The sequence below is a fragment of the Sorex fumeus genome, unplaced genomic scaffold, assembly GCF_029834395.1.
Source record: "Sorex fumeus unplaced genomic scaffold, SorFum_2.1 ptg000002l, whole genome shotgun sequence".
NCBI lineage: Eukaryota > Metazoa > Chordata > Mammalia > Eulipotyphla > Soricidae > Sorex > Sorex fumeus.
Genome location: NW_026606059.1, coordinates 71922260 through 72066438, shown reverse-complemented (window position 1 = coordinate 72066438; position 144179 = coordinate 71922260). Strand labels below are relative to the sequence as shown.

General features: G+C 40.9%; 2 protein-coding genes across 3 annotated transcripts; one reads left to right on the top strand and one right to left on the bottom strand.

The window, feature by feature from the left end:
- Positions 1-52412: 52412 nt before the first annotated feature.
- NUDCD1 (NudC domain containing 1) lies at positions 52413-130140 on the bottom strand. Its single transcript, XM_056110710.1, has 10 exons — positions 129913-130140; positions 107065-107219; positions 87975-88160; positions 84224-84404; positions 77600-77776; positions 75139-75343; positions 70867-71011; positions 65063-65188; positions 55208-55367; positions 52413-52948 (listed from the first exon to the last, which is right to left on the bottom strand). The coding sequence occupies exons 1-10, from the start codon at positions 130028-130030 to the stop codon at positions 52656-52658; spliced, it is 1746 nt and encodes a 581-aa protein (XP_055966685.1). The 5' UTR covers positions 130031-130140; the 3' UTR covers positions 52413-52655.
- A 207-nt stretch (positions 130141-130347) lies between these two features.
- ENY2 (ENY2 transcription and export complex 2 subunit) lies at positions 130348-143465 on the top strand. 2 transcript variants are annotated; one of them, XM_056110086.1, is made up of 5 exons: positions 130348-130424; positions 132054-132130; positions 139000-139070; positions 140257-140331; positions 143204-143465. In XM_056110086.1, exons 2-5 carry the CDS (start codon positions 132063-132065, stop codon positions 143278-143280), a joined length of 291 nt encoding a protein of 96 aa, XP_055966061.1. In that variant the 5' UTR covers positions 130348-130424; positions 132054-132062; the 3' UTR covers positions 143281-143465. The 2 variants fall into 2 exon arrangements, with proteins under 2 accessions (XP_055966061.1, XP_055966059.1); XM_056110084.1 differs by having other exon boundaries at positions 130363-130496.
- The last annotated feature ends 714 nt before the right edge of the window (positions 143466-144179 follow it).

The following is a 144179-nucleotide window of genomic DNA, read 5'->3' as shown; positions in this document are numbered from 1 at the left end:
AAATATCATCTCACACCACAGAGACTGGTCCACATCCAAAAGAACAAAAGCAACCTGTGTTGGTGTGTATATGGGGAGAAAGGGACTCTCCTTCACTGCTGGTGGAATGCCAACTGGTTCAGCCTTTTTGGAAAACATTATGGACGATTCTCAAAAATTTAGAAATTGAGCTCCCATTTGACCCAGCAATAGCATTCCTGGGAATATATCTCAGAGAGGCAAAAACGTAGAGTTGAAATGACATCTGCACTTTATGTTCATTGCTCACTGTTCACAATAGCCAAAATCTGGAAAAAAAAACCCGAGTGCTCAAGAACAGATGACTTGTTAAAGAAACTTTGGTACATCTACACAATGAAATACTATTCAGCTGTTAGAAAAGATGAAGTCATGAAATTTGCATACAAGTGGTTCTACAGGGAAAGTATCATGCTAAGTGAAATGAGTCAGAAAGAGAGGGACAGATGCAGAAAGTCTGGGGAATATAAAGTAACAGAATGAGAGACGAACACCCAAGAATAGTTGAGATAAGTACTAGGAGGTCTGCTCCATGGATTGGAAGCTGGCATCAGATGCAGGGCGGAAAGGCAGCTCAGATAGAGAAAGGAACACCAAATAAAGGGTGTTTGGAGGACTTGGTAGGGATGTGAGATGCATGCTGAAAGTAGACTATAGACCGAACACAATGGCCACTGAATACCTCTATTGCAAGCCACAATACCCTAAAGGAAAGAGAGAGCAAAAGGGAATGCCCTGCCACAGAGGTGGGGGGGATGGGGTGGGGTGGAGGAAGGGCTACTGGGTTCAATGGTGGTGGAGAATGGGCACTGGTGAAAGGATGGGTACTTGATCATTGTATAACTGAAACCCAAGCATGAAAGTTTATAAGTCTACAACTGTACCTCATGGTGTTTCACTAATAAAAAAAATTGGAAAAAAATTTCATGTTTAACACCATGATATTGGAATAAGGACAGATTCTATGACCAATGGGTCATAATATAATATACAAGAACAACTCCCCACATCTACAGTCAACTAGCTTTTGACAAAAGTGGCAAGAGCATGAAATGGAGTAAAGACAGTCTCTCGAACAAAAGGTGTTAGCAAAACTGGATAACCACTTGCAAAATATTAAAACTGGATACAGATCTCACACCTTACACAAAGTTCCATTCAAATTGGATAAAAAATGTTGAGATCAGACAAGAATCTATAAAACACTTCGTGAAAAATGTTGCCAGAGTGCTTCAAGATCTGGCCCTCAAAATTGTTTTCAATGATACAATGCCACTGGCTAATGTAACAGAAAAGAAAAATAAACAAATGAGACTACACCAAATTAAAGAGTTTCTGCAAGGCAAAAGAAATGCAGCTAACTGAATGAGAAAAATATATTGCAGTCAACATGTCAGATAAAGGGTTGATATCCAGGATATATTGAGTACTTACAGAAATCAATAACAAAAGACTAAAAACCTCAACAGAAAATAGGAAGAGGAAATGAACAGAACTTCTCTGAGGAAGACAAACAGATGGCCAAGAGGCACATGAAAAAATGTTTACTATCACCTATTATTATGGAAATCCAAATCAAGATAACAATGAGATACAATCTCACATCAGTGAGAATGATGCATATCAAAAGTATTGGGAACAATCTATGTTGGCAGGGATGTGGTGAAAAGGGAACTCTCATCCACTGTTGGTAGGCGTGTAGACTAATTCAGTCCCTATGGAAAACAGTGTGGAGAGTTCTCCTTAAACTTAAAATTGAGCTACCATACAACCCAGCAATTCTGCTATCTACTTCTAGGACAGAAAAACATTCATTCAAAAGGACATATGAATGCTACTCTTCATTGTAACACTAGGGACAATCGCTAAGATTTGAAATCAACTGAGATGTCCAACAACAGAATAGCAGATCATGTGATATACATACACAATTGAACACTACACAGCTGTAAGGAATAATAAAATCATGCAATTTGCTGAAACATTCATAGAACTGTAAAACATCATGATAAATGAAGTAAACCAGAAGAAGAACAAACATGGGATGGCATCATTTATATGTGGTATTTAGAGTAACTTGATGAGGAAGTGCAGTGTTTTAAGGAGGGAGATGTCTCTGGATCGCCTTTGGCCCTAGAGTATAGAAGAAGAAGGAAAGAAATAGAGTGAAGTGAAGAGGGGAAAGAGATAGATGAGAAGCAACAGGGGTTTCAACCAAGGGGACCTGCGAACATTGGTGGTGTTAAGGAATGATAGAATAAATACCAAAATTACAGAGTGAAAAACACTGAAATCATGAGACTCAAATTTTAATACCCAAATTTAAATAGTGCCCATTATGATGGTAGGATGGGGATGGAGTATAAGAGGGAATCTGGATGGAGGGAAGTTGACACTTATGGCGGGATGGCTGACAGAACAGCGTATGTCAAAAACCCAACTACGAATAACTTTGTAATTCACAAAGCTTTAATAAAAGAAAATTTTGAAAAAGAAAAAAAAAATTTCTGGTTCAAAATGTTGGGTTTGTTATGTAATAAACCAGCAACAATGGAAAGCAATGGGTCACAGTAAGAAGTGAAAGAAAAAAAGAGAGAAGTTTGTGTTAGCTGGCCTTGCAGTCTCTGCTGTCTCTTAGAGTTGCTTCTATTCCCTATTTGAGTCTTTATGGAATTTTCCATTCCCTCTTTTCAAAATCCATTTTTCACATTGGATTGTAGCTCAAATCCATTATTCTTTTCTTCTTCTTCTTCCTCTCCATCTTAACAAAAAACCCATCTCAAAAGAACAAAGCAAAAAAAGCCAAACCTACATCTAATATTGAATTCCCTCCTTCTGTATATGATCATTTTTACAGCTACAGAATGACACAAATGGAGAATTTTACAATGTTCCTTTACCACACTGATTAACACCCTTCTGAATAGTTATCGGATAATTGGTCTATCTGTCTCAACTGATTGCAAATTGACAGTCAAGCAAAGTCTCCATAAATCCATGGCCTTTTCTTTGATAAATTTCTATCTTTTACTTTAATTTTCACTTCTATCTTGATTTCATAAGCTACCTCCTGCTGGCACCAGATAATCTCATCGGCCACCCTCCAGAACTCATAGCTGCTTCTCCCAAAAGGGAACATAAACTGAGGCCTCCATAACTATGCCACCAGACTCCATGCCAGGCTGTTTTCACTCAGGGTGCCCCAGAGTGGGGTGGATCACCCGCCTCAAGGGATCCAGTTCTAGCAGCCGACCTCCACTACCCAACCGCTGCCAATGCTCCAAGCCGCTTTCCACACACTTGGGTCAAGCCTCACATACAGTGAACATATTCCTGGACACATCATAAGACACTCCCTATCCATTTGCCATAATTACCACACCATATTGATGGGGTTCAGAATGTAGGCAACAAATCATAGAGGGAAATATATATATATTTATATATGCCTCAAAAAAGCATAGAGGAAAAGATAGATAGATAGATAGACAGACAGACAGACAGACAGACAGACAGACAGACAGATAGATAGATAGATAGATAGATAGATAGATAGATAGATAGATAGATATTGGAGAGCCCAGCGAGCTACTGAGAGTATCCCACCTGCACGATAGAGCCTGGCAAGCTCCCCGTGGGGTATTCAATATGCCAAAAACAGTAACAATAATGGGTCTCATTTCCCCTGACCCTAAAAGAGTCTCCAATATGGCAGTGTTAGGAAAGGCAAGTAAGGAGACGCTGCTAAAATCTCAGGGCTGGAATGAATGGAGACGTTACTGGCACCCGCTTGAGTAAATCGAACAACAGGATGACAGTGATACAGTGATACAGTGATCTTAACTTCAGTGAAACAGTTGAGTTGCATACATGTCAAAGAATATTTAGGGCATACTATGCACATACAGAAAATATACATATATTTATGAAATAGAATATAAGACCAAATCAGCAAGAAGTCCTTACAATCCATTTGTTATATATTGATCTTTATCAGATATAGGCTCAAGAACAAATTTTTCTTCATGACTTTTTCAGTTCCATGAGGCTACCACAAATTACATATATTTACCAGGGATGATTTTATACTATTCAGACCAATTCTTGCATAATCCAATTCTTGCATCAATTGCTCCAAATCTGTTAAGTCTATTTTAATAATTTATGGCAAACCCAATTCACTGCGTTCTTGCCCACAAATGATTGTCTTTTAGAAAGTCAAGAGATAACTTTTGGAAAAAGAAAATATTTGTCCCACATGTCTGTGTCTTTTTCAATTTGACCTCTCATTGACTACCCCACAATATTGATCAACCAGATTCTCTGGTTCTGCTTGTTCCTGATCATTGTCAAACTGCCTATGTTCCACCTTGATTTATTCTATCCTATTCATTTTAATGAGAGTAATAGAAAATATTAGAGAAATGAAACAAGATGCCAGATGGTAAATTATTGCCATTTGTCACACGTACGATATGAACTACAACTAAATCAAAATGATTCAACTGGGTCAATCTGCTAATGGATAAAGTTGAGAAGAGAAAGAAAAATTTTAAATGAAGTTTCTTTAGTAACTGGAGAGTACTATCATTGAAATGCTAGGATGGAAGGATAGGAATTTAACTGAAGACACCCTGAGTTTTAATTGAATATCCATCTGCAAATATCCACTGGGCAGTTGGGAATGAAGAACCTGAACCCAGGAGAGAAATTAGAAGCTTGGTATTGATTACAAGTTGTTTACATGATGAAGTAAAATTAAAAAGCTCATCAAGGTATAAAATGCTCCACCAAGTTACTTTCCTCTGCATATTCACTAGAAAAAATGACAAAACTAGGCCTTGTTATAATCTCTATTGGTATCTTTCACTTTGGAGATTTAGATGAATGTTTGAGGGGGAGTGGGAAGACTTAACTGACAGCGATAGTGAATATAACAGAAACAACACTGCTAAGAGATATTTTCTGAAAAGAACTTTGATTATGGTGTTTTTTTTACTTAGTTATTTGACTACAATGAACATAGGACTCAGGGGTTACTCCCAGCTTTGGATTTGGATGTGGCTCCCAGCTAGGAGACCAGGAAACAATGCAAATAGAATCAGGGTATGCTACATGCAAAGCAAGCATTTTAAACTCTGTATTATCTCTCCAGCCAATAAATTTCATTAACCATATTTCTACATTCTATTTGGAATAGGGGAAAATTTCTTATAGCTAATCCTTTCAGTTTTGTAATAAAATTAAGGTAATCTTATAGTCACATAATTAAATAATCTAGTTAGTCATTTTTATAGAAGAATATCATATATATTTCATGGGTAAATATTTTAATTAATATTCATAAAATTCAATTGCATATGTAAGAAATAATAAGTGTAACATTTAGTTGCCCTTTGTAAATCAAAGGGCACATTAGGCAGTTTTAATTCCTTAGGGCCTTCACTGATACCATAAGCTTTGATTGAACTAGGAATGTATCAGAGTGTAGGTGCCTTCCATTTTCTAATTTTAAAGAAAGAAAACTTCTAAGCCTTTATTTATTATCTGCCTGAGTGAAGATAAATGACTGATAACAAAAATTTCCTGGGTAGAGTCCATGATGTTCCTCAGCTGTAGACGTGTGGGTTCCATCCTGGGCACCAAAAAAAAAAATAATAATAATAATACACACCAAAACTCACAATTTTCTGGGCATACAGACTAATCAGTTGAATAGAATAAAGTATATTTATAATGAAGCAAACCATGATTATTGAGAAGGTTATTATTGCCTTAAGAGCTTATCCTTTAGCAACCCATTACATAAAACTCAGTAAAATTTTAGGATTAACCTAATTGCTGATTGTGTATTAATTTTAAAGCATCACTTAAGTATGATTGATTATAATCAAAGTTATATTTTTTAAAAAATTGTTGTTTTGTGCCACACCCAGCACTGCTCAGAACTTTCTTCTGGCTCTGTGCTCAGGAATCAGTCCTGATGCTCATGGCCAGGAATCAAATCTGATTTGCTGCATGTAAGGCAAGTACTCACTGTGCTACCATTCTGCTCCCTAAAATTTTATGTTACAAAAAAAAAAATAGACTTGTAAATAATCACCTTCCTGTGAGAAAATGGACACTTTTACAGAAACAGAAATGAGATTTCCCATTACTAATTAAACAATCTCTGCCACCTTCATTCTAGGAAATAAAGTATCATTTCTGGGGCCAGAGAGATAATACAGCAGGTAGGGCCAACCTGAGTTGGATATCCGACACTCCGTATGTCCCCCTGAGCACCAGCCAGAGTGACCCCTGGATGCAAAGTTAGAAGTTAAGCCCTGAGCACTGCTGGTGTGGCCCAAAAAACAAAACATCACTGCTACTGTCACTGTCCTCCCGTTGTTCATCGATTTGCTTGAGTGGGCCCAGTAACGTCTCCATTGTGACAATTTTTACTGTATTTGGCATATCGAGTACGTCCCGGGTAGCTTGCCAGGCTTTGCCATGTGGGCAAGATACTCTCAGTAGCTTGCCAGGCTCTCCAAGAGGGGCTGTCACTGTCACTGTCCTCCGTTGTTCGTCAATTTGCTCGAGCGGGCCCAGTAACATCTCCATTGGAGACTTTGTTGTTACTGTGTCTGGCATATCGAATACGTCACGGGGAGCTTGCCAGGCTCTGCCATGAGGGCGAGATACTCTCGGTAGCTTGCTGGGCTCTCCGAGAGGGGCGGAGGACTCGAACTCGGGTCGTCCATGTTGGCCGCGTGCAAGGCAAATACCCTACCCGCTGTGCTATCGCTTCAGCCCCATACAAAACATGAAAATTAAAAAATGATAAAGTAAGATTTCTTTAAAACTTAAGACCTCTTTTCTTTTACTTTTTCCCCCTAAAACTGACAACTTTTTCTAATGCTTCTCAATCATATAGCGCACACCAAATAAATACTTGAGATAAGAAACTTGAAATTTATGCAAAAAAATAATAAATATGAAATTGAAAGAACAAGTCCTTGTCCCCACCCCCACCAAGTATGGACTAGAGGAAAGTCTCATTAAGTCTTATAAAGAAAGTCTTATAGCCGTTATAGCCTTATAAATAAGCATGAAGAGGAAAAAAGGGAGGCTGGGGGAAGGAAGAAAGGAAAGAAGGAAGGAAGGAAGGAAGGAAGGAAGGAAGGAAGGAAGGAAGGAAGGAAGGAAGGAAGGAAGGGAGGGAGGGAGGGAGGGAGGGAGGGAGGAAGGGAGGGAGGGAGGGAGGGAGGGAAGAAGGAAGGAAGGAGAGAGAGAAGAAGGGAGGGAGGGAGGGAGGGAGGAAGGAAGGAAGGAAGGAAGGAAGGAAGGAAGGAAGGAAGGAAAGAAGGAAGGAAAGAAGGAAGGGAGGGAGGGGAGAGAGAAGAAGGGAGGGAGGGAGGGAGGGAGGGAGGAAGGAAGGAAGGAAGGAAGGAAGGAAGGAAGGAAGGAAGGAAGGAAGGAAGGAAGGAAGGAAGGTTATTCTGGATTTTACTAGGTTGAATTTACTGCTGGCAAAACAAGAATTTGTCTGAAGAGTTTATGGCTCCTTTAATATTGAAAAATACTGGCACAAAAGAATCGCTGTGTTGAAAAATCGTTTCTTTCAGACCAGGAGTTGTGCTGTTGCACCAATATTTTTGATAATCATAGTATCCTTAGCAAATCAGCCTCCTCCTAGAAGGGTCAAGGAAACTAATTGAACCCACGTTATAAAAAGCACTGAGAACAGCAGAAGGAAGAAGCAGAAAAACAAGTCTAGCGTGCCTTTGCTATTATTAACAGGTGGTGGGAGAAAGGAAGTCTCTGCCTGGCCGTCTATCTATTTAGTGCCCTAAGCGTGTGATGGTCGCCTGGGACATGGCAGGAGCAGGAGACAGCAGCCCACTTCGGATTAATGAGCTCAGAGAGCGAGAAGTTTGCAGCCATGTCCTGCTGTGTGTCCAAGAGGAGATTCAAGGGGTTACTTTTAATTCACAAAGCCTTAGCTACCTCTGGCTCCTTCTGCCTGGCAACCGCAGGTCCAAATTAATGGAAGAGTTTTGTTTTCAAGCAGCACTTCTGGGAATTTGGACCTCTCAAGAATCTATTTGTGTCTCTTCATTCCTTGGGCTTTAGTAAAACATTCGTGGTCCCTTCTCACTTTTAAACACGAAGTGCTAGCCTTATGGGATGCAAAAAAAAATTACAAATGATAACTTAGAAAAGTATTTTTGATAGTAAAAAATCCTTATGCTTGCTTACCACAGCCCTCTTTTCTTCCTTCTCTCCTAAGCCAAAACCCAAGAAACTGTGGATCCCATTTCATAATCCTTTGCTCTTTCTCTTTCACTAAAATATTGAAACTCAGTGGCAAATGTACTAGTGATCAGTACCTATTTCCATCTTCAGCTGTTCTGCTGCGTTTGCTCTTGAAGTTAATCCAGGGGTCAGGGAACGTGCTGATATCCATTCTACTTTAATTCCCAGAACCTTAGGGTCCCCCAACACCAGCAGGAGTGGTCTTCAAGCACTGCCCTTGCCTCCTGAGGTACCCTGAGTATCTTCCTTGGGCTTGCATGGAATAGTCAGTCTCATTGCCTGAGAACCCTCCAGGTTCTCTGACGGCAACTTGAGAGGCAAACAAAACAAATCAAATGAACAAAAATCCAACTCAAAAAGCATCCTAATTTGTTTTAATTTATTGATTACTGAAAGAAATTAAAAGCCTCAAGACTAGAGTTATTAGTCCTTGAAATAAATTCCAGATGAAGGGTCTTTAAAGAACTGTCAAACTACAAACTCTTCTCTAGTTAGTCCATCTTTTCTTATTTCTCCATCACCTGACTTCTTGAGGAGTACAATGAGTGATTATGTACATTAGCGCTTATGTTGTGCTAATGCTTTGTGTGGTTAGATTAAAGAGGTCATTTTTTTTTTTTTTTGCTTTTTGGGTCACACCCGGCAATGCACAGGGGTTACTCCTGGCTCTTTACTCAGAAATTACTCACTCCTGGCAGTGTTCGGGGGACCATATGGGATGCTGGGAATAGAACCCAGATCTGCCGCATGCAAGGCAAATGCCCCACCCACTGTGCTATCGCTCCAGCCCCTGAAGAGGTCATTTTTGACAAGAGTACCACAGAACTGATGAACCTTTTTTATTCCTTTGTAATGAATTTCTTGGGAGGATTATATCGATATCTTGTTTTCCTTCAGATATTAGTTCTGATACCGTCCATTGGTGACTCTTGCCTACAGCAAATATTACTATGGGATATCATGGTGATTTTCCATATTTTCTATTCCATCTACATTTATACACTGAAATAATTCTGTAATGAAGAACTGTGCTTTCTCCTTTGTTTATTTATTTATTCAATAGTGTTTTATGTTGGTATGAGCTGTGTTCATTGGTGTACTTGGGGGTACCAGGGGTTTCCATTGGGACCATTTCAAACTGCTTGGATTTAAAGGTGGGGTTAGCTGAGCTTTGTCTGAAGGGACAGTCTCACAGGAGCAGGGCTAGCAGGCTTGGGGACCCCACAGTCTGGAAGGGTAGGAGGCTCCAAGTGAGTGGGGTGAGGTACAGGCTACAATGTCTCATGATGCATCTAAATCTTAAAGCTTTTTAAAAACAGTCATTTTGCATATTATTTCATGTCGTAATTCTATTTTATAATTATTTGAGGAATTTATTATGTCCTATATTTACTATTAAGAAAATATATGAAAACATTATAATTTCTAATTAGTTGAATTAATAGAAATACAAATTAAATTATTTTTTTAAAATTTTTATTAGTGAAAGACCATAAGGTACAGTTTCAGACTTATAAATTTTTGTGCTTGGGTTTCAATTATACAATGATCGAGTACCCATCCCTCCACCAGTGCCCATTCTCCACCACCACTGATCCCAGTATCCCTCACACTCCCCATCCCCCATCCCACCCTGCCTCTGTGGCAGGGCATTGGCATTCCCTTTTGTTCTCTCTCTCCTTTTGGGAGCTGTGGTTTACAAAAGAGGTGTTGAGTGACAATCATGTTCAGTCTATAGTCTACTTTCAGCATGCATCTCCCATCCTGGGAGGATCCTCCCAACACCCTTTACTTGGAACTCCCTTCTCTATCTGAGTTGCCTTTTCCCCTAGCATGTGCAGCTGGCCTCCAAGCCATGGAGTGAACCTCCTGAAAATTATCTCAGCTATTCTTGGGTGCTAGTCTCATATTTTGTTACTTTATGTTCCCCAGATGAATGCAATCTTTCTATGTCTGTCCCTCTCTTTCTGACTCATTTCGCTTAGCATGATACTTTCCATGTACTACCACTTGTATGTAAATTTCATGACTTCATCTTTTGTAACAGCTACATAGTACTCCATTGTGTAGATGTACAAAGTTTATTTAACCAGTCATCTGCTCTCAGGGTCTAGGGATTTTTCTAGATTTTGCTATTGTGAGCAGTGCAGCAGTGAACATAGAAGTGCAGATGTCATTTTGATTGTACTTTTTTGCCTTGCCGGGATATATTCCCAGGAGTGGTATTGCTGGGTCAAATGGAAGCTCAATTTCTAATTTTTTGAGAATTGTCCATACTGTTTTCCAAAAGGGCTGAACCAGTTGGCATTCCCACCAGCAGTGAAGGAGAGTCCCTTTCTCCCCACATCCGCACCAACACCAGTTGCTTTTGTTCTTTTGGATGTGGACCAGTCTCTGTGGTGAAATACACATTAAATTGTTTTATCTTGGTCTTCTGAGTCTTAAAACTCTAGAGTTTTTTTTTAAAGTTTTCATAGAAAAAAGTAAACTAGATATTATAAAAATAGAAAAAAATCTAAAAAGACTTTCTTAGTGAAAATGTAAGTCTTACCAAGAGAATTTAAGAACGCAGAAACTTAGGTATGTTGTCAATTTCTTTTTTAATTATTTGTTTAGATTTTATTAGAAACCAGTAATGACATACAGGTATTTTTTTTAAAATGTAGAAAGTGGAAAATATAAATATGTATTTTATAATCTCTATGTGAAACATTATTAAGTTATGTTTGACTTAGAATTTCTGTTGCCTTGACATATTATCAGAACTCTAGAAGCAATACAATAATGTCAGGAAAAAATCAAATATAAAATAAGAACTTGGTCTAAAGGCCATCAATTTTACAGAAATTTTTTGTAGGTTTTCTTGATAGTAAGTAATGATAAAAAAATAGTGGTAATATGATGCAAAAAATTACATGTTTCTTTTCAAATACCTAAATTGCCTCAATTACAGTATTATTCTCTTTAGAGTTTCACTGGTTGAAAAAGTATGCATAAAACAGCTTAAATATTTTTAAAGTAATCCCAGAAAATAGGGTTTCAATAAAATCACATACTGCTTTTGATCTTTCTCCCTATGCCTTTTCTTTCTTTCACCAAGTAAAACCTTCAAAAGAAATAAAGAATTATTGATATTTATGCTTTCTTATTTTTCATTTTCTTTTTCATACACTGTTCCTGGTTTATCTTGTTAGATTATTGCAAAGCCTCTAACAAAGACGATAGATACTAGTTTCCTATCTAGCAATACTGTTCAGTGACATTGTGTTATATAACTTCTTTATTTCTCAAACTTTCTTTATTTCAACTTTATTAATTTCTAATTTACAAGTCTAGCTATAATATATAGAGTGTAGGAAATGGTAATTGTATATGTATAATTTTTTTTAAAAAATACATTTAACTAATATATCCATCACTCAGACTTTTTTTTCTTGCATAGGAACATTTAAATTACCTCTTAGCAGTTTTCAATTGTATAGTAGTGTCAACAACAGCTATATCTTACCTCCCAGATATAGTTGAAAGCTTGTATTGTCAGGCCAACCTCTCCTTCACCTCTCACCTCACATTCTAAGTGACCCTTTTTTTATTCTGAGTTTCTATGAGTTTGACTTTATAAAATAAGGTTATGTAGGTAAGGTAGAATCCAGTATTTGTCTTTCTCTTCCATAAATCACAGTACCTTGAAGTTCCATCTATATTGCTACAAAAGGGATTAAATAATATTCCATTGTATATGCCACGTCTTTACATCTATTCATTCACTGATTTTACAATTGGGTTCTGTCATTATCTTAATTATTGTGAGCAATGATGCATTGTAATTACTGATACCATTTCACCCGAAACTCTTCAGTACCACCCTCGAGAACATCATGCGACGACTGGAATGGGAAGGAATGGAAGTGAAGATAGATGGTCTGCAACTACACCACCTCCGCTTTGCTGACGACATTGTTTTAATAACACCAAACATTAGCCAAGCCGCACAAATGCTGGCCGACTTCAACCGTGAGTGTGGAAAGGTAGGACTACAGCTGAATCTTACAAAGACAATGTTTATGAGAAACAGCCTCCTTCCTGATGCTCCATTTGCTATCAATGGAACGACCATCTCCAAATGCAACAGCTATGTGTACCTAGGTCGAGAAGTCAACGTGACAAATGACCTGGCACCTGAGCTGCACAGGAGGAAGAGATCGGCTTGGAACACCTTCAAGAGCATCGAAGAAATAGCTAAGAGGACGAAGAACCTCTGGCTCTGGGCACATCTCTTTGATTCCACTATTCTTCCTGCATTAACATACGCCCCAGAGACCTGGGCCCTACAAAAACAGGATGAGAACGCTATTCAGGTCTCCCAAAGAGGAATTGAAAGAGCTATGCTTGGAATATCACGTTTCACTCAAATGAGAGAAAGAATCCAGAGTTTCAACCTCCGTCAGTGATCAAGAATCAGGGACGCTGTCTCGTTTTCCAAGACGTCAAAAATCAGATGAGCTGGTCATGTAATGAGATTTAGAGACGACCGCTGGACTAGAGCCATTACCAACTGGATTTCATGGGATGTCAAAAGACCACGTGGCCGCTCACCTACCAGATGGTCAGACTTCTTCATCAAGACCATGAATGATCGGTTTGAGGCTCTTCGTGTTCCTAGAATGAACCGATGGTATTGGGCTACACTAGCACGCGACAGGGACAAATGGAGACGTTACTGGCGCCCGCTCGAGCAAACCAACGACTAACGGGAAGTCAAGTGATCAAGCGATCAAGTGAACGCTGCATTGAACATGAGAAAGCAGATGTCATTTGAAATCTTCTTTTAATTTCCTTTGGGCATACGTCTAGAAGTAGGTTTTCTGAATTACAAGAAAATTATATTTTAAGTTTAAAATAACCTTTCCATTGTTTTTAATGAAGACTGCAGCCATCAGTTATCCATCAACCATGCTCAAGTGTTTTTTTCCCTCTGCATCTATGCTGGCATTTGTTCTCATGTTTTCTACATTAGCCATTTTCATAGGTAACGGTGCTACCTTACTGGGGTTTTGGATCATATTTCCCTCCTGATTTGTTATTTGAGCACTTTTCATGATGCTATTGGTCATTTATACCTATTATGTTTTGGTATGAGACATTTAATACAGAAATTTGGGTGCTTGTTTTGCACATGGCTGGCATAGCAGATGGTACTCCAAGCATGGTCAGGAGTAACCCCTGAGCACCACTGGATGTAGACCAGAGCCATGCTCCTACCCTCTAATGTGTATCTGAATCCCCTACACATTTTAGAATCAGACTGTCATTTTATTATTGAGTTGTATGCATTCTGTGTATATATTCTATATCGATCTTTCTAAGAGATAACATTTGTAGAGATTCACTTCCATTTGGTTGATTGCCTTTCCATTTTGTTGATGGCTTCTTTTGTGGCAGAAATTTTTTACTTTGATGTTAATTATTTTATTTTGCTGCTCATGCTATTGGTATCATGTGCAAACAGTGATGTAGCCAGTTGGGGACATGGAAGAGTCCTTGACTCAAAGCTTGTTGCTGATACACAGTCATCGGCATCCCACCCTGGCCCATTATTTTGTCCTTATCCAGAAAGGAAGAACCAATCCATGGTTCTGCAAGCACACCTCAGAAGCATGAGCGGGAGGGAGGAGGTTGTGAATAGAAGGAATCAGACTCAAAACTTCCTGCCAGAGAGAACTCAGTGCTGAGCCCTGGTGACCTTTCCCTTCATATTAGCACCAAGCTGACCTACGGTAGTGACTCTCAATTCTGGAGGAGCTGAATATCCAGCCAGGAAAGGAACCCCAGCTTCAGGGGAGGCTTTCTCATTCTCTACTTTCCTGACCTGAGGAAGGACAATGTGACTAGTAGGTATCAGCTCCCTTCCCAGGTGGTCTGTCTAGGTCACTGACATGTGCGGTGTGGAGACAGATGGTTCTGCCTCACCCACCCACACATTCTAGTTTTTTTCTCAATGGTGTGTTAGCCACGCTCTTTGTTCTGGTCAGGGAGTAAAGTCTGGAATGAGCATGTTGCCATCTTGGTCTCTTTTCTATTCTGGATAATTCTTCTCTGTGATCTGGACACTTAAACTCCATAGCAGGATCCTCAGCCCCAATTGCTGGATGACAATAAGATTCCTCAGTCCAGTGTGACAACAAAAGTATCTACAGACATTAGTAGTGTCTCCTGAAGATGTTATCCAATAGAGCAAAAGCATCCCAGCTGAGAAATCTTGTGATTAAGAGACACTGGAGGAAGGAGTTGTTCCTATTCCTTTGTTCCTATTCTCATCAAAACGAACTCAGTGGCTGTGTTACTCTTGTTGCCAACTTCTGTTGGCATCAACTTCGCCAAGACTCCTTAGAGACACAAGTGGCTGCCACTCTGGGCAGTGCTCTCTTCAAAGTTCTGATCATCAACTTCTTGATGCTTCTGACGCTTCTGCTCTGAGCTGCAAGGAAACCTCAACTGTGTCTTTGTCCTTCCACTCCACACGAGTTCTAGAATTGAAAACACACGAAGTCTGACACTACTACCCTTACCAAATTGCAAGTAATCGAATTATGTATCGGTGCCAAACCATCAGCAAAGGTGAAAAATTATTAAAACATGTGCTCCCTTTGTTGGAGAAATAAGCCAGGAATATTTAAATAGATGGAAGGAGAGTGAGGAAAAGATAGAAGCTAGGAACCCTCTAGAATAAAAGTTCAAAAGTTCCCAAAATTCAGTATTCACTGAGCTCTGAATAAGGAATGATGGACAATTTGAAAATATTTTTAAAGTCTCCTAATTGAGACTTTGAAATAAGACTTCAAATATTCTCTAGTACTTGAATATTCTAGGCTAGACAAGATTTAAGACAAAAGTGTCTGTCTTAAATTCTAATCATATTTGTTTCAAGACCAGTATCAATGGTCTCTTCTTTCTCTTTTGACTTAAGAGCCTCCCGTGCCTTCGTTTAGACCCTAATAGCAAGAACCAAGAGCCACACTGAAGCTAACAACAACAAAACAACAAAAAGAAGAATGTATTACAAGGATATTAAGGGAATTGCATCATTTCTTTGGGTTTTAGAAATATTAGGACCATAGTGTTATGTTTGTTTCATTACAACTTGGTGTTTTCTCTCCTTCCTTTACATCAGTGTCTTTTTTTTCTTCTTACAGGTCAGATCTCTAACAAAAATTCCAAGTATTAGAGATCTCACGTTAGCCACAATGTATTCTCTTGACTAGTACAAAAATAATGAGAAATGGAGAAACTAAGCTTCCATTCCAGCTTGCAACCCATCAGGTATTACCTAGAAACATCAGAATACTTGTAGTGATCAGATATCAGAAATACCCTAGGGATATCAGAAAATGATAGCATATGTGTATTTCATTTGAGTACTTATGGTTTATGGGTGAGTAGGAGCTCACTAAAAGACAGGTATACCACTCACTCTTCCATATGAACAAGGTCACTTTAGCATTCGAATGATATTTTGAGGATATTATTCCCAGAATTTCATATAAGCATACAATGGCTTCAGAATATTGATTTTACACCAAAATAAAAAGTATGTGATGTCTTTACATTTATTATTCTATTAGTCACTAAGATTTTGTATTTTCTGAGCTCCAATGCAGCTAATATATTCCTCAATATTCTATTGACTTTTGGTGTGGTGAATAGAATTTTTCTTGTTGGTTCTATTGTTCAGGCACTAATTTAAGTATATAGGGGTTGGAAAGATAATACAGTGGGAAGGGTGCTTGCCTTGTATTCACCCAGATTCAATCTCTGGAACCACATAAGTTCCCCTGAGCACCACCAGGAGTGATACCTGAATACAGAACCAGAAATAAACCCTGGGATCTGGTAGCGTGGCACTGAAACAAACAAAGCAAAAAAAGTATATAGATTATTGAGTTTTAAAGTATTTATTTGCATCCAATTAGTTGACTAGAGTCTCAGTAATTTCAGTAGATTTTATTTTTTAACAAAATCTTTTGGTTTTTTAGTGATAAAATTATAAGTAAAATGATATACTCCACCCCCCTCCCCACCACCATCTTTTCCAATATTTTTTTCCTGGACATTTTTATTTGCGGGTACTCTTCAAATTATGTTCTGTAACAATTGATGATAACTGGCATCCATGCCCTGTATCTTATTTTAATTGAAAATGTTTCGGCTGTATCATTACCTGTAACTATGGTTTCTATTAGTTTTTAGGGGGAAAAGGCTTTTATAATCTCATTTTTTTCTGTTTTGCTTGTAGTTTTATAAGGAATGACTAGTGCCATGCAATCTTTTCACCGTCAACTGATAGTATTTTCCCTTTCCATTTATTCATGAAATAAATACTACTGATACATTTTTTAAAGACATACCAGGCACACCTGACTGAAGAAGGGGGGTATATCATTTTACTTATAATTTTATCACTTTGAAAACCAAAAGATTTTGTTAAAAAAATAAAATCTGCTGAAATTAATTGAATCTAGACAACTAATTGGATAAGAATAAATACACCTCCAGAAGGGTCCTTAGAATATGAATGAATAGAGAAGCCAAAGAGACAGTATAGCAGGTAAGATGCTTACCTTGCATGCAGCTGACCCTGGTTCAATCTCCCACAATTTAGTCCCCTGAGCATTACCAAGAACGATTCCTAAATGCAGAGCCCAGAGTAACCCCTGATCACACCAGGTGCAGTCCAGAAACCAAAATAAATGAATAATATTAAGAGTTTGATTTTCACTGTGTTTGGAACATAGATCACCTGCTCAGAGGAAGATATTAAGTTACAGAGAGGCAGGAACTTCATGGGGCCTTTCTGTGCAATCAAGCTCCTCACATGTTGTATTACAGAGAGTAACTCAAAACTCAATCACACATACAAGAGGGACATAAAAAGGGTCTCAAATAAAAGGCTAAGGCAATAGGCTTGAGACTCTAGTTCAAAGATGGGGCTGAAACTCAAAGACTTCATATTTACAGTGCATGTACACTGCCCCTGTAATATTTGGCAGTATTTGGGAACATTGTTTTAAAACTGCACTTCTGAGAGAGTATTATAAGCATTTGAGGAGAGAGTAAAGAGATATTATTAAACATAAGGCACTGGATCGCCCTCACAAGCCCAGTTTCAAATGTCAGTCGTGCTCAAGTTGGGAAATCTTGGTCTTAGATCATGGCTAAAATATAAGGACAAAAGTCTGGTTGAGATGCTGTGAAAGTGGATTTGATTTGGGTGTAAGATAATGATATGGGTTCACAGTGACTCTGAGAAGCCTGGGTGATCATTGACATCATCAACCAAGAACGAATCAAGTGGCATTTGGGGGAGTGACAACGGAATATCAAAAGAGGTTCCTGATCCATTGTTATGATGTTCCCACCAGCAAATACGGCTATTCATAAAGAAAACTTTATAATACCAGGTGATTATATATCATCTCTTGTTGCTGTAATACAGGGAAATGGAAGCTTTTTCAGTTCTTTAATTTCTGCTTCTGCCTAATAATAGTGGACGAAGGCTACAGATTATCAGTCATTATAGGAATGAATAAAATACTCTTGAATGTATTATTTTCAGGAAGACACTTTATAGGCCTAATGTATGAAAATTCATCATGTTTATGCTATTTCTGATTGTCTACTTATTATTCCTTGGCTCTGAGACTCTTTGACTACCAAGTAAGAATTAGAAATTGTTTTAACATCTTGTGTTTGGCAGGATGAGTACCCAGGGAGTTCAGGACCAGTGAATTTGCATGAGTTCCTGCCCATTGCAGACATGAAAGTTCTGCCAACTTGACTAAAGCAGCTAACCAGCTGTCACAGAGATCCATTTCCTGTGTGTGCTGTGAGAGCTGGTCCCTGCCCACACATTGTCATGCTTCTCAGGCTCAGTAAAGGAGTGTCCCTTTCTCACCACATCCACGCCAGCACCAGTTGCTTTTGTTCTTGTGGATATGGGCCAGTCTCTGTGGTGTGAAGTGATATCTCATTGTGGTTTTGATCTGCATCTCCCTGATGATTAATGATGTGGAACATTTTCTCATGTGCCTTTTAGCCATTCGGATTCCTTCTTTAAGTGAAAGTTTCTATTCATTTCATCTTTTGATGGGGTTGAATGTTTTCTTTTTGTTGAGTTGAACCAGTACTTTGTATATCCTTGAAATTAACCCATTATCAGATGTGTAGTTGGTGAATATCCTTTCCCATTCTGTAGACTGTCTTTGTATTTTGGCCACTGTTTCTTTTGAGGTGCAGAAGCTTCTTAGTTTAAGATAGTCCCATTTCTCTATCTCTGTTTTCACTTGCTTGGCCAGCGGTGTGACATCTTTGAAGACACCATTAGCTTCTATGTCATGAAGGGTTTTGCCAACTTTTTCCTCAATGTACCTTTTATAGATTTCGGTCTGATGTTGACGTCTTTAACCCACTTAGATCTTACTTTTGTACATGGAGTTAGGCAGATATCTGAGCCCATTTTTTTGCATGTAGCCGTCCAGTTTTGCCAGCACAATTTGTTAAAGAGGCTTTCCCTGCTCCACTTCACTTTTCTTGCCCCCTTATCGAAGATTAGATGCTCGTATGCTTGGGAGGAGATGTCAGTATTTCAACCCTGTTCCATTGGTCTACAGCTCTGCCTTTGTTCCAGTTCCATGCTGTTTTAATTATTACTGCCTTGTAGTAGAGTGTGAAATTAGGGAGGTTGATTCCTCCCATTTTCTTTTTCCCAAGAATTGCTTTAGCTATTCATGGGGGCTTTTGGACAAACTGGCAGGCTACCGAATGTAACCTGCCCACAGGGCAGAGTCTGGCAAAATCCCCGTGGCGTACCCAATATGCCAAATACCACTAACAATGATGGGTATCATTCTCCTAAAGAGCCTTGAATATAGCACTTTCTTAAAAATCTCAGGGCTAGGATGAAGGAGACGTTACTGGGGCCTGCTCGAGGCAATCGACGAATAACAGGATGGTCGTGAATATATCGTGAATATTCGTGGGGACTTATTGTTCCATATAAATTTCAGGAGTGTTTGATCCACTACTTTGAAGAATGTCATGGGTATCCTAATAGGGATTGCATTGAATTTATACAGTGCTTTGGGAAGTATTGCCATTTTGACAATGTTAGTTCTCCCAATCCATGAACAGGGGATATTTTTTCATTTCCTCGTATCCTCTTTTATTTCCTGAAGTAGCGTTTTGTAGTTTTCTTTGTACAGGTCCTTTACTTCCTTAGTAAATCACCTTAAGGTGATTCCTAGGTACTTGATTTTTTGGGGCACAATTGTGAATGGGATTGTTTTCTTCATGTCACTTTCTTCTCTTTCACTATTTGCATATAGGAAAGCCATGGACTTTTGGGTATTGATTTTATAGACTGCCACTTTACTATACAAGCCTATTGTTTCTAGAAGTTTCTTGGTAGAGGTTTTAGGATTTTCTAAGTATAGTATCATATCATCTGGGAATAGCGAGAGCTTGATTTCTTCCTTTTCTACCTGGATGCCCCTAATATCTTTTTCTTGCCTAATCACTATTGCAAGTACTTCCATTACTATATTGAACAGCAGTGGAGAGAGTGGACATCCTTGTCTTGTCCCTGATCTTAGAGGAAAGGCTCTCAGTTTTTTGCCATTGAGGACGATGCTTGCTGTAGGCTTGTGGTAGATGGCTTTAACTATATTGAGAAAAGTCCCCTCTATCCCCATTTTGGCTAGGGTTTTCATCATCAATGGGTGCTGGATCTTGTCAAATGCTTTCTCTGCATCGATTTATATGATGATATGATTTTTATCTTTTCTTTTGTTGATATGGTGGATTATGTTGATTGATTTCCGAGTGTTAAACCAGCCTTGCATCCCCGGCAAATGAATGGCAAATGAATCCTACTTGGTCATGGTGTATGATCTTTTTGATGAGTAGTTGAATTCTATTTGCTAGTATTTTGTTGAGAATCTTCGCATCCGTGTTCATCAGGGATATTGGCCTGTAGTTTTCTTTTGTCGTGGTGTCTTTGTTTCCTTTTGGTATTAGAGAGATATGGGCTTCATAGAAACTGTTTGGGAGAGTTACCATTTTTTCAATTTCCTGGAAAAGCTTGAGAAGAACTGGCAATAAGTCCTCTTTAAATGTTTGGAAAAATTCGCTAGTGAATCCATCTGGGCCCGGGCTTTTGTTTTTGGGTAGACTTTTGATTGCACTTTCTATTTCGTTGATGTTAATAGGTCTATTCAGATACTCAAGATCTTCTTGATTCAGCTTTGGGAGATTATAGGAGTCCAGGAACTTGTCCATTTCTTCTAGGTTCTCTTGTTTCATGGCATACAGACTTTCAAAGTAGTCTCTGATGATCTTTTGGATTTCTTTGGTTTCTGTTGTGATATCCCCCTTCTCATTTCTGATTCGGTTTATTAGGGTTCTCTCTCTCTGTTTCTTTGTGAGTGTTGCTAGTGGTTTATCTATCTTGTTCATTTTCTCGAAGAACTAGCTCTTGGTTTCATTGATCTTTCAGATTGTTTCTTTGGTTTCCATATCATTGATTTCTGCTCTAAGTTTTATGATCTCTTTCCTTCTGCCTGATTTAGCCTCTTTCTGTTGATCTTTTTCTAAGGTCTTGAGCTGTGAGTTCAAGTTTTTTATGTGCATCGTTTCTACAGACCTAAGATATGCTTGCAGAGCTATAAATATTCCTTTTAATACGGCTTTCACTGCATCCCATAGGTTCTGGTAGCTCGTGTCTTCATTCTCATTTGTTTCCAAGTATCTTTTGATTTCGTCCTTGACTTCATTCCTGACCCACTCGTTGTTCAACATCAAGTTGTTTAACTTCCAGGTGTTTGATTTGGTTCTCCGTGTCTGTGTGTGATTCACTTCTATCCTCAGTGCATCATGGTCTGAAAAGATGGCTGATACTATGTCTATCTTCCTGATTCTGTTGAGGTATGTTTTGTGTCCTAGCACATGGTCTATTTTGGAAAACGTTCCATGCGCACTGAAGAAGAATGTGTATTCTTTCTTTTGGGGGTGTAAAGCCCTGTAAAGGTCTATAAGCCCTCTCTCTTCTATTTCTTCTTTCAAAGCCAATGATTCCTTGCTGGGTTTTGTTCTTGTTGATCTGTCCAGAGGTGATAGGGCAATATTGAAGTCTCCAAGTACTATTGTGTTGTTTGTAATGTCCTCCTTAAAATCTGTTAGCAGTTGTTTTAAATATTTAGCTGTTCCCTCATTAGGTGTGTATACATTTAAGAGTGTGATTTCTTCCTGTTGTACATATCCTTTGATGAAGAGAAAATAGCCTTCACTGTCCCTTCTAGTCTTTTTCAAGGTGAAATTAATGTTGTCGGATACTAGTATGGCCACCCCAGCTTTTTTGTAGGAGCTGTTTTCTTGCAGGATTGTTTTCCATCCTTTGACTCTGAGTCTGTGTTTGCTCTGAGTGTTGAGATGAGATTCTTGTAGGCAGCAGAATGTTGGGTTCTGTCTCCGTATCCATTTTGCCACTCTATGTCTCTTAAATGGTGAATTGAGACCATTGACATTGAGAGAGAGTATGGTTATGGGATTTTGTGTCATGTTTCTGTGTGGGTGTGTTGTGGTTGTAGGGTTTGTCTTGTCTTATAGTAGCCCCTTTAGGCCTTTTTTTAGGTTTGGTTTTGAGTTTATGAAGTTCCTGAGCTGCTGTTTATCTAGAAAATAGTGTAGTGTTCCTTCGATTTTGAGTGAGAGTTTAGCTGGATAGAGTATTCTCGGTGAAACATTCATTTCAGTGAGTTTTTTGACTATATCTCACCACTGCCTTTGGGCTTGTAGGGTTTCCTCTGATAGGTCTGCTGTGAATCTCAGGGGTGCTCCTTTGTATGTGATTTCCTTTTTTGCCCTTGCTGCTTGCAGTATTGTGTCTCTATCGGCAGCATCAGTCATTCAAACTATAATATGTCTTGGAGTGTTTCTGTTCGGGTCTCTTTTAGCTGGCACCCTTCAGGCTTCTTGAATGTGAATGGCTGTATTGTGGAGCTCTGGGAATTTCTCAGCGATGATTTGTTTAAGCATGGTTTTTTCATTGGGATTGTTTTCCTGGGCTTCTGGTAGTCCAATGATTCTAATATTGTTTCTTTTGGAATCGTCTCGTAGGACTCTGATTCTCTGTAGAGCTATTTTGAGGTCGTTTGCCACTGTTTGTTGTTGCGTGTTGGCTTGGGGCAGCTGATCTTCCAGGTCACTGATTCTTTCCTCAGCTGTGGTCATTCTATTTTTGAGGGCAGAGAGTGAGTTTTTGATTTCATCTATGGAATCTGTGTTCCGTGCCATTTCTGTGTGAAGCTTTCCAATTTCTGCTCTCATTTCTTGCTGTATTTTGTCAATTGTGCGATCAATTGTTTCTTTCATGTCCTCTTTCAATTTAGCGGATATCTGTCTGACTGTTTCATTGAGTTGATTGAACATCTTAATGACTTCATATCTGAATTCCTTGTCAGAGAGGTCCCTGAGGTGGCTAGCACCTAGTGAGGTTTCTGGAGTTATTTCCTTGTGGTCTCCCTGTGGCGGGGATTTGCGTTGTTTCTTCATGTTGTTGTGTAGGTGTAGGGATGAGATTTCTTGATTTGAGTAAACTACCCGCTGCAGAAAATTAGGCCACACCCACTTTTTAAAGCCACGCCCACTTCTACAGTGGCCACACCCCCACGGATACCTGGTCTGTGCCCTGGAGTAAAGACTGGGTGGGGAGAAGAGACCAGCTCAGCTTGGGCGGCGGAAAGGGAGAGACAGAGAGGTGCAGATCAGCTTTGTCTGCCAGCATCCAGCGGATGCCTCTGGGGCTTGCACGTTGCAATCCAAGTCCCGGTTCCGAGAAATGGCGCCAAAACTGACCTGGGGTTAAGGAAGAGAGACCAGCTCGGCTTGAGCGGCGGAAAGGGAGAGGCAGAGAGGCGCAGATCAGCTTTGTCTCCCGGCGTCCAGGAGCCATTTTTCTATGTCTGGTTGAAAGTTCATTAGAGTTCCCAAACTGTGAGAGACAGACATGGTTGGGAGACAAGTGACCACTGGAAAGCACTTCACTTTTCGCAAACACTGGAGAAAATATTCCATCTAGGAAAAATAGAAAAATCTGTAGAAAGATATGTAGGGTGGGATAGAAAAACTAGTGACCAGTGTAGATAAGAATCTGACTCATTTAACTAGTGGCTTTGAAGAGACATTTCAGATCTACATTTCGAACTTCATAGTTCTTGTCCTTGTGTTTTGTGCTGGAATCTAGGTTAATTTCCACTGGGGAAATGCTGTCTTCATCAGTCTTCAGTGTAATTCTGGTAGGTAAATTCCACCCCTGTATGCCTTAATTAACTCTAGAGTACCTGGAGGATCTAAATATAAATATAAAAAGTTTGCCGACCTGAGTTCGATTCTTCTGCCCCTCTCGGAGAGCCTGGCAAACTACCTAGAGTATCTCGCCTGCACGGCAAAGCCTGGCAAGCTACCCGTGACAAATTCAGTATGCCAAACACAGTAACAAGTCTCACGATGTTACTGGGCCTGCTCAAGCAAATTGATGAACAATGGGAGGACAGTGACCGTGACAGTGACCTAGAGAGTAGGCTGGAGCAATAGCACAGCGGGTTGGGCATTTGCCTTACATGTGGCAAACCGGAGTTCGATTCCTCCTTCCCTCTCAGAGAGCCTGACAAGCTACAGAGAGTATCCAGTGCACACGGTAGAGCCTGGCAAGCTGCCCATGGTGTATTGATATGTCAAAAACAGTAACAAGTCTCACAATGGAGATGTTACTGGTGCCTGCTCGAGCAAATCAATGAATAATGGGATGACAGTGACAGTGACCTAGAGAATGTTGGTGCCCAGGGCTCAGGGAATAACTGTGGACCAAACTCACTCTGAGCTTGTTGGAAAGAACTGAGGGGAAGTCTACTTCTGCATCGACAGATACAAGTCAAACAACAGGTCAGTGCAGATATAAGGCCTTCCATAGAGAGCTTCAGTGGGACTTCCAGGTCTGTAGAAGGAGCAATGTGCAACAAAGCAAAGCCAAAGCAAGAAACTGTTTTCCGTTTTGAGACGTTTCCTGACATAGTTATCTGATATGGATTTTCAAGGTCTGATTCATTCTTTCTATCTTTCCTGATGATTGAAGTAAGATTATGTAAATAATCCTTTATTCCTAAAGCCTTGGCAACCTGCTGAGTTATCGCTGCAGTGAAGGAAGGACCATTTTCGCTCTGTAAACTATGGCTGTAGTCCAACCTGGGGAATTGTTTCCTAGACTGTTTCAGCTACTTCTTGTGCCTTCTCGGACCTGGTAGGAAATGCTTCTATCCATCCAGTGAAAGTGTCAACCATTATAGGCAAGTACTGGGTACAACCCTGTGGGCTAACTGAGTCAAGTCTGGCTGCCAGACTTCTGCAGGGTATGCAGCTGCCTATTAACGTGGAAGGCTCAACTGCCTGCAGTTTGCTGCTAGCACAAAATTTCACAGCTCTGGCTAACCAAATCTAAAATCTTTATCTTTTTCCACTAAAGACAGAATGACTCAGGAGATGGAGGATGTCGCTTCCTAACTGACAAGAATCATGTGATCCCTTTATGGTCGAAGTGCCACCCTTCCAAAACTATCCTTCCTTTTCTTCATATTCTCTGGCTCATGCCCATGACTGTTGTTCCTCTGTGTAGGAAAGGCAGGTATCCCCAAGACCTGGGGACCAGGACCATGACTTTATCAGCTGGCTGTATATTTCAGCTCCCTTTTTGGCTTCTACATCATCTGCCTTTCTGTTTCCCTGTGTCAACTCACTATTGTCTCACTAATGACTTCTGCAAAACATTCACCCTATGAACAGATGCACTGCACTTAGTAGTTTGGGTATCTGAGAGCCATACTTAATGGGACTGTCCTTGGCAGTCAGAAAGCTGCTTTTCTTCCAAATGGATGCCTGCCGAGAAAGCAGACTGCAATTCTGTGTATGTATTTACTGATTTCCCCTCACTTAGCTCCAGGGCTCTGGTCAAAGCTAGGAATTCCACTAGTTGTGCTGGATAACCTGCAGGCAACATACTACTTTCCACCGCAGCAATGGAAATCAATCATCATGGCTTATTTGAATTTCTGTGGGTTGTTTCACAAAAAAAAAAAAAAAAAAAAAAAAACACCATCCTGGTGGCTAGAGTATCATTTTCTTTGAAATGATCCAAGCAAGGCCAAAAATGGCAAGAGCATTCCTAAGAGATAACTGAGAGACCCGTTTTCCTTGTGCACTATCTTAAGGCCCTTTGCTCCTTTTCCAGTGCTTGCTGGTAAAACAAATTTCATACTTCATCTGGGAGTTGCAGCCTGCCTTAGAAGCTCTTTTCCTATATCTGAAGTAGCCAGCCTTATAGCCATACACACACAAACAGAAGTATCCTGGTCATGATGACTTTCATCCCTCCCCAGACTCAACATCTATAATGGCTGAGTGAGTGAGAAGCCGTGAATGAGACAGCTCTGTTCCTCCTGGGTCAAAAAGTGATTGTTGCATGGGAGAATGATCAAGTTCCTACAGGCCCTGAAGCTGTTTTTTCAGAAGCTTGGAATAGAAATTCACTTCCCCAGAAATAAAACCGTGCTGACCCATGGCAGAAAACCGTTATCCTTTGAGTAAACTTCATAGAACATGGCATAACACCACAGGTTCTGAGCAAAAGCCCGAGAGTTCGTTTTTGAGAGATTGAGTTCCTGGGAGATGATCTTGAGGATCAAGGCTAGAAATTGAAGGAGGCTCTCCCTACCTTTGACCCAACTGAGGGTTCAAGGGTTAGCAGAGCCCCTTTTTCATGAAGTTCGGCTTGGTTTGTCAGTGCAAATGTGCCAATTGACACAACTCTTTGATTCAAAAGTTCCTCACTTTCATCCTGATGAATCAAGCGAGACAGAGGAGATGGTGGTGGTGGCCGCTCTATGTTCATTCCCAATTCCCGGGTTCTTCAATATTTTTCAGAATGAAAATATCAAATAATAAAGATACTCAGACTCAGAGTTGGAAAGTAGAAATATTTATTGGAAAGTAGAAGAGAGAAGAAGCAGAGCTCCCCAAGTGGGAAGGAACTTAATATAGGACTAGGTTAGCTCTGGCTCTTTTTTTGGTAAGATTTTTATAGGAAATCCGGGTCTTTGTGTTACAGAGAATTCAGGGAATTGTCTACGTCCATACTGCCCTGAAAGTGCCCGATCTTGTCTGATCTTGGAAGCTAAGTAGGGTCCAGCCTGGTTAGAATGCAGGGAATCTATAAGATGGTTGGGCTGGTTTGTCTTTCTGGTCAGTTGCCTTGGGTACTATTCACTATCTTAGTCTTGTGGCTCCTAGTTCTGGGAGAGAATAGGGTTTTGGGGAATTCTAGGAATGTTCAAGATAGGGCCTTGGAGATGAGGTGTGGTTGGTTGATGGGGAGAAATGGAACTGCTGGTGAGCGGAAACTGTGGGTTCCCCTCTGTGAAAAAGGGGAAACTGAAGCTTCTTCTTTCACTGGTTCAAGATCCGAACCCACTGAGTGCAAAGCTCAATTCCGAACACCTCATACACTGAATAGATCCTCGGCTCCCGGTCTCTAGATGCTCCTCAGGAGGGATGGGATTCAAGACCAAAAAAGCCTTTTTCCTCCTTGTCTCTGAAGGCTGTGAGAACACATAGAAAGCTGATGCATGTCTCTGAGGGTCATCTGTGCCTACCCCTTTACAGCTGGAGCCTGGCCTCAATGCTGTAGTCCTGAGCATACCTGAGGGTTCCTCAACAGGGACAAAGCTGAGAAAAAGACCACTGACTTTCTAATAAGCATTACAGCTGCTGGGAGCTGCCCCTGGAGTTAGCCTGTCTCTGAGAACCTGAGACCATGCCTGTAGGGAAAGCCTCCTGGGGGTGCAGCAGTGTACAAAGCAGAACTGAGTTAGAGCACTTAAGACAAGTCCCCAAGGCAACACCGTTATCTGAAAACTGTCTCAATGCTGTATTTCCAAACAGTGCTTCCATTTGGGAGAAGGGCCCACTAACAACTTGTCTGAGAAACTCTATATTTTTCTTTCTTTCTTTCTCTTCCTTCCTTCCTTTCTTCCTCCCTTCCTTCCTTCCTTCCTTCCTTCCTTCCTTTCTTTCTTTCTTTCTTTCTTTCTTTCTTTCTTTCTTTCTGGCTTTCTGGGTCACACCCAGCAATGCACAGGGGTCACTCCTGGTTCATGCACTCAGGAATTCCTCCTGGAGGTAATTACTGCTCGGGAGACCATATGGGATGCTGGCAATCAAACCCGGGTTGGCAGCGTGCAAGGCAAACTCCTTACCAGCTGTGTTATGGCTTCAGACCCTGTCCAGGGAACTCTTAAGTCACTTCCTGTCCCATCTGTGAGCACAAACCAGTGAATCCAAACAGCCCTGTTCTGAGAGAAAGATGCCCCTCCTGCCCACTCCTCTTGGACTTGAGAGTAGTGATCACCTCCTGGTGGGCTCCAGAGTCACTCCTCATACCTGGGCTCACCCCTCTGGGGGGAAGACAATAGAAATTCTCTGCTTGGAAACCTGAGACTCTCATGTTCCCCAGTCCTAGAAGCCTTTTCTTCAGAGGTGTTCAGACAAACCTGGTCTGCATTTTCCTCATTGCTGCTTTCATATCCTCTTCTATATTATTGGTGGTACTTTTCATTATTTCCTTGAGCTTCTTGTGTATCCATATCAGTTCCATTCTAAATTCCTCGTCAGAGATTTATATAACTCATTATTCTTGTTTGGGTCACCTGGGCTAGTGTCTTCACTCACCAAGCCTGGTGGGGGCTCTGCATTATTTTACCATTGAGACCTTTGCATTTTTGCTTCTCGTGCTCACCTTTGCTTTTGTGGTTTTGGTGTAATGTTGTTTGGAATAGAGACTCAGTAGCAGTATTGCAAACCATAATGCCCTAAAGGAGAGAGAGAGAGAGAGAGAGAGAGAGAGAGAGAGAGAGAGAGAGAGAGTTAGAAGAAAAGTGCCTGGCATAGAGGCGAGGGGAGTGGGTGTAAGTGGAATGGATATTGGGAACATTGGTGTTGGGAAAGGTACACTGGTTGAGGGATAGGTGTTGAAACATTGTCTGACTGAATCCCAATCATAAGCAGCTTTGTAACTGTGTCTCTCATGAAGATTCAAAAAAGAATTAAAAAAAAATACTGCCCTGGGTCTGGAAGCAGCCACAAATCTGAAACTTAAAGAAAAAAATTTTTCCTTGACATTTTCCTTTAGCTTTCTGGGATATTGGGCAAAAAGTTGTGTGTTGTGTGGTTGGCCGACAGCCACCACTTCACTGAAAATCCACACTCTGGTGGAAGCTCTCTCAGTGTGAGCCCTGAATTTGGCCAAGTCATGTGTCCTGCATGCTAAACTTTGAACTTGACCCCTGCACTTGGGTTCCCCTTTAGAAGCTATTCTGCTAAAAATCTGTAAATTGCTGGTATCCAAGGTGGGGCCAGAAGTTGCCTTGCCAGCAACTAGAGCAGCACTTCATTTTTGCAACAGTACTTCATTTTTGCAAGGAAGGTGCTTGCCTTGCACACAATGACAGGCAGCCAATCTAGCTTCAATTCCCAGTATCCCATTGGATTCCCTCAGTCTGCCAGGAGTGATTTTCTGAGTGCAGAGCTGGGGGTAATGGAACAATACCTAAGTATAGCTGTTAGTGGTCCCCAAACAAACAAAACCATATCAAGTTAACTTTCTCATCAGGACAAAACCATACATCAATAGTCTTTTTTCCATACATAGGTTCTACATCTCACGTTTCTCAGAAACAAAGAAATTCAGAAACAAAAGAGTTTAGAACCGAAGTAGCAAAACTTATTATCAAAGAGAAAATATGAGAAACAACAACAACAACAAAAAAAAAAACTTAAAAAACTTCATTCTCCATTTTCTTCACCTTCTGGTAGAAGCCTAGAACCTCTGTCCCAAGGGAAAAAAGAAGCCATTTAGAATCAAATGCATGTTCCCACCTCTAGGGGTTCTACAAAGGCAATATGGAGCAGCAAAGGCATTGAAAATATCCAAAGAGAAAATATTTCCCATAGTCTCACTGACTTCATCTTTGACCACTTAAGAGGTTTTCCAATGGAGGATAAAAAGTTTGGGTGGGCGAACAAATTCTCTTGCTGGAGCTGATGAGCAGGCCTGGAAGATGATGCCCGGGTGTGATATGCCACTTCAATTCTCCATCAGTCTTAGGGGTCTGAATTTTGCGGGATCTATCTATCCGTTTCAAGTTTTGCATATGAGTAAAATATACTTTGATCGCTTTTGGCCCGCTCAAATTTTCCATAGGCTTTACAATATATTCTTAATATTTCTACCTGTTTCGTTTCTTGGCTTTCCAGAGCTCTTAATCTGGTTGTTGGGTTAATCTATTGGGTTCCTGAATTTCCCACTGATTTGGTTCATAAATAGAGGAAACCAACGTGGGAGGGGCTGGCCTACATCTCTGGTTCTATCTCATTTCCATACTTGCCAACTGAGATGGACTCCAACTACAAAATCCAAGTTTTATTTCTCCTTTTCTTCGCCTAGACTTCTCTGCATCCATATTGTCAAACACTGTTCTCCCGTTGTTCATCGATCTGCTTGAGCGGGCCCAGTAACACTTCCATTTTGAGACTTGTTACTGTGTTTGGCATACTGAATTTGCCACGGGTAGCTTGCCAGACTTTGGCGGGCAGGCAAGATACTCTTGGTAGCTTGCTGGGCTCTCTGAAAGGGGTGGAGGAATCGAACCTGGCTCGGCCAGGCTGGCTGTGCACAAGGCAAACGCCCTACCACTGTGCTATCGCTCTAGCCCTTGCATCCATACAAACTGTCAAACACTGTTCTCCCATTGTTCATCGATTTGCTCAAGCAGGCCCAGTTAACGTCTCTATTGTGAGACTTGTTACTGTGTTTGGCATATCGAATATGTCACGGGTAGCTTGCCAGGCTTTGCCGGGCAGGCAAGATACTCTTGGTAGCTTGCATACCACCCTTAATGCACCTGATCTCGCCTGCATTCATAAATGAAATTATTTACCTTGAGTCAGGATGTCAGTAACTAAACACTGCTAAGTCTTGCCTCCAAACCAAAAGAAACAATGGTTTGTAAAAATAAATAAAAATTATGTAAAGGGGACTGGAGAGATTGAACAGAGGGTAAAGCATTTTCCTTGCACACAGATGACCCAGTCTAATTCCCAGCACTATATAGGGTTCCCTCAGCACCTCTGGGAGAGATCCCTGAGTATGGCCAGGAACCAGTTAACAAGCCATGGACATAGCCTGGTGAGACCCCCAAACAAACAATATAAAAAGGTCATCAAGAGTTCGACTCTTCACCTTGACAATACCCTCGCAACAGGCTCTTGTCTATGTAGAAAGCTCCCAGATGGAGGTAGTTTTGGAAAAGCCCTTCTATAAAGCCAACATGGCAGAACAAGAGGCATGCATCTTCCATTGTGAGGGTCACATAATTCCTTTTTCCACCTTAACATGCTTTCTCCTTCTGCGCCACCCACATCTCAACCTGCGCACTTAAGGCTTTTCTTCCCAATGAAGATGCCTGAAGCCTCTTGAACATAAAACTCTTACTGTCTTCCTCTCTCTTGCTCATCTTTCTCTAAATAAAACTATTTCATTTCACTATCTGTCTTTTGTCTCCTCCTGAAATTCTTTTCTTTTCTTTTTGGGCCACACCCGGCGATACATACAGTGGTTACTCCTGGCTTTGCACTCAGGAATTACTCCTGGCGGTGCTAGAGGAACTGTATGGGATGTTGGGAATCGAACCTGGGTCAGTCGCATGCAAGGCAAACGCCCTACCTGCTGTGCTATTGCTCCAGCCTTTCTCCTTAAATTCTTCTGGGCAGAAGTTAGGACTTTCCCTTTCCAGCAAAGAGCAATACCTTGCTCCAGCCAGGGTTCATTGGTTCCCCCCTCTCCCCAGATCTCGGGTGCTGGGGAACCATTCCAAACAAGGTAGATGAAGTGGTCTTCAGGTGCTGTCAGGTGACTGTCCAGTGGGGCTGGCTCTGGGTTGCTCATGTCCATGCTGGATAAGTACTTGAAGATGACTTTACCGGTCCTAATATCTTAGGCCTTTTCACGTGAAGAACCTACTTCTTTGGGGGGAATCACTTCTCCCACCTACTACCTGAGAAAAATGCATTATTTCAAATAAGAAATTTCACACCTCAAAACTATGTCAAGGAATGTCAGGGTCTAGCTGTTAAAACAAACTATTTAAAAGAAGAGTCTTAAATAGCAAATTTTATGAGATGTTTTTTGTTTTGTTTTGTTTTTTGCTCTTCCTTGTTCAAAGGAAATGTTTTCTCTCTTTGGCAGATGAAAGGTCTCTGGGACAAATCACTGGCCAACAAAAAGATATTTTTCTTTAATTAGTATAACCCACTTTTATAGCGGAGAAAACTTAAGCTCATTGAATGACTTGCCCAAAAGAAAAGTCTACTCGGAAGGTTTGGAAGTTTTGTCCAGGTCTGTCCTAATCAAAGGCCCCTGTTGACCTATATTATCCAAAGGACAAATAGCCTACTGGAAAATAAAATTAAGAGATTACCTAAATTAGAGAGAAACAGTCCCCAAAACAAGGGGACAGGGCTAAAGAATCTAACTGTAGACTACAAACTTTTCTATTGACTGAGACAAATATCCTCACCTACCTTCCTCTATAAATCATTATTGTTCTGCTTAATGGGGTTGCCATAAACCTAACAACCCCAAGGATTTGCAAACATTTAAATGAAAAATATACTGGCATTTTAGAGGAATGTCATTTGGCCCAGGGGGATGAGTTTGGATACAAGAGAGATTTATCCTTGGTAATCAACAGCAAGTTCTGTTTCCTGGGAGATATAATACATTAGCACAGATGAGTTTATGTGATAAGCTGCTGCTAGCAAAAAGCAGGACCAGAAGACAAGTGAAAGGGCATTGGGAGAAGGGATTTTTATGGAGGATGACAAAGGATAAAGGGGGAGAAGGAAAGAGGATCTGTCTTGCAGAGAGATCAATGCTCCCTCAAGAATAAAGAAATTGCTTTGGAAGTTGGTTGCTATCTGCTTAGCAGATTTCCTTTGTGTTTATTTGATGTGTGTTGCACTGTCTGGTTGGCATTCTATAGTAGGAAGCTACTTGTGAGAATGTAGAAGGTTAAGAAATGTGGGAAATATTTTCAGATGCTTGCAAAACAAGTGTGGTCACATATTCTGATCTCTACAGGTCGATAGCTTAATAAGACCTGATTTCTCTTGGAGTCGAGTTTCTGAAATTCTTAATCTATGCCTTTTGGTACTCCATAGATTTGCTTTGAACTTGTATTGAGGTTTGTGTTGTGTGTGGAGACAAAATAGGGTCAAAATCCTTCCTGGTGTTTTATTTGGCTGCTATATGTAGGTTTGCTCAAGCGGGCCCAGTAACGTCTCCATTGGAGACTTTGTTGTTACTGTGTTTGGCATATCGAATACGTCATGGGGAGCTTGCCAGGCTCTGCTGTGTGGGCGAGATACTCTCGGTACTTGCCGGCTCTCCGAGAGGAGCGGGGAAATCGAACTCGGGTCGGCCATGTTGCTGCGTGCAAGGCAAATGCCCTACCGCTGTGCTATCGCTCGTAACAGGCCTATTTTCCACACCACAGTCGAGTCATTGGAAACACTTGCTCCTTTGGTCATGAAGATTCCAAAGAGAAAGGCACTTCCTTTAATCAAAAATTCGTAGCATTCAATATTGTCTAATGTTGCCCATCACAGTGAGGAAAATGCAAAAATCCGAAGAGCAACAGGAGGAAGAAAGTTAATACATAAAGGAGAGAGGATCAAGGTTTATGATTAAATTCTGATTCCAACTCCCAAAGCCCTTGCTCCATGCAGCTAAAAGCCTTCCAACGGGTGCTTCTGTTATATACAAAGTCCCTGGTTAATATATAGTTTCATCTCTAGGTGTGGTATCAATGGTTCAAAAATGGGTGAATTTTCTGTAAACTGTCTTCTTCCAGACCCATCATTTGCGGAATGAAAGCTGCACACCATTCCTCCAAAGATATTAGCGAAGCCCAGGAAATTTATATTGTTCTCGCCACTTCAGTGGATTGTGTATTTCTTTTGTATTTTACCTGGACTGCACTGCATGATGCATGATGATCACGGTCACGATTATCCTGTTGTTCGTCTATTGCTCGAGCAGGCACCAGTAACCTCTCCTTCACCCTAGCCCTGAGATTTTAAAAAGTGCCATGTTCAAGGCTCTTTCAGGGTTAGGAGAATGAGACCCATCACTGTTACTGGTATTTGGCATATTGGGTACACCACGGGGAGTTTGCCAGACTCTGCCATGTGAGTGGGTTACATCTGGTAGCCTGCCAGGTTGTCTAAAGCAAGAATGAGATAATAAGATGTCTCGCAACAGTGAATGGGGCTGTGCGCTTCCAGGAGCTGGATTTTATAGTCCCTGGGTCTTGGCTGTTGATGGGATTACACGGCACTGGGGGGCAATTGGTGGGTGTGACCCCTGCCTACTGGAAGATGGAGGATCTGGGTGGAGGATGCTCAGCCCCGATCCAAGCAGGACCCGAGCAGGGACTATAAAACCCAGCTCCTGGAAGAGAACAGCGCAGAATCTCCTGCCCCCACACTGGCTGTCCTCGCCGGGGCCCCTTGGAGGGGGGCGGGTTGAGTTTCCCTCCCTGTCCCGAGCAGAGCCCCGGCAGCCGAAGACCTCCAGAACCAGCCACAACCATGCCAACCATGTGGAGACCACTCTCCACATGCATGAAGGTACCGGCAGAGGAACAAATGCAGGTCCCGGGGCTAGATTTCCAAGCCTGCTCAGATCGGGGCTGAGCATCCTCCACCCAGATCCTCCATGATGCATGACAGCCTTAGGAAAATCATCCAAAGATGATGATTTAAGAGACTACAGCAAAGATCTGGTGAAGTTCTGAGACATAGCCAGCCACCTACATCATGGTTGTTCAACATCTTATTCTCTATTTACTAAACTCTCTCTCTCTCTGTCTCTCTCTCTGTCTCTCTCTCTGTCTCTGTCTCTGTCTCTGTCTCTCTCTCTCTCTCTCTCTGCCTCCTTTCAGTAGCAATGACAAGAAGTTAATTTTTCCCCGCTCATAGTATCTTGTTAGCTATTTCAGAATAAATAACAAATTTCTGGAGTCCAGGAGATAGCTCAACTAGTAGGGTACATGACTGGCATTCCCAAGTTCCCAAGAAAGCACATGACACAGTTTAAATGTGGGTCTTTTTACATTTATTTTCCTGAACAGTAGACTTGAAGAGTTTCTTCTGTAGCTCTAGAAAAAGTTTTCTATGACAGTTGATGTTTTCTATTCTTACCAGAACTTTCACTGCCACAGTTAATTGGTTTTTATTTCATAACGAACAGGTAGGCTGCATTGTGGAGATTCTCTGATATTGGGCATCTTAGGTCTCTTATTTCCTGAGTCACGGGAGACTTGGGGAAGCAGGCAGAGGATCTCTGTTCCAGATACGTTGAGTCCAGAGTCCAAGGTCACAAAGTTCCATATTATCTGGGTTCTGTGGGACTTCATTCTTGCGTGAGGCTTGGCCTGAGCATCCAGGAAGCGCCCTGGAGGGGCCTGGATCACACCCTGCCAGCACCAGATAATCTCCTCATCAGCATCCTCCAGAACTCACCAAGGCTCCTCCCAGACGGGAGTATAAAAGGAGGCTCCCAGAACCAGCCACTGGACTCTGCACCAGGCTGTGGGGCGGTGAGAGCCCTCCCCACCCCAAGGGACCCAGCCCTGGCAGCCGACCTCCACTACCCAACCACCGCCATGCTCCAGGCCACTTTTTTGGATCGCAAAACGGCCTCGCCACACATTATAAGACACTTGCAACACATTTAAGCCTCTCGGAGAGCCCAGCAAGCTACCAAGAATATCCTGCCCCCACAGGCAGAGCCTGGCAAGCTCACCGTGGTGTATTTGATATACCAAATATAGCAACGACAATAGGTCTCATTCCCCTGACCCTGAAAGAGCCTCCAATTGTTGGGAAAAAACGAGTAAGATGAGGCTGCTCAAATCTCAGGGCTGGGAGGAATAGAGATGTTGCTGGCGCCTGCTTGAGTAATTCGACTATCAATGGGATGGCAGTGACACAGTGATACAGTCTCTATTTCAGAGTAGACCTTTCTCCAGCTGAAGCAAATTTTGACTGGGAACTCAGGTGAGGAAATCTAGAGTTTCTGAATTTGTATTAAACTCGTGGCTAACAGGTCTAAAAAGGCTGAGAAAACAGATCTGCTTCAGGGAGTCCACAGAGAACCCAACATAAGACCAGGTATTCAACCAGACTCTAGAATTAGAAGTAATTTTCTTGGAAGCACTAAAATTTTTACCAAAAGTCTTAGCTGTTTAGACAAGCTATTTGCCATGGTGGTTATTTAATAATCTCAGAATATACCACCTGCTTCTACTCTGAAGAGGTAGGAGAAAACGAAGGATGTCTACATTTGTTCAGTAAAGGACATTTTATGAATCACTCTCAGCTTTCACCTTCATGAATGTGAAACTAGAACTTCTATGAGGTTCTATTTTGGTAAACTGATTCTTCAACCTTTAGTAGTCCAGCGTCCTCATTGTTTATTCTAGTTATTTTCTTCCTGTCTCATCACTGACCCACTTCTAGTTTCCATCTGCCAGAAATGGTTGGGAAATGTGCTTAATCCTCTATATTTCTATTTATTTGAGGATGAGTCTTAGATTTTATCACCTCTTTTAATGAGTGTTTCACAAGAACCTTTTATCATAATTGTAGAAAATCTATTAGTATTATTTATCTTAAGTTTTTTCTTCGCCTAATCATTGCCTTATTTCAAGCAGGATTTAAGCTAGAAATTGTTTTAAATACATAAAATGTATATAAAGATATATTATCCATGATTTGTATAACCAAAGTAATAAAAGTTTTAAAGTTTCAAACTGTAATACTGATATAGTAACCCCTATGGGGTTTTGTGGCGGGGGATGTGGGGGGAGGCTTTTGGGGGCCATATCCAGCTAAGCTCAGGCATTATTCCTGGCTCTGCACTCAAGAATTACTCCTGGCAGTGCTCAGGGGACCTTATGGGATGTTAGGGATCAAACCCAGGTTGGCCACATGTAAGGAAAATGTCCTATATATTGTACTATCATGGGTAGCATCTGGAAATAAGAATACTAATCTGTTGATTTTAAAGTAATCAAAAGTGGGACTGGAGCTATAATACAGCAGGTAGGGCATTTGCCTTGCATGTGACAACAAGGGTTCAATTCCTGGCATCCCAGGTCCCCCAGCAGCTCCAGGAATAATTCTTGAATGAAGAGCCAGGAGTAATCTCTTAGCATTGACAGTGTGACAAAAAAGTAAAAATTAAAAAAAATAATAATCAAAAGTTTTCCTGAGGGGGCTGGAGCAATAGCACAGCGGGTAGGGCGTCTGCCTTTCATGCGGCCGACCTGGGTTCAAGTCCCAGCATCCCACGTGGTCCCCTGAGCACCACCAAGAGTGATTCCTGAGTGCAGAGGCAGGAGTAACCCCTGTGCATCGCCAGGTGTGACCCAAAAACACAAAAAAAACGTTTTCCTGAAAGTGAAGAGGGAGGCAGAAGGTCAATGTCAGAATTATGTCACATGAATAAAAGTCGACCACCACTGCTGGCTTTGAACATGGAAAAGTACCACAAGCCAAATAGCCCTTCCCTTAGAAGTTGGAGTCACAGAAGCAAATCCTCCCTTATACTTTGATTTTAGTCTTATGAGACACTCCCTTGGAACGTCTGGCCTCCAAATACTTAAGACAGATTATATTTCCTAAAGCCATTAAACCTGTGGTAGTCACTTCAATAATCTGCTCTTAGGAAACCAATGCATTAATAGGTATGGCACATGGTAAAATCAAGAGCATTTGCTACAGGACAGATGGCTTGCTCCACATCTTTCCTGAACTCTCTACAATGAGTCAATTAGATGAACAGTCATTCCAGAATCCTACCAGGAATGCAGTGGAAAACACTAGTTAAATGCTTATCAGAGAGGTTCACTCATCTCAAAAATCTGTCATTGCAACTGGCTCCACAGTATGTGGATTTGGCAAATGGGTCAATGGGCTTTCCTGTTCTGTTAATGACTCATGGACACAGGATTAGGTAATTTAGCCAGCGGCTATCTTTGTAAAAGATCTATGGGTAAGTAAAAAAGTACCTAGCCTAGGATTCAACACAGGTTGAAATGACACCTTGAGAACCAAAACTCATCAAGGGAAACTCTATTTTAAAAAGAAGAGGCAAGAACTTGGAGAAGAGAGTTTAGAGTTTTTTAAAAAATGCCCAAAGAATAGCTGTTCGAAAAACAGTTCAATAGCTGTTTTATTTTTTGTTTGTTGTTTCTTTTTCCATTGTGAACCAAACTATGACAACCCTTTTAAGACTAATTAGAAATGATTATTCAGTGGGGTCACTGACTCTTTAAATCACTGTGGAAACCATTAAAAGCATGAATTTGGAAGGAATTCAAAAGCAGTGCTATGGAAACCAGTGGAAATGATCTAGACCCACTCTACCGAAGCTGGGATGAAATCATTATTTTCTAAAATGGTAATTTTAGAAAATCTTGTTGGCTTGAATATTTTTAGTCCAGCTCTGCCTCAGAAGCTACAGAACAGTGACAACCACAAGAAAATAATTTTCAAAGCAATAATGGAGACATAACTCAAAATTCTAGTGCAGAACATGGGATGGAACATCGCAAGCAACATAAGGTATGTGAAAAAGTCATTATCTGTGTGTGCAGTACAGACTTGAAAGTGTGTAAGAGCTCAGAAGATTCTATGATTCCTTGGTTCTTATCGAAGGAACCAAACTGTTGGCTCAGTGATAAAGCACATGCTTCCCAATTATGAGAACCTGAGTTCAAACCCTGGCACCTTACCCACTTCCCCAAAAGTTATAGCACAGTGGGTAGGGCGTTTGCCTTACACGTGGCCGACATGACTGACCGGAGTTTGATTCCTCCGCCCCTCTCGGAGAGCCCAGCAAGCTACCGAGAGTATCTTGCCTGCACGCAAAGCCTGGCAAGCTACCCAGGATGTATTCGAATGCCAAACACAGTAACAAGTCTCACAATGTTAACTGGGCCTGCGCGAGCAAATCTATAAACAACAGTGACAGTGACAGTGACTACAACAGTGGTTGGTACCTAGTAGGTACTATGTGGTTTTAATTGTCATTATGGTTTTGACATAGGTTTCTGAAATTCCTTTGGCTTTTGTGAACTTTAGGCAGATTCTAGTGGTCATTTAGGGAAATGTATACTATTATTAATCTATCATCAGTTTTAAAGTTCCAAATTTCATTTTTGTCTTAAAATGAGAATTATATGTCTTTAACTTGCAGGGTATTTTCTAAGAAACTTAGATAGACTAGCCCTTTCAATACAGGATATGAATCTCCTACAATTTGGCCCTAATCTTGAATGAATGACAAAAAAAAATGATACTATTCCCTCTTCTTTGTCCTCTAATATTGTTTACTTGTTATCAAGATACTTGCTATCAAACCCCTTTGAATATTCCTGCTTAGTTTCCCATTAGCTCTGTTTTTGGAGGGGAAGGTTGAACCACACCAAGCAGTTATTCCACATCACACAGTTATTCCTGGCTCTGTATTCAGAGATCACTACTGATCGTGCCTGGGGAATCTTTGTGGTGCTAGTGACCTAACCAGGGCCAGTTGGGTGCAAGGCAAGCGCTTCTGTACCATCAATCTGTTCTCTCTCTCAAGAGCTTGAATTTTATAATTCAAGAATTATCCTCGGAACATGCGATAAAAGAGGTGTTGGAGGCGTTGGTGTCCTTGTCAACACAAACTTGACCAAGAGCATTGATTCATTCGAATGCCTAACAACCTGAATCGGACGTTTACATTTGAATAGATGTGGCTCACTGCCTGCAGTTTCTATCTTCGTTGTCTATGCACCAACATCTCATTATGATGAAAGAGAAATTGAGAAGTTCTACATGGAGATGGAGAAGTTCTATAAAGAAGACCACACCTTCTACAAGATCATTGTGTGTGATTTTAATGCCAAGATAGGACCGAGAAGATCAGCTGAAGAACTTCACATCGGGACCCATGGCCTAGAATGGAACGAATAGGGTGAGAGACTGTCTGAGCTCATCATGTCGACCAAGACCATTCATGGTAACTCACAGTTCCAGAAGGCAGAATCTAAACGATGGACATGGGAGTCTCCCGGTGGACGATTCCACAACGAAATAGACCACATCATATTCAATCGACGGATTTGCCTGACCGATGTTGCTGTTGTCCCAAAATTTCAAACGGGATCGGACCACTGTCTCCTTCGTGCAAAATTCTACTTCACAGAGCGGGGAGAAAGGGCTGCAAAGTTCAAAAAGAGAACTCCCAGAATGACCACCAACTGGGAACTCTTTGGTACTATTGCGGCAACATGGGAAGATGCGATAGTTGACAACATTGACGAGGAATACGATCGACTGGTTCAGCACCTCCATGAATGTGCGAGGAACGCCAAGAAAGAGATAGCCACAAAAAATCGCCTATCTTCGAAAACTCTTGAGCTGATTTGCCAGCGTGGTTTGGCGCATGTCTCAGGCAACCGCAAGCTAACGTCCGAGCTCGCAAAGCAGTGCAGAGATGCGATCAAGGAAGACCTCAAAGAGAGAAGAGCAGAAGTACTGGTAGATGCGGCAGAAGCCGGGAAAAGTATTCGTAACGCCCGCCTGTCCTTCGCCAACTACAAGACCAAGATGACTGCCCTCTGATGTCCTGATGGATCCATCACATCCTCCAGAACGGCAATGGAGAAGATTATCCATGACTTCTACTCAAATCTCTTCGATAGCCATGTCCACTTGCCGACATACCAAATTCCACAGGATGGATATGTCGTTCCCAACGTTCTCCCTTCCGAAATCTGACACACCATTTCGTCGGTAAAGAAACAAACAGCACCCGGCCCAGACAAGGTCAAACCTGAATACCTGAAGAACCTGCCGTCAGTACTCATCAATACACTGGCTCGGCTCTTCACTCTCTACCTGTCTGAATGCAAGGTTCCGTCCCAATGGAAAACCAGCAGGACCGTACTACTGTTCAAGAAGGGAGACATCCATGACATTGGCAACTATCGCCCGATCTGCCTATTGTCTGTCATCTACAAGTTGTTCACTCGAGTCATCCTATATAGGATTGGCAGAACACTAGATGGACAACCATGCGAGCAAGCCGGGTTCCGCAAAGGATTCAGCACCATCGACCATATCCACATGATAACCAAGCTCATTGAGGTTTCTCGGGAGTTCAAGATGCCGCTCTGTTTAACGTTCATTGATTTAAAGAAGGCCTTTGATTCTGTTGAGATGGAAGCGGTCATTGAAGCCCTAGCCAATCAGGGCATTCAAGCCCAATACATCAGGATCCTCCGTGAGCTGTATTGCAGATTCAGTACCAGGATCTCACCATTCTACAAAGAAGTGATCGTTGATTTCAAGAGAGGGGTGCAGCAGGGTGATACCATTTCACTGAAACTCTTCAGTGCCACCCTCGAGAACATTATGCGATGACTGGAATGGGAAGGAATGGGAGTGAAGATAGATGTTCGGCAACTACACCACCTCCGCTTTGCTGATGACATTGTTTTAATAACACCAAACATCAGCCAAGTGGCACAAATGCTGGCTGACTTTGACCGTGAGTGTGGAAAGGTAGGACTACAGCTGAATCTTATTAAGACAATGTTTATGAGAAACAGCCTCGTTCCTGATGCCCCATTCGCTCTCAACGGAACGACCATCTCCGAATGCAACAGCTATGTGTACCTAGGTCGAGAGGTCAACATGACAAATGACCTGGCACCTGAGCTGCGCAGGAGGAAGAGAGCGGCTTGGAACGCCTTCAAGAACGTGGAAGAAATAGTTAAGAGGACGAAGAACCTCCGGCTCTAGGCACATCTCTTTGATTCCACTGTTCTTCCTGCATTAACATATGCCTCAGAGACCTGGGCCCTACGCAAACAAGATGAGAATGCTATTCAGGTCTCCCAAAGAAGAATAGAAAGAGCTATGCTTGGAATATCACGTTTCACTCAAATGAGACAAAGAATCTGGAGTTCTGACATCCGTTGACGATCAAGAATCAGGGACGATGTCTCATTTGCCAAGGTGTCGAAAATCAGATGGGCTGGTCACGTAATGAGATTTAAAGATGACCGTTGGACTAGAGCTGTTACTGACTGGATTCCACGGGATGTCAAAAGACCCCATGGCCGCCCACCTACCAGATGGTCAGACTTCTTCGTCAAGATCATGAACGATCGATTTGAGGCCCTTCATGTTCCCGGAGCGAACAGATGCTATTGGGCTACACTAGCACGCGACAGGGACAAATGGAGACGTTACTGGTGCCCGCTCGAGCAAATCGACGACTAATGGGAAGTTAAGTGATTAAGTGATTAAGAATTATCACAATGTCCTTTTCTCTGGTCTCATGCTTACAGTTCCATGCTGCTATATTCTTGTATTGAAGAACCCTTAAGCACAGCTTGACATTTCTTTTTAAATGAAGTAATATTGGTATAACATTACATAGGTTTTAGGGGTACATCACTACAAATCAACAACCTTTACTTTTTTTTACCAACAGCTGGCAAATTTTAACCTCCACTTTAAATTTGACCCTTGTCCTTCCCATTATCACCCTTTCTTCTGTTCTGCACTAATGTGATCTTATTGTCTAGATGTTTATTTTATGTGTCACATGAGTGAAATCATGTTTCGTTCCCTGACATTTCACCAAGTATAATATATTCTAAGTATTGTTGGGGCTCCCAAGTAATTAGGAGGTTAGGAAGCCTGGGAGTCCTTCTTCGCAAGTTTTGGTCAACTGAACCAGAATTTCTTCAAAGTTACATCTTTTTTATTTATCTATCAGTTCAATGGCATTTTGATTATTTCAAATTCTTGACCATTTATAAATAATAATACAGTAAATATGAATCAGTATGTATATCTATTCAAAAGATTATTCTTGCCTTTTTTAAAAAGAAAATACAAGGGGAGTAACTAAATTTCACAGTATTTATATTCTTAATTCATCAAAGAAACTCATACTGCGTTCTATAATGGTTACATCAATTTGTATTCTTAAAGGGACCAGGGATGTGACTCAAATGGTAGAGCACACTCCTTGTATGTTTGATGACCAAGGCACAGCTGGGACCTCCTCCCTGCCAAATAAAATTATACATAAATGTTTATATACAATTTTATATATAAAACAATGTCGATGTACAAATATGTATATACATATATATGTACATATACATGTATTTCCACCTACAGTATATAGGATTTCCTTTTCTGGAATACTTTCTTCTCTTTTGCATAATAGTCACTCTTATGAGTATGAGGTGATATTTCATCATTTTGATTAGTATCTGTCTAATAAGTGATAGTGAGCATTTTTTCCCTGTGCCTGTGTCCACTTATATACTTTTTGGGAGAGGTTTATATGTTCAGATATTTGCTCCATTGTTTAGTTGGTTACTTTTTTGTTTTGAGTTCCTTATGTATTTTTGAATATTGATCTGTTAGGTATATGGTTTGCATTATCGTTTCCCATTTGATAGAACATCTTTTGCTTTTTTTTTTGGTTCTTTGCAGTGCTAGGAATCCAACTAGTTGAGAGTATAACATATATAAAGCATATACTCTACCACAGAGCCACATTCTTGGTCCCTGTCTTTTTGTTTTATTAGCACTTTGTAGAATCTTTGAGCTTGATGTAGCCTTGTTTTTTTTGCTTTTTCTTCCCTTGCCTTTGTAGACACAAAGATCCCCAAGGTCAATGTCAAGAACATATTACCTGTTTTCTTCTTTGAATCTGTTGTTTCAGACCATACATTCAAACAATCTTTAATCTATTTTGTATTAACGTTTGTACATGAGATAGTAACTCAACACTACTTAGGCAACTCCTTTCTTCACTGCACTCTTGGTTCTTCTGCTGTAAATTTGCTCTCCATATACATATGGGTTTATTTCTGGTCTGCCAATTCTATACCCCTGAAGTATATGCTGATTCTGTTTCAATACCATGCTATAGTTTACTTGCTTATAGTTTTGTAGTATAGTGTGAAGCCAGGGAGAGCCATGCCTCTATTTCAGTTCTTCCCCTCCCCCCATCCCTACCCTACCTTCTTTTGGCAAAATCTTTTATAGTTCCATGAATATTATAGCACTTTGTTCTATTTCTGTGAAAATACGTTTGATGTTTTGATAGATATTGCATTATCTATATTGCTTGATATAATACAACTATTTAAAAGATGTCGAATAGATTCTTTGTTTCATCCTGTCTTCTACTTATTTCACCATGTGTTAATTTTCTACAGCCAAGTCTTTTACCACTTTTAAGTTTGTTTTCAGATAATTTTTTGACATGACTATAAATGGCAGTTTTCTAATTTCTCTTTCAGTTTACTGGTAATGTACAGAAACATGATAGATATGTGTATATGGATTTTGTAGCCTGCTGTTAGATTGTATTAATTTATTGAAAATTTGAAGACCAAAAAAATTGAAATGAGTCTCCCAAAAGACAAAAGCAAAGAACTTCACTTGTAACTTTTACTAAATTTTTAAATACCTAATGCCAATTCTCCCAAAACTCTTACAAAGAATTAAAATGGAAATATATCCAATAATGTTTTAAGCCTAGCATTACCCAAATGAACCAGACAAGAATAACAAAAAGAATCTATAGACTAATTTCTCTGAATGAACATATATGCAAAAATTCTCAATAAAATCTTATCAAGCTGAATCTAAAAATACATGACCAAGATCATATACCATAACCAAGTGGGATTTATTTTAATGTTGTATGACTCAACATATACAAGTCAATTAATATATCACATCAACAAAAGAATAAAAGTCATGATTATAGTAACACTCAGAAAAATAGATTTGACAAGTTCAGCATCCTTTCATAAAATTTCAGTAAAGTTGAAATAGAAGGAACATATTACTTAACATAACAGACTACACATGAGAAACCCACAACATATGGGTGAAAAAATACTTAACAGTGAAATACTTCGTAATGAAGTTCTTCTGTAAGACCAATAGCAAAACAAGGAAGTCCACTGTAACCACTTATACTATCAACATAGTATTGAAAAATATTAATATGGCAATAAAATAAAATGCATTCCAATTCAGGAAAATAAAACTATCACTATTCGTGTATTTTGATTTAATATATATATATAAAACCTTAGACTCTACTAACAAAACTATTTGAAAGATAAAGGTGCATTTTTGAGGAGAGTCAGTAAATATTATTTGGAGATAAAAATGTTTGGCTTAAAAAATTTATTAAATGAACATTTTAGATGCTACTTTTAGCCAATTTAACCTCATTAACAGTAAAATCTAGGGATTAGTCTCAATGTGAGAAGTTTCACATCTAATATTTCATCCTGGAATTATCTTTCTTGACCAATCAGTTTAGGCAAAAAGAGAAACTGGTGACTGTTGAAACTCCAAGAACAGATCTAGCATGAGGTAGAATGGATGATATAAACAAGATTCATTTTCCCTTTCATAGCCTTTTGCTCTGTTTTCTTGATCCTGTATTTTAAGAGATCCTCACTCTATAATAATGACAATTTTGATTGTTTGTATACTTGTGTACTTGCAGTAGAAATTCTACTTGCAGGTGTGAGAAGTTTTTGTTCCTCAAATCAGCAAATGTTCATTATAAATCACTGCTACACAATATACACAAATGGGTCAGGTGTACATTAGTGACATCTCTGATCAGGAAAATGAAAAGAATCTATTGGATTAGGTCATGGTGAAAGGATGGAACTAGCAACACCCAAAAAGATTGTAATTCACTGCATAATCATTGTAGACTTTATGGCATGCATGTTGTTATTATTATTTCTCATAAAGAGCGGCAACCATTATGTCAGGCTTTAAACATTTTTTTCAAGATACTGGTACTACTGAAAAAAAACTAGGCTATGATTATGCAGCAAAACATGATATAGTTTTTAAAAGATATTATAGTATGGTATAGAAAGACAATAAATAAAATATGATATGGTTTTAGAAAATAATAAAGGAAAATAGCTGCTGTGCACAAAATAAAAAATACATACTAGAAAGATATTTCAAAATTACTTAAAAAATATAGTGATACAGTATTATGCCAGTAGAAACATTTATAAAATTCAATAAACTCAGAGAAATAAATAGAATTGAATAGTCATTGATATAGACCTTCACATTTCAGTGATAAAGTTTGACTAAATTATTCATAAAGTTTGACTTAGAACTACCAAAATTAAGATGACTATATCTATTCCCTCCAAAGTGTTTCCTTATAATACCTCATTTTCAATACCCTCCACTCAGGCAATTATGAGAACTATTCACTGTCCTCCCGTTGTTCATCGATTTGCTGGAGCGGGCCCAGTAACGTCTCCTTCATGAGACTTGTTGTTACTGTGTTTGGCATATCGAATACGTCACGGGTGGCTTGCCAGGCTCTGCCGTGCGGGCGAGATACTCTCGGTAGCTTGCCGGGCTCTCCGAGAGGGGTGGAGGAATCGAACTCGGGTCGGCCATGTTTGCTGCTTGTAAGGCAAACGCCTTACTGCTGTGCTATAGACCCTATCATCATCACTGTATCACTGTCACTGCCCTCCCGTTGTTCATCGATTTGCTCGAGCGGGCCCAGTAACATCTCCATCGTGAGACTTGTTACTGTGTTTGGCATATCGAGTACGTCACGGGGAGCTTGCCAGGCTCTGCCGTGCGGGCGAGATGCTCTCGGTAGCTTGCCGGGCTCTCCGAGAGGGGCGGAGGAATCGAACTCAAGTCGGCCATGTTGGCTGCGTGCAAGGCAAACGCCCTACCGCACCCCAAGGATGGGAGATGCCCCTAAGAATAGGAAACTATCAGAACTTTATAATTTAAAGGTGCCTTCTGATTGGCTATGTAAAAGAGCCCAGCCTCTGCTGTTCACCTTTTGTATGGTCACGAGCTAACTATGCTTAATGTGTATCAACTGACAACAATGGCTTCACCTATCTGGGGACCTGGTTGGGGGTTAAGAAGCAGTAAGTTTTGAATAAGCTCTGGGACGATTATGAGCTCTGGAATGACTGCCCAGGTGACCCTAAAGTTTAGATAGTTTGTCTCCCTATGTGTTTATCTCATTCTCTGTGACTGACCCCCAGGATGGAGGTCAAAGGTGCCAATTTGGCGTTTAAAAGGCAAACATTAGTATTTCCTATCATACAGACTTGTTGGCACTTTCTAGAAATACTCTTGGGGGGAGGGGGCACACAATATGTTACTCAGGGGCTGTATCTGGCTTTGTAATCCAAAAACATGGTGCCAAAAATTGAACTGGGGTTTGTTGCATGTAACATTTAAGTGCCTGACCTCCTGTATTATCTTTCAGGCCCCTACAATTTTCATAAACAGAAATATAGCATGCACTTTGACTTCTTGCAGCATATTTTGCTATTCAGTCATCTTGAGTGTGTATAGATATGTGTGTATATATATGTATATGTGTATATAGATACACACATTTATATGTAAATGTACACACACATACACACTTCTGAGTAGCAATCTATCACAGAGTGATAACCTCTTTTCAGGCTATTAAAAAGGATGTTATACACAAGTCTGGATCATATGCATTTTTATTTAAAATTACAAACAACATTTCTAAAGTGCTTCGATCATTCTATATTCCCAATGGCTGAGAGTTCAGTTGCTCATTATAGCCAAGACTTGATATGAAGTCTTATACTGAAGCATTTTAAACACAGTTTGCTTTCATTTGTAATTTAATTATACTCAACATCTTTTTACATGCGTACTTAAAACGCACTTAAAGCTCTAGTAGACCATTTGTCTCCCTATGGCTCATTAAAAATTTATTTGATTATTGTTTTAGAGGTTCTTTGTGTATACATATATATATTCTATATACTAGTTCTTTATTAGAAGTGGGAACTGCAAAAGTTCTTTACCAGTCTGTGGCTTATCTTCCATTATTGTAAGGCTTCCAAAAACATAATTTCTTTTTTTATTTTTGCTTTCTGGGTCACACCCGGTGATGCAGAGGGTTACTCCTGGCTCATGCACTCAGGAATTACTCCAGGCAGTGCTAGGAGGACCAAATGGGATGCTGGGAATCGAACCTGGGACTGCTGCATGCAAGGCAAGCATCCTACCTGCTGTGCTATTGCTCCAGCCCTAAAACATAATTTCTTAATTCTGATGGTTTATCAATGTACTCTTTAATAGATCTTGCTCTTTGTGTCACACGCAAGAAATTTATACCTTAATCTAGGGATACATAAATTTTATTTTTTTTTAACAAGTTTCATCTTGAGGCTTAAATTTAGACCTTTGGTCGATCTAAATTTTGGTAAAAAGCCATTAGTTTCCTTTGGGTGCTTTAACAAATTACCACAAACTTGGTGACATTAAACAAATCTGTACTACTTGTATGTTCTGTATAACATAGATCTAAGGTGCTATCACTCTTTGCATACCCAACTAGACAATCTGTTCCTTTGCTTTTCTAGCTTCTTCTAGTGTCAGCCAGCACACTTGGTAGTTTCTGAGTTTTTGAAGAAAGACGTAAGTCCTTTCCCCGCCTCCAGCTTGATGATGTTTTTTCTACATTTATAATCTCCCGATTGACTTATAGACACTGTAACAGGGTTAAAGTGTAACTAGACCAATCCATCCCACAGTGAGTGATACCACCAACCCTCCTTCATTGGAACTACCAAGAGATAGCCAGTGCAATGGTATGAAGAGGAGGGAGTCTTTACTCACTTTAGATAGACTTTCAGGAATGTTCTGAGTAACATTTTTTTATACTGAATGGGGGCAACTGGTCAAACAAATTTGGAAATCTCAGATACACTGCAGATTCTCTATGTGAAGTCCATTTATTGTTGTTCTTAACTATGTGGTAACTTACAGATTCCCAGGGATTAGGACCTTTGGGCAACCATGAAGGTAAAAACTAATTAATTCAATTGTTCCCGTAGCATTTGTAGAAAATAGTCTCCTTTCTCCACTTAATTTCCTTATCTTTTTTGAAACTTTAAACTCAGTTATGACTAAATGTCTTTTATCTGTACCATTCTGTTCTATGGGTCTATTTCTGTTCCATGGATCTATTTGTCTGTCTTGATGCCAAAAACATATTGCTTTCAGTACTGTAGCTTTGTAATGAGCATTTAGCCTACTTTGCAAGAAATAGCTTTTCAATTGGTATTGCAGGTTCTTTTATTGCTGTATTTTTGCCCCCCCACCCCATCCTGCTAGTACTGACTGTACTGAGTCTATAAATTTGAAACAACATTTTACAGAAACCCTTCTGAGTCATCAATACAATGCTATTACAAATGCCTCTTGTGTCTGCAGTATCAGTTATTCTTCTAGTTGACTTTCTATTAAAAATTCTGTTATATTTTATATTCATTTTTAATCCTTTATTACCAGATTTTGCCTTTTCCATCAAAAATTTTATCCAATAAAATTTTGTATTTTGATTTGTTTCCTGCAACTTGTATTAAAAAACACACTTAAAGTTCTAGTACCTTTAAATTAAATTCCAAAGATTTTCTACATAAATGGACAAACCTTGAGTAAAGACAGTTTTCTTTCATTCCCAATGTGGATGCCTCTTACTTTTTCTAGAACAATATAGATTAGAAATGGTGACTGCAGACATCCTTGCCCTGTCCCTGATCATATAAAGGAAATCACCTCATCATACATTGTATTTTACTGTAGATATCCTTTTTTTGGGGAAGGTGGGGGAAGGAATATGCCTATGAAGTCTACAGTGGATGAAGATGCTAGACGAAGTGTTCGTCTACTGTGGAGACACTTCAGGAAGAACCTAAGCAAAAGGTAGGCAAACTAGTCAGTCGCTAATGGGAAGGGCCAAGAAAAGGATGAGACCGATGAAGAAAGACGACCTTAAAATGGTTCAACAATGCTCTGAATGGTGTCTAATGATCACAACAATGTACATGAAAGGGCAATTATACATAATTATATAATTATACCCCTGTATTTGAGAATATAAAATGTTTGATTTGTGATTATCTATAAAGAAAAATAATAATGGTTACAATCTGTAAGGCTAAAAGAAAGTAAAATCAAGTACTGTTCTAATCTGCCAATCACTGGAAGGATATTTTAATTGCATTTTGGTAAAGGTGCCTTATTAGATATAGTTAAATAATAAAAATCAAGCAGAATGATGTGTAGTGGTAATAACTGAGAAGCTAAGTTCTTCTAAAATTTGATGAAATAGTAAGTAAAATCAGTCAAGGTAAAAGTACTTATCCAGATCTCAATATAACCTGAAACAATATTTAAATAAGTTATTTTAATTTTATGAGAAAATACACAATTATTATCAGAAGAAAATGCTTATAATCTCAAGGTTGAAAAGGTTTCTTACAACCTAGAAACATAATGGAAAGATTAATGAATTTGATTAGTGCAAAATATAAATATTTTTATAACCAGGTTCCATTAACAGTGACATAAGAAATGCAACACGGATAAGATAATATATTCAGGAATGTAAAACTGGTGAGGGCTAGAATCTAGAATATACAAAGAACTGTTAATTTTTAAAAAGTAAACAATTACACTACAGAAAAACAGATAAAAAACATGAAGTCAATTCAAGAAAGAGAAAGATAGTGAACATTTTAATGGATGTCTGGTCTCAAAGATAATAAGGAGAAATGGTGAAAAATTTAAAGATCTTATAAATTTAAAATGAAACTTGAAACATTAAGTTTTGGTCAGAACATTGGGAAATGGAAACTCCTCTACAATAACACAAATATGTCCTCCCAAATTCTAGCAGAACTAAAAAAAAACAAGATGCAGTCAGAGAAATGTAAGAACATACATTATGACAATGTCTACAACAAAAATTTGAATGAATCCAAATGACTCTTATTTGGGGAAATGACTGAATTAGTTCTTCCATGTCTGAATGCTATGTGTTTTTATATATTCCCTAAGAATATTTATGATCTTTGAGGGAAATTTTAAATTTATGTTAAAGATTTAATCATTAATTTGGAGGGAGAGTGTTGCACTTCTCGATACTCTGTATACTATTTCAGACTCTTGCTTAGCAGTGATGCCTGGCAGTACCCAGGGACTACTTAGGGTTCTAGGGATCAAACCTGGGCAGCTATATGCAAAGCAAGTGTTTTACTTCCTGTACTATTTTCCTGGTCCTCTATTATCACTCATAGTACCTTGTTTCAAATGACACTAAAACATTCTAACAATATCACTCATTAAACTTTTGTCTCAACCCATGTTCATCATTTCAAAGTATGTGACATGTACTGACTTTCCTAATACCAAGTCAATATTGCTGGGATTTCAAGTGTCACAGACAATTCTTTGCATTTTGAGAAATGCTTTTTATTCACTTTGAGAAATGCCTTTTATCTCTAGGACACTGCATTCTAACACAATGTTTTAGACATGTATGTAATTTCCGTGTTTTTCACCCTCTTCTGTCCCACAAACTAGTTTTTAATTCTATTGCTAATTTTTTCGGAACTAAAATTGCTTTTACTTAGAGAAGTCTAGAGAAATATGAGAAGGACAGAAAAATCTTGGTAAAAATGAATTCAGTCAATAGGCAAGATGGGCTAGACATTATAGGAGCATGTATTTTCTCTCTTATCTCTTTTTATTTTCTGACTCTTACATTAAGGTCTCAGCTCTCTCTTTAAATTGTTACTATGCAAACTTGAGGATTTTTTTGTTTTCTTTTCCTTCTTTGAAATTTCTGGGCAATATATAGTGGTGCTCAGGAGACCATGCCATGGTAGAGACATAACTGGGGTCCTACTTGCATGTCCAGCCCTCTGAGCTACCTCCCAGCTGGTAAACTTGAGTTTTACATAAACATAATTAAAATAACATAAAAGGTAAATAATTTTCCAAGTAAGCACAAAAGAAATCCTAGGGAATAACGGGAAACTACAATCCATGGCACATACACTTTATATATAAACAGGGTGTTTTCCAAACAGTAAAAGCTATAAAGACAATGATTATTAATGTGGCAGACTGCTGCATGAATGGCCCCCAATAAATTCTACTTCCCATTATCCATATTCTTCTGCAATGCTCTTGCGTGATTGACTTGAGACCTGGCTATGGGACTTGTTTTACTCAAAAAAAGATGAAAAATGATGGAAGCAGAGGCTTGGGAATTAGCCCAGTTTATCTTAAAGGATGAGAGGTGGGCAGAAAAAAGAGCCAAGTTTCCCAGTCATGAAGAAAATTGTAAAATATCCTTGTTTTAAACCCCTGAGTTTTGGGGTGCCCAATTGTGTAGAAATGGGTAAGGGCTAGACTTTGTGGAAGAGCAACTGATCAAAGTAGAGAGAGAGTAAGAAGGAAGGGGCCTGCCAGAGGCAAAAATAAAAAAATAAAATAATAGGATAAAGGGCAATTGTATCAAGATTCATTGGGAGGAATATGTAGGTTCCTGCATATTGGAGCATGAGATCTGCCATTCCTCTGGTACTTTTCCCTCCTCAACTCTTCAGTTCATTATAAGAAAGTATTTATTTATTTTATTTATTTTTGCTTTTCGGGTTACACAGGAATTATTCCTGGCAGTGCTTGGGGGACCATATGGGATGCTGGGGATTAAACCGGGGTCTCCTGTGTTCAAGGCGAATGCCCTATCTCCTGTAGTATCCCTCGGGGCGCATAAGAAAGTATTTAAAACTAAACATTTAACTGTTACATGGAACATAGAAACTTCAATAAACAAACTTTAACACCATAAATATTTTAATTTTTAAACACTAAACATCTTTCATAAAAAAGATGAAGTTTGAGCCATTTTTAAAAACATACTTGCTAATACTATTTTTACAGGAGCCATTTTTTTTCTAAATTTGTAGGTTCCTTCTATAGTTTTTATACTCATAATCCTTGCATATATTTCTAAATTTCCTTTAAAAAATAAAATTCATGTAAGATTTTTTTAAACGCATGAAACTTCATCAGTTACAGTATGAACTGTCCCGCTTTTCAGTTACCACTGAATACTTTTCCAGTCTAGAAAAGCCAACATGTTTAAGTAATTAATTCTCTGTATTTATCTTTATTAAAAAGATGTTTTTTGTGGTGAGAACAAATAATCTCTCATTTGTTGCTTGAAAGCCTAAAATAGGATCGTTGGTTTCCAGGCTTGCTACCTGTTGCTTAGCAACCTGCCCCACTTGTCTGCCTTCCTTTCTGTTGTAAAGTACTGTGGACATGGGTGTGGGCTGGCGGTAGATGAACACGCGGCGTAGGCACTCGCAAAGGGCTGCGTAAGAATAATTTGGGGCACAGGCAAAAAATTTTTTGTCTCTCTTTGATGCTTGGACATAGCCTGCCAAGAAAGGAGAAAAAAAAAAGGAAAACTAAGTATTAGGAAGAAACACTGATTTTAACATGTAGTGTTAATTTTTAACAACCATAAAATCTGTATTTACTCATATTCAACAATGTTGAGTTCTGAATCATTAATGACCAGTCCCAACCCTTCCCAACCCTTGCAACAATCTAGCAATTCCTAAGGAAGAAAATAGGGCTTCAACTCTTCCAGAAAACCTTCAACTCTTTTAGTAAAACATTTTTTAAAGACACAGTTCTGTATCATTTTCACAAAGATTAAAATAAGAAAAATCTAAAATTAAAGATCCTTAAGTGGTTACTTAATTTCATCAGTCATGGATATGGCATTATAGAGTATTTTTCTTCTAATCAAACGGAAAAATTTTATAGCATATCATTTTAAAGTCATTTCAAGAGTACTTTCAATTTGCAGGTCCTATCCCTAACAGTACTAATATATACAATGTATTCTCTTACTCTGGAGAAACTGGCAGGCTACCAAAAGTATCCTGCCCACACGGCAGAGTCTGGCAAACTCCCCCTGGCGTATTCAGTATGCCAAAAAACAGTAGCAGTGATGGGTCTCATTCTCCTAACCCTGAAAGAGCCTCAAATGTGGCACTTTCTAAAATCTTAGGGCTAGGACGAAGGAGACATTACTGAAATGACTTTAAAATGATATGCTATAAAATTTTTCCGTTTGATTAGAAGAAAAATACTCTATAATGCCATATCCATGACTGATGAAATTAAGTAACCACTTAAGGATCTTTAATTTTAGATTTTTCTTATTTTAATCTTTGTGAAAATGATACAGAACTGTGTCTTTTTCGTCCTATGATACAGGACGAAGTTGCCTGCTCAAGGAAATCGATGAACAACAGGATGACAGTGATACAGTATTCTCTTTATATCTATTTTTATGGGATTTTTATATGCCAGCATCTAAATATGTCTAGATAATAGGATTTTGTATTTCAGCTCCTTGAAGTAGAACCTTGAGTCCACAATAGCTCAGAGAAAATCAAGTATCCAAAAATACTTAGAGTATCCTTTGAAAAATAAACTCTGAAGAAACTAAATATTTTAAAAGATATTCTTCTGACCCATACTAGAGAGAACTAACACCCGACCCCAAATAAATCGGATCAGAAACAAAAAAAGAGAAATTACAATGGACCCCTCAGAAAATCAAGATATCATGAATGGTTACTATGAGCAACTTCACACTGTTAAAAGTTGGAGAACTTCGAAGAAATGGACAGATTCCTAGAATCATGTAACCTCCCAAAACTGAGTGAGGAGAAAATAGAAATCCTGTGACTAGATCAATCTTAGCAAGGAATCAGCAATTGAGAGTCTCCCCAAGAACAAAAGCCTTGAACCAAATAGATATGCAAAAAAATTGCATAATTTAACTTCCTGCCGATTAAATAAATTTTTAAGGAACCTTCAATAATGCATTAACTCGGGCTAATTTACACAAAAACTCCTCCAATATGAACGTATTTTGCATTAAAATCAATTGCAGGTTTATGAACACAGTTTGTAATACAGAGTTCAAAAAATTTCAAGTCCTAAGGGGCCAGAGAGATAGTACAGCAGGTAGGGGCTTGCCTAGTGCAAGGTAGACCATCAGTCTACCAAAACAATCTAATAATCCAACAAAAAATAAAAATCCAAAACAGCAACAATATAAAAACTTCAAGTCCCAGTTTTGAAACTGGCACTTTTCCCGACTTAGTCCATAGCATAAATTTTATTTCTCCTGGTCCCTAATTTCCCTGTGTTTTCATTAGAATGTATCTCTTTGCACTTTAGTTCCACAAACAAGGTCTCCTAAAGGAGCTCATCTTTGAGCTCTTTAATGATGTTTTTTTGAAGGTTACACTGAAGAAACTGGAATACAAATTCCATGAGTTATTATCAAATCACCTGTTCATATCCTACTATTGCATTCCTAACTGGAATAAACTAATGACTGATGAGAATTATTAAAATGGTTAGATAACCATTTTGTTTTATATTCTGTTGGTCTTCTGTGCCAGAAGCAAAACAGATCGCTCCTAACACTCCGAAAGTACTAACGTGCATCAACTTTAGTACAAGCAGCTAAATTATAGCACAAATCAATCCAAATAAAATTAGGACAGTTCAAGATTTTTAAAAAGCCAAAAAACAAAAAAGAGAAATGAATAAAAAGACGGTTTCCATTTTTGAGTCAGTGGAAAACGCTGTCAGAGAGACACTTTACCTAAAGCGTTGAAAGTCGCGATGTGCTCCCACATGTCCTCTTGCTGGCTGGAGTGCGGCTGCCAGAGGAGGCCGTCCACATCGTGGCGCAGACAGAAACATGGCATTTCTTTAGGGTCCACAACAACAGAGAAAAGGTACTGGTTGCTTCCGAGACTCACCTAAAACCAGGAATGTCAGAAAATGCAATAGTTCACTCTCAATGCTGAGTTAGTAACGATGATGGCGAGAAACACATACAGCACTCTTATCGCAGGAGAGAAACAGATCATTGCTCTGTCCGTTTATAAAGCAAAGGGCATATAAGTAACTTGCCAGAGGGCAGGCTGGTGGTAAGTGATGGGCTGCGGTGTAAACCTAGCTTAGTTGTGTTATTATACTGCCTTCCAACTTTCAAACATGATATAAAGTTTAGCACATAGCACAAAGGGCGGGCTCTACAAGCAGATTATCTTCCAAACCACAGAATACAAAGTTTACAAAATGGTAATATAATAACATTAATAATTACCACAGACAGGACTGATGTGCTGATATGTTTTAGTTATTAGTCCCAATAGTCCAACAAAACAGTTATGACCTTCACTTCATTAAGTGAAAACAGACTCAAACAGCTTAAGGATTTTGTTCAGGGTACACAACAAAATCATGGTGCTGGGATTCAAATTCAAGTATGTCTGTTACCAAATTTTTTACTTTAGTGTACTACTCAAATTAGATAATCAATGTCAAGAATGTTTATCATGTTAATAACTGGTATTGTGCTATTTATAGCTAAAGGCACCCATTTTAATGTAAAAATCAAGGAAAGACCATGACTGGATTCGATTAAAATACTATCTTTAATGGAGACTAACTGCAGTGATATTGTTTATTAGATGTTAACTTCAGAGGTAAGAATGTGAAACAGCCTAGTACTAACAAAAAGCATCTCAAGTGTAGACAGCATAAAACATGCATGCTACTGATCTCAATGGGCTGGAGCAATAGCACAGAAGGCACACAGCCCACCTGGCCAACCCAAGTTTGACTCCTCCACCCCTCTCGGAGAGCCCGGCAAACTACCTGTGAGAGTATCTCGCCCGCACGGCAAAGCCTGGCAAACTACCCGCGACGTATTCGATATGCCAAACACAGTAACAAGTCTCACAATGGAGACATTACTGGGCCCGCTCGAGCAAATCGATGAACAACAGGAGGGCAGTGCTACAGTGCTACTTGATTAATGTTGAGCTGATTCCATGCGGCCAGGGACAGCAGGAAGAAAGTGAAAGTAAGAGGTGCCCTATATTCAACAGGGAGAACTGTGAGGAGGCTCTCCAACCAAAGGACCCATTGCAAAGCTGTTCTGGGACAGGCGGCTGGTGATGGGAGAATCCAGAGACAGAGAAATCCGATTACACATCCCCCTGGTGCCTGAGTCCTGTTTCTGAGCGGGGCCAGAGCTATTCCACAGAAGAAAGGGGATGAGCAATACACAAATCACAGACTACTTCTCCATTCCCTTGGTTCTTGATCGTAACTACCAAAGTGAGGTTACCTTTCAAAATCGCCAGACTGTTAACCAAACAGCGGTCTCCAGTGGGAGATAAATACTGTCAAGAGGGTCAACTATACGGTGACAAATGGAAATGGAAATTCTCAGGTGTATATAAATGCAATAAGCACATATAGATGTTTTATGTGAAATGCTGTGAAAAAACAAATCTAAATACCATTGTAAGCCACAGTCACTTAAATTTTATAAACAAAGAAAAAAGGGACTGAAACAGGTACTTTATAGATTTACTACAGTTTCACTATCTTTGTAAGAGCTATTTTCTATACGGTGGGATGGGGCAGACACAAAACTTCCTGGAGGTTAGCTTCATAATAAAGGCAAACCTAGACAGAGAGTAACCAGACCAAGACAGAAAGGGGGTGTGGACGAAGGCAGGACTGCTGGGTTCCTTGCCGGAGCCTGAACTAAAGCTGTAAGAATGGCCTTTCCCGGGAAAGTTAACTGCAAATACATTTCCCCAGGATGCAAAAAAACCTCTTGAATGGGGTTCCTAAGATCCTAGTTTTCTAACTTGTTGTGTGGCAGAACTATTGTTTATTTTATAATACATTTCTAGCAACTGTGACAGGAATAGCAAACTATCCTGGAGCTTGTCCCAAACTGTCTTATTCTACTTCATTATAAAAATCAGGCCAGAAGGAAAACAAATGTCATGAAGAATCTCACTGATGCAGAGATGACTAAATTCAAGGAGATGGCGGGCTTGAAACTGTGATGAAACTGGGTGGAGGAGGGGAGTGTGTAGGGTGTGGAGGGAAGTGTCGTGGGGAGAGGTGAGACACAGAGGGGAGGGCCAAGCCCAGCAGCACTCAGGGGCTAGTTCTGGAAGTTCTTAGAGGACCCCTTGCTTCCAGGGAGCCCCTGGGGGATATTCCATGCAAATCATGCTCTCCAGTCCTTTGGCTACATGGGGACGCTAGTCCCAGGATACTACAAAGAGGAAGTAGATAAAAACCGCACAAACGAGAACCCTGGCACCAGAGGGCCAACCAGAAAAAGACTTTGAGCCATCTCCCCTGGACCTGTGAAGAAATCTTAAGAATCAAGAAATATAAGACGCAACTGTAATTATCTTTCAGAAGAGATGAAAAAGAGGAATGGAAAACTATCTCAATTTGATCCATAAATTAAGTGATAGGAGTAACTGATGACACCTTCTATCTTACTCTTACTGTCTTCTTAAAAGAATATATAGGATACATGTCTTTTCTACTACCTTTCATGAGTTTAACCTAGAGATTTCCTGTTCTCATAAACTGTCACTTGATCACTTGATCCCCCATTATTCATTGATTTACTCGAGCGGGTGCTGGTAACGTCTCCATTTATCCCTGTCGCATGCTAGCGTAGCCCAATGGCATGTGTTCATTCTAGGAACATGCAGAGCCTCAAACCGATCATTCAGGGTCTTGACGAAGAAGTCTGACCATCTTGTAGGTGGGCAGCCACATGATCTTTTGACGTCCTGTGGAATCCAGTCAGTAATGGCTCTAGTCCAGTGGTTGTCTGTAAACCTCATTACATTAAACCCCGATTTGCACGTGTAGTGTAAGAGAGTCATGTTTGTCTAGAAAGCCACCACACACGCCTGTTGTTACATGTCCTACACTTTGCATTTTTTCATATGGGGCAGAAGACTCACAAGTGAAAATATAAACTGTGTAAGTTGCAAGTACTATTTTTTGCTGGTTTTATCTCCCCCCCCCCCCCCACACACACACACACCCAGATGTGCTCAGGGCTAACTCCTGCCTCTGAGGTCAGGGATCACTCCTGGCCGACTTGGGAGACCATATCTGGTACAAGGGATGGAACCCCGATTGATCACATGCAAGGCAAGCATCCTACCTGATGTACTATTGCTCTGGTCCCTGATTCAATCTTGTTTTTAAAAGCAAAAGATAGTTTCTTGGATCAGACACTAGTCAAGTATAATTCATTATCAGAAAGTAGCCTACTCAACCCTTTCATAACTCAAGTACATATTTAATAGAATCCCCAAGGAACTAATAGATGAAAAGTGACATGAAGCACTTTTCATGTACCTCCTGGTCATCTCTGAGGAAGCTTTTGTTCATCTCTTCTCAGTTTTGGATGGAGTTGACTATTTTCTTCCAAGTTTATAGGTTTCCCAGTTTTTATTTAGGCACTAAGATTTACAATATTATTTTAGAAGTTGTAACGTCTAGATACTGTCTCCTGATTTTTTTCAATTTTTTTAATACAAGAAAAGGCACTTGTCACAGATGTCAAAAAATGCTGCTGAGAACTTTAGTTCCTCTAAATAGTATTAAGTTGGACTGATCAGTTGTTTACTGTTGATTGCTGAGAAGCCCTAAGTTAGTGACAATTCTCATTTTTTGTATTTGAGCAGAATTATTGGAAAAATTATGACACTACTTCCACTACCCAGCCGTCGCCACACTCCAGGACGCTTTCCGGACCCACGCGGCAGCTCCGGCCGAGACCCACGCACAACTGAAGACCCACAGAACAAGGTAAGTGGAACTCTCTGAGACCTTGGACTCCAGGCTCGGCGGACCCAGGGACAGAGCTTCTCTGCTTGCTCCCACCACCACAGGTGACAAAGGGATTCTAATCAGGAGCCCCACCCTACCCTGCCCTGTCTGCTTCCATCAACCACCCAGGGATCGAATTGTGCACAGGAGACCCACCCTACCCAGATAAATACCCCACTGGCAGATTTCCACTCTCGACACTACTTCCACTACCCAGCCGTCGCCACACTCCAGGACGCTTTCCAGGACCCGCGCGGCCGCAAGCGGCCCCGCGACACATCATAAGACACTAAATACCCATCTTCTGGAATTGTCGTACCATATTTGATAGGGTTCAAATATGGTAACACCTACAAGGGTGATTAGAGGCCACCCCAAAAGTCTCTATATCTCTCGGAAAGACTGGCAAGCTACCAAGAGTATTCCGCCTGCACGGAAGAGCCTGGCAAGCTATCCGCTGTGTATTCGATATGCCAAAACCAGTAACTACAACTGGTCTCATTCACCTGACCCTGAAGGCTTCACCGACATGGCAGCACTGAGAAGGATGAGAAAGGAGAGGCCGACAAAATCTCAAGGCCGACCTAGGCTGCCACAACGAAGGAAGACAAAAATGATCGTCTGTACTTTCAATGCACGTACGCTAGCATCAGATGCATCCATCGAGGACCTGATGGTACAAGCGCGAATGATCAAGTACGACATCAATGGTCTGACCGAGACAAGAAGGCACGAATCTCACCATGCTGTTTTCGACACTGGAGAAGAATTGTTCCTCGGAACATGCGATAAAAGAGGTGTTGGAGGCGTCGGTGTCCTTGTCAACACAAATTTGGCCAAGAGCATTGATTCATTCGAATGCCTAACAACCCGAATCGGACGTTTACATTTGAATAGATGTGGCTCACTGCCTGCAGTTTCTATCTTCGTTGTCTATGCACCAACATCTCATTATGATGAAAGAGAAATCGAGAAGTTCTACATGGAGCTAGAGAAGTTCTATAAAGAAGACCACACCTTCTACAAGATCATTGTGGGTGATTTTAATGCCAAGATAGGACCGAGAAGATCAGCTGAAGAACTTCACATCGGGACCCATGGCCTAGAATGGAACGAACAGGGTGAGAGACTGTCTGAGTTCATCATGTCGACCAAGACCATTCATGGTAACTCACAGTTCCAGAAGGCAGAATCTAAACGATGGACATGGGAGTCTCCCGGTGGACGATTCCACAACGAAATAGACCACATCATATTCAATCGACGATTTTGCCTGACTGATGTCACTGTTGTCCCAAAATTTCGAACGGGATCAGACCACCGTCTCCTTCGTGCAAAATTCTACTTCACAGAGTGGGGAGAAAGGGCTGCAAAGTTCAAAAAGAGAACTCCCAGAATGACCACCAACTGGGAACTCTTTGGTACTATTGCGGCAACATGGGAAGATGCCATTGTTGACAACATTGACGAGGAATACGATCGACTGGTTCAGCACCTCCATGAATGTGCGAGGAACGCCAAGAGAGAGATAGCCACAAAAAGTCGCCTATCTTCGAAAACTCTTGAGCTAATTCGCCAGCGTGGTTTGGCGCATGCCTCAGGCAACCGCAAGCTAACGTCCGAGCTTGCAAAGCAGTGCAGAGATGCGATCAAGGAAGACCTCAAAGAGAGAAGAGCAGAAGTACTGATAGATGCGGCAGAAGCCGGGAAAAGTATTCGTAACGCCCGCCTGTCCTTCGCCAACTATAAGACCAAGATGACTGCCCTCCGACGTCCTGATGGATCCATCACATCCTCCAGAACGGCAATGGAGAAGATTATCCATGACTTCTACTCAAATCTCTTCGATAGCCATGTCCACTTGCCGACATACCAAATTCCACAGGATGGGTATGTCGTTCCTAACGTTCTCCCTTCCGAAATCCGACACGCCATTTCGTTGGTAAAGAAGCAAACAGCACCCGGCCCAGACAAGGTCAGACCTGAACACCTGAAGAACCTGCCGTCAGTACTCATCAATACACTGGCTCGGCTCTTCACTCGCTACCTGTCTGAATGCAAGGTTCCGTCCCAATGGAAAACCAGCAGGACCGTACTACTGTTCAAGAAGGGAGACATCCATGACATTGGCAACTATCGCCCGATCTGCCTATTGTCTGTCATCTACAAGCTGTTCACTCGAGTCATCCTGAATAGGATTGGCAGAACACTAGATGGACAACCATGCGAGCAAGCCGGGTTCCGCAAAGGATTCAGCACCATCGACCATATCCACATGATAACCAAGCTCATTGAGGTTTCTCGGGAGTTCAAGATGCCGCTCTGCTTAACGTTCATTGATTTAAAGAAGGCCTTTGATTCTGTTGAGACGGAAGCGGTCATTGAAGCCCTAGCCAATCAGGGCATTCAAGCCCAATACATCAGGATCGTCCGTGAGCTGTATTGCGGATTCACTACCAGGATCTCACCATTCTACAAAGAAGTGATCGTTGATGTCAAGAGAGGGGTGCGGCAGGGTGATACCATTTCACCGAAACTCTTCAGTGCCACCCTCGAGAACATCATGCGACGACTGGAATGGGAAGGAATGGGAGTGAAGATAGATGGTCGGCAACTACACCACCTCCGCTTTGCTGATGACATTGTTTTAATAACACCAAACATCAGCCAAGCGGCACAAATGCTGGCCGACTTTGACCGTGAGTGTGGAAAGGTAGGACTACAGCTGAATCTTACGAAGACAATGTTTATGAGAAACAGCCTTGTTCCTGACGCCCCATTCGCTCTCAATGGAACGACCATCTCCGAATGCAACAGCTATGTGTACCTAGGTCGAGAGGTCAACATGACAAATGACCTGGCACCCGAGCTGCGCAGGAGGAAGAGAGCGGCTTGGAACGCCTTCAAGAACGTCGAAGAAATAGCTAAGAGGACAAAGAACCTCCGGCTCCGGGCACATCTCTTTGATTCCACTGTTCTTCCTGCATTAACATATGCCTCAGAGACCTGGGCCCTACGCAAACAAGATGAGAACGCCATTCAGGTCTCCCAAAGAAGAATAGAAAGAGCTATGCTTGGAATAACACGTTTCACTCAAATGAGAGAACGAATCCGGAGTTCTGACATCCGTCGACGATCAAGGATCAGGGACGCTGTCTCATATGCCAAGGTGTCGAAAATCAGATGGGATGGTCACGTAATGAGATTTAAAGACGACCGTTGGACTAGAGCTGTTACTGATTGGATTCCACGGGATGTCAAGAGACTGCGTGGCCGCCCACCTACCAGATGGTCAGACTTCTTTGTCAAGATCATGAACGATCGGTTTGAGGCCCTCCATGTTCCCGGAGCGAAGAGATGCCATTGGGCTACACTAGCACGCGACAGGGACAAATGGAGACGTTACTGGTGCCCGCTCGAGCAAATCGACGACTAACGGGAAGTTAAGTGATTAAGTGATTAAGTGAGCAGAATTATTTAATTAATTTAAAATTAATTAAATTTTAACTAAAATTAATAAAATTCTAACACAGCGGTAGGGCGTTTGCCTTGCACGCAGCCAACATGGCCGACCCGAGTTCGATTCCTCCGCCCCTCTCGGAGAGCCCGGCAAGCTACCGAGAGTATCTCGCCCGCACGGCAGAGCCTGGCAAGCTCCCTGTGACGTATTCGATATGCCAAACACAGTAACAACAAAGTCTCCAATGGAGACGTTACTGGGCCCGCTCGAGCAAATCGATGATCAATGGGAGGGCCTTTACTTTACTTTACTTAACTATTTTAATTAATTTAAAATTAAATTATCTGGCTGCCTTAAAGATGCAATGGAAACTATTCCTGGAAACCTCTAGCTCTCTAGAGAAAAGGTCTCAGAGAACTAAACAGAATATGCTAGATATTTCTTCCTATATTTACCAACCAGATGTCACTTCACTCCTAAGGGATTTATAGAAACTGGATGTCATACTTGCAGAGACTTCTCTGTGTGTGACTACACAGAAGTATCAGTAGTAGAGAAGTGCAAATCTCTTGGGGTTTTTTATGAAAGGATTTTTCCAGGGTTTTTACAAGTCACACAAATCAGTGAGTCACATTAATACAAATTTTAAAGCTCGTCACATACACACGAAAAAGGGTCAACAATAAAACAACACTTTGAAGCAAAACCAATAACTTACGAACAATTAGTAAGGATCTTAAAAAACTAGACCATCCTCAGTCCCAGAGTACAGGCAGGAAAAGGAAAGGAATCGAGAGAGAGAGAGAGAGAGAGAGAGAGAGAGAGAGAGAGAGAGAGAGAGAGAGTGGCGGGGGGTGAGGGGGGAGAAGGGAGAAGACAGATGACAAGAAACATGAGAGGGGGACAGGGGAGCAGGGGGCAAGGACTTTCAGGTACAGTGATAGTATGATAGCACAGTGGGTAGGGCATTTGCCCAGATGGGGTTTGATCCCCAGCATCCCATATGGTTCCCAAGCACCGTCAGGCATGATTCCCAAATAACCTCTGAGCAATACTGGGTGTGACCAAATAAAAAGGAATACAGCTAAATATCAAAACCAGAGTTAACAACACTGAAGTCATGGGATCCAAACTTTAACTATTGCTTACAAAGGTGCCTGTCAAGGTGGCAGTTTGGGGGTAAAGGTACAGGAAGGGAAGCTAGGAACACTTGGGAGGGAAGATGGCACGGGGGTGGGGGGGGGGGGATTAGTGCTATAACACTGCCTGTCTAAAACCAACTCTGTAACTTTGCTCATCAAAGTGCTTTAACAAAATACATTTTAAAAACCTGAGAAGGCAGGTAAAGATGCTGTGATCTAGGTAATAACTGCAAATGCTAAGAATGAGAATAGTACATATCAAATGTGTTCCAAGGGAGAGGAAAGCCATTTTAAATCTCTTGAGGTTTTAATCAAAAAATTTCCCAAGTTTTTAACAGTTCACACAAATCAGTAAAACGTTGTAAAAAAAAAAAAGACTAAAACATTTAAAAAAAAAGGCAACAGTAAAACAACACTTTAAAACAATATCCTGTAACTTACAAATTAATTGATAAGGATCTTTTAAAAAGTGGAAGGGCAAGTAAAGACTAGTGACCTAGGCAATCACGGCAAATACTCAAATGAAAATCTAAGTGGAAAGCCATACATCAGAACCCAATTGTATGGTACTTTAACTTCTATAACTCTGTTAATAAAGGGCTGTGCACCCCAACTCTAGTCACCCAGAGTTTAAATACTTTTGAAAACAGAAAGGCTTCATGCAAAAATAGCCACTTAAAAAAACTGGCATCATGAATAAAGGGATTTTAGAAAGTGATTAAAGATGTACTTGTAGAGCAAATAGAAAGACACACACACACACACACACACACACACACACATACACACACACACAAACACGGACAATACTAAAGTAAAAACCAACCATTAAACCAGAGATTGAAATAACATGAAGTGCTTCTTTTCATAATGTTGAATGAAAAAAGATGTGATTAATATACATTGCAAGTTCACAACTGGATATTAAATACCTGCACAGAAAAAAAAAGTTGAATAAAAGTTATCAGTAGACAGAAGGACAAAAACTTAACACTTTCATGTGTGAATGCCGGTGAAATGAAGATATGCTATGTATGCTGTGTTGGAATGACATCACAGAGAATACCAAACAAACAAATCAGCTTTGCAAAATACATTTTTGATCATTCAATGTTCACATCTGAGTAAATTCTATTCAATTCACACAGTTTTAGGAAAGCTATCAAGAACTTACCACATGCGTAGTTTTTAATGTCTGACCATCAAATCTGCATAAACTGGAGCTCTCTTCAAAGAAAATATCACATTCTTCTAACTCTTGAGCATTACAAGGAGGTTTTTCTTTATCTGGATTTGGATTCTTAAACAAAGGGGGAAAAAAAACAACATTAAGGAATGAATATTTTCTTGACTATAATTTTCTTGAATATAATCTAAATTTGAAACATTTATATATTAAAACAATTAAAATCTATATTTCTGGGGGCAGAGAGAGAGTACTATGGGCAGAGTGATTGTCCCGCATGCAGCCATCCTGAGTAAAAGCCCCGGCCTACCATACAGTCCCCTAACCATTGCCAGGAGTGATCCCTAAGTTCAGAGTCAAGAGCAAGTACTGAGTACAGCCAGCTGTGGTCCAAACACCAAACCAAACCAAACCAAACCAAATCACACCAAATAACCTAAATTTCTAATCCATGACCTATAAAAGCCTAATAGAAACATGAAATGGCAGAATGAATAACCAGCAGGGAAGTATACTAAGACAGCGACTATTAATATGTTCCAAATGTTCAAAGATGTAAAAACAAACATGAACATATTGAGAAACTTAAAAGTTATAAAAACTCAACATTTAGGATCAGAGAGATAGAACAGTGGGTACGCACTTGCCTTCCACATGACAGGGATTGATCCCTGATGCCCTATAGGGTTCCCCAAGTCCTGCCACCAGTAGTTCTGCAGAACAGAGCCAGAAATAAGACCTGAACATCACTCAGTGTGGCCCAAAAACCTTAAAAAAAATCAGTATGTGAAATGGAAAAAAAAAAAAAGGAACGAAATTGAGAGCTGTTTAATCACTGCAGAAGACCGGGGAGTTTGGAACCAAGTGAATACCTAAAATGCAGCACAGAGCGAACCATGAAAACAAGATCCCACTGACTTCTGGGGCATTATCAATGGCATACATACGTATAAGAAAAGTGATTAAGAAAAATCCACAAACACCCAAAAAAGAGGTCGGGGAAGCAATCGACGAGGCTGAGCCCATGCCCACCACGTGCAAAGTGCTGAGTTTGGTTCCCTTCTCTGCAGGGTCCCAGAGCATTGGTCCCTTGTAAAACCGGTCAGATTACAGGTGTGACCCAGTGAGCCCTGAAAACTCTGACCTAAACCAGTCTGAGCTCTGTCCCAGGAAATATATCCATAAAAAAAAAAGATATTTCTCACCAGTTTTATTCTGGTAAGAACTGTAAACCTATAGATTTAGATCAAAGAACTCCAAGCATAACCTGTCCCCAACCCCCCCCCCCCCCAAAAAAAAGAGAATCACAGAAAGAGACTTAACAAAATTACTGAAAAGTAATGATAAGTATTTTTTTTGAGGGGTTGGTGGGATGGGAGGGGGATGTCATGAAGAATTGACCCAAGGCTTTCTATATACTAGGCAAGCATCAACCACAGAGACATATCCTTCTGTCCAATTATAAAAACCTGAAAAGCAATCAAAGGGAGAAAAACACTTGTAGGGGTGAGGAAGCATTTATCTTGACAGGAGCAATTAAGATATTTCTAACATCATTCATGTTAGAATGAATACAGTAAAGGCAAACAGGCTTCTGGCAATAAATGACAAACACGTGGTCGGGACAGATTACATTATTTCAGGCCTTATACAGCCTGCAGGCCAGAGGTTCTACACCCCTGTCTAGAGAGGAATAGACTTAAAAGACAGAAACAGTGAACTTATAGTAAACTCAGTAAAAAAGAAAGAATATCTGGTAGTCCACGGTGGGGGGAGAAGAACCCTAGATGTCAACAAGTCAACACTGAATTAAATATCCATAACATAAAAAAAGAAAGATGGGTATTTTGCAGATACAAGATGAATTTATCGCCAGCAAACTTGTACTACAAAAACATATTATAGGGATTTCTTCAGCAAGAAAACTGCCATAAAAAAAAAGAAAAGAAAGAAAACTGACATGAGATGAAAATTTGAATTGACACAAAGAAATGTGTAACAAAGTAAAATGACAAACATATAGATCAGTGGACAATCATTGTAAATCATAGTTCTGATCTCTCTAAGAGTACCAAATGGCTGAGAGTAAGAAATTTATAAAACATGGGGGGGCTGGAGGGATGTATGTCAAGACACTAGATGAAGGAATAAAAACATACTGTGCAACTACTGCACCACTCAAGCAGTTCATAAGATGTATGTAGAACTGAACACAATGGCAGAAGAGCGTGAAAGGACACCTAGAATCTGAGAGGGTTTGCTCTATTAGATCTGTTTGTGCCCCGGAACCCAGATGTGGTGCTCTTCTCCAGGTAAAAAGTCAAAAGAAGTAGTTGCTGCCACTGACTGAGAAGGAAATGACAGCTGATGAGTTGGGATCAATACGCCCAGCGATCTGAAAAGGAAAAGGATGTCCAGAAGAATGCAGAAGCTAGATACTTTCTCTTCTTTCCCTTCCTTCCCCCTTCAGCTATCCCTATGTTTTGTTTTGTTTTTTGTTTTTTGTTTTTTACTTATTTTGGTTTGGGGGCCAAAACCAGCAGTGGGCAGAGGTTACTTTACTCCTGGCTCTGCACAGAGTAATTACTCTTGGCAATCCTTGAGGAACTGTAAGGGATGCTGGGAATCCAACCCAGGTTGGCCATGTGCAAGGTAAGTGCCCTACCTGTTGTATTATCATCCTGGCCTTCAGATATATGTTAAAGATGGCAGGACAAAAATTAAAATTACAAGGCTTACTTCTAAGGCGGAGGAATCGAAGTAGAGTCCGGCAAGCTACTGAGAGTATCTCACCTGCACAGCAAAGCCTGTCAAGCTACCCCTGATGTATTTGATATGCCAAACACAGTAACAACAAGTCTCACAATGTTACTGGGCCTGCTCAAGCAAATCAATGAACAACGGGAGGACAGTGACAGTGACTTCCAAGGCAATCAGTACTCAACTAGACAAGATCACAGAAATACAGGAATGGGAGAGAAGAAACTTTGCTATTTTCCTAAAACTATAGATTGAAGACATTAAAAAAAATCTGCATCAGATCTATCTGTGATGCAATTAAAATAGGCTGAAAATACAGGGGATTGGTTAAAGTACCATTGAAATAAAAATGCATGCCAAAATTAACCATCCAAGCTTTCATCTTTGAAACCAGAGCAGAATTAATTTAAAGGAAAAGGAAGAAAATAGTCAATACAAAAGTATGGATTAATAAAACTGAAAACTGAAAATGAATAAATAAATAAAAGTCTCAAATAATCATATGTTAAGAAAATTAAATTCATAAATAAAAATTTTTCCCAGGAGGGTCAGAGCTTTATTACAGTGGGTAGGGTGCTTGCCTTGCATGTAGCAGAGCTGGGCTCAATCCCTGGCACTACATATAGTCCCCAAAGCCCTACCAGGATTGATCCTTTAGCACAGAGCCAGGAGTAAGTCCTGAGCATCAAAGGTATGTCCCATAAGCAAAACACCCTATCCCTGCATCACTGTCATCCCATTGTTCATTGATTTACTTGAGTGGGAGCCAGTAACGTCTCCATTCGTCCCAGCCTTGAGATTTTAACAGCCCCTCCTTACTCATCTTTCCCAACGCTGCGTATTGGAGGTTCTTTCAGGGTCAGGGGAATGAGACCCAATATTGTTACTGATTCTGGCATATCGAATACGCCACAGGTAGCTTGCAGGGTCTGCTATGCAGGCAGGATATTCTCGGTAGCTTGCTGGGCTCTCCGAGATATATATATATATATATTATACACACACACATATATATTATATATATTTTATATATTTTAAATGTATATATATATATGTTTCCCTCTGATTTTTGCCTAAACATAACAAAACAAAAATAAAACAAACAAAAAATATTTCCCAGGAGGGAAACATAGCCTAAGAGAAAAGGCTCATACCCTGCATGCGACCAAGCTAGTTTGAGCCTTGGCACATGATCCCTCAGCAACACCAGGTGCAGCCTAGGGCCCCCCCAAATCACCAGGAAGGGCAGCCAGGTCACCTAAGCATCAACTGGGAGCCCCGTACCCTACAATCAAAAATCTTTCCCAAGAAAGAAAACCGCAGTTCAGAGAGTGTCACTGAAAAAATTCAACAAAGATTTAATGAAGAAATAATTCCACAATCTAATGAAGAATTTATTAAATTTATAATTTTAACAATGTAATGAAGAAATGAAAAAAAAATGAAATGAAATGAAGAAATAAGTCCACACAATCTCTTACAGAAATAAATATGTATGGAGGCAAATCCATACACATTGTATAAAGGCAGCTTGACCTTGCCCGAAGAACTGGGGGTGAAGAGGATGCGGGTGGCAGAGACAAAACTATATATCAAAATTCCTCCTCACAATAAAAAATAAAGAAGAAAAAAAATTAAGAAAAAAAAAAGAAAAAAATTAAAAATAAAAGAAAACAAATAAAATTCTTCCACACAGAAGCAAACCTCTTAAATAAAACACTAGTAAACTCAAATTAGTAGTATGCAAAAAAGAATGCTATAATACAACCACTGGGCTTATCAATCACAAATGATGAAAATGCATCAAAATTTCAGTCTCTCAAGATAAGCACTCACCACTCACAGCACAGTTAGAAGTTAGATAAAAGTTATTATAACTAGACCTAGCTATCATACTTAACCGTGAAATATACTTTGCCCCATGATCACAAGAATGCCAATTTTCATCATTAGTCATTTCTATTTCACAGTGCATTGTAATCAAGGATTTTCAGCAAGGAAAATTTGAAAACCACAAAACTAGCTGCAGATGCAGACGTCAAGATTCTTCTCATATGATAAACTACTATTACATGCCCAGCACTCTATCACAGTAAGTGCTTAATGTATGAACTAATCTACGGCAATGCAGTGTGTTGGCTACAATAAGACTTCAGAAAACGAAGTTTGTCGTCTTAACAAATAAATTCCAGTACCTTCTAAAATTTTCAGTTATTGCTAGCAAATCTGAAATTTGATCTATACATTTAGCTATAATTTTCTTTTGACTAATTTTTTTTTCATTTTTAATATTCTAGTTTTCCCCCACTAATATAATGTTTGCTGTGGCTTGTGGTAAATGGCCTTGACTGTACTGATGAAAGTTCTTTCAATTCCCATTTTGCTGAATTTTTATCATGAATGAATCCTGGACTCTTGATATTCCAATCCTTCCCTCTGCCTTAGGATGCAACTAACCCTGCAGTATAAATAATTCTTTAAATCATCTTCCCAATATGTTCTAATTACAGATGGCAGTATGCCAGACATTTCATATGTGCTGTTACCTTAGGTAAATTAAAATATAAAACTAAAATCCGGGTGCCCTGCTGTATTTGTAAAGCTTCTTCAAATTATCTTAGAGTTCACAGAGTTGGAACATATTCCTCAAAATCTCAGAATTCAACTGTATTGTTGCTGTAATAATTAAAGTACCGTGTCAATCAAAAATAATTGCAGCACATGACACAATATATATACATCCTGTTACAATCTAAGATTGGCTAGAAAACTGAAATAATAAAATAGAACAATCTAGGTTAGACTGCAAAACTCAGTGTTTTCCCTTCCAGCTCTGACCAGTCATGTACGCAGCACACAGCTAAGAGAAGCTCACACACACACAGAATGTACAGAAGGTGACAACTTCACATCAGGTGCAAACACCAGGTCGGCTGTGGTTTCTTTTAGAAAAAGTGAAATAACGTTGGAAAAGTCTCACGTAACAGACTCCTGGATTCTTGGCCAGCCACACCACTCCTGAAGTTCCTTACCAGCTCGTCAGAGGTCAAATGCATCAAGCGTTCAGCTATGGCGGCGCACTGGGCTGAGTCTCTTAGCATCTGCCCCTGTTTATCACCAATGATGAGCTCCGGCCACGTCAGTCCTTCGTTCTTCTTAATCAAAGAAATCTCTAAGCTAGAAATAGAAGTGAAGAATGAGATTTTTACATTTGGCAACGATAGAAATTCTGTAATAGGAAATAGAAGGCTCTTCCACAGAAATGATCATCCTCCCAGCTGAGCTCCAAGACCCTCATATCTATGACCTGAGGGCTTCTTCCCAGGGGGTTTTCTTTCTCTTTAAAAACATCTTAAAGATGAAGACTCAAACTTCATGAAGTGAAAGTGAAGAACGGACAGGGGACGGAAATACAGCGCAAAATGGCTTAAAAAATATTCACTAAATTTAAATCATCTTGCCTACATTCACACATAATTAAAAAAACACCCTTTACACTTAGAAGTAAAATGATCCCACTGGCATCCAGATGATATTTTACCAAGATTCAAGTTCATTTTAGATTTGCAGATGCTGGATCACTTACAATTCTAAGTCAACATTTAGAGTTAATAAATAGGAAAGCATCAATAGAAATGCTTTGTCAAAAGGCAGGATGAGAGGAGTGACTGGACCAGGTAAGATGACCACAAAATACTGCAGTTCAGGCATGCAGTGTGCTACTGAGCCAAAGTAAACAAAAGTAGGAGCAGCATGGATCTACAAGCTATTTCACAGAATCGGGGGGAAGGGTGGTGGTGGTGGTGGTCAGGGAAGAAAAGCACGAAGAATTAGAAAAGCATTTAACTGAAGATACCTTTCTGTCTGTGGAGCCCAAACTGCCTTCACTTTCACAAACTAGTAGCTGCAATATATGAATATTAATCTAAAGCTTGGGCCTCCCATAATTCTTAGACCATCAGGCCTGCAGTTTGATGTGAGGGTCCAAGGATGAGGTGCTGCTCAGCTCTGTGGGGCCAGGATTACCTGGGTTAGCCCAACTGTGGTCAGGGGCCTTCAGGAATGCACTAGCTATACCTAGAGGACTATGAGGTGGCAGAGATCAAACAAAGTGGCTGCATGCAAGACAGACATCTTAACCCCAAATGATCTCTACAGTCTCTTGACTGTATTACTGATTCAGCTATTAAAGAAATGTTGCATCAGAAAGATGCAAAGCCTGGCAAACTACCCATGACATATTCAATATGCCAAACACAGTAACAGTGAGTCCCAAAATGGAGACGTTACTGGGCCTGCTCGAGCAAATCGATGAACAACGGGAGGACAGGACAGGACTGCATCAGAAAAAAATTAAAATCAGAAATATAAACAGATTAATGCAGTCTCTGTTGAACTATTTTAGATTTAATTTTGTATACACGTAAGTCATTAGACACAATGTCCAAATACACAACAAAAGGACCTTCTAGAGGCACCTGAAATTCTGGACTAGTGCATCAGATGAGAAGTTTGCTGAATCTGGGCAGACTACGAGCACAGGGAGTTGCCCAAGTGCTTCCTAAAAAAGCAAAACCCAAGTAAACTATTTGAGAGCAGTTGTTGCTATAATAGAAGAAAACTTAAGGATGAGGGTAACTAGGATATGGCCTGGCCATGGTGCCAGGTACCATGTTTAGCATGCGTGTGCCACACTAACCCGTGCCCTGGAATATAAGGACAAGCAAACAACTGCCAAGAGCACAGGAATGATTATTGCTAATTATCAAGCAGAACGTGCAAACTTATCCACTATTCTTTTCCAAAGCTGTTATCATCGCTTCATGAATTACAGTATTTTAAATCTTTCTGGAACCATTTATCTTGAAACTGTACAAAATAGTATCTTCGATAACATGAATTCTTATCATTAGCATTGAAAATTGCCACCATAATCAACAATGTCCAGATTTAGCTGCATTTTCTAAGGAGAAAGTTAAAAGTTGATCGTGATGATGACGAAGATAATATAGTAGCTTATGAAGTACCACGTTTACCACAGACCAGGTGCTATTTTCAGCACTACACAAGTTTTTATTCATTTACTGCTCAGTAAAACCACATAAAGTAAGCAGCGGCATCATCTCCATTTCACAAGAAAGAAAAAAAAGCACGGAGAGGATAAATAACTTGACATGATCATTAAGCTAGTAAAGCAGTTGGCTCCAGGTCCATGTTCTTCGCTACTCACTATTCTGCCTCTCTACAGAAATATATGTGAAGAACCATTAAAGAACTTCTACCCTGTTACCAGAAGTACAAACACTGTTCTTAGTTGCTACCCAGTAGTGATCAGACAATGTCAGATATAAGGAATTTCTAAACCACTGATAAATTTACACATCTAGTACGTAAATACACCTTTTAAAAAATTTTAAAACAACTGATTTCTACATTTTTTTGATTTCTACATTTTAAAACTAACATAATAACTACCAATCGTTCAATCAAAAAGAAATATAAAGCCACAAACTCTAGTCTATTTTATATAGGTTTGAGAGGACTTGAAAATGAGATATTTAGTAAATCGAGTATAGAAAAGCATACATTTCTTTCAGCCATGGATTCCATCCATACATACCAATCACATATCATTGGAGTTATCTTTTTTAACATAAAATACTAAACACTTCAACAGGAAGGTAAGAGTGATCCATATTTCTGTATAAAATGCTGAAAATATTTGCAGAAAATAAATTTTCTCCTAAACATTTGCTGGATTGGAATACTGTTTAATATTTTTGTTTGTTTGGGGGGGATGACTAACAATAGCACAGTGGCTGACTTGGCCGACCCAGGTTCGATTCCTCTGCCCCTCTCAGAGAGCCCAGCAAGCTACCAAGAGTATCTTGCCCCGCACGGCAAAACTTGGCAAGTTCCCCTTGACGTATTTGATATGCCAAACACAGTAACAACAAGTCTTACAATGTAGACGCTACTGGGCTGCTACTGCTCGAGCAAATCGATGAACAACGGGAAGACCGTGCTACGGACTGAATAACAATATTTTTTGTCTGGCTGTGCTGAGGGCTTACTCCTGACTCTGCACTGAGGAATTACTCCTGGCAGCGCTTGGGGGATCGAACCCTGGTAGCCCACACATAAGGCAAGTGCCCAACCCACTTGTACTATCTCTCTCACACTTACTTTCTTACTGATGTCTATGAAAACCTTAGTTTTGATATAAAAAAATGGGATTTTTGTATGTTTGTTTTAATAAAGTAAAAAATGTATTATGTATTTGTTTTATTTTAGTGTCCTACACATAGTATTCTTGTGTCTTTAATAAAAGAAATGTAAGTAGTTAACGTATTACTATAAACAATTTTGAAAGAAATATTAACTATATTAATTATTCCACTTAAATTTAACCTCCACATGTATTTTTGCACATGTGAGGCTTTAGATGTATATATAATTTCTAGCAATACTGTTTCATGTGTGCCAGGCCTGGGTTGGAAGAAGGCATATCATAGTAGATGCACCCTTCTACCCTTTTCTGTATCTTAAATTTTAGAGAATGGGAATACAGGGGCCAGAGAGAAGAGCACAGCAGGGAAGGAATTCCTTTGCATGCAGCTGACCCAGGTTTGATCCCCAGCATCTGATATGGTCCCCTGAGCACTGCCAGGAGTAATTCCTGAGTGTAAAGCCAGGAGTAATCCCTGAGCATTGCATGAAGCAACCCAAAATCAAGAATCAAAAACAAACCAAAAAAAAGAATGGGGATATCTTATCTAGTAAAAAAGAATGGGGATATCTTATCTAGTAAGTAGATTTAATAGAAAAAAAATTTCTATTTAGTTTAAAAAATGCGGTTTTTGTTTACTTTTTTTTTGGGGGGGGGACACCCAGCGATGCACAGGGGTTACTCCTGGCTCTGCACTTCAGGAGTTACTCCTGGCGGTGCTCAGGGGACCATACGGGATGCTGAGAATCGAACCCGGGTCAGCCACGTGTAAGGCAAATGCCCTACCCGCTATGCTATCTCTCCAGTCCCTCTATTTACTTTTAAAAATGCAAATTCCGTATTATTATTGAAATTACTCTTATATAATACAAGCAATACCAGTATTTTTAAGCCTGACTTTTTTTTTCTTTTAACACAGAAACTGGACTTTCAATCTGTCTTAAGTAAAATCATTAGCAATTCAAATTGACCTATGATAGCACTCATCTATGACAGTCCTCATCTTTGACACAACCACTGTAGATAGAATAAAAATATAAATGAAATTTTAAATATGGCACAACTATAGAAATACCTATTATTCTCTTTAAGTATCCATGTACTGCTTTCATGATCAACAGATGAATAGAGGTTTCCATCCAAAATCCCCTGACCTTTCACTACAATGTCAATGTGATCAGGCAGAAATTGTACATGAATATCCTCCTTAGTACTGTCTCCCGGAAGTGGCATTGTTACTGTCAGATCATCTTCGGTCTGTTGCCAGTAATACAAAGGTTCTATTGAGAAAAAAAGAAAAGCATTTAATAAGAATTTTAAGGACAGAAAATAAACTAACAACATGCTCAAAAGAACAGACTTTATTCAAAAAAAGATCTAATGAGTCTGGGGAAAATACAGCAGGTAGAGCTAGAGCACCTGCCTTGTACATGACCAACCCAAGCTGATTCTTCTGGCACCACTCTGGGTCCCCTGAGCCCCAGCAGGACTGACACCTGAGCACAGAGCCAGGAGTAAGCCCCGAGCACAGCTAGGAGTGCCCCCCTCCCTTGCAAAAAAATTTTTCTTTAAAGGGACCTTAGACATAAATATGACAAGAGCCATATACTTTTATAAGAGTAGGGAAAATGTTTTTTCAAATATTTATTTTACGCAATTTTCAAACAATTCTCAAAAATTATTTTTAGAAAGTAATAAATATGTAAAACTAGAAACTATTTTAAATAGGTTGAGTTAAAAAAAGGCAATGTGTGTAACTGCTAAATGTTATTAAAAGTTCTTCAAAGAAAATAAAGTAGTTCCTGGTTATTAAAAATAAGAACAGGGCTGGAGCCATAGTATAGTTGGTGGGGTGCTTGCCTTGCACACAGCTGACTTCAGTTAGATCCCTGACACCCTATATGGTCTCCCAAGGCTGCTACAAATGATCTCTGAGTACAGCAGTCAAGTGTGACCCCCCAAAAACAAAACAAAGCAAAAACAAATACAAACAGCCATAAACAATGATAACAGGTATGCTCCCTTAAATATTTTTAAAATATATTTATTCTGCATAGTCATGAAATTTACATACAAGTGGGACTACATGGAAAATATCATGCTAAGTAAAATGAGTCAGAAAGAGAGGGACAGACATAGAAAGATTGCATTCATCTGGGGAACATAAAGTAACAAAATAGGAGACAAACACCTAAGAATAGCCGAGATTAGTACCAGGAATTTTGCTCCATGGCTTGGAGGCCAGCCACACATGTTAGGGGAAAAGGGAGCTCAGATAGAGAAAGGAAGACCAAATAAAGGTGTTGGGAGGATCCTCCCAGGATGGGAGAAGCATGCGGAAAGTAGACTATAGACCAAACATGATTGTCACCCATTGCCTCTTTTGCAAACCACAACACCCAATAAGAGAGAGAGAGAACAAAAGGGAATGCCCTGCCACAGAGGCAGGGTGGGATGTGGGGGATGGGGGGTGGGAGGGAATACTGGGATCTGTGGTGGTGGGAAATGGGCACTGGTGGAGGGATGGGTATTTGATCATTGTATAACTGAAATCCAAGCACAAAAATCTCTAAGTCTACAACTGTACCTCATGGTGTTTCACTAATAAAAAATTTTAAAACTTAAATTAAAAAAATAAAAAAAATTCATTCTGTATAAACTGCTAAGTTCTTTTTCATACTAAAATATTATCATTCATTCATTAATTTATTCATTCAAAGAAAGTGATTATGCATACATGGAAATTTCTTCGGGTTAAATACAACAGTTATGAATATTAGAATACCTTGTAAAGAAATGCTTTTGGCTTATTTTAAAAGGTTAATATCTTTAACATATTTGCTACTATCTGCAACAAGTCTCACAATGGAGATGTTACTGGGTCCGCTCGAGCAACTCGCTCGAGCAGTACCTTTAATATTGGCATTAAAGATATTAAATAAAATATGAAACATGCTGGCATCTCGAGTATCAACAACAGTATCCATTCAAGAAATTTCTATTAACATCTACTCAAGTGAGCTAACATGTAGTTTTAAAATGTATTTTGTGTAATATATAATTTTTGACATAAGCACTATCTTTTACAAAAGACTATTTTTGGAAATGTAAAGAAAAAACTAAGCACCTACTGAACTGGTAATACCTGTAATTGTCTGAAAAGTCAAACGAAACATAAATATAACTTTTTATTTTTTGCAGGGGGTGATAAAGGGGCAGGGGTTGTAGGCCACACCTGGCGGAGTGCAGGGCTTCCCCGACTCTGAGCTCCATGTAAGGTGCTAGGGAATTTCTGTGTTAAATACACATACATTGGGCTGGAGCAATAATACAGCAGGTAGGGCTTTTGCCTTGCACGCGGCCAACCCGGGTTTGATTCCCAGTATCCCATATGGTCCCCCAAGCACCGCCAGGAGTAATTTCTGAGTGCATGAGCCAGGAGTAATGCCTGTGCATCGCCGTGTGTGACCCAAAAAGCAAACAAACAAAGACACAAACAAATACATATACATTATGAAAACTGAAAGTAAAATCACCTTTGATTTTCTCTGACATGATTTCATCCTTATTTTCTTCAAGATCTTTGCCAACAAACGTGAAGGCCTTATAGGAGACAATCATGAGGCCATTCCCGTCAGTCTCGATGGCGGCATAATGAGGAACTGACTTGCCACGGAGAAGGTCGCGCCTCACAATGTCATATTTGTTACTATCTGCAAGAAAATATTTTAGAACAAATGTCAGAGATAGTGAGAGCACGAGAGAGGGAGAGAGAGAGAGGAGAGAAAGAGATTAGAGCCTCCATAGAGTCAGGTTGTGGGGTGGTGGGGTGGTGGGTGATGGGAGGGAATCTGAGACCTGGGAACCCTGGTGCTGGGAAATGTACACTGGAGGAGGGATGGGTGTTGGAACACTATGACTGAAACCTAATTTGAACAGCTTTGTAAGGGTCTACCTCACAGTGATTCAATAAAAAAAGTAATTTTTTTTAAAAAAAAGTAAAAGAAGAACATTAGAGAATGATTGTTTTTTCATAAAAAAATCATAGATAAAAAAATATACCATAAAATATTTTGAAGATACTTTTATACAAATACAACTAAAAAGGAACATTATTATAAACCTTTTCACAGTAATAAAAAAAAGTTTACAAGCCTACTTTTCTGTGAAAGTCCTTATTGTACAATTCTGGGTCTGACCAAGTTTGCTCTGGATTACACTGTCCGATGTGGCTGGCCATCCTGTGGCAATTATTTTTGTCAATCATGAGATTCAGTGCTTAAGTTCGACAGCCACATGTCAAAGGCACACTAGTCACACTTCAAGCACTGAAGAGGCACACATTGGTATTTGTGACCACACTGATGGACACATCTATGGGCCTTGTCCCTCTTGAACAATTTCTGCTACAAGATCTAGCAGTTCTCTAGACCTTTAATGGATTTGCCTGAAATCCCCTTTTTCTGGAGGATTGACCTTTTCCTGAACTGCTTGTCAGCAGGTAGAGGGCAGAAATCTTTTGAAAAGAGTCACAAACTGAAGATAAAACAGCAGGGTATGGGCCAGTTTTCTGTGAACTTTCTCTGACATAACTTCCTTCCAACCTTGTTTTCTTCCTGTGATTTGGAAAACCACAACCTTCCGGTTGGCCCCAATCAAGCTACCTGAGCCCCTTTCTGAACACTGCGAGGATCCACAGAACCATATAGTGAGAAGCACTGGGATAGATTATGTCTTAGCTACTATAGTGAGTGTCCTTAAGATGTGTCTGATTGAGATTATTTTTATATACAAATATACTGCTACATTATTATTTCTCATAAATTAAGTGAATTTATTTCACTATAAAAATGGGTTATTTTTTTAAAAAGTATTCAAGTATTCCAACTGAATCACTATCTTTATTTACACAGCTACTCTATTAATGTGAGTTATTTGTAATTTTCACTGTAGCACTGTCCCGTCCTCCCTTTGTTCATCGATTTCCTCGAGCGGGCACCAGTTACATCTCCACTGTTAGACTTGATGTTACTGTTTTTGGCATACTGAATATGTCACGGGTAGCTTGCCAGGCTCTGCCATGCAGGCGGGATACTCTCCGTAGCTTGCCAGGCTCTTCAAGAAGGACAGAGGAATCAAACCTGGGTCAGCTATGTGCAAGGCAAATGTCCTACCTGCTGTGCTATTGCTCCAGCCTGTAATTTTCACAGTAGACAAAAATACACTCAATATCGTGAGTTATATATAAGAGTACATCTAAAATATCACTATATTCTAAATCCTCACATCCTACAGTCACATGTTAATTTCATTTATATTTAAGGAGAGATTTCTTCGAACAAACTCTTATTTATCCCTTATCAGCTAAGTACACGATAAAATGTTCTAACTGCCTCAAAAGACTCAAATTTAGACACTACTTTAGAGGATGGCTTTCCTAACATATGCAGAAAACACACACACACACACACACACACACACACACACAACCTGGAAGATCTCAAATAAATCCTATAAAGTTAGTAAGTGCTCAATTAAAATTGAACTTTTCTTCTAAAATTCAAAAAAAATTTCAATATCCTTAACATGCTGAACAATTCTTCTCCAATGTCAAAAACGGCATGATGAGATTGGTGCCTTCTTGTCTCTGTCAGACCAATGATGTCGTACTTGATCTTTTGCGCTAGTAACATCAGGTCCTCGATGGATGCATCTGATGTTAGCGTACGTGCATTTAAAGTACAGATGATCATTTTTGTCTTCCTGCGTTGTGGCAGCCTAGTTAGGCCTTGAGATTTTATTGGCCTCTCCTTTCTCATCCTTCTCAAGCTGCCATAATGGTGACGCCTTCAGGGTCAGGGGAATGAGACCCATTGTAATTACTGGTTTTGGCATATCGAATACACAACGGATAGCTTGCGAGGCTCTGCTGTGAGGGCGGAATACTCTCGGTAGCTTGCCAGGCTCTCTGAGAGGGATGGTGATACCATTTCACCGAAACTCTTCAGTGCCACCTTCGAGAACATCATGCGACAACTGGAATGGGAAGGAATGGGAGCGAAGATAGATGGTCGGCAACCACACCACCTCCGCTTTGCTGATGACATTGTTTTAATAACACCAAACATCAGCCAAGCGGCACAAATGCTGGCCGACTTTGACCGTGAGTGTGGAAAGGCAGGACTACAGCTGAATTTTACAAAGACAATGTTTATGAGAAACAGCCTCGTTCCTGACGCCCCATTAGCTCTCAACAGAACGACCATCTCCGAATGCAACAGCTATATGTACCTAGGTCGAGAAGTCAACATGACAAATGACCTGGCACCTGAGCTGCGCAGGAGGAAGAGAGCGGCTTGGAATGCCTTCAAGAGCATTGAAGAAATAGCTAAGAGGACGAAGAACCTCCGGCTCCGGGCACATCTCTTTGATTCCACTATTCTTCCTGCATTAATATACGCCTCAGAGACCTGGGCCATATGCAAACAGGATGAGAATGCTATACGGATCTCTCAAAGAGGAATTGAAAGAGCTATGCTTGGAGTATCACGTTTCACTCAAATGAGAGAAAAAATCCGGAGTTCTGATCTCCATCGAAGATCAAGAATCAGGGACGCTGTCTCGTTTGCCAAGGTGTCAAAACTCAGATGGCCTGGTCACGTAATGAGATTTAGAGACAACCACTGGACTAGAACCGTTACCGACTGGATCCCACGGGATGTCAAAAGACCGTGTGGCTACCCACCTACCAGGTGGTCCGACTTCTTCATCAAGATCATGAATGATCAGTTTGAGGCTCTTCGTGTTCCCAGAGCGAACAGATGCCATTGGGCTACACTAGCACGCGACAGGGACAAATGGAGACGTTACTGGCGCCCGCTCGAGCAAATCAACGATTAACGGGAAGTCAAGTGATCAAGCGATCCTTAACATGTACTGGAGATATTTTTCAACTTATATAAACACAAAATATAAATTTAACATTCTACTCAATACACCTGCAGGTCAAGCTACAGCTGTCTCAGACCCAAACATCTTGTAGAAAGAGGAGGAGCATGTATGACGGTGCCTCCTTAAAAATGTTGAGTTAGGCATCTTAAAAAACTTAAATCTACAAATAGAACTTCAAAAAAAAAAAAACAAAACTTAAAGCTGCTTTTATTATCTAAAGAAGGAATCCGCAAAGTACAATCTATGCCTTATTTTTATATAGGCATATATAAAATTATATTATTTTTATTTAAAATAATATATATATATATATATATATTGCTCTGAGAGCAAGAGCAAACTGTATATTTATTTAATTAACTCAATTAGGTTTTGGTGCCTCACCTGGTAGTACTCAGGGCTAATTCCTGGCTCTGGGCTTGGAGGTATAGGGCATAGGATGCTGGGGACTGAACCCAGATGGGCCATGTGCACGGGAAATGCCCTGTGTATTGCACTATCACTCTGGTCCCTAAATTTTGTATTTTATATGGTTAAAAATGCATTTGAAATACATGTTTAAATTTCTATTTCAGCACCCATTGATTTTACTGAAACATATATTGTCAACATCTAGCCCCAACACCCAACATCTGACCAGAAGTTTTTTACTTCCTGTGTTCCTCTTGATGAAACTACACAGGCAAGAATACATTGAACATTTTAAAGAACAAAGTTTATTTTCTGGAAAAATATTCAATTTCTCCCCCCGTCTGCCCCCCTCCCCTGCCCAGGCCATACCAAGTGGTACTAAGGGCTTACTCCTAGTTCTGTGTTCAGGGATCACTCCTGATGGGGCACAGGGGTTCAAACCAGTGTTGGCCAAGTACAAGGCAAGGGCTCTGCCCACTGTACTATCTATCCAGTCCCTTAACCTATTGATTAATTATTCTGATTGTGCACATGTGCACTTTACATGTGAGCAAGTGCAGGCAGAGTCAAATACAGCCTATATAGAGGTCAGAGAGGTCAGAGAGGGTGATTGAAAGGATACTCATTTTCAAGCAAATATGAAAGCCTCTTTAAGAAACCAGTGTTAATATCTCAGACTGCAAACTAGCAGGTATAATAAAGAAATGGTTTTCTGTGGAGCTCAGGGATAATTTAAGACTGATAAGTTAATTAAGCTCATAAGAGCTAGCAAGAAAAATAAAGGGTCATCATGGAAACAAGCTTAGTTCTCAAATGCAATAAAAAGAAGTTGGTGAGTCATTAAACACTAAGCTCTGGCAAGGTCTGTCCTCCCGCTGTTTATTTGCTCGATTTGCTCGAGCGGGCCCAGTAATGTCTCCATTTTGGGACTTGTTGGTACTGTGTTTGGTATATGGAATAGTCTCGGTAGCTTGCCGGGCTCACCAAAAGGGGCAGAGGAATCAAACCTGGCTCGGTCAGGCTGGCTGCGTGCAAGGCAAAAGCCCTACCACTGTGCTATCGCTCCAGCCTGGTAAGATCCTCATACAAAGAAAAAAGATTTTTTTTTTTGAATTTTATACCTTTTATTCAATAATTCTAATACTGAAGATATATTCTACATATATGATTCAAAATAAGAACAGAGCATAGGGTGCTTAAGTAGGGTTGAATTAATACAATCTTTGCACAGATTACTTTAAATGGAACTATATACAGAAACTCCAAATCTGAAAACATTAGGCAGACAGATTTTGGAAAGGAATCATTTCTTGGGGAAAAACAAATACAACCAAAAGTATCACAGAATAAGTAGATTTTTGTCTGAAGACAAGTCACAGTCAATGCTATGTGGAGTGACCAAGACAGAGATTATCTTGCTGTCCTTCTCATCACAGAGCACTGGTTCAGGGCAATCCAGGTGCTGGAGAGGGGGTGGTGGACTCTCAGAGGAAAGAGAATCAGAGAGGACAGGTTCAGCAATTTCTCTCTACTCTGACTGAATCCCTGGTTGACTTTTGGACCAGCTACACATTAGACTTTAGTTTTGAGCCAAAAATTTAATATATGAGTGACCATCTAAAAAAGAAGAGTTTCTAGTTCAAATACAGTCAAATCTGATTAGACTATTTTTAAAGAAAATAAAATCTGGGAAAAAGAGACTTTTAAAGTCCAAGTTGGAAGGGTGACAGTTTCAACTGGACCAAGAGCTAAGACTTCCAGGCTTATAGCTGATAGTTTTACTAAGGGCAGAAACAAATAGCAAAGCTCAGTCTGATTTAAGACATATCACAGTTGGGATGTACGGAAATAAAGGTATTTGTTTCCATCTTGGTTGTGTAATTTATCCTTCAGTTATAATAACTGAGACCACTCTCCACATGCTTGGATGAGGAACTGGCAGAGGAACCCAGGTGTGCGGGACCCGGGGCTGAGATCTCCAAGCCTGCTCGGATTGGGACTGGGCCTCCTCCACCCAGCTCCCCCACTTCCAGTCGCTAGACAGTTACACCCACCAACTGCCATGTAACCCCATCAATGGCCATCCAGAGACTCTAAAACCAAGCTCCTGGAAGTGCGTGGCCACGTTTGTGGCCGTGCGACCTCTTATTCTCTAGTTCTCACTCTCAGAGAACCCGGCAGGCTACTGAGAGTATCATACCCGCCTATATGCCTGACTAGGAACACCTGTAATGGTGATTAGAGGCTGCCCCCAAAGCCTCCATCCTCGGAGAGCCCGGTAAGCTACTGAGAGTATCCCGCCTGCACAGCAAAGCTTGACAAGCTACCCGTGGAGTACTCGATATGTCAAAAACAGTAACAATGAATGGTCCTCATTCCCCTGACCCTGAAGGAGTCTCCAATATGTCATCGGGCTACACTTGCATGTGACAGGGACAAATGGAGACGTTATTGGGCCCGCTCGAGTGATTTGAAGAACAACGGGGTGATAGTGATGTTATAATACATAATTTGTATTATATGTATGTGCACACATGAACATCTACATTTGGAAGAAAATACCTATTTTAAATATTAAAATATGTACTTTATATTCTTTAAAAAATTAGAGAAACCACCTTCTATACAAAAGTCTGACTACAGAAGATAATTAATCCCTTTCAATAATCTATACCTCACAAGAAATTAGCTATGCATACCCATGCCACTGGGAAACAGGTTCTAGAATCCTAACATTAAACCATTCTCCTATACACAAGAAAAGGAAAGAGTATTTACAAAGAGTTCTCTTGTTTTACCTTTATTTTTCTGACTGATAGTGACCCACTCCAAGGAAACGTAGAAACCACTTCCTTTCATATCCAGTTCCTCCCTCTCGATGCGAAGAAGAAGGGTGGCTATTGAATGCTCTCCAGCTTTCAGCAATGAGATACTGTGAATTATGATAAAAGGTTCCCCAAGCTCTTCATTAAACATAATCTACAAAAAAGAAACAACAGACTCACAACAGTATATATGACATAAATGCAGATAAAAATGACACATAAAATTATGATAATCCAAAAATGTGGATACTATTTACTAAAAAGGTAAAGGTAAAGGCCCTCCCGTTGATCGTCGATTTGCTCGAGCGGGCCTAGTAACGTCTCCATTGGAGACTTTGTTGTTACTGTGTCTGGCATATCGAATACTCTCGGTAGCTTGCCGGGCTCTCCGAGAGGGGCGGAGGAATCGAACTCGGGTCGGCCATGTTGGCCGCTTGTAAGGCGAACGCCCTACCCGCTGTGCAATTGAAATTCTCTAACCATAACACCATGATGCCATGTGACCTGAAGTATAATAATGATTTTTCAAATGCTCATCTCTAAAGGAAAAAGCCTTTAAAGGGTACAGGCTTAAATACCAGTTCCTGAAAAAAATAACCAAAAATATCTATTTGTTTGAGAGAAAACTGGTCAATATTATCGGCTTAAAAACAAAGAAAACAGGATATCAAACAGCCCCTAAAATAAAAAACTAAAATGTCCAATTTCATAGAAAAAAACTACCAAGTGAAGAATGGACTATAAAAAAACAGGCCATGAGCAGATCAATATTCATTCTCCCTTCTTTTCATCTGTCTCATTTGATGCATTTTTGCTTTCTTCATCTAGTTTGTGGATATTCTACACAAGCGCAAGTGTATGCATACAAATGTGTGTGTGTGCATGTGTGTGCGCGCGCGCGTTTACATACTCATCTGCTTTTTCCCTCCGGCTGTTTTTAATTTCTTTCTCAGTTTTCCGCAAGTTTACAAAGGCAAAAGTCAAAGAACTAGAAAACAGATCAGTATTTTATTCTCAAAAACAAAGTCTTTTTCTGATATTTAATTTATTTGGGGGCCACGCACAGCAGTGCTCTGGGGCTACTGCTGGCTCAGTGCTCAGGGTACTATGCTGTGCTGGGGACAGAATCTGGACTCCAGCTTGCAAATTATTTGCTTCAGCAAATCTAACTATCCCTCTGAGCTGTGTTATTAGCACATTTTAAGATAAAATTCAACCTATTTAATAACGAAGCTTTTTTGTTGGTCTGTCTTGAGGCCATGCCCAGCAGTGTACTCCATGACAACTCGTGACTCTATGCTTGGGGCTTAGTGCTCAAAGTACCATGTGGTGCCAAGGAACAAACCGAACCGGAGCATACTTAATGCAAGGCATGAGCGTACTTAATGCAAGGCATGCCTTCAAGCCCACTGAATTGAATGCTCTCGCTCTAATCCATAAAGTTGCTTTTTAAAAAGCAATCTAATGGCTTCTTTTGCAATACGCAGTTAGTCTTGGTTGCTCAGGCTTCCTTTAACTTTCTTTTTTCCTCCAATGCAATTAAAGGTGAAGGGCAAGCAGAAAAGAGGGTTTTGCTAATTTTGATACTCGTAGCAGCGCTGCTGCAGGATAGCCTTTGCATTGCACATCATAGATTAGTATATGAAGATGTGAATAGCTCTACCCCGAACCTCTGCAGTGGTGCAATCAGGGTTGCTAGTCTGTTACAGCTGGATGGGGATTAGAAATTTGGAAAATATATCAATTAGCTTTGACAGTTTCATGTTCCAAAACAATGCAGCAAAAACTAGTTATTATATCTCAAGAGCTAAAGGGTCAACAGGATGGCTGTGCTGATCTAGACTGGGGTCTGTCATGCATCCATAGTTAGTCTGGTGAGTCTAGGAGACCTTACAGGGACAGTTTATCTGTCACCCCTTTGCCTGTCACATCCCTTTACTAGGTTTGCTTAGGTTTGTTCTCATATTAATGGTAATTAAAATGCAAATGATTTTTCAAGCTTTACTTAATTCAGTCAACTGCTTTTTCATTGTGTAAAGAAAATCATAGTGCCAACTCCAGAGCCAATGTAAAAAGACACCATAAAAGGATACAGGAAGGTGAAAAACATGAAATCACTTCAACCAACCCAAATGCGTTAGTTTGAAGCCAAAAAAAGTTCAGAGTATCATGACTGCCAATGATTTTTTCAAGTGTATGATATTTTACAATGGTATTTGTATATTTTGTTTGCTATAATCCCACTTGTTTACTTTTGATTTTGTTTTCTTTGCTGATGGTGTAAAATCATTGAAGACAACTCTCAGGTTCGTATCCTGGAGAGTTCCATGTGTGTTTTATTCAATATGTTTACAGATTCTGGTATGATTTCATTTTATTCATCTATCAATATTAATAAGGGAACTCCCAAAAAAAAAAAAGCAATCTAAGCATCACGGTCACAGTCTTCCCGTTATTCATCGATTTGCTCGAGTGGGCCCAGTAATGTCTCCAATCGTGAGATTTGTTACTGTGTTCGGCATATTGAATACGTTATGGGCAGCTTGCCAAGCTTTGCCTCGCAGGCGAGATACTCTCGGTAGCTTGCCAGGCTCTCCGAGAGGGGCGGAGGAATCAAACCCGGATCGGCTGGGCTGTCTGCGCACAAGGCAAATGCCCTACCACTATGCTATTGCTCCAGCCCGTCTAAGCATCAAACACATAAAAATCTTTAAAACAATGTTCATACCATAAAAACACAATCCAAAATAGTCTTATATTTTATTAAGTACAAAACAGAGGCATTTTAAGACTGATTTCTTTCTTTTCTTTATGGGGGTGGCAATGGTTCAGGCCATATTCAGTAATGAAAGCAATAGTTTTAAAAACAGAATTAACTGAAAAATAAACCAAACTGACTAAAGAATAAAAATCCGTTATAAAAAAACAAAACAAAACAAAAAAAACAACCTTGATCTGGAATCACATCCTATTACTTGAAAATTTATTAATTAAAGGGCAGGGAGCTAGCACAGCAGGGTAGGGCACTCACCCTGCATGTGGCCAACCCAGTTTGATTCCCAGAATCCCACAGGGTCCCCAGAGCCCTCCAGGAGTGGTCCCTGAGTACAGAGGCAGGGGTAAGCCCTTCGCATCACTGGGTAAGACCCCAATACACACAAATTTAGAAATGGCAAGTATCTCTGGGGAGAGAGAGGTTGTAGCCATATTCAGCAGTGCTCAGAACTACTACTGGCTCTGTGCTGGGGGATCACTCCTGTTGGTGCAGGGAGAAGTCTGCAGCCTGTCACACATGCCTAGCAGCTCCCTTGTGGCACTGCTGATATGCACCACCAGCATCATGTTGAGAGGCTGTGCTCTGGGACAGCAGGCAGTCTTCTTTCTTCTCTTTCCAGCACTTCACACATCAGGCCCGGGTCTGATACCTGCGCTGCCAAGAAGCCATTGAGCACCACGGTGGGAGTAGCCCTGAGCACCCTGAGCACCATCAAACCTTCCCCTGCCCCTCTACCAAAACCAGAATTAGATGGAAAACACGCGAGAGGGCACTTCTTATTTCATTCCTGGAGAGTATATAGAAGGGAGCCCTCAATAAAACACCAAGATGCCTCAAAGAACCAGACCAAAAATGTTTGTATTTCCGAAAAGGGCTATGAAACTGTTCTGGCCTCATTGATGCACACCACACCTGCCAATCAGCTTGCGTTATAGACTGTGCCCTCACCTCCCATTTCTCGGAAGCGCTGTTTCCACGTTCACCAGTCCCGATGAGGTAGAGTCGCCCAGTGCCGTCGGACAAGGTGACCCAGGTCGGGGACGTGAAATGGACAGAGGCACTCAGGCGATTGTCGTAGGCCGTGAGATCCGTGGGAAGTCGAAACACCTCTCGCGGCTTTCCCAAGGCGGTGTCCTGAAAGAAGGGCACACGTTAGAGAGGAACCCTGACCTCCTGAGAGGCCGGCACCCAGAATAACGGTGGGCAGTGCCACACATGCCTTCCTTGACAAGAAAAGGTGCTCTGGGCTCTGGGTATGAGTGGGCCACTGAACCACTCCCAGCACGGCAGAAGAGGTGGCATAGAACATTCTGAACAAGGTCACAAAAGGTCACAAGTTCTCTTCGTTAGCTTTTGGCCTGCTCGTGGTGGACCCACAGGAGGAGAAACCTTCATGCCAATAACTAGGGTCCCAGGAGGGAATCATTTTGTGACTCTATCCCTCTGATCACTGCGGTCCTGGCTGGCAGCTTGGCAACATCTCAGGAGAAAGCTTAGATAAAAGTGCCCAGTGCAGCACTCTCTGATGCCCGCCCCTACACAACCCTGGGAGGCGACATCTGTCGTTCCAAGAAACCTGGTTTTGAAGGAAATTGTTATTTAGCAACAGACAATTAGTAGTAGTAATGTAATCTACATCCTTCTCTTGCAGTTCAAGTCAATGGCTAATATTTTTAAATTGGAAAAAACCATGGCACGTTCCAAATCAGCCAGAGATATGAAAATACTACATTCAGACTATTAAGAATGTACATTTTGCTAATACAGGTTTAAAAAAATTATTTTTTAAATATCCCTGGGACTTCCAAAGTTGCAAAGTTACTTGAGTTTCAGGCACATACGATGTTCCAAGACTCATGCAGTCACCAGCTCCCCCAGTTTCCCTCCGTGCTGCCTCCAGCCTGCCTCTAAGAGAGACACTTTCAGCTTGTCCCTCCAGAAACCAGTTTGCCTCCTCTGGGCAAATGTTATTCCCCTGCTATGTTTCTTTCCATCTCACACAGAGAGAAATCAGGCAATGTGTGCCTCCCTTGTGCTATTGTATCTCTGTCCTTACATTTTTAAGCTATAAAAATGGACTGCATGATTAAGTGTTACATAAGGAAATGTTTAAAAGGTCTGTACTCATATTTTACTGGTTTATATAATTTTGAATTAAAAGACAAACATGAAATGACAAATACAGCTGGCAGAACATTTATAAAATGATTAGTGACACAAAACTCATTAGCAAAAATAGAATTTTATCCACATAGTAATGACTAGCTTACCAGCAATACACATTAAGCTTACCATGGGTTTCAGTTGGTATACCATACACAAGGAATATAGGATGTGAGTTAACCTAAGCAATTATGTAAATACTAATGAATGAAATTTTTCTGGAGGCTGATATATATGTAGGAATTTAAGAAAGGACATGGAATTATCAATTAGTGTAAAATAAATGTGCTAATTAACAAATGCTATGGGATACAAGGCCTTTTGGAAAAAAATCAATCTCTCACACCACACACAAAAGCATTATCCAATAGATCTATTATCTATATATTTTAATGGAAATATAAGATAATTTAGAAGATTAATAAAGTTTTAATAATATTAGGAATAAGCGCATTTCTAAGCAAATGAAAGATACCAGGTCACAGGAGAAATATATTATTTCTCCACAAATTTATTTCTGCCATGAATATAAAGTAGGACTATTATCATGACATATAAAGATCCCTTAAAACTTAAGAACATAATATGCAAAATAAGAAAACTGCAGTTTAAAAAAAGAAAGACTGAAATGTTTAAGCTCAAAAATACATGGATTAACATGAGGTAGAGTTATCAGACAAAAATCTAAAATGTAAGTCTATTTTTGGCTAAAATGCCCTGTTGGTATTGGTAGAAATAAATATTGGAGATCAATATAAATCAACTGATTACAAACCAAATTCTATGATGCCTTAAATGTCATTTGATAGGACCCAGTTCAAGGAACTTATAGTATCTGAATATGTACACAAATGTCCATGCAACAGGAATGTTCATGTCAAAAAAACATGAAAACCTGTGCCAATAAAAACCAGGAAACAACCTAGCTATTTATCAGTAGCAAGTAAGAAAAAGACCCCTGAGAAGTAGAGCCAGCTAGCCAGCAGCCGTGAGTATTAAGGTTTGCTACGAGCTTTGTTCTGTTGGTGTGCATGAAGCATCCCACTGAGCATAAAATCACACACAGGATCACAGTGTGAGCAGTGGAACAGTGATGGGCAAAAAGAAAAGGCAGCACTGTTCCCATGACACCTGACGCAGATGAACAGAAGCACTGCTAGAGCCACGAGCAGGACCCGAATGCAGGCCAGTGTGAGGGCATACTGTCTCCTGTGCTAATTAAAGTCCCAGTTGAGTCCCTGGAACTCTACCATACCTGAGTAGTGCCCAATTCAGAGCAAACCAAGCCTCACTTCCCTAAAACTTGCCTCAAAGGAACCTAAATCCAAGGTAATCCTGTAAATCCGCTCAAATATCCTCTCACTAAGTCACTCTGGTTCCCCAGGATGTGCATTCTTCACCTACAAAATGGAGTAAATCCAACTGAATTCGCAGTTGTAATATATACTTAGCATCTTTGTCAGAAGAGCATTAGCAGAGGAATGGCTATCTATTAAAAGTCTATCCTCTGAATACCAAGTAACTTAATGCATGGATGCAGACTTTTTATAAAAACCTAACATTAAAAAGATATCCAGAAGGGCCAGAAAGTACATTGGGTAGGGCGCTTGCTTGCCCTCGGCCAACCTGGGTTCAATCCCCAGCATCCTATATGGTCCCCCAGCAGCACCAGGAGTGATTTTGAGTGCAGAGTCAGGAGTAACCCCTGAGTATCACCGGCTGTGGCTCCAAACCCAAACAATCGTACGTGGGGAGTGGGAGGGGGAGGAAATGAAAAGTATGCACTGCAGGAATTCACACGTGTTGAAAAAATTAAGTATGACAGAACAGAGTAGTAAGTATTGACACATATGGTGCTGGTCTGCTTATACAAGTCATGTAAAACAAGTAACAAGGTAAAGCAACAATGTATTAATCAGATAAAACAGAATGGGACCTCTCCCAAAAATACTTGTTTCAAAGTAAAGATTTCCTACTACGCCCTTCAGGATGAGCTAGAGAAGCATTATTAAGAAGTCAATACTCATCATTTCAAACACAACTGCAATGGTCATTTTCATCCAAGGTGATACATAACTGGGAATGCTACAAGTCTGGCAAATAATAAACCCAATAGCATATGGAATGATTAAGATATTCAAGTACACAAATGTGAAGCCAACATTTAATTAAAATACATTAAAGGGATAAAAAATATTTCTCTTAAGTGACATTTTTTTTTCTTTTTTTATTAGTGAAACACCATGAGGTACAGTTATAGGCTTACAAATTTTGTGCTTGGGTTTCAGTTATATAATGATCAAGTGCCCATCCCTCCACCAGTGCCCGTCATCCATCACCACGGGTCCCAGCATCCCCCCCACCCCCCATGCCTCCCGTCCCATCCTGCCTCTGTGGCAGGGTATTCCCCCTTGTTCTCTCTCTCTTATTTTGGGTACTGTGATTTGCAAGAGAGGCTTTGAGTGGCAATCATGTTTGGTCTATAGACTACTTTTAGCATGCTTCTCCCACCCTGGGAGGGTCCTCACAACACCCTTCATTTGGTGCTCTCTTCTCTATCTGAGCTTCTTTTCACCTAGAATATGTGGCTGGCCTTCCATTCATGGAGCAAAATTCCTGGTACTAATCTCAGCCATTCCTGGGTGTTAATCTCCCTTTGACATTTTAAAAGAAAATAGACTGAATGTTTCTGATTTTTAAAATCTAATTCTCAAAGAGTAAAGTAAAAAGTAAAGGCCCTCCCGTTGATCATGGATTTGCTCGAGCGGGCCCAGCAACGTCTCCATTGGAGACTTTGTTGTTACTGTGTTTGGCATATCGAATACGTCACAGGGAGCTTGCCAGGCTCTGCCGTGCGGGCGAGATACTCTCGGTAGCTTGCCGGGTTATTTTAATTTCTATTTCAATTTCTAATAGACTGTGCACAATGAAACTTGCTTCTGTAGATATTAAAATCATTAAACTGTTTCTGAATAACCTCCACTGACAGTCTTGCAAAGCACCCTGTAGTAAAGTTTTATGTAACTGGCATCTATAATATGCAAGACCTACATGATCATTTCCTTCTTCCATACAGAAAAGGTTAAAATACTATGTTCTAGGAACTAAAAATCATTCTGAGGTAACATTTTACAGCTAATTGTAAAAAAAATCAAAAACTTCATTGAAAATTACAGAAGTACTATAATGTGTTTGGCTGGAGTGATAGCGTAGGGTATTTGTCTTGCATGTGGCTGACCCAGGTTAGATTCCTCCGTCCCTCTCTAAGAGTCTGGCAAGCTACCGAGAGTATCCCACCAATACAGCAGTGCCTGGCAAGCTCCCCATGGCGTATTTGATATGCCAACAACAGTAACAACAAGTCTCACAATGGAGACTTTACTGGTGCCCGCTCGAGCAAATCGATGAACAGGACAGTGCTACAATGCTACTATAATGTGTAAGCACTGTGTAAGGTAAGTCCTTTTCTTTTTGCTGACTCATTTCATGATTATCAAAGCAATGAAGTTGATAATTTAACTCCTTATTATTATATTTATTCGATAGCACAGCGGTAGGGTGTTCACCTTACAAGCGGCCAACATGGCCGACCCGAGTTTGATTCCTCCGCCCCTCTCGGAGAGCCCGGCAAGCTACCGAGAGTATTCGATATGCCAGACACAGTAACAACAAAGTCTCCAATGGAGACGTTACTGGGCCCGCTCGAGCAAATCGACGATCAACGGGAGGGCCTTTACCTTTTTTATCTTTATTATCGTATTTCATACACAAAATTCATGTATTTGTCATTATTCAGGATAATGCTATTATTGTCTTTATTTTCTTTTTTGCTTTTTGGGTCACACCTGATGATGTTCAGGGACTACTCCTGGCTCTGCTCCCTGAAATTAGTTCTGGTGGTGCTTGAAGGTCTATGTGGGATGCCCAAGATGAAACCTGGGTGGGCCGCGTACAAGGCAAATGCCCTACCCCCTGTACTACTGCTTTGGTTCCTTATTATTGGCTTTAAAAGATAAAGAACTCTGTTCAAAAAGACTTAATAATTTCCCTAGAACTCCACTCCTAGAAAATGGCAGTGAATTCAAACCCTAGTCATGTAGTGAATTCAAACCCTAGTCTCAATAACCCTGAGCAGGAACCATATCCCAAACCTTTCTAAGCAAATGATCCTTAATCTCAGTGCAACAGCTCCCGAAATTCACTATGAATGAAATACCTCTATCAATGTTTATTCAAAATAATTAGTGCTTCATCAAAATAACTATAATCAGGGTTTATTCAAAATATACACAATATTTTAGATTCCTGCAGCAATAATACAGTGAAAAATCATACTGCATATAAGACGCTAAAGAAAAAGTAAAGAAGTATTAATATGAAAACTGTATTTGTATATTAGAAACATAAAAACAAACTCAAAACAAACATCTTGAGAATCTCCGTTACACTATAAGGAAGCAAGCTTTGAACGAATATTGCATTTTTCTAATGCATACACATCTGCAGATAAGTACAGGTTTAAAGAAAAATGATCAAGCAAGATTAAAATGAAAGATGTGATTTACTTGTATTATTATAAACTGACATTTAAAAAATTGCCCTTTTAAGGGGAAATGGTCTTTTTCTGGAAAAAAAGACTTTCATCATTAATAAACTTCATTCAGAAGAAAAATATTTCCTTTCTCCTCCCTTTTCTCCCCCTAAAGGTTTAAAAAAAGCATATTTTAAATTATTTATAACTTGAGTGAAATGTCTTGACTCAAAGCTTTAGATAAAGAAGCACACACAGAGGAATTTAGTTCTAATTTTTCTTTAGCAAGATAATTAAAGTAAACTCTACTGTAAAATGTAAACTGAGATTCAGGTGTCTAGAGAAAAACACACTAGAATATCTAAGCTGGACTAAATAGCTATGATCTATGTATCTAAAATAGTCTCACAAATGCAGGCTTACAAGTGGAACCCAGCACTCTGCATTAAATCTGTAAGAGCAATTAAAAAAAATCATGAGATGATGGCACTCTTCTCAAGCAGCAGAAATTAGTTTTCAGTTATATGGGGGGAAAATATCACAGGGTTTCCTAATTATTAAAAAACTGACTGGATTACTTTATTTTTTTATTTTTTTTTTTAATTTTTTTTATTAGTGAAACACCACGAGGTACAGTTATAGATTTACAAATTTTTGTGCTTGGGTTTCAGTTATACAATGATCAAGTACCCATTCCTCCACCAGCGCCCATCCTCCACCACCACGGGTCCCAGCATCCCTCCGACCCCCCATCCCCCCCATCACACCCTGCCTCTGTGGCAGGTCATTCCCTTTTGTTCTCTCTCTCTCTCCTTTTGGGTTCTGTGGTTTGCAAGAGAAGCATTGAGTGGCAATCATGTTTGGTCTACAGTCTACTTTCAGCATGCTTCTCTTATCCTGGGAGGATCCTCCAAACACCCTTTATTTGGTGCTCCCTTCTCTATCTGAGCTTCCTTTTCCCCTAGCACGTGTGGCTGGACTCCAAGTCATGGAGCAAAATTCCTGGTGCTAATCTCGGTCACTCCTCAGTGTTAGTCTCCCATTATGTTACTTTATGTTCCCCAGATGAATGCAATCTTTCTGTGTCCATCCCGCTCTTTCTGACTCATTTCACTTAACATGACACTTTCCATGTAGTACCATTTGTTTTTTTTTCTAGATATTTTTATTTATTTATTTATTTATTTATTTATCATTTTTTTTTATTAGTGAAACACCATGAAGTATACTTATAGACTCACAAATTTTTGTGCTTGGGTTTCAGTTATACAATGATCAAGTACCCATCCCTCCACCAGTGCCCATCCTCCCCCACCACGGGTCCTATCATCCCTCCGACCCCCCATCCTCCCCCCCCCCCCCCCGTCCCACCCTGCCGCTGTGGCAGGGCATTCCTCCCTGTTCTCTCTCTCTTCTTTTGGGTACTGTGTTTTGCCAGAGAGGCATTGAGTGGCAGTCATGTTTGGTCTATAGACCACTTTTAGCATGTCTCTCCCACCCTGGGAGGGTCTTCACAACACCCTTTATTTGGTGCTCTCTTCTCTATCTGAGCTTCCTTCTCACCTAGCACATGTGGCTGGCCTTCAAGTCATGGAGCAAAATTCCTGGTACTAATCTGAGCCCTTCCTGGGTGTTAGTCTCCCGTTTTGTTGCTTTATGTTCCCCAGATGAATGCAATCTTTCTGTGTCTATCCCGCTCTTTCTGACTCATTTCGCTTAACATGATACTTTCCATGTAGTACCACTTGTATGTAAATTTCATAACTTCATCTTTTCTAACAGCTACATAGTACTCCATTGTGTAAATGTACCAAAGCTTCTTTAACCAGTCATCTGTTCTCGGGCACTCAGGTTTTTTCCAGATTTTGGCTATTGTAAAGAGTGCTGCAATGAACACTGGATTACTTTAAAATAAGTCATAGTACCATAGCAAACATAACAATAAATAAAGTACATGACAATGAATGAAGTATTAAAATTCAAGTGTAGATATCTTTACAAAAACGTTTTCAACTTCCTTAAAGAATGTTTTCTCAGAAAACAGCAGCTGAATGAGGATTGTAAAGCCACAAATTCTAACTGGAAATTGTTCATCTGTGTTGAACTGCTGCCACCTGCTGGTTCCTTAAGGCAAAGCCCAATGACAAGTGTAGATGGATTTTCTTCCTTGGATATTATGATGTACCTTGAATATAAAAGTATGCTTAGAACATATTTGACAAGGACATCTGGGAATCAGTTGCACAAAAAGAGCTCTGCCTCTGGGATTTATGCATGTGCGCTTTTGGCTAAAAATAAAATAAAAAATTCATACAGTAAGATAGATTTTTAGAAGACCTGTTTATTGACAATGTGTAGTCAGTACCACCATCCTTTAACCAGTCTCCAAAACAGAAGTTTAAAAAACAACAAAAGTAGGGCATTCTTTCTTTTTTTTTTTAAGTAGGGCATTCTTTATCAGTGCTTTTCAACTGCCCTTCCACAAACATGCTAATGCTGAGTTAAAGGACTTGCCTTTCTTTATTTCTGTTTTAGTGATCCATGAACTATTCCTCTAGTTTTCACTGGTTCATGGGTATAAAAAGGTTGAAAACCATTGTTCCAAGCCATGGGTATACAGTTTCCGCAAACTTGGTCTCTGGGCCACAAGCAACATGAATCTTGAAGTGCTTGACAAAAATGAAGATTCCCAGACCACAACTGACCATGACACACTGAATCAGAATCGTGGAAACAGTGACCTGAAATTAGTTTTTGCTTCCATCAATCACTCTGAGTGATTCTCATGTGCAATACAGTTGAAAACTAGAGACAAACATTTAATAAAGAAAACAAAAGACTAATCGCAAAGACTTCAGTGTCCATGGCAGACAGGTCTCTGGGCTGAGATTTCTGGAGCCTTCCTGGGAAGGGGTGGTCTGAGTTCCTGTCCTGAGTGGCCCAGGTCACCACCACACCAGACTTCCTCCACCACGGAAAGCCAGCTAGAACTAATCTCCAAGAAACACCAAGCAGCAGAATCAGTTCCACTGCTCCTTGAGACCTCCAATGTGGCCACATGACACCTCCAAATTCTACATCACGGACAGTTTAGTCAGAGCACAGTAAATTAGATGGGATAATTGCACAGACGTTCACCAAGATCAGTGAACAAAAACAACACAGAGGGCTCAGAGGGCTTAACTAACTAGCACCAAACAGTTTGCTAAATCCTCAGATAATGACTTTAGTAAGACTACAGTGAGAAAAAAACAATTTTCACAAATTTCCTTTTACTGAATTGCATTTTGATAATTCCATTTGCCATGCTGTAACAAGCAATATGAAGAAGGTAGGTCCAGGGATGAAGGGGTTAGTCTTGTACACACGTCATAGCCAATCCAGAACCAGACTGTCACCGAGCAACAGGGTGATCTATGAGGGCAGAGCCAGACCTGAGCACAACCAGGTGGACCCGCCCCCCCAAAAAAAAAAATAAAAAGAAAAAAGAAAATAGAAAAATTAGTCTATTAATAGAGGCAGAAACTCTAAGAACAATTTTAATAGTAGCATTAAGACCAAGGGAAAACTACAAAACTCTTACTTAAGGACCTAAACTAACAACGAAAGATTCATGGTTTCCTTATTAGCAACCAATTTGAAACAAGAAAAACCCTTTAAACTTTATTAGGAAGCGAAGCAAATTATATATATTTATAAATGTATACACACATGTATACATGTATGTTTTATGAGGTTGCAAACCGCTTTGAACATGCATTATGAACATATGGCAAAAGACATTAATACAGATCAAATTCGAATTGGAAAGAGAGGAGAGTAGTTCACAGTCCACTAGAAGTTAACATCCTGGAAGGAACTTTACTCTTACACGCTGCTGCATTCCCAGTACTCGCAACACTATGTAACAGAGTAGTATTCAATAAATATTTTGACTACCAATTGAATAGTACTGCTATGTGACCAAATTAGGCTTGAGAATTTCCAGATTCTAGTATTTTCCTTTAAAAATTAATCCAATCTAAAAACATGAAAGTGCAATAAATTTACTTTCAATGAAGTCACACTCCCAAGGATACCCATGAAACCAGTCTCATGGATTCTTTACTGCATTTGATGGATCTGGGTTTAATATCAAAGTCTTTAATATACTTTGACTTTGTGCCTGGTGTGAAATAGGAGTTCAATTTACTCTTATACATGTGGCCATCCAGTCTTCAAAATACTGTCTAGTAAGAGATATTCCTTTCTCCTCTTCAGGCTCCAGGCTCCTCTACTGTTACAAATGAACTATGTATCTGAAGGCTTATTTCTAGACTCTGAGTGCCATTTATTCCACAACTTTGAGAGTCTACTGTTAGTCTATCCCCACACTCTTTGGATTACCACAGTTTAAACACAATGTAGCACTGCAGCACTGTCCTCCAGTTGTTCATTGCTGTTCATTGATTTGCTCCAAGGGGCCCAGTAACATCTACACTGTGAGACTTGTTACAGTGTTTGGCATATCGAATACTTCATGGGTAGCTTGCCAGGCTTTTCAATGCCGGGGAGATACTCTTGGTAGCTTGCCAGGCTCTCCGAGAGGGGCGGAGGAACTGAACTCGGGTCGGCGTGGCCAGCCGTGTGCAAGGCAAATGCTCTTCTGCTGTGCTACCGCTCCAGCGCAATGGGAGAAACAAAGGCTCCCAACTTTTTTTCAAGATTGTTTTAGCTGTTTGGAGGACTTTTTGGTTTCATAACATTTTCTGTAACATTTATTCTACATCCTTGAAGCATGCCACTGAAATTTTTATTTGAACAGTACTTAATCTGTATAAAGCTTTGGGTAGGACAGAAGAGTATTAATTCTTCCAACCCATTAGCACAAATCTTTTCTCCATTTCTTTTAACATTGACTAAGTTTTCCATGTAAGTCTTTCACCTCTGTTGATTCTTTTGGATGCAATTGTAAATAGGATCTTTCCTTTAACTGTTTCTTCCAGTTGAGTTGTTTTATAAACAAAAGTGCAACAGATGGTAATTCAACTCTACTGGCAAGGAGTTAAAAAACAGCAAAATAAACAATTAGGATCGCATCAAACTAAAGAGCATCTGAATGTGAAAAAAAAACAAAACACTAAAACATAATATTCTACTCAATGGGATTAAACACTCTCACATCGATCAGACATGGAAACGGGCCAACATCTGAAGTCTGTGTGTGTGTATGTGTGTGTGTGTGCGTACGCGCGCACGTGTGTGTGTGAGAACTCACAAAATTAAAAAACAACAAAAAAAGAGCTGAACAGTTACTCCTCCAAAGAAGACATATAGATGACGCAGCTGCACATGATAAATACATACTTCTGTTCACTATACTGTTATTCTGTTAACTATACCACTACCTCCACTACCCAGTGGCTGCCACACTCCAGGACACTTTCCGGACCCGCGTGGCAGCTCCGGCCAAGACTCACGCACAACTGAAGACCCACAGAACAAGATAAGCAGAACTCTCTGAGACCTTGGACTCCAGGCTCTGCGGACCCAGGGACAGAGATTCTCTGCTTGCTCCCACCAACCACAGGTGACAAAGGGATTCTAATCAGGAGCCCCACCCTACCCTGCCCTGTCTGCTTCCACCAATCACCCAGGGATCGAATTGCGCACAGAAGACCCACCCTACCCCTACCTGGACCAGAAAAATATCCCACTGGCAGACACTATGGATACTACCTCCACTACCCAGCCGCCGCCACACTCCAGGACGCTTTCCAGACCCGCGCAGCCGCTTTGCGGCCGCATGACACATCTTAAGACACTAAATGCCCATCTTCCGGAATTGTCGTACCATATTTGATAGGGTTCAATATGGTAACACCTACGAGGGCAATGAGAGGTCGCCCCAAAAGCCTCTATCCCTCTCGGAAAGACTGGCAAGCTACCGAGAGTATTCCACCCGCACGGAAGAGCCTGGCAAGCTATCCGCTGTGTATTCGATATGCCAAAACCAGTAACTACAACTGGTCTCATTCACCTGACCCTGAATGCTTCACCGACATGGCAGCACTGAGAAGGATGAGAAAGGAGAGGCCGATAAAATCTCAAGGCCGGACTAGGCTGCCACAACGAAGGAAGACAAAAATGATCATCTGTACTTTCAATGCACGTACACTAGCATCAGATGCATCCATTGAGGACCTGATGGTACAAGCGTGAATGATCAAGTACGACATCATTGGTCTGACCGAGACAAGAAGGCACAAATCTCACCATGCAGTTTTCGACACTGAAGAAGAATTGTTCCTTGGAACATGCGATAAAGAGGTGCCGGAGGCGTCGGTATCCTTGTCAACACAAACTTGGCCATGAGCATTGATTCATTCGAATACCTAAAAACCCGAATCGGACGTTTACATTTGAATAGATGTGGCTCACTGCCTGCAGTTTCTATCTTCGTTGTCTATGCACCAACATCTCATTATGATGAAAGAGAAATTGAGAAGTTCTACATGGAGATGGAGAAGTTCTATAAAGAAGACCACACCTTCTACAAGATCATTGTGGGTGATTTTAATGCCAAGATAGGACCGAGAAGATCAGCTGAAGAACTTCACATCGGGACCCCTGGCCTAGAATGGAACGAACAGGGTGAGAGACTGTCTGAGTTCATCATGTCGACCAAGACCATCCATGGTAACTCACAGTTCCAGAAGGCAGAATCTAAACGTTGGACATGGGAGTCTCCCGGTGGACGATTCCACAAGGAAATAGACCACATCATATTCAATCGACAGTTTTGCCTGACCGATGTTGCTGTTGTCCCAAAATTCCGAACGGGATTGGACCACCGTCTCCTTCGTGCAAAATTCTACTTCACAGAGCGGGGAGAAAGGGCTTCAAAGTTTAAAAAGAGAACTCCGAACTCCAGAACGACCACCAACTGGGAGCTCTTTGGCACTATTGCGGCAACATGGGAAGATACCATTGTTGACAACATTGACGAGGAATACGATCGACTGGTACATCACCTCCATGAATGTGCGAGGAACGCCAAGAGAGAGATAGCCACAAAAAAAGCCTGTCTTCGAAAACTCTTGAGCTTATTCGCCAGCGTGGTTTGGTGCATGCCTCAGGCAACCACAAGCTAACGTCCGAGGTCGCAAAGCAGTGCAGAGATGCGATCAAGGAAGACCTCAAAGAGAGAAGAGCAGAAGTGCTGGTAGGTGCGGCAGAAGCCGGGAAAAGTATTCGTAATGCCTGCTTGTCCTTTACCAACTACAAGACCAAGATGACTGCCCTCCGACGTCCTGATGGATCCATCACATCCTCCAGAACGGCAATGGAGAAGATTATCCATGACTTCTACTCAAATCTCTTCGATAGCCATGTCCACTTGCCGACATACCAAATTCCACAGGATGGATATGTCGTTCCCAATGTTCTCCCTTCCGAAATCCGACAAGCCACTTCGTCGGTAAAGAAACGAACAGCACCTGGCCCAGACAAGGTCAGACCTGAACACCTGAAGAACCTGCCGTCAGTACTCATCAATACACTGGCTCGGCTCTTCACTCGCTACCTGTCTGAATGCAAGGTTCCGTCCCAGTGGAAAAACAGCAGGACCGTACTACTGTTCAAGAAGGGAGACATCCATGACATTGGCAACTATCACCCGATCTGCCTATTGTCTGTCATCTACAAGTTGTTCACTCGAGTCATCCTAAATAGGATTGGCAGAACACTAGATGAAGGACAACCATGCGAGCAAGCCGGGTTCCGCAAAGGATTCAGCACCATTGACCATATCCACACAATAACCACGCTCATTCAGGTTTCTCGGGAGTTCAAGATGCCGCTCTGTTTAACGTTCATTGATTTAAAGAACGCCTTTGATTCTGTTGAGACGGAAGCGGTCATTGAAGCCCTAGCCAATCAGGGCATTCAAGCCCAATACATCAAGATCCTCCATGAGCTGTATTGCGGATTCACTACCAGGATCTCACCATTCTACAAAGAAGTAATCATTGATGTCAAGAGAGGGGTTCGGCAGGGTGATACCATTTCACCGAAACTCTTCAGTGCCACCCTCGAGAACATCATGCGACAACTGGAATGGGAAGGAATGGGAGTGAAGATAGATGGTCGGCAACTACACCACCTCCGCTTTGCTGATGACATTGTTTTAATAACACCAAACATCAGCCAAGTGGCACAAATGCTGGCCGACTTTGACCGTGAGTGTGGAAAGGTAGGACTACAGCTGAATCTTACGAAGACAATGTTTATGAGAAACAGCCTCGTTCCTGATGCCCCATTTGCTCTCAACGGAACGACCATCTCCGAATGCAACAGCTATGTGTACCTAGGTCGAGAGGTCAACATGACAAATGACCTGGCACCTGAGCTACGCAGGAGGAAGAGAGCGGCTTGTAACGCCTTTAAGAACGTCGAAGAAATAGCTAAGAGGACGAAGAACCTCCGGCTCCGGGCACATCTCTTTGATTCCACTGTTCTTCCTGCATTAACATATGCCTCAGAGACCTGGGCCCTCTGCAAACAGGATGAGAACGCTATTCAGGTCTCCCAAAGAAGAATTGAAAGAGCTATGCTTGGAATATCACGTTTCACTCAAATGAGAGAAAGAATCTTGAGTTCCGACATCCGTCGACGATCAAGAATCAGGGACGCTGTCTCATTTGCCAAGGTGTCAAAAATCAGATGGGCTGGTCATGTAATGAGATTTAAAGAGGACCGCCGGACTAGAGCTGTTACTGACTGGATTCCACGGGATGTCAAAAGAAAGTGTAGCCGCCCACCTACCCGATGGTCAGCCTTCTTAATCAAGATCATGAACAATCGGTTTGAGGCTCTTCATGTTCCCAGAGCGAACAGATGCCATTGGGCTACACTAGCAGGCAACAGGGACAAATGGAGACATTACTGGCGCCCGCTCGAGCAAATCGACGACTAACGGGAAGTTAAGTGATTAAGTGATTAAGTGATACTGCTATTTACAATAATGCTACCGAGAAATAACCAAAATGCCCAAGAGCAGATAAGTGGATAAAGATGTGGTATGTATACACAATAGCACCATCCTGTAGTAACACTGTCCCCCATTGTTCATCTATTTGCTCGAGCAGGCACCAGAAACGTCTCCATTGTGAGACTTGTTGTTACTGTTTTTAGCATATCGAATATGCCACAGAGAACTTGCCAGACTCTGCCATGCGGGTGGGATACTCTCGGTAGCTTGCTGGGCTCTCCAAGAGAGACGGAGAAATCAAACCTGGATCGGCCACACGCAAGGCAAACGCCCTACACGTTGTGCTATCACTCCAGCCCAATAGAGATGTACAAATACACAATAGAATACTACCCAGATATAAAAAAAGATGAAAGTTCATCTTTTGCTACAACAATGGATGACACTGCAGGGTATAATGCTAAGTCACATAAGTAAGGCAAAAACCAGACACCATACAATCTCACTCTATGTTGTATATAAAGTAACAAATTAAGGGGAGGCAATGTTCAATGACTCTGAGATCACAGAACCAAGGCTCCCAAGGTGGGTCTGATGGGTCCAATGAACTGTGATGAATAACTGGCTCTTGGATGTTGGGGACGGTGTGGTAACATAGGACCCATAAAAACAAGCATTTACTCTTCTAGAGCAAATATTGCCTCAATTAAAAAAATAAATAAATAAACAACGAACTCAATGATATGGATCACACCTGCCCAGGTTCAATCCCCAGCATCCCTTATAGTCCCGAGTCTGCCAGGAATGATTCCTTAGTGCAGAACGAGGAGTAATCCTGGAGCACCTCAGGTATGGCCTCAAATCATAACGAAACAAAACAAACAAAAAAATGTTTTAGGCCCTTAAAGTTAAAAGAACAGAAAATCAAGTACAAACTATGCTGATGCAGATTACAGGTATGTACAGTTGAGGGTGGATAATGCAGTATCCATGCATGCATCACTGTTATCTTCCCTGTTCACATGCAGCATTCATCCCAACTTCCATTGCTACAAATCATCCACCAATTTGTATATGTAGTTACCAAGCAGTCAAGAGTGTTTAAAACACACATGCGCATGTGTATGCACGCGTTTTTTCAGTAATAGGGAACTCCTGAGCTGCGTGAAGGACACAGGGCTACTCTCACGCTTCGCTCAGAGCAGCAGTACACAGGGGGTACTGCAGTCACACCCAAAGGTACCTGGGGGCCACGCACTGCCAAATTGAACTTGGGGCCTTCCACATACAAATCATGTGCTCCAAACTTGCGAGCTATTGAACTATCTCAAAATTAAATTACTTCAAACCAAAGATTCCTATATACACCTAGGAAATATTAGAAAGAAGGAGATCCTACCCACAACAGGGCTGGAGAGATGGTCAGGATTAAGGCACATTGTGTGCATGTGGCTGACCCAGGTTTGGTCCCCTCAGCATCATTGGGGGCAGTCCTGGGCATGGCATTAGAGCTCCCCTGAGCCAACCCCTGGGTAACCCAGGAAACCCCAGTACCCAGGGCCAAATAGCCCTGCATCTGGGGCATGCACACTGAAACTTGGCCCAGCTGGTACAGATCCCCCAGCCCCTCAAAATAAAAAATGCAAAACAAATTCCAAAAAGTCAATTCAAATTTTAAATAGCTGCTGTGCATTCAACAAACGCACTGACAAAATCTACAGCTGGGAACTACAAGTACAAAAAATATAAGAGAGACTCATGGCTGAGTTCAAAGGTCAGAAAAGTACTGTTCATGAACAAAATCCGGCCCCTTGTCTGCTTCTGTCAATTAAATCTTCCTGGAATGCAGTCACACTAAGTTGTTTTTACATGTTGATTACTGTTGTCTTACAGTGACAGTGAATGAGCAGCAATAATCTGTTATTAGGCCCTTTGCAGAAAAGGCTTGCTAACCCCTGACCTAGATGGAATGTACCGGTTATTCTCATATTCTCATATTCTCTGAGCATCATTGGATTAAATATTTCTTAGAGAGCAAAGGAAGAACTGTGTGTGTGTGTGTGTGTGTGTGTGTGTGTGTGTGTGTGTGTGTGTGTAGGGGTGAGAGGTAGGGGAGGTGGTACAAGTTTCCAAGAGGACTTACTGAGTGACTTTAATTGAAAAGGACTTTGACAATAAATTGTGAGAACATGAAAGGGCTAGGGGAAAAGGATATGGGGAAACCTCTAGAACAACAAGTTTGGTATTGCAAAAGTACTTGAGAAGTATATGTATACAGACATAAGGATATGATATGCATGCGAAGTGGTAAAAAAAAATTTGGAGGGAGAAATACAAGGAGAGGGGTGGGGCTAGAGGGAGAGAGAGAGGGAGGGGAGTGGAGGGGAGGGGAGTGGAGGGGAGGGGAGGGGAGGGGAGGGGAGGAGAACGTAGGTCAATTTGAAGAGTCTGTATTTTGAGAATACATACACATGGCCAGGAGATAATTCAAGAGGAAGAATTTACGTGTAGCCCCGAGAATGACCCAGCCAGGCTAGGGCGGTGCTGCATTACCAGGTTCTGGCACTAGGGTGGCAGGCTTGCACCCCTTGGCCAACACAAAAGAAGCAACTACAAAGAAGCAGACCAGGTAATGCGGGGACTGATCACAGGAAAGACCAAAGGTGAGACTTCTTTAAGAGATGTGACTTAAATTTCCTATTTTAGATCACATGGATGCAGCGCATCTCTTAAAACTGCATTCCAAGCCCACCTCCCACAGTGGCCACCGTGTCAATTCATTGGCCCAGACTACAGATCCTAAAGTCTCTGCACCTCCAAATTCCTCAAAGCTGAAATTACAGGAGCACGCTCAATTAGGTGCTAACACCTAACTCAAAAGACAAAAGGAACACAGAAGGTCCAGCTAGCAAACAGCTCAGTAAATTCTTAGACAAGGACTTAACATACCCGTGGTGAGATAAAACAATTTGGAAAGAAAAAAAAAGATTTATTTTAAACTTATTGATTTTAATATGGGAACTTTGTTATCTAATCATTGTCAACGGTAGACCTGTAACAACTGCTGTGGCTTTTGTTTACATTAAAAAATTTAATAAACAGCAACATTTTAAAACATTGCTTGTTTTTAAAAAACAAATTTTGCAATAAAGGAAGTATTACAAGAACTTACGTGAAAAGTAGTAAAATTTCACAAGCAAAGTAGATAGATTCTAAGGATGCAATATAATGGGGGTTTAGAGGATCAAAGTACTTAGGGAGCTATTACCTATCGACTATCCAAAACTAACATATTAACTCAAATTATGGAGTCTACAACAATAAACCCTATAACTTTTAACCATTAAAAATAACACATTTAAATAAAAATTCAGGAAGAAATAAGAATAGTCAGGGGCCAGAGAAAAAGTATAGCAGATAGGCGCTTATCTAGGCGCTTATCTTGCAAGCGGCTGAACCAAGTTTTCAGTTTGATCTGAGGCATTCCGCATGGTCCCTTGAGCCCACAAGGAGAGACCCCTAAGCATCGTTGAGTGTGGGCTTACAACCCCAACAACCCTCCCATATATACACAAAAAAAGAATATTCAAAGAGAAAACTGAAAACCCATTAGCTCAGAAAAAAATACAAAAAAAAAACACAAAGGAACATATTGGACAATCTAAAAAGAACTGTATGACAATAACATAAAAACTGTATCGCTAATTACATGAAATATAAATGTTCTAATCCCTCCAATGAAAAGATAAAGATTGTCCCACTTGATTTAAAAGGACCAATTTATTCTTTTCATAAGGCACATTAAAAATAAAAAACATTGATAAACCAAAGGAAAAGGATGAAAACAATACTGCACTAAGAAAAATAAAAGTCAAAAGCACTCTACTGGTAGAGGATGGTTTCAAGGACTAAAAATAAAGAAGGACACTTCAAAATGCTAAATATACTGATCCACAAAAGAAAATAACAATTCTCTGTATTTGTAACCAATTAACATAGTTATATATGTAACAAAATTTATGTGGGGGAAAAAAACCCACAATCATAGTTGGGCATAACAACTGGAAAAGGAGGCATGAACAGTCACAATGACACTGGTATTTTACACACGAATATATATAAAATATATAATACATGTATATACACGAAACCATATAACGCAATACAAGGAGTTGAGGGAAATACATATATAAGTTTTAAAAAAGGGAAAAAAATAGAATTAAACAAATAAAGTTTTTATATACCCCAATGACAGGTTTCCATTTGTTAAAGGAATGTGTACTCTAATCCTCAGGATATTGATTCTTCTATCAAAGGGAAAACTAAGGTTCAAATCTACTGGAAAATGTAAGTACTATGTATTTTTTCCTTACCAGCATCACAGTTAAATTCATAATTCTTCCAAGGTTATCAATGTAGTAGACACTATCTTGATACCAGGAATCACAGTGCAGGTAATTGTACATTCCAAAAGCATGCATGTGCTCCAGTGTATACTGATCATCACGCAGTTTTACCTCGGCCACAGCTGAAATACAGAAAAATAAAGAGATTACAAAATCATGACTTTCTAAGAAATGCCTGAAAGGCAAAGAAAGTCCAGAATGCCAACCACAAAGGCTTTCATGACAAATTACTCTATGATTTACTCAAAAGCAATCTCTGGTCACTAGAAGCACTGCATGTGAGGGATGAAGAGTGAAACCAGCATTGTCCCTGGTCACGCAGAACCAAAATACAATAGTCCTGAAATACTGGACTTTGCCAATGACCCTCTTTTTTCAGAACTGCTTTATTATAATTGTGAATGCAAAAAAAAATTGTGAATACAAAAACTAAAGAAATTCTAAAATAGAAGATTTCCACTCTGGGAAAAACTAACTCCATTTTGTAAAATGTGCTTTTATCCCTAGCTGGAGTGATAACACAGCAATAGGGCATTTGCCTTGCACTCGGCTGACCCGGCTGACCCAGGTTCGGTTCCTCCGTCCCTCTCAGGGAGCTAGGCAAGCTACTGAGAGTATCTCACCCGCACGGCTACCCGTAATGTATTTGATATACCAAACACAGTAACAAGTCTCACAATGGAGACATTACTGGGCCCGCTCGAGCAAACTGATGAACACTGGGAAGACAGTGACAGTGACTTTTATCCCTATTATCTCACTCTTGTCACAGTAATAAAAATTAATAACTGAAATAACACATAACTATTAATTAAAATTAAATAACAAAATATTGAATTTTATTATCTTGTTATTTACTTCTGGTGACTTTAAGAGCTCTTTTAGTGGCTTCCACAATTTAAAATTTTCCAAATGTGATTTCTGTCTCCCACTCCATATGTCCAACCATTACAATTCAGTGCTGTCATGACTTAGGATTAGTTTGTGATCTAAAAGAAAATATGTGGAGCGTTCAGAATAAGAGAAGGAACACATGGAGGGTGCGGGATCCCGGAGGAAAAGAAAAAAGAAAAAACAGGTTCCAAAATGAGCCGAGAGCACCCGCAAGTTCCAGATGGAGCAGGCGCCGCAATCCGCCTCCCCCAGATGGAACCCTGGTGACCAGAAGCCTCTACAAACACAGCTCGAGTATGCGGGAACGAGGACTTTTTCTCAAATCTGCCGGACTACACCTCCCAGGTAACCTCTGATTCCGGAAGTCACGCCCACAGCCCGCCCCCCAGCGCCATCTTTGAAGCGTTCAGAATAAGAGAAGGAACACATGGAGGGTGCGGGATCCCGGAGGAAAAGAAAAAAGAAAAAACAGGTTCCAAAAAGAGCCGAGAGCACCGGCAAGTTCCAGATGGAGTAGGCACCGCATCCCGCCTCCCCCAGATGGAACCCTGGTGACCAGAAGCCTCTACAAACACAGCTCGAGTATGCGGGAACGAGGACTTTTTCTCAAATCTGCCGGACTACACCTCCCAGGTAACCTCTGATTCCGGAAGTCACGCCCACAGCCCGCCCCCCAGCGCCATCTTTTAAGCGTTCAGAATAAGAGAAGGAACACATGGAGGGTGCGGGATCCCGGAGGAAAAGAAAAAAGAAAAAACAGGTTCCAAAAAGAGCCGAGAGCACCGGCAAGTTCCAGATCGAGTAGGCGCCACATCCCGCCTCCCCCAGATGGAACCCTGGTGACCAGAAGCCTCTACAAACACAGCTCGAGTATGCGGGAACGAGGACTTTTTCTCAAATCTGCCGGACTACACCTCCCAGGTAACCTCTGATTCCGGAAGTCACGCCCACAGCCCGCCCCCCAGCGCCATCTTTGAAGCGTTCAGAATAAGAGAAGGAACACATGGAGGGTGCGGGATCCCGGAGGAAAAGAAAAAAGAAAAAACAGGTTCCAAAAAGAGCCGAGAGCACCCGCAAGTTCCAGATGGAGTAGGCGCCGCATCCCGCCTCCCCCAGATGGAACCCTGGTGACCAGAAGCCTCTACAAACACAGCTCGAGTATGCGGGAACGAGGACATCTCTCTATATACAAAGTGATCAATGAGAAGTAAACCACCCAATCTTTCTCCCTGAAAATCAGAGTTAAGTTTGGAGCATGGCCACAGCCCCAGAAACACAAGGACTTAATGCAGAAACCAGCAGCTTAGAGCAGAAGAGTGAACGGACGATGAGTTAACCCAGGCCATCATTTCTGCCCCAAGGGGAAAGGGTGTTGCCCCATTCGCCCTCTCTTCTCTGGAAAGAAGGATGGCGGCCGCATGGGAGCCATGTGGACAGCAGGTATGAGCCGGGGGTGTGGGGGCGACTAAAACCTCATGGGAAGGGGGGCGTTCCGGTCCGTCCTTCACGCCCTACCGAGGTCACCAGTTGCCCCCCACGAGCGGCTCTCCAGCACGGCCACAGCCCCAGAAGCACAAGGACTTAATGCAGAACCCAGCAGCTTGGAGCAGAAAAGTGAACGGACTATGCGTTGATCCAGCCCATCAAGTCTGCCGGAGGGGAAAGGGTGTTGCCCCAATCGCCCTCTCCTCTCTGGAAAGAAAGATGGCGGCCACATGGGAGCCTTGTGGACAGCAGGTATGAGCCGGGAGTATGGGGGCGACTAAAACCTCATGGGAAGGGGGGCGTTCCGGTCCGTCCTTCACGCCCTACCGAGGTCACCAGTTGCCCCCCATGAGCGGCTCTCCAGCACGACCACAGCCCCAGAAGCACAAAGACTTAATGCAGAACCCAGCAGCTTGGAGCAGAAAAGTGAAAGAACTATGCGTTAATCCAGGCAATCATTTCTGCCCAGAGGGGAAAGGGTGTTGCTCCCTTCCGCCCTCCTCCCTCTGGAAAGAAAGATGGCGGCCACATGGGGGCCTTGTGGACAGCAGGTATGAGCCGGGGGTGTGGGGGCGACTAAAACCTCATGGGAAGGGGGGCGTTCTGGTCCGTCCTTCACGCCCTACCGAGGTCACCAGTTGCCCCCCACGAGCGGCTCTCCAGCACAGCCACGGCCCCAGAAGCACAAGGACTTAATGCAGAACCCAGCAGCTTGGAGCAGAAAAGTGAATGGACTATGCATTGATCCAGCCCATCAAGTCTGCCGGAGGGGAAAGGGTGTTGCCCCATTTGCCCTCTCCTCTCTGGAAAGAAAGATGGCGGCCACATGGGAGCCTTGTGGACAGCAGGTATGAGCCGGGAGTGTGGGGGCGACTAAAATCTCATGGGAAGGGGGGCGTTTCGGTCCGCCCTTCACGCCCTACCGAGGCCACCGGTTGCCCCCCACGAGCGGCTCTCCAGCACGGCCAGGACTCCAGAACACAGAAACCAATTTCTTAACTATCTGACTTTCAGTAGAAATACTTCCAGGGTCAATAGGTAAAAGAGCAGAAATCCAAAACCAACATTTAATTCTTGAACCCAGCCATAGAAAGCAAATCACTTCACAATGCTTTTTCAGCATGTCTGATTTGGAGGGGGGGGTAAACTCTAAATAATAGTGGTGAATCTTTTATTGAAACAATGAATCTAATCAAAGCAGATAGAGTGTTAACTAGAATTCATCTGCCTCACAGGGACGGGGAGGGGTGGGGGGTGGGGTTTTATTGGGGTTCTTCATGGTAAAAAATAAGTATTGGTAAAGGGAAATGTGTTTGATATTTGCATGACTGAGACATAAACCTGAAAGCTTTGTAACCTTTCCCACAGTGATTCAATAAATAAATAAAAAAATAAATAAATAAAATAAATTAAAAAAAAAAGAAAAGAAAATATGTGGGTAGACTATACTGGTCCAGTATCTTGTCTTCATATAAAACTCATTTTGCTGTATTCTAATAGCAAGTAATGTCTTCCTTTTCCAGAATGTTCACTAGTTTCTACTATTACCAACCTGGAGTGGTATTTGACTTATTAATCATTCAGTTATTCGGCAAATATTTAAATATGGACCAGTGATGGAGATGGGCACACTTTACCTTCCTTGCATTTATGTTGCCGTAAGTACATATGTATCCTATCCCGTATTTGTGTAAATATGCAATCAAATTGTGACATGTCAGGAATAAAAAGTATTTTCAACCATGGGAATAAGAATAAGATTGGGAGTTGATCAATTTGTGACCATTTAGGAAAGCGTTCCAAAATGTGAGCCTACATATAAAAGATTGTAGAGTTAACTTACAAGAAATATTTACTATACTTGCCCCCTTATGCATCAGAAAAAAAGGAGAGACACTTGTGTTCAAAGAATTAAGAAGTTTCGACTGGTTGAAATAGCACTCTGGACAACCACTGCAGAAAAAATGACAAGGACTGAAGATAGAGAAGTAGGCAAGAAACAGACCAAGAAAGACCTTGTCTTCTCCCCAAAGCACTGGACAGACTCAATGCAGTCCCCATAAGGAGACCCATGGCATACTTCAAAGAAAGAGATTAAACACTCCTAAATTTTACTCCCCTCCCACTCCCAACACCTTAAGCAATCCCTGGGAAAAAGAAATTGGCAAGTATCACTTTCCCCAACGTCAAACTCTCCCACAAATAGGTAGTAATTAAAACAGCGTGGTACTAGAATAAAAAGTGACCCTCAGATGAGTGGAATCGAGGTGAATATCCGGAGAGAGACCCTCAGGCATATGAACAGTTAATCTTCGACAAAGAAGCAAAAAATGAAGTGGAGCTAGGAAAGCCTCTTCAGCTAGTGGTGCTGAGAAAGCATGGCTGCATGCAAAAAAAAAAAAGCCCCACAAAACTTAGACCTTTTTCTAATGCTATGTACAAAAGTCAAATCAAAATGGATTAAAGACCTTGATATCAGACCTGAATTGATAAGGCACACAGAAGAATGTGTAGGCAAAACTCTCCATGATATTGAAACTGAAGGCATGTTTGGGGTATGGTGCCACCAGCAGGTCAATTTGTACCTGTGAGGTGAGTGCATCAGCAGCCTGATGACGCCTTCAGACTTCCAGATACCCCAAAATTGCTGCTGTGCCTCTGGCCAGACCCCATAAACTTGGGGCAAAGTTTACCAAGAAAGTAAATGGCCAAAAGTTAGGCATGTGGGAGACACACCCACAAACCACCTTGGGCTCAGTTATATAACTGGAGGCATGGCCTCTCTGGTTCCTTATCGAACTGCTTGATGGCCATGATCCCAGAGACTCAGAAACAACTCTCAAAACCCAATGGCTTTGGGCAGAAATGCTTCAGGTCCCTGCAGTAGGTTACCGGCACTGGGCCAACCCAGGTGGGAATAGGTTTCGTGCCTTGGCCTGTTCCCCCTGTAGGCCCAGTGGCCGCCATCCTCCAGAGGTCACTGGACAGTCAGGTTTGGGCCCACAGTGACGAGACACACAGGGCCTCAAGGGACAGGGGTGGAGCCGGCCCTTTCTTCCCGTCCCAACGAGACCCCAAGTCGCCACCCACAAATGGCCTCTCTGGCTCCTGATCAAGCTGCTTAAAGGCCATGATCCCAGAGACTCAGAAACAAATATCGAAATCCATCGGCTTTTGGCAGAAATGTATCCGCACCCTGCAGTAGGTTACTGTCGCCGGGCCACCCCAGGGGTAAAGGGGGCTGTCCCTCCACCTTCTCCCCCTTGGCGGCTTGGTGACCGCCATCTGCCAGAGGCCACTGGACAGTCAGGTTTGGGCCCTCAGTGATGAGACACGCAGAGCCTCACAGGATGTGGTTGGAGCCGGCACTTTCCTCCCTATCCCAACAAGACCCCAAGTCTCTGCCCATGAACGGCCTCTCTGGCTCCTGATTAATGGCCATGATCCCAGAGACTCAGAAACAAATCTCGAAACCCAGTGGCTTTTGGCAGAAATGCGTCCTGTCCCTGCCATAGGTTACCAGTGCAGGGCCAACCCAGGTGGGAATAGGTTTCATGCCTTGGCCTGTTCCCCCTGATGGCCCGGTGGCTGCCATCCTCCAGAGGCCACTGGACAAACAGGTTTGGGCCCTCAGTGACAAGACACGCGGGGCCTCACGGGGTGGGGGTGGATCCAGCCCTTCCCTCCTCACCCCAACGAGACCCCGAGTCACCACCTACGAACAGCCTCTCTGGCTCCTGATCAAGCTGCTTAACGGCCATGATCCCAAAGACTCAGGAACAAATCTCGGAATGCAGCAGGTTTTGGTAGAAATCCTTCCAGATTTAAGTGTTAAAATTTCAGAATTTCAAAATCACGCAGCCACTACTGCAGCCACACGACATCATATGTTATTCTTAACCAGCAATAAAAAACAAATTGTCTATTGTTGCCTTTTCAGCAGATCTGAGTGTTAGGGTAAAATCCCAAATAATAATGGTGGGTCTGGTGTCAAAATATTGAATGTGATCAAAGTAGAGAGTAATGTGGAAATCATCTGCTCCACAGGTAGGGGGAGGGTGTGGGATGGGGGTATACTGGGGTTTTTGGTGGTGGAGAATGGGCACTGGTAAAGGTACAGGTGTTTCATTGTATGACCGAGACTTAAACCCAAAAGCTTTGTAACTGCCCTCACAGTGATTCAATAAATAAAATTATAAAAAATGAAAAAAAAAAAGTAAGGTGGAGTTCATGCCCAATTCAATCAGCTAATCAGTGGCTGAATAAATAGCAGTACTCCTACATTAAAAAAAAAAGAAACTGAAGGCATGCATCAACCAAAGATGAAAGACCACTCACCAAGCAAATAGAAGCAAAGATAAACATATGGGGTTACATTAAAGTAAGATGTTTCTGCACCTCAAAAGAAACAATGTTAAGGATACAAAGACATCCCATGGAATAGGGGAAATTATTTACCCAAAACTCATCTCATATTAACCTCACTCATCTGGAGATAATATGAAAGATACATAAAGCACTGGTAGAAATTTACAAGAAAAGAAGTTCAACCCCATCAAAAAATGGGGAGAAGAGATGAACAGGGACTTTTTCAAAGAAGAAACACAAATGGCCGAAAGATACATGAAAATCTGCTCTGCATCACTAATCATTAGGAAGATGCAAATCAAAACAACAATGCACTATCACACTACAGAGACTGGCACACATCAAAAAATAATGACACAAAACCCAATAAACATACTCTCTCTCAATGTCAAAAAAATTTTAATAAAAAAAATTTTAAAAAAATGTAACAGAGAGAGGAAGAGAACACATGGTCTTATAAAAATTAATATCCAAAAACCTGCTTAATGCTGAGTTGCCATACTTCACTAAAGGTTCACACACTTCAATGTGTGGTGGAAAATAATATAATGTGCAATGGAAGGAGGTATACCTGTATTATATCATTTGACTGTGCATGATGCTGGAGAAACTAATTTTCATTCAATCCCTCCCTCTCTACCCACCCCACCCCTCCACCACGCACCCTCCCCCCCAACTCCGCGACCCCCAATCACCACCCCTTATATATTTCTCTTAATAAAATGATGGGGCTGGAATGATAATACAGTGGGTAGTTATGCATGCATGCAGCCAATCCATGTTTGATCATGGAATCCCATATGGTACCCTGAGCCTACAAGGAGTGATCCCTGAGCATGAGCACAGAGCCAGGAATAAATCTTAACAACCGCTGGGAGTGGCCCCCAAAACAGAACAGAAACAACAACAACAACAACAACAAACTATTTTACTTCACCATTTGTTTCCTCTGGAAATTCTTTCTTGCAAGGGAAGGTGACAACTCGGGAAAACCTGGGGAGAGATTAGGACTGACATTCTTATTTCTATGAAAAGCAATTTCTCACTCCAACCTGAGTCCAAAGCTCCTGCAAAACTTGGAGGCTGAGTGTGGACCGATTCCCATGCCATGCTGACTCCGAGCAGAGCTTGACAGCTGCCTTGCGAGGCTGGTGGGATTCTAGCATCCAAGCTTCACATGTGCTCGTGGCAGACTCTCTTAGTCCTGACCTTCCTGGGCATCCCCCTGGGTGACTGAGTGGGTTAAACAAGTGGCAGCACTTTTTTTCTTGAGGCTACCATCCTTACTCCCCATATCACCCAAGTTACCTGCACCACTTGGTAAGAAAGACAAGAGTCAAGCAACCTGTAAACACTCATGAGCCACCAGGACACCTACTTCCACCGGGAGCCACTGCACCACAGGCAACATTCAGTAAAACATTCAAAGAAACTGCAGAAGAAAAATCTCCAGAAGGCAAGTAACCCCAGGGAAATCTGCTGTGCAGGCACATGCTGTGGGGCTTGTCTCATGCAGCTTGATAGCAAAGTAATCCAGCATACTGGAATCTCACACCCTGTCCCGAATATTGGAGTGCTTTCTCTCTCTGGGTGCAGTTTCTCCCAAGCTCTCCCTTAGTTCAGGGAGGGATTTGGGATTTCTTAGGTAGGAACTAGGGTGCAAATGAGGCTGGGCACACAAATTTAGCAGAAGGCAAAATAAGCAGAGGCAGCAGAGCTCAACGGCTCACCCATGAGGCTTCCGAGGTCAGCTCAACATACACCAGTGGTTATGCTTATCCTAGCTTGGACTTAAGGATAAGCAGAAGCGTGGTACAGGCCTCCTGCAGAGTAGGGGTTTGAGTCTCCTGCCAGATGAGGGGTTAGACTCTTCGAGAGAATTCAGGGCAGTTCCCATTTGATCAGGGATTAGGGTCCATTCCCTGAGAATTTTAGGGTATAAAGTACCCATCAGGTGAGGGATTGGAGTCCCCTGCAACTACTTTTAGGAATCCCCATCGGGGCAGGAGGCTGAAACTGGAAACACAAGTCATGCCTGGGTTAAAAGTCTCCCTCATGAGAAGCTAAAGCCTCCCGGGAACATAAACTCCAGGACCACCCTGCTTCAGTTTTATCTTGGGTGTAGCTGCTGTTGCTACCAAGGATGCAAAAGCATGGGAAATTCGCGTTTTAATTCCCAAATACTTCCCTTTAGGGTGCTTACAAAGGCTCTGGAGGAAGGCCTTCTGGCATTCATACCTCCGAGACTCCAGCTGTCTCTCCAGAACCACACTTCTACCCTGTAGTTTTCACTGGAAATGAAGGATTGGTGAGTGAAAATGAAGGAAAATGCAATCAGCCTTTGCTCACATTAACTCAAGAGTCTGCCTGCTATGTGAATTTATGTTGTTACTCAAATAACTTAAAGTCAGTCTTTTCATGAGGTCAAAGCACACCTAGTTTAAGTTAAAAAAATAAAAATAAAGTAAGTAAAGGCCCTCCCGTTGTTCATCGATTTGCTCGAGCGGGCCCAGTAACGTCTCCATTGGAGACTTTGTTGTTACTGTGTTTGGCATATCAAATACATCACGGGTGGCTTGCCAGGCTCTGCCGTGCGGGCGAGATACTCTCGGTAGCTTGCCGGGCTCTCCGAGAGGGGCGGAAGAATCGAACTCGGGTCGGCCATATTGGCTGCGTGCAAGGCAAATGCTCTACCCGCTGTGCTATCGCTCCAGCCCCCCCCCAAAATAATAAAATATAAATAAACAAAGTTTTATTTATACTTTTAAAATTCTTTCTGGTTTCATGGTGATCTGTATGAGTGTTTTACTAGAAGTGATTTTTGTTTTTTTCTTTTGGGACCACAACCTGCAATGCTCAGGGGTTATTTCTGGCTCTGCACTCAGGAATTACTCCTAGCGGTTCTTGGGGCACCATCTGGGATGCCGGGAATCAAACTCAGTCAGACGCGTGCAGGGCAACAGCCCTACCTGTTACACTTGCGTGCCGGCCCCAAGAAGCCAAAATGTTAAGGATGAAACTCCTCAAGACTCTTGATACATTCTCATTAATTCACAACATGGAGCAAACATTTTTGCCAGTTGTGCTGAGTTATAGAATCTCTAACTGTGAGCATTCTAAAGCCTTTTTTTCCATTTATAGAATTGTTCTAATTCCTCATGTTCAGAGAACTCTACGGGAGGAAGGCTTTAACAAGTACTACTGAGCTAAGACTTGTCGTGAAAATGAAAAATTGCAGAAGATCAAGATATTAAGAAAAAACTTTTGATGTTTAAATGGTACGTTTTACCTCTAGAGATCGTAACCATTTTTTTTTTAAAAATCTATGATCTATAGTAAACCAGATTATATCTTACCACGAGTAAAGGTTAAAACATTTCCTTTTCTCTCTTCTTGACACTTCTGAGCAAATCCCATTTATACTTACGACAATACATTTGTGTGCTTAAATCCAGGGATGAAGTCTTTAGTCTTAGCAGTAAGCTCTGCCTTGTATAGACAGAAAATCTCAAATTAACTGTGGGACCCAGAAGAGACCAAATGGGGGAGCTTAAATGCCAAGAGCAGGCTCAGATGACAAGAGGTGCAGACAAACCTCCTGGAGACCCGGGCCAACTCGGTGAGAAACTGGGAATGTCTTTGAAAAACAAGGAATGTCCAGCTCTGCAACCACTGCCTGGGCTCTGCTCTGTGTTTTGGAAACTGGGATTTCTCCCAAGACTGAAGAGACTCTGCTGCTCCTCCAGAGGAAAGGACCAATACCACCTCTCCATCACCACCTTACTTACCAGATAGACCCCTTGTTCAAGCCTGGGTGGCCCTGATATGACAGGAAAAATATTGATTTCTACATTAATAGGAGAACCACGTGATCTGTCAGTAGCCAATTCCCAGGACGTCTCAGCAAGTAACAGGTACCCCAAAGATAAAGTTCTCTGGTCTTCCTAATTGCTAAACATAGCCCAATTAAAGAGTGGGGCACTTTAAAGCTATCTGATCCACTGCAGATCCAAAAGAAATAAAAGTTGTGGGCCTTCTGCTTGAGCTCCATGATCCCAGGTGAGGCCTGCTTTGGCCGACATGACTAGCCTATTCCGGAATGGAAGGCAGAACTGCACCCCCCACCCCACCAAGGGAGGGTCCCAGCAGCCTCTACACCCAACCCGCACCATATTAAGGTCCACACCACAGCTCCTGAAATGCATAGCTGCTTATGAGGCTGTATCACAGATCTCCCCAACACAGTACATGCTGCAGTTATTCTGTCATTCTGTAAGAACAAGCAGAGAAAACAGAGAGCAATCTCTGTTTAATCCCTCAATATTTGGGGGATTAGGGGAGGCATGGTACTACAAAGACTCATCCCCAAGTCCAGCAAGAATATTAGAAAAGCAATATTTAGAAAATGCAAAAGATCAGTTTGCTCATTGAGCTTTGTAGAAGCTCAAGACAAAGTTCAAGGATCAAAAATACTATCACTGAAGATAACACCACCAGCAAAGCCTCAATGTTGTGAGTGACGCTATGACGAGGGTGTTCAATGAGTCTAAAGAAATGAAAGCAATGCACAAGGAAGAATGAGAGTCAAAATGAAAAAACTACAGTTGGAAAGGGCAGAAATGAAAAGCACAGTAGGCAATATTAAAAAGTCAATAGAAACCCTGAATAGCAGAAACTCTGAAAACAGAAGCTGAGCAAAAGATCAAGGAGCTCCAATGTAAGGAGGAAACCACTGAGAAACAGCAAAAGGTAGGGAACAGTCTGAAAGGAAATGAACAGCATACCAGAGGATCATGGGATGAGTTCAAGATCAGAGTCTGAAGAGCAGGAGGGCAAACGTGCTGAAGAAACATTAGTTCATGTTTCGACATCATCAAAAAGAACTTCCTTGAGATGAGGATTTCAGGCACCGGGATCCAAGAGGCCCCAAAAGGTGCCAGTGAAAATAGATTCAATGAGAAAATCTTCAAAACGTTATCCCCAAAATGACAAAAGCCAAAGATAGAGACAGAATATTGGATGCAGCAAGATTAAAAAAGGAACTTACATACAATGGAAAGTCCATTAGATGTCCAGCAGATCTATCAAGACACTATGATTGAGTAGAATACAGAAGAGTAAGAGAAGAGAACAAAACTCAACGAAATTAATACCTCTCCCCAGCTACATTATCATTCATATTTGAAGGAACCATATACAGTTTCATGGACAGGCAATAGCTTAAAGAATTCATAGCCCTGAAACCAATTTTGCAAGAAGCATTAAAGGAGCTCCTTCAAAGGACAAGAAAGACTTACCATCATGTGGCACTGAGTATGGTATTCGCTAATGGTACAGATGGTTGTTCTCTACTAGGTTAAGAAAGGTTAAAAAGACAGCAATTCATTATCACCAACTGGCTTTTATTGATTTTCCCCCCCAACTTTATTTAAACACCATGGTTTACAAAGTTGTTTATGATGATTTGTTACAGGCCCTTCACCAGCGTAAGTACATTTCCAGGCACCAGTGTCCCCAGTTTCCCTCCCACCATCACACGGCCTGCCACTATGGCACTTTTTCTCTTCCTCCCCTCCTTTCCCTCCATCCTCTCCCTCCCTCCCCTCCATTCCTCTCTCTCTTTCTCATTGACACTATTTTAGTTTATAGTTACCATGGAAAATCATGGAGGCAGTCACATACAATTAGGATCATTGATTCAAAGGTGCCTCCCTCCACTGATTAAGAAGGAGAACAGGAAGGGAATAAGGAAAACAGCAAGTCTCAAAGTATAAAGAGAGACAAAACAAAGGAGTCTGTTATCCCTCCCTAAAGGTCCCATTCCTGGTATTTACAGGAATATCTACACTATTTTCTCTCTTCCTTAAATAAACACTTTATCCCTAGCAGAGGGTTTGCTTATTAAACAACAGCTTTCTTAAGGTATGTTCTGCTCTCCATGGAATCTTTTCTGGGGAAGCATAAGAATCCGAAATAGGGGAAAGACTACTCAAGCCTCCAGCTTTGATGTAGGGACATGTGTCCAAATGCCAAAAGTGTGACACGAGAAAAGAATCAATCCTGCAAAATGAACAATGACGATATGTAGACACTCCAACTCAGGCTATCAGGTTTCACAAAAAAGCAAGATCCAACTACTGGTGCCAATAAAAAAAGGCTTGTTAATTACTTACACACAAATAAGTTAGCAAAAAAAGTAAAAGAACGGAAATATGTGTGTATCTGTAATATATATATTATATATATTACACACTGTAGCACTGTCCTCCAGTTGTTCATTGATTTGCTTGAGCAGGCCCAGTAACGTCTCCATTGTGAGACTTGTTGTTACTGTGTTTAGCATATCATGTATGTCACAGGTAGCTCACCAGGCTTTGCAGTGCGGGCAAGATATTCTCGGTAGCTTGCTGGGCTCTCGATGAGGGGCAGGGGAATCAAACCTGGGTTAGCAGCCGCATGCAAGGCAAGCGCCCTACCACTGTGCTATCACTCCAGCCCATTTTACACACATTATGATTATATTAATCAAAAGAGTGACCATTCTAATAGCATAAAAGCCCAGAGTAAAAATGGGGTCAAATTATTGAGGACATAAAATCTGATTATGTTTATGAAATGTAAAGGAACTTGAAAATATATTATTATAGCAGTGCTAGAACAACAAAAAGAACGAGAAAAATCCACAATTATAGTCAGAAAAACACACTATAACTCTCTTGGGCAATGATGAACCCAAAGTAATTATGCTGCATAAAAGTAAAAAGCTCTTGCCCCCACACAGAAAAAAGAAAAAGAGCATAATGCATAATCCCAAGTAGATATAAAGCAATCTCATACAGTTACAGAAAGCATGTCAGCTGTTGTTTAGGGATGGGATAGGGAGGTGGGGGGGCATGGAAAAGAGGTAAAGGCTGACTACAGAACAATGGAAACTCTGGAGGATGAGAGCTAAATTAACCTTATTCTGATGGTATCTTCATTCAGCATACAGTCCTATAAAGTCATGAATGAGTTATCGGAAACTCTGACTGTGCGTGAAAGGACATAACAAAACAGGTTCTCCAATAAATTAGTTCCTTGCAAGATAAGCCAGGATTATTTTTTCTCATCAGCATTATAATGTGACTTTGAGTGAAACAACTATATTCAAGTTTCTCTTGTAAACATGTCAAAACATACCACAATATACTAAAATATGTACAACTAATGTCAATAAAGCTCATTAAGCTTTTTATGTGTGTGATACAAAATATCTATTTACCAGACATATGCAAGTATTGATAAAGCACTGAAAAAGATGGACCAAGGACCCGTAAATACAGAATGAATAAATATGATAGTCCATGAGGTATAGGCTTCTAGGGGAAAATACAGTATAGGTTCTAATTTACACAGACTCTAAGTAGTCAAGAAAGGAATCTGAGTAACTTATAAATCAAGATGTAACTCATAAACCAGGATGAAATAACAGCAGAACCCATTTAAGGGCTGAATAAACATAAATTCCTTAGCATAGTATAAAAAATATTATTATTATTACTATTATTGGTTTTGGGTCCACAACCAGTTATGCTCAAGGGTTACTCCTGGCTCTGCACTCAGGAATTACTCCTGATGGTACTGGGGGACCATATGGGATACCGGAGATTGAACAGAGATTGGCTGACTTGAGGCAAATGGCCTACCTGCTCTACTATCACTCTGGCCAAAGGATAGTATTAAAAAAAATTTTTTTAAGTTAACTGTCAAGACTTCTACCTCAATATCTCTAGACATTAATTTTTATTACTTTTTTTTTATCTTTGATTTCTGAGTCTCACCATCATTGCTCAGGGCATACTCCTGGCTCTGCCTCAGGGATCATTTCTGATAGGGTTCAGGGGACCACATGCAGTGTTGCGGACAGACCCTGAGTCTGCTGCATGCAAGGAAAGTACCTCAGCCCCTGTACCATCCCTCCGGTTACTAGGTATTACATTTTTAAAGAAATAACCTCTTCTGCATTGTCAATTCTTTAAAAATATGATTTTATAGATTTACTATTGGTTTACAATACTATAATTTTGGAAGTACAGTTGCATACCTCTCTCTCACTCTCTCCTCTCTCTCTCTTTCCCTCCCACCCTCCCTCCCTCTCTCCCCCTTAAAATACTAACAACATTCTAGTACCATTCATACTACCAAATCAACTCCCTCTACCCTTTCAAATAATAATCAATGAACTACTGCAAAAACCTCCAAATGAGCCTCTCCACTCTTACCTTTCAAACCCACCATTAGAGCCTACAAGCCGACTAGTGTGTCCATTTCCCGCCTATATTGAAAATTTAAATGAGCTTGGCTCTAATTGTACATCCCAAATACAATTTAAGGACAACAGTGGTGAAATGAGGGGAGAATAGACAGCTTGTGACTTTTTAATAAGAACAATGAATCATGAAGGTCTAGAGAAACTGTGTAGGGGTTAAACTACAGACCAGCACGCAGATGACCCAATCTGGGCATCAACAAATGCGCCCTAGAGACACTATCCCCCCAAGCCCAGCACAGCCAGGGTAGTCCAGGCAATAATATAATCCTTGGCACCAAACAGCACCTAGCACTCACCCACCTTCTAAGACTGGCCTTGGCACCCAAGACCACCCACCTAAGCACTCCACTCCCTCAAAATTAAAAAATATATTAAACTATCTGACAAATATTAATGTATTCAATTTCAAGGACTCTCTCTTGTGGGGCCTTTGAGGGTGTTAAAATATCTTTTTGTTTATGAAAGGATAGGTAAGCTTTTAAGAAACACCTCCACTTAGCAAATTAAAACATCAGCACATCCATGACAGTTGAGCTTTATTTTTTGATCAAAATGGTTTATAAAAATAGATCTAGGGGATCTGCGCTGGATGGGAACGGAGCCCCACGTCTCGGCAACAAAGCTGAAGGGGACCCTCTCCTCATTCCAATTAGGTACAGCCCGCCTCCTGGGCCTGGGACTCTCTCTGGGCGTGCGCAGCTAGCTCGATCTCATAGCACAGCCGTTTTTTTCCCCTGATCTGGGCAGGACGGGAACTGAGCCCCACGTCTTGGCAACAAAGCTGAAGGGGACACTCTCCACATTCCAATCAGGTACAGCCTGCCTCCAGGGCCTGGGACTCTCTCTGGGCATGCGCTGCTAGCTCGATCTCAGCACCGCAGATTTTTTCCCCTGATCTGCGCAGGACCAGCTCAGGGACACTTTCCGGAGCCGCAGCCGCTAACACGGCCACGAAATATTCTCCCACTACATATGCCCTAGGAACCATAAGCTACCTTCTTAGATGGAATCTTCTCTATTTTACCTCAGTCACTAGAAACACAGTAGCCAATAACTCATAAGCCTATCTCAACTCACACTACATATCAAGCAGAATAGTAACAGTAAACGTGAAGGACTACACCACACTTGTCACAATGGTAAAGCAACGCAAAAGCCCACCAAACTTTCTTATTGGAGAGGCTAGCCCAGAAGACATCAACAGTACTGTCGTTTTAGACAACCTCTCTGACAAGAAATTAAGAAGGGAGCTACTTAGGATGCTTAGGGAACTAAAAGAAACAATGGAAAGCAATGCCAATAGAAGACAAGAGGATCTGAAGGCAGAAATGAGGAAAATGCAATTGGAAATGTCAGACCTAAAAAACCTGGTAGGCGAATTGAAAAACTCAGTGGAAGGCCTCAGTAGCAGAGTAACAGCTGCTGAGAACAGAATCAGTGAGCTCGAAGATGAAGTTCAGAGACTCTCCAGGAAAGAGCAGAAAATGGAAAAGAGACTCACAATTCGGGAACAGATGGCAAGAGAAGATAGGGACGAAGCCAAGAGGGGTAACATAAGAATTATTGGAGTCCCAGAGGGACAGGAAGAAAACCTTGATGAAGAAGAAACTGTCAAAGACATCATTGCTACAACGTTTCCAGAGCTGAAGAAAACTTGTGACCACATTCAGGAGGCCCGAAGGGTACCAGCTAGAAGAAATTCGAATAAAAATACCCCAAGAAACATTCTGATCAAAATGACCGAAACCTTAGACAGAGACAAAATTCTGAAGGCAGCAAGATCAAAGAAAGAAATCTCTTACAAAGGAGCATCCTTAAAATTCACAGCTGATTTTTCTGATGAAACAAACCTTCATGGCCTGAGAACAGTGGTGGGACATAGTGAAAAAACTCAGTGAAATAAATGCCTCCCCAAAAATACTTTACCCAGCAAGACTCTCATTCATAATAGAAGGAACAACACACAGTTTCACAGAAAAACAACAGCTCAGGAACTTCATAGACTCAAAACCATGGTTACAAGAACAACTAAATGGGCTACTTTAAGGCAAGACAGGCCCCTCAAATACACCAAATTTCAAAAGAACAATGGGACAAAATCTCATAACAATAATCTCTCTCAATGTCAATGGGCTAAACTCACCAATTAAAAGACATAGAGTGGCAGGATGGATTAGAAAATTGAACGCAACATTCTGCTGTCTGCAAGAAACACATCTCAATCGTCAAAGCAAACCCAGACTCAGTCAAAGGCTGAAAAACAATCCTACAGGCAAACAGCTCCCATAAAAAAGCTGGGGTAGCCATCCTAATATCAGACCGCATCGATTTCAGAGTGAAAAAGGTCATAAGAGACAATGAAGGCCATTTCTTATTGATCAAAGGATCTGTACAACAGGAAGAACTTACACTAATAAATGTATATGCACCTAATGAGAGACCAGCAAAGTACTTAAAACAACTACTCATAGATTTGGAAAAAGACATCAATAGCAACACAATACTAGTGAGAGACTTCAACACCGCTTTGTCACCTCTTGATAGATCAACCAGACTCAAGCTTAGGAAGGACATACTTCATCTGAGGGAAACAATGGAAGAAAGGGACTTAGTAGATATATACAGGACACTTCATCCTCAAAAAGCTGAATATACATTCTTCTCAAGCGTACATGGAACATTCTCCAAGATAGACCACATGCTGAGCCACAAAACATGCCTCCATAAAATTAAGAAGATAGAGATTGTATCAACAATCTTCTCAGACCATAATGCGCTGAAATTAGAAGTAAATCACACACAAAAACAGAAAACTAAATCAAACACCTGGAAATTAAACAGTGTGCTATTGAACAACAAGTGGCTTAGAAAGGAAATCAAAGAGGAAATCAAAAGATTCCTAGAAACAAATGAAAATGAGAACACGAGTTACCAAAACTTATGGGACACAGCAAAAGCTGTGTTAAGAGGAAAGTTTATAGCTCTACAAGCATTCCTCAGGAAGGAGGAGCAAGCACACATAAGTAACCTAACCTCGCAGCTTAAGAGCTTGGAGAAGGACCAAAAAAAGGAGCACAACCTGAACAGAAGAAAGGAAATAATAAAACTCAGAGCAGAGATTAACGAGATGGAAACCCAAATAACAATTCGAAAGATGAAACCAAGAGCTGGTTCTTCGAGAAAATTAACAAGATTGATAAGCCTCTAGCAAAACTCACAAAGAAAGGGAGAGAGAAAACCCTAATAAACCGAATCAGAAATGAAAAGGGGGTCATTACCACAGAAACTACAGAAATTCAAAGGATCCTCAGGGAGTACTTTGAGAAGCTTTATGCCACGGAACATCAAAACCTCGAGGAAATGGATAAATTCCTAGACTCCTACAGACTCCCAAGGCTGAACCAAGAAGACCTGGAATACCTGAACAGACCTATCACCATCAAGGAAATTGAAATGGTAATAAAAAGTCTCCCCAAGCACAAAATCCTGGCCCGGATGGATTCAGTAGTGAATTCTTCCAAATCTTTAAAGAGGACTTACTCCCAATCCTTTTTTAACTTTTCCACGAAATTGAAATATCAAAAATACTTCCGAACAGTTTCTACGAAGTAAATATCACACTGATACCAAAAGCAGGCAGAGATACCACAAAGAAAGAGAATTACAGACCGATATCCCTGATGAACACAGATTCAAAGATCCTCAACAAACTATTAGCAAATAGAATCCAACTACTCATCAAAAAGACCATGACCAAGTAGGATTCATCCCAGGGATGCAAGGATGGTTTAACATTCGGAAATCAATCAACATAATCCATCATATCAACAAAAGAAAAGATAAAAAGCATATGATCATATCAATAGATGCAGAGAAAGCATTTGACAAGATCCAGCACCCCTTTATGATGAAAACCCTAGCCAAAATGGGTATAGAGGGGACTTTCCTCAACATAGTTAAAGTCATCTACCACAAGCCTACAGCAAGCATCATCCTCAATGGGGAAAAACTGAGAGCCTTCCCTCTAAGATGAGGAACGAGACAAGGATGCTCACTCTCTCCACTGCTGTTCAATATAGTACTGGAAGTACTTGCAATAGCGATTAGGCAAGAAAAAGATATTAAGGGCATTCAGGTAGGAAAGGAAGAAATCATGCTCTCACTATTCGCAGATGATATGATACTATACTTAGAGAACCCAATAATCTCCACCAAAAAACTCCTAGAAACAATAGACTCGTATAGTAAAGTTGCAGGCTAGAAAATCAATCCCCAAAAGTCCATGGCTTTCCTATACGCAAACAGTGAGAGAGAAGAAAGTTACAAGAAAAAAACAATCCCGTTCACAATTGTGCCCCAGAAAATCAAGTACCTAGGAATCACCTTAACTAAGGAAGTAAAGGACCTGTACAAAGAAAACTACAAAACGCTACTTCAGGAAATAAAAGAGGGCATGAGGAAATGGAAAGATATCCCCTGCTCATGGGTTGGGAGACTTAACATTGTCAAAATGGCAACACTACCGAAAGCATTGTATAAATTCAATGCAATCCCTATAAGGGTACCCATGACATTCTTCAAAGAAATGGAGCAAACACTTTTGAAATTTATATGGAACAATAAGCCCCCACGAATAGCTAAAGCAATTCTTGGGAAAAAGAAAATGGGAGGAATCAACCTCCCTAACTTCAAACTGTACTACAAAGCAGTTAAAACAGCATGGTACTGGAACAAAGGCAGAACTGCAGACCAATGGAACAGGGTTGAATACACTGACATCTCCCCTCAATCATATGATTATCTAATCTTTGATAAAGGTGCAAGTAATGTGAAGTGGAGTAAGGAAAGTCTCTTTACAAATTGTGTTGGCATCACTGGACGGCTACATGCAAAAAAGTGGGTTCAGAACTCTGCCTAACACCATGTACAAAAGTAAGATCAAAATGGATTAAAGACCTCAACATCAGACCAGAAACCATAAGGTACATTGAAGACAAAGTTGGCAAAACCCTCCATGACATTGAAGCTAATGGTATCTTCAAAGATGCCACGCCACTGGCCGAGCAAGTGAAAACAGATAGATAAATGGGACTATCTTAAAATAAGAAGCTTCTGCACCTCAAAAGAAACAGTGACCAAAATACAAAGACAGTCGACAGAATGGGAAAGGATATTCGCCGAACACGCATCTGACAAGGCGTTGATATCAAGGATATACAAAATACTGGATGAACTCCACAAGAAGAAAACATCCAACCCCATACAAAAATGGGGCAATGAAATGAACAGAAACTTTCTCAAAGAAGAAATCCAAATGGCAAAAAAGCACATGAGAAAATGCTCTACATCATTAATTATCAGGGAGATGCAGATCAAAACCACAATGAGATACCATCTCACACCTCAGAGACTGGCTCACATCTACAAGAACAAAAGCAACTGATGCTGGCGCTGTTGGTGGGAATGCGGACTAGTTCAGCCCTTTTGGAAAACAGTATGGACGTTTCTCAAAAAATTAGAAACTGAGCTCCCATTTGACCCAGCAATACCACTCCTGGGAATATATCCCAGAGAGGCAAAAATGTGTAGTCGAAGTGACATCTGCACTTGTTTGTTCATTGCAGCACTCTTTACAATAGCCAGAAACTGGAAGAAACCTGAATGCCCAAGAACAGATGACTGGTTAAAGAAACTTTGGTACATCTACACAATGGAGTACTATGTAGCTGTTAGAAAAGATGAAGTCATGAAATTTATATACAAGTGGTACAACATGGAAAGTATCATGCTAAGCGAAATGATTCAGAAAGAGAGGGATAGACATAGAAAGATTGCATTCATCTGGGGAATATAAAGAAACAAAATATGAGGTTAATACCCAAGAATAGCTGAGATCAACACCAGGAGGATTACTCCATAGCTTAGAGGCCAGCCGGGCATTCTAGGGGAAAGGGCAGCTCAGATCGAGAAGGGAGCATCAAATAAAGGGTGTTTGGAGGATCCTCCCAGGAGGGGAGTTGCATGTTGAAAGTAGACTATGGACTGAACATGCTTGCCACTCAAAGTCTCTTTTGCAGACCACAATACCCAAAAGGAGAGAGAGAACACAAGGGATTGCCCTGCCACTGAGGCAAGGTGAGATGGGAGGGATGGGGGTGGGAGGGATATTATCCCATGGTGGTGGAAAATGGGCACTGGTGGAGGGATGGGTATTTGATCATTGTATAATCGAAACCCAAGCACAAAAATTGTAAATCTACAACTGTACCTCATGGTGTTTCACTAAAAACAATAAAAAAAAAAATAGATCTAGGAAACTTTGACTTCCAGGATAAAGTCCAAAAGACAAAGTGTCTTGTCCATCTAAGTCCTCTTTCTTTCCCAGACATTTTGCCTTGATAGCACAGGGCAGTCAAAGACTAATTCTTACTGTTTCTTCATGTTTTTTTCCATGAATGCAATGATTCAACCTCCTCTTCTTCAATTTTTTTGGAACATTTTGTGTCAAGCACTGGGGACTGAGTTGTAACCAAAAGAGAAAAATTATTGTCTTTTTGGAGTTCAGTCTAATGGATGAAATGGCAATAAAGCCTTGATACTTATGGACTTATAGAAAATACTATGAAAGAGGCCCAAAGCTATTGTAGTTTAGATCGTCAAAGATCAGCAAGATTCTGAAGAGAGTGGAGGCTCAGATAAATTAGAATCTTGAGTGGCTTTGCTAATATTGACTAGAAGAACGGTTAAAGCAGAAGAAATACTCTATGGCTCCAGCATAATCAACTATACAGACATGCAATAACTGTCCTGATTTTAAAGTCGCCCTTGACCAATGTTTTATCCCATGCAAGGTTATGGATTTCCAAAAGGCCTCCATGATTTCTTATTAGCATCAAGTCTAGAATCCATATAAAAGAAATTCCTAACTAAATCTGGCAGGAAGAATATTGAGACTGCTCTTGCAAGCCTATAAATTGCTTGCCGCCAATAACTGACTTGGGCTAATGAATGTAAACTAAGCAACAGTTTGTAAAAAAGCACGTGCACGTTTCCGTCTTGTGTAATAAGACAAGGCGAGCCTCCAGAAAGATGAGAGCGCAGGGCGTGCACGAAAAAAAAAAAAAGCCAGCCTCTGAGGTCGACCAAAAACGCGAAAAAAAAAATGCCATTCTGTGCGTTATCTATACGTAGGAGGAAGGAAATTCTGGACAGCAAACAACTGCGTAACAAGAACCGTGGGTGCTGGATCAACAGTGACCCACCCAGGCTGAGCAGGAGCCGGGCACTGCGGAGGATGGAGATGGAGATGGAGGTGAAGGTGGGGGTGGGGGTGGGGGGTATGGGCAGGTGACAGGACCGGGACGTGTCGGGGAGGGGTGGGGGTCCTGCAAGCAGATGCGATTTCCCGACGCACACGTTTAGAGCATGCTGCGGAGGGGCAATGCGCGTCCTGAGCTTCCTCCGGCAGCAGGAGGCAGGTCCGGAGAGGCGGGCCCGCGCCCCGTCAGCAGCACCCCGCGCCCGATCCGACAGAGAAGAGGATCGCCCGGCGTCCCGCTGCGCTGGAGCCGCGAGGAGGGTCCCACGGGGCGCTCGGGGTCGCGCGTCCCCCCGAGTCCGCCCTGGCGGGGCACAGGAGGAAAAAAAAAGAGCACGGCGGCCTGGCTGGCAGAAGCCTGAAAGCGACGAGCCAACGCAAGAGAGTTCGCGGCCCGGGAACGGGCAGGGGGAGTGAGCGGGGCGCAGCCGTTTCCCACCTGCGTCAAGCTCCAGCTGGTAGCAGGGCAGCGGCTCGAGGGAAAGCTTGTAACCCTCGAAGCGAGGATCCAGCAGCGGCCTCTTCACGCGCAGGGAGCAATTAGCGGCCACTTCCATGGCGTGCCGGGGTCCGACTAGCGGGAGACCGAACCAAGCTCCGGTTGAAAGCTCCGCGCCTCTCTCCGAGCACCCAGGCGGGGCAGCGGCGTGGTTCCCCTCCCAGAAGACACCGCGGCGCAGAGGGCCTTCTGGGAAATGTAGTGCCCGGAGCAAGCCGCCCGTGGCCTGCCGGGACCTGTAGTTCTCCGGGCGGCTCCGCACGCGCTGTCCCAGCGGCCCGCGGACTCTCTTTCCCAGAAGGCTGCGCGGCCAGGAGGCGGCCCGCGCCGCTGAACTGCTCCCCTGATAGGCAGGGCGGCGAGAGCCCGCCCCGGAAATGCGTGTGCTAGCGCTCTGTGTGCTTAGGTGCCCGAGCTACTGAGGGTCTAAGTCCGGGCAGCCGAAGAGTGTGGTAGGTAACGGTGGCCAGCGCAAGGGTCATTTCGTCGCTGGGAAGGGACGGCCCTCGCCCGCGGTGATGGTGGTGAGCTATGCCCGTGGTCCTCGGGGCCGGGACCCGGGCCCGGCCCAGGCTCCTTTCGCTGTCCTGTCTCGCGTTAGCTTCCCCGACCCGCGCTCGCGGGCCTGCGGGGCTCGGGCTGGGCGTGCTGGCGGAGCTGGCCCGGGGCCAGGCGGCGCTTTGTTTCCTGGCTCCTCCCCTCTCTGCCGCCGGCTCCGCCCGAGCCTCTGCCCGGAAGAATGTCGGCACCGGGAGGGATTCCCCTAGCGCCCGGGTTTGGGGGTTTGATGATGATGATGATTTTTTAGTTTTGATTTTTTTTAATTTTTAATTTTTTATTGTTATTATTTTTTTTTTACCTGTGAGAAAACTGAGGCCTCTCAGGAAATGCAGTGACTTGTCCAAGGTCACTGTGCGGATCGCAGCAGGGGGGTCCGGGGCGACGGCGAGCCCCGAAGGTGCTAGGAATGCGACTGATGCGACCTGAGAATGATTTTACTTGGGGGCGAGTGGGGAGGAGGGTTAGTCCTTAGAGCTACGAAAGCGCACGGGTCCCCCTTCCCTTCACAGCCCCTTTCTTTTCCCCGTTCGCCGCCAAGATGGTTTTTTTTTTTTTTTTTTTTTGTATTATTTCCACCCAACTCCAAAAACTCTCGCAGTCCCGAGTCTTAGTGTCGGCGAGACGCGGCAGAAGTCAATGAACGTGGGAAGGTTGACGGGTGGCAAATGCCCCAACCTTAACTTCGCTCTCAGTCTGCACCATCTTGGCTTGTTCTTGTCAGTTTTTCAAATTCTTTTGGCTTTTGTTTATGGCTGAAAATTGGGAAGTTTTTAAGTGAGGACTGAGTTTGAGATTTGCTTCCCCCGTCCTTGCATCCCCGGCCAGCTTTGCTCCTTGAGTTGAATGGATGCCTTCTTAACCGCCAGCCTGGCGGCTGGAACTGTTGCTCCATCTCACCGAAAAGGCAAGGAAGCATCTGGAACCTTCGCCGGGAATTTCATGCTTCGCCACCAGTGCTAAACCTGTTATTGGTGGTTTCCGTTTTGTGGCTTCTCCCCTGCCAACACCCCCCCCCCCCCCCCACACACACACACACACACACAGTCCCCTCAAATGTTCTGTGCGGATAAGTGCATAAATGTTTAGCTGCCGCCTATAATTGGGGCAGCTGTAGTGTTGGGGCTCCTGGGGTCGAAGTACCTGAATTCAAAGGATTGAGTTCTTTGTCAGTGCCTCAGTTTTCTCATCTGTAAAATGCAAATTAGGTCAACAAGGCTTAAATGAATTGTGCTAGGAATTAGAGGAGATTCAGGCTTATACATGTTTCATAACTTAGGGTAATTCTTATGGTGAAGCAGACATTCGTTTAACACAGGGGATGGGGGATAAATTTGGAAAGTGAATTTACTGGTTAGCACTTCTTGGGGTGCAGTAAATAATTATAAAGGTAGTGTGGCATTGTTGAAGTGTATTCTCCCTTAACTGATAGAATGTTCACTGTGTCCGGATGCTTGCCTAAGAATTTAGAAGAAACTGCGTTGTAAGCGTCCTATATCTGAAAATAATTTGTTGATGTTCAGGTTAGCAAGATGAACAAAGATGCGCAGATGAGAGCAGCGATTAACCAAAAGTTGATAGAAACCGGAGAAAGAGAACGGTAAGTAATGGATCACAGTTAACATATTTAAATTGTGGTTATATTGTGAATAGTCAAGAGACAGAATTCATATCAATAAAAAGAATTATCAAAAGCTTCTGTTCTTCACATCACCAAGACATAGTGCAGTATTGGCAGGAGTTGGGGGGAGGGGGCAGTGAAGAAAGGTGAACAAGGAATGTCTTTCCAAAATTGTACCCTAGTGAAGAAAAATGTCTGTCTTGAATATCTTAATCGAACACTTGATACTACCCAAGTTTTAACAAGGAGACAACATGATGCAACCACCTTCAGTTACTAAATTCTCTTAACCTTGGAGCAGTTTGTACTGTTTCTACTTTCTTCCTCCTTCTCTTCATCTTCAGTTCACCGTGGCTCCTATTTCCGATGGTAATTCCCATCACCTTTCTAGGAATCTGTTTAATCACTGGTAACCTAGCTCTTTCATAGCGCTTAGTCACCTTGTATCATAACCATTTGCTTTGCTAATTGGTAGTTGCTAGCATAATGTAAGTTTCTTGGCAGCAAAAATACAGTTGTATACCCAGCACATAATCAGCCAGGTAGTTATTTAAAGATGTTTAAAGAATGAACAGGTTTGGAAGTATGGAGAGGAGAATAAGGAAGCAGGAATGACTTTTGGTGATATGATATGTAAGAGATATGTAAAGAACAGAAGATATATTTTGGTTATTCCTGGGGGTAAAGTGAGCAATCAAGGACTCCTGACTATCCAAAAAAAATAAATAAATAATAAAGCTAGGAGAGAAGGATTATCTGTACAGGGGCAAGCAGTCTAGATAGATGGAAAAGAATATGCATATTTAAATTGTCAGATGATATATACTAAGTAACTGAAAAATACAAGTAACTGAAATCTACAATGCTAGATTATAGAGTGTGAAAGCTGTATAACTGCAACAGAAAACAGGGTTGTGGGTTTGTAGAAATCAAAACTTTTTAATGATAGTGATAGACTCTGACACAGGAACTAGCTTAACAAAAAGAAAGTATGCATTAACTAAAACTGTGTAGAGCTCCTGGGGTCAGAAAGGTCGTGCAGCAGGCAGGGGTGCCTGCCTTGAGCATGGCCAGTCCAGCTTCTATCCCTGTCACCTCATAATGCTTCTCCCTGACCCCAGCATTGCCCGGACTGATCCCTGAGCACCTCCTCCTGTGGCCCCAAACCGAAAAACATTTTTCTATGCTCCGGGTTTTTTCAGGCACTAAAAAATTGTCAAGATCGCCTTTCCTTTCTCAGCTCTACTTTCTGTATTCTCAAAGGACTCTGCCCACAAAGTGACAAGAGATTTTGTAGTTCAAAATTTACATCTCTCTAGCCTCAGGCCTCCTTCCTCCTGAAATTACTTCTTGGCAGTGAATCTAGTTTGATTACCATCTTATCCAATATGCCAGTTATGATCAGCGTTGCTTAGATAAGAGGGGGGCTTTTGGGGTTTGTTTGGGTTTTTTTGGGGGGGGGGAGGGGGGTTGGTCATCCCGAGCAGTGCTTAGGGCCTATTCCCAGTTCTGCGTTCAATGTTCAATGATCATTCCCGCCAGGCTCGGGACCATATGGGATGCTGGGGATTGAACCCAGTTTGGTTACATGCAAAGCAAATGCACTGTACTGTATCTCTGGCCTTTCCTAGATATCATTTCTGTCATGAGAATGCCACCCAGATTTCTAATACTGAATGATAGAGATGTTGCCTGTAAAAGAAAGAAAAAAATAGTATGTTTGCAATATATATGTGGCTGATTTTATCCCAGAGTAATGAAATTATTAGAAGAGTTTAAGAAATGAAATAGCACTGTAGCACTGTCCTCCCATTGTTCATTGATTTGCTCGAGCCGGCACCAGTAACATCTCCATTGTGAGACTTGTTGTTCCTTGTTGTTACTGTTTTTGGCATATCAAATACACCACGGGAGCTTGCCAGGCTCACCAAGGGGGGCACAGGAATCAAACCCAGGTCAGCCACATGCAAAGTAAATGCCATGCCTGCTGTGCTGTCGCTCTGGCCCAAGAAAGGGAATATCTAGATCAAATTTACATTTACAAACTTACATGATATTCTGCATGTGAAGGATAGACTCAAGGATAGATTACAGGAATCCATATTAGAATAATTTACCAAATTTAATTAAAACAGCAGAAAGGAGAACTCAGTTGTTTGGCTGCTTTTTTCGTTTTGTTGTTGTTGTTGTTATTGTTGTTGTTCTTTGGCCACAACTGGCAGTGTTCAGGAGTTACTTTTTTTTGGTACAGGGTCACACCCGGTGATGCAAAGAGATTACTTCTGACTCATACACTCAGGAATTACTCCTGGCGGTGCTCAGGGGACCATATGGGATTCTGGGAATCAAACCCGGGTTGGCCACGTGCAAGGCAAAAGCCGAACCAGGTGATAGCACAGTAGGTTGAGCGTTTGCCTTGCACGTGGCCGACCCAGGTTCAATTCCTCCATCCCTCTCGGAGAGCCCAGCAAGCTACCGAGAGTTTTCCACCTGCACGGCAGAGCCTGGCAAGCTCCCCATTGCGTATTCAATATGCCAAAAACAGTAACAACAAGTCTTTTTTTTTTTTTTCACTCTTTTTTTTTTTCATTTTTTTTTTCCCTTTATTTTATTTTATTTTTTTTAAAGTTGTAGATTTACAATTTTTTGTGCTTTGGTTTCAATTATACAATGATCAGATACCCATCCCTCCACCAGTGCCCATTTTCCACCACCATGGATAATATCCCTCCCACCCCCATCCCCCCATCCCCCCTGTCTCTGTGGCAGGGCAATCCCCTGTGTTCTCTCTCTCCTTTTGGGTGTTGTGGTCTGCAAAAGAGGCATTGAGTGGCAAACATGTTCAGTCCATAGTCTACTTTCGACATGCATCTCCCCTCCTGGGAGGATCCTCCAAACATCCTTTATTTGGTGCTCCCTTCTCTATCTGAACAGCCCTTTCCTCTAGGATACCCGGCTGGCCTCTAAGTTATGGAGTAATCCTCCTGGTGCTGATCTCAGCTATTCTTGGGTATTAATAGTAACAACAAGTCTTACAATGGAGATGTTACTGGAGCCCGCTCGAGCAAATCGGTGAACAACTGGAGGACTGCAGTTGTTTTTTGTTTTTTGGTTTTTTTTTTTAAGTAAAATCAGCCTGCCTTTTTTTTTTTCTCTTTGAGTCACACCTTGCGATGCTCCTGTCTCATGCATTCAGGAATTACTCCTGGTGTTGCTCGGGGGACCATATCGGATGCTGGGAATCAAACCCGGGTTGGCCACGTGCAAGGCAAACGCCCTACCTGCTGTACTAATGCTCCAGCCCAAATCAGCCCATCTTGATATATAGGGACAAGGAAGAAGGAAGGAATCCAAAACAGTGCAGAGGGGATTGTTTGATTTTTTTAATCAGTTTGGTTTTTAATTCATGCAACTGAGTTACTGAGTTTCTGTTTTATACTGTGTGCTTTAACATATTGGATACAGGGAAGTTTTTTTTTTCTTTTTTTTCTGGTTGAAGGAGACAAAATATGTCTAACGTGTCAGATGGTGATGAGTTTTAGAGGAAATACAAAGCCGAAAATGAATTTTTTATTTCTAGATAGGAAAAATGTCTTCTGACAGACCAGAAGAGTATGATGGAGTTGGACAACTCCACGAAGCACAATATTGTGGTAGTAAGTTGCCTGACTTTTTTGGCAAGTACTTAGATGCTAAAGAAACATAAATGAATTGGGTAAGAGGAAGGGTAAAACACTGATGGGAAGGGGACAAGATCACGAGGCTCTTACTTTGCCACTTATTTAGGCTAATACTTTGCCGCTTCTGGTACATGATCCAGTACCGACCGGTCAAGCTACAACTGTTAATCAAGTGGAAAACCACAGACAGGTTCTAATATTCTAAGTCAGTGGGAAGGCACTGGGGGATTTTGAGCAATTGAAGGAGACATCAGAGGAGGGAAATAGCAGAAGCAATTTAGGCATCTTTGGTATTTGGTAAGGATCCAGTCACAGTCATGACTTGAATTAGGGGGTGGTGACAGAGAGATTGAAAACCATTTGGACTCTACTGTATATTTTTTGAAATTTTGTTTAAAATTACTAAGACTTCCTCCTCAACTGACTGTGCAAGTCTTAACAGAGTTGCTGAGTAAAGGACCTTCCCAAGGTTTCTTGTTATTAGGACAAGATAACATTGGTGCAGCAAAGGAGCTCAAGTTGGGTTTAAGTCATATTAAGAGGGAAAAACCAAATTTCAAGATGGAAGAAGTAACTTGATGAGATATTGAAAGAGAGGCAGTTTTGTTTAATATGTGACATGTTATTGAAGAAAAAATTATAATCTAGGTTGAGAATTTGCAGGAGTGGTTATGGCAAAAGGAAAAGAAAATACTGACAAAACACCATTTTGGTGCATTCACAATGCCATTAGATGCCATGCACATTCAGCATTTTTCCCCCCAATGGGAAGAGAAAACACTGTCAACTAAATTGTAATGGACATGCCAGTTATATAATTCTTAAAACATAAGCACCAACAGTCTTAGAATTAAATCTTATATAATGACTGTATGGCATAGTGAAAAATACATTACTTGGTGCAAAGGACAGGGAAGTCTGTGAGATTAGAGGGATAAAATTAGGGTAGAAGGGAGACCAGAGCAAATAGTACAGCCAGTAGGGAGCTCACCTTGAAGAGACGGAACTGGGTTTGATCACCGGCACACCATGTGGTCTCTGAACCCTGCTGGAAATAATCCCTGAGCAGAGAGCCAGGAGTGAGCCCTTAGTAAGCTCCCCGGCCCTCAGTAGATCAGGGTAGAGAGCCAAAGGATGAGAGTTTGTAGTCAAAAGTATGAGTCCTGAGACTTCAGAGGTGCTGCTCTTTCCCATTCAATGAGTAACCTTAGAAGTGGTAAAATGATCTAGAATATTCTTAGTAGAGGGAAATAGAAAGTGTGCAGGAAGGGCAGAGAATAGGTAAGTATTTTGTCCTTTGCACTTGATTTTACAGATGAGAAAATGAAGGTCAGATTTTTAAAAGACTTGAATAAGAACAAAGAAAGGAACTCTTTTAAGAGATTATCAGATATTAAATCTTTGCTTTATAGTTCATGAAAATCAGAACATAATATGTTTGGAATGAAAATTAAAAGGGTAATAATAGGGGCCCAAGGGATAGTATGGATTTTAATGCACTTGTCTTCCATGCAGCTAACCCTGTTTCAATCCCCAGCATCTCATATGGTCCGCCAAATACTTCAAGCAGTGAACCTGAGTACAGAGTCAGGAGTCAGGCCTGAGCTCTGCTGAATCTAAAAATAAAGGAAAAAATATAATAGAGGTTACAAATATTTATATATAAGCAAAGTATATTCTTGTGTCCACAATTAGTGGATGTAGTGGCAATTTTCTGTTTAAAGCTGTACACCAGTTGTATTCTTAAGGTTATAAATACTGAAAGTATATTTAAGCTCTCTTCATCTCTGACCGTAAATCTGTTTCTTAATCACCACCCCCACCCTTGTGTTTTATTGCCTTTATATTTCTGCTCTTGCAATTTATCTATTTTCTCAACCTTGTTTTGACTGGCTCTTCTAACCTTGTTTCATTTCGCTGGCCCCCTTATCCTACCAGTTGACCCCCGAGTCTCATGCTGTGACACCCCCACCCCCACCCCATTACATAATTTTCACCTGTGATTGATCTTCTTGAAATATCCTGGGAGCCCACATGGGGGCTATATGATTCCAGGTTGAAAAATGCTGGTCTACTCGAGTGTTTTTCACTTCATTTTATATACTAAATCTAATTCTCACTGCCTTTATTTGAGTTCTAAATACACACACACACACTATATTAGCATACATACACACATGAAATATATTAGCATAGAGATCCTGCAGCTTATAAAGTAGATATTGCTGTGGCATCAGAAGCTTATTTATATTGGAGCTAGAGAGAGAATACAAAGATTAAGGTGCTTGCCTTGCAATGCCCTACTTTGGTTCTTGGTTCAGTTCTCCAGCACTGCATGTGGTCCCTGAGCATTGTCAGGAGGAATCCAAGAGCAGATCTGAGCTATACTGAATAAATAGTGATTTCTTTGTTTTTTCTGTTCAGCAGATGGCCTTCACTCAAACCTTAAAACACTGTATCAAGGGTCCAGAGAGATAGTTAAAGTGGTAAGAGCATCTGACTAACATGTACCAGGCCTGAGTTCATGCCTGGCACTGCATGCCAACTCACCCCCAGCACCACAGGCCTAGGCCCTGGAAGTCCCTGAGCACTGCGGTGCTAGACAAGCATGTCTAGATGTGGCTCCTATTTTAAAACAACAAACAAATGGGATAAATATGAAACTTTTAAAAAGAAAAAATTGGCCTAATAATACCTATGAGCTAAATGTTAATACAATTGGAACTAATAAAGACAACTTTAGATAGAAAAGTGATTAGATAAACTATGTCTAGGTTGTGGTTACTTAGGTTAGAAGCATTTATTTCTCAGGTTCTTTGCAGAATAGTATAGTACAAGGTCAACACATTAACTCAATAAAAGCTGAGAAAGAAAAGGTAATTTTTAGTTGAGGTTTGCTATTTAGCTTCACCAAAAAGCAACTCTGCATCATTAACTTTCCTTTTGTTCAAAACTTCTGTATAGCCACTTTTAAATTTTTTCATTGGCAATCTGAAAGGAGCAGCATACTCAACATTCATTAAGTCAAAAATAAGTCGACTATGTTACAACATGCAAGTATGGCCTGGGATTTTTAATTAAGCCATGAATCTTTGCCTCAAACATTCCTACCTAAGGTAATATATGTACATTGCCGTAGTTTAATTGAAAACACTTCTCATTCAACAGCCTCAAAGAGTTGCTGCGAGCTAAATTAATTGAATGCGGCTGGAAGGATCAGTTGAAGGCACACTGTAAAGGTAATCAATTTCATTTAGAAGATACACTAATTCCTTTGCTCCCAAGTATGTTGGTTTGGGTACACTGGGAAAAAGAATTTTAAGGTGTATTGAGTGCTCAAGCATAAGTTTAAACAATAGAAAATTGATTTTTATAGTAGTCATGATTTCCTCTCAATATGTAGGGCTAAGTCCTAAAATTGTAGTTCTTTGTGGTTTTCCTAAAACAAGTGAAGCAAAGTTTTCTTTTATGGTGCTCCTACTCTATACTCAAAGTGAACATTAGTTATTCCTGATAAAACTAATGTTTTTAGTTAATAAACTCAGCACTTTGTGGTTGGCAGACTTACAGGAATTCTATCTCCTATCTTTAGCAATATTATTTTGAACAATTTCTCTGTAAAAGCACTTAAAGAATTATACTTACTATTAAAATTTATAATGGAAGCTTGTTAAATTATTCCACATTCATTATAGATGTTACTAAGATGAGCCAGGTTTTTGTTCAACCTCTGATATGATGGAGTTCTGGGTATTTCTAATGAACTTCATTGTATTGTCATGGTTTCTACAAAGAAGTCAGATTAGAAAAAGCATAGATTTTGAATACATACAGACTTTGGTGAAAAACTAGAGCTGAATTTCAGCTCATGTTTAGATGAATTGTAAGCTTTGACTGTCTCATCTCTAAAGTAGAAAAAAAATACACAAGTCATTTAGATATTTTCTATTAAAATGATGTAAGGTACTCAGTACATAATAGAAGGCCAGTAAATAGCATCAACAAAGAGGAGCAAAGTTGTTACTTATTTTAATATTGTACTATACGTTCACAGTTACTTAATGCTTTGCGCCTTCCACGTGTTAAAAATCTAGTATTATTGTATACTGAAATAAAAAAATGCACAGTTACATGTTTCCAGGTCTTGGCAAATTTTTGAGTTTGCAGTTCAAATTCATTCTGAGTGTTAAATGTTGCTTAACTGGGAGATCAGTAGACCTTTTGTTTGTGTTTTGATCTTTTGGATTCTTAATGTGCTTTAAGGTTGAACTAAATCTTCGTTAGAAAAGAAAAAAAGAAGTATCCTCTTATTTTTTAAAGACCAGCCTGCAATCTAAAAACATGATCTTAACCCTTCCTCTATGAAAATCTTTCTTACAGATAATGATTTTAAATGATATGATTTGTTTTTTGCTTTTGCATAAGAGGTAATTAAAGAAAAAGGACTAGAACACGTTACTGTTGATGACTTGGTGGCTGAAATCACACCAAAAGGCAGAGGTAAGGAGCATGTGGGTGTTGGGGGGGGAGGCGGGCTTCTGTGCCTTTTTATCTTTCTGCTCCTTAAGCTTTCTCAAACAACAAAATGCATTTTTCCAAAATTGTTTGAATTGATTATTCTCCCACACTCTCCGGGCAATGCCTGGCACCAGATTCAGATCCTCTATACGTGAGGCATGCCCTCTGGACACATCACTGTCTCTTATATTTGGGTACCTGGGAATCCTTACTGAGAAGTGTTATAGTGGCTTACCTGCCTTGGTCGCATGGTTTTGAATAATGAAGGGGATAAAAGATGTAAATGGTTTTTGCCCTCTAAAACAGTGTATAAATAGGCTGAGAAATAAGTGTACACATAGAGATTCTGTTGAGGCACATATCACTTGAAGCCAAGATTTTTGAATTTTAATTAGATATGGCCTGACTCTACATAAATATTTAATAACAGTTTTATCCAGCCCTTGTCGTCGTGCTTTGCTATCACTTGCCTTATTAAAAATAAACAAATCTCTCTCCTCTTCATTGTCTAATTAAAAATTTGGATCCATACTTAAAGCTCACAGCACAGCTTCGTTCTTGTTGGTTTTGTGTTGGGGGACCACACCTGATAGTGTTCAGGGGGTTATTCCCAGGTGGAGGGTGTGGGATTGAATTATTGAATTATTATTATGTGCTGCAGCCCTTTAGCTAACTTCCCCTTTCCTTCACTTCTTCCTTGTTTTGCCTTGTTCACAGATGATAAAGAGAGAAAGGAAATTAGCACTTAGGATATTTATGAACCTAGGAGCTATGGTATATTTTTATCTCAGATGTAGCTACAGTGTTTTCATTTTCAGAAAAAAAAATGGTACTGGTAGGTGGAAGGAAGTTGATTAATTTAGATGGTCCCATACGTTGTTTTCTCACAGAAATAGTAAAAAGATATATTTGAAAGCCAAATAAATTTGAAGAAAATTGCTAAAAAATATTCCTTCCCTGAGCTGTCCACCTGCTGGGAAGGAGTTACAGAATTTGATGTTTCTTTTTAATCATTTCCTTTGCCTTGTGACTGGCTTAAAAGATGGCTCTTTTTTTTTCAATTTCTGGAAACAGTTTTTTTCTATCATAGATTTATATTTTAAAATAATTTTCACTAATTTTTTTTTACATCTCTTTGATATCTAATTTTGTTTTACTCTGTTAGCATTCAGGAAACTGTTACTTCTATTTCAACACTACAATCTTGGTCACTTCGGTCCCTTATAACCCCTGCCAAAAGAAAAGAAAAAGGTTTTTTTTTTTTAATTTTTTAGGGTTTTTTTCCTTGTAATTGTAAAGAGTAGAATTATTTTAAGATGGTGAAATTAACTGTTGGTGTTTGGTTTGGGTTTCTGTTTTGTTTAAGGTATAGAGGTCTGAATTTTGTATTTCATAGACGCTCCAAACCCAAAGCCCTCCCTCTAATTGCTCCTTTATAGTCTGTGCCCTGTCCTAACACTGGGCAACGACTCTATCCTCCAGCACCATGCTTTCTGTTAGAAGTTTGTTTTTTCCATATACATACTGATCACATTTTCAGTAGACTAAATTGCAACGTATCTGTATACACACTTAAACTAAATTTACAAAGAGTATTCACATTGTGTGTTTACTTGTGTAATTCTCTGTGGAAACAGTGAACTGTATTCAGATTTTCTTCATTTCTTTGGCTAAAAGCAAATAATATCAGAAGTCTTTATTTTCTGTTTTCCTTATTAACTAAGAAGAAAAGATACTGTATATTAACATTTAATATTAAAACTTCAGAGTGCAGAATGTCAGTTTTTGATGTATGATTTAATACTTAGACAATATGGTTCAAAATTTAAGAGGTGAAAAATCAACAGCTACTACAACTTTTGTTTCTTTTATATTTTTTGTTTGGGAGCCATATCCATCCGGTGCTCAGGCCTAAGGAATCATTTTGGTGGGTTTGGGGAACCGCTTGGGGTATTGGAATCAAACCCAAGCAAATGCAAGTGCCTTCCTGACTGTTCTATCTTTCCAGCCTAAATTGCAGGTGATTTTTTTTTTTTTGATCTTTGATGAGTCAAAAGTATCTTTATTTCAACCATGTTTGGTGAAATTATCTTTCCAAATATGTGCATGCCATTTTTTATTTCCAAGGTGTATGAATGAGTGCCAGTTTTCTGAGCCTAGCCAACATAGAATATTATTGACCTTTGGATTTTATAGTCACCCTTGTTGATAAACAAATCAGAAAGTGGGTTTTAATTTTCATTCTCATGACTTCAGGCCACTTGTTCACTCAAGAATTCTGTGTTTCTTGTTTTCTTTATCTCCTGTGCTCAGTTTTTCATTACTTGGCTGATCTTGTGTTTTGTGGGCTTTTTGGTGGGGGTGGAGGAAGGGTTGTTTTGTTTTTATTCATCAGTTTTGAAATTGTACGGTAAAGAGATCAGGCCATTTCCCTAGGTTTTGTTTTTTGACTTTATTTTTGCTGTTTGGGAGGGATGAGGGGATTGGGAGAACACTTAGCGGTATTTGGGATACTCCAGGCTCTGTGCTCAAGACTCTCCTGGCAATCTTCAGGGGACTTTGTGCCAGGGATTAAATTCAGGTCTCCATGCAAAGCATATGTTCAGCTTTTGATCAATCTCCTTGACCCTGTTTTTGATACTGTTAACCAGGCATAAATTCTTACATTTGAATCAGATTTATCTGTTACAGACTGTTTTAAATAAGTCTTTTTCGTTTATTTTTGAATGTTTTCTCATCATTGTGGTATGTATTTTATAGTGAATAGTTCACTGATTATCCTAAATAAAATATCTCAGATTGTATCTAGTAATTGTAATCTTTTTACTCTTCTATTTTTATTTTTATATTTCAGCCCTGGTACCTGACAGTGTAAAGAAGGAGCTCCTACAAAGAATAAGAACATTCCTTGCTCAGCATGCCAGCCTTTAAGATTGAATTAGATTGCGTTGTTTTGTGGTTTTATTTCTGAAAGTAAAACTTGCCATAAATTAGGAAACAGTTTTCCAAAATAAAATCCTTTTTTGTATGATGGTATACAGTTTTCAGTAATGATGTATACATTGTACTGATTTTTTCCCTAAATGTGTTATTTTAATAAATATCTCATGAATGAGTTTGAAGTTTCCTTGGATTTTGGATAACTGGGACTTTATTGATAATTCACAAGATTTGTTGAGAGAAGAACGCAGCAGTTAATATGGTTTAAGTATTAAATATGTGCAAATTTCTGTGTTAACAACTGAAAAGAAATAAGTAGCCTCTTCTGATTGTTTGGATATAGTGTATTCTTTTGAATCCCTATAATATTTTATAATACGTGTCCCATCTTGTATTAAGTTGTCTTCTTTGTTGAAAATGAGGATTAGGACTGGGTCTTACTCATCTTTATGTGCCTTCCTTATTCCTCAAAGAATTTACCATCTTAATGGAAGAGAGAACATTTGCAAACTGGCTCCATACCAAACTGGCTCACATTTTCAACTCAGCTGAAGTTTGAAAGCAGAAACTCTAAATTGCTGCCCCACATACTAAGGTCAAGAAAGAACTTAATGGGAAATAACCTCCACCCATAGCTTTATTCTGACATCAAGATGCCAAATCCGATGGACACTTACTTATCCTTATGTGACCTCTGCTGGAAAATGAGATTGTTGACCATCCTGCCACTTGGAACTTTCTTCCCACTCCTGATTATTTCTTCCTTCTGCTGGAAGTTCCTTCTATTTCTTGTGGAGTACCTCTTGCTGTATGGGACATTAAATAATGGTGTTTCTTGAGGCTTGCTCCTGGGCCCTCTACCTAATGATAAACTTTTCCTGGGCAAATCC

Coding starts and splice junctions, on each gene's coding strand:
- ENY2 (XM_056110084.1), top strand. Junction 132,131..138,999: donor GAAACCGGAGAAAGAGAACG/GTAAGTAATGGA, acceptor CTCATTCAACAG/CCTCAAAGAGTTGCTGCGAG. Junction 140,332..143,203: donor AATCACACCAAAAGGCAGAG/GTAAGGAGCATG, acceptor TTTATATTTCAG/CCCTGGTACCTGACAGTGTA.
- NUDCD1 (XM_056110710.1), bottom strand. CDS start 130,030: ATGGAAGTGGCCGCTAATTGCTCCCTGCGCGTGAAGAGGCCGCTGCTG. Junction 77,777..84,223: donor TATCAGTCAGAAAAATAAAG/GTAAAACAAGAG, acceptor ATTTTCTTGCAG/ATAGTAACAAATATGACATT. Junction 71,012..75,138: donor ATACTTAAAGAGAATAATAG/GTATTTCTATAG, acceptor TTCTATTTCTAG/CTTAGAGATTTCTTTGATTA.